Source organism: Microcebus murinus, chromosome 2 (genome assembly GCF_040939455.1).
Source record: "Microcebus murinus isolate Inina chromosome 2, M.murinus_Inina_mat1.0, whole genome shotgun sequence".
NCBI classification, from domain to species: Eukaryota; Metazoa; Chordata; class Mammalia; order Primates; family Cheirogaleidae; genus Microcebus; species Microcebus murinus.
In genome coordinates, this window is record NC_134105.1 from 19,516,797 (window position 1) to 19,635,186 (window position 118,390).

A 118,390-nucleotide genomic window follows, 5' to 3' on the forward strand; every position below is an offset into this window, starting at 1 on the left:
AAGTCTTGGGCTCAAGCAATCCTCCTGCCTCACTTCCTGAGTAGCTGGGACTACAGGCAAGCACCACCATGCTTGGCTAATTTTTTCTATTTTTAGTAGAGATGGGGTCTCTCTCTTGCTCAGGCTGGTCTCGAACTCCTGACCTCAAGTGATACTCCCACCTTAGCCTCCCAAAGTGCTGGCAATTCAGGTGCCAGCCACTATTGATTTTTGTTAGATAATTTCTATTCTTGCAAATGTTCTTAATTCTTTTATAATTCCAATAGTTTTCCTGCTTATACTGTTTTGTTTTCCATATAGACTGTCATATCATTGGCAAGCAATAGCAATTGCATCTCTTCCCTTTCTACTTTTACATACCTCTTTCACCTAAAAGAATTGGCCAGACTCCACACTCTAGGTAACACTAGTGTTAATAGTGAGCATCCACAGCTTAGTCCTGATCTTAATGCTGCTGCATCAGGTTTCTCTATTAAGTGTGAAAAAAGAGATGTGATTTTTTTATCCTTTGATCCATCAATTTAGTGATTTATATTGACAGATTTTCTGCTGTTGGACGATTGTTCTACTTCTGGGATAACTCATATGCATCATGATTTTTATCTTTTAAATATCTTATTGAATTTGGGTACCTATTATTTTATTTAGGATGTTTGCATTGTGGGTTCCTTAGTTGCCATTCCAAGATCTATGCAATGTGACTCTTCCTTATTTTTCCCACCTTTGCTGGAACTGCAAGCTCAGCACTGTGCTGGATGCTAGGTTACAACAATGGCTACGATATAGCCCCTGTTTTTTCTTTTCTTTCTTTCTCTCTCTCTCTTTCCTTTTTTTCTTTCTTTGACAGGATCTTGCTATGTTGCCCAGGCCAGTCTCAAACACCTGGGCTCAAGCGATCCTCCCACTTCAACCTCCTGAGCAGCTGGTACTACAAATATGCCGTGCCTGGCTTTAGAGTACCTATTTTTAGTAGCTGCCGTTGTAACAGCAGAAACAGACATTTATACAATTTGTACATAAAAGCTATGTGAACAAAGGGCTCCTTCCCAAAGTGAATTAATCTTTAGCACTGAACAAGCTTGCTCTTATGCATTATCTTTCTTTTTTATTTATTTTTTAATTTTTAAGTTGACAAATAATAATTGTACATATTCATGAGTTAAATAGTGATGATTTACAATATATAATGTATAGTGATCAGATCACGGTGATGAGCATATCCATCATCTCAAACATTTATCATTTCTTTGGGTTGGGTGCAGTCAATCTCCTCCTTCTAGCTGTTTGAAACTATGTAATTTTGTTACCTGTAGCCATCCTACTTTCTTTTTCTCTTTTTTTTTTCTTTGAGACAGAGTCTCACTTTGTTGCTCAGGCTAGAGTGAGTGCCATGGCATCAGCCTAGCTCACAGCAACCTCAATCTCCTGAGCTTAAGCGATCCTATTGCCTCAGCCTCCGGAGTAGCTGGGATTACAGGCATGCGTCACCATGCCCAGCTAATTCTTTGTATATGTATTTTTAGTTGGTCTATTGATTTATTTCTATTTTTAGTAGAGACGGGGTCTTGCTCAGACTGGTTTCGAACCCCTGACCTTGAGCAATTCTCCTGCCTCAGCCTCCCAGAGTGCTAGGATTACAGGCGTGAACCACCACGCCTGGCCTGTATTATCTTTCTAATACCCTTTCACCATTGCCTTTTCAATTCATCTCTGCCTATGTGACTCCTACACAGCCAAAAAGCAAGATCAAACAATGGAAAACATGTAATGCAATGGTTAAGAGCTCAAGCTTGAGTGATATATGTAGGCTCCAATTCTAGCCATCGCTTTACTAACTATGTGACCTCAGACATATTGCGTTACCTCGCAAAGAATCCATTTCCTCACCTGTCAAACTGAGAATAATGATACCTTCATTGCAAGAGGATACGGTGAACTAAACTGTGGGATGATTTTCAACACAGAGCCTGATGGGCACTAGGATTTTCCCTTTCTGTCCTTCTGTGATCATTCCTGGACAATAAGAAGGTCACATAAGTCTCTTTCCTCTGACCTCCCACTTTTGACAGCAGCTAAGTAGCATCACTCATTTCATATTTCATCATGTTCCTTGTCTGTATATTTTGGTTTCCAGCTCTACCATTTAATAGCTGTTCATATCTTGGGCAAGTTATTTAAACTCCCAGCAAGTCTATTTTCTCATCTGTAAAACAAGCATAATTGTATGGTTATCCCTGTTTCATAGGGTTTTCATATAAATTAAATGATCAATATGCATAAATACCTAGCAGAGTGTTTGGTAAATAAGTGTTTAATACATGTTAGCTGTTCTCAATTTTAGTATTATTGACAAGACTGTATGCTTCCTAAGGGGAGGAATTATGTTTTGTAGTATAGCGTAATGACTAAGCACAGACTTTGGAATCTTGAGTTGAAATATAAACTCCACTGCAAGTATGTTGCTCTGGGTAAACCTCTCTATGCTTTAGGTTTCTTATCTGCAAAATGAATATGATCACAGAACCCTGTACCTAGAGATTGTTGTTGTGAGTTAATCCACTCATTTAACATTTAGCACACTGCCTGATATAAATATTAATTTTTTAAAATCAATTGTTATGTGCCCGGCACTGTGCTTAATATTTTATTTGGCATTGTCCTAAATACTTATTTATGTGAACCCCTTAACCCCTAACTAGCATAGCACTACTCATATAATAATCTTTCAAATATTTGTTGAATGAATGAGTGTATTAGTGAATGCTGACTTGTAGACCAAAAGAATCTTGACTGTGTACACTGGTTTGTCCCAGGTTAACACTTCTCATTCCTCTTTAGTGAGTTGGTGTATAAGACATGAGGCCCAGCATCTGTAAAAAGTAGAAGATTGTGGAAAGGGGGAGCTTTTAGACCTTGACTTTTTGACTCTAAAGAAATCACTCATACTTTAGTGCTCTAATTTATTTCTCAGAACTGAAACTATGAATTTTAAAATGCTGCTGCAGGCAGAAGTTTTAAAATTTACAACATTCAAGGTCATGGAGAAAGTAGAGAAAGGAGCACCTTTTTGGAGGAAATGAAAATCAATGAAACTGTTCTTGAGGGCAGTTAGCCTAAAATAATTAGGAATGTTCACAAAGGTTTATCAAGTACAAGGCTGATCATCTTAGCAATGTATATGATAGCAAAAAATGGAAGTAATCTTGATGTCTAATAGAAGGGGATGGAATAATTAAATGATACTTCATCCATACAATAAGATGTCTTGTAGCCATTCAAAAAGAATTTGTAGAAATGAATTTAATGACATGGAAAAATATTCCGGATAGTTAACTTATTAACTATGTGACCATAGGCAAATTACTTAACTCCTCTGCCTCAGTCTCCTTATCATTAAATGAGAATACTAATATTACCTTCCTTATAAAATTCTCATGAAGTTTAAATGAGTTATTATAGGTAAAAATATCTGGGATAGTACCTGGCCTATAGTAAATAATAGTTTGGTGTTGGATATAAACTATAGCTTTTATTCTTTTGGCCTCTATTTTTATGACGATTGTATATTTCTTGTATAACTTAAAAAATAATACTTTTTTTAAATGGAAACAGTAATGTTTTAGTAGGAGAATAAGGGTATCTGGGACTTTCCCCCTTTCTGTGCCCTGCTTTTTAGTCCATGTGGCCAGTGTAGGAGTACGTAGGAGGGGTCAGCCTCTTTCACCCACTTTGAAAGGTAATCTTCTCTCTTCTAAAATGAGAGAGGATCCTCAGGATGCCCTTAGGCAGTGACAGGTTCTTAACAGCTGTGGGGCCCAACAATATAGAACCAACACTGAACTCTAGAGGTGAACAGGATATGAGTCAACACATTGGCCTTTTGTCAAGTTGACATAATTGTTTCTGTGTGTTCCTTGGTGGTGTGAATATGAACTGATGAGACTAATTTAGAAAAACAAATATACCAGAAGAGAAACATCTAAATAAGTAAGTAGTTCCCTTCAAAGTACTTATTTTAAGAACTTACACACTTATTTCAAAAATTTTGCCATTGTTCAGGCCAATGGTTGCTCACTCCAGTAATCCTAGCACTCTGGGAAGCTGAGGTGGGCAGATTGTTTGAGCTCAGGAGTTCAAGACCAGACTGAGCAAGAGTGAGACCCCTCTCTACTAAAAAAATAGAAAGAAATTAGCTGGACAACTAAAAAAATATATATGAAAAAAATTAGCCAGGCATGGTGGCACATGCCTGTAGTCCCAGCTACTTGTGAGGCTAAGGCAGGAGGATCGCTTAAGACCAGGAGTTTGAGGTTGTTGTGAACTAAGCTGATGCCACGGCACTCTAGCCTGAGCAACAGAGTGAGACTCTGTCTCAAAAAAATAAATAAATAAATAAAAATTTTCTTCTTTATATTTTCTACAGAGTCAGAGGAATGTATAAAGATGACTAATAAGTTCCTATCCTCAAAAAGAGCTAACAGCTCGGCAGAAGACATACAATTTACAAATTACAAAAATATAAAACAGAATATGAGAACTAGACACCTGCTGTCTCATTCTTTGTCCTCCACATATTTTTGTTTGGGGAAAATACCTCTTCCAGCCTGTATGTCTTCTTCTTTTTTTTGTTTTAAGGTGTGCAATGAATGTTGAATACATGATTACTGTTACACACACTAAACCACAGTTAACATTCTGAAACCCACTTATTCTACATAATCCAATTTTGTAGCCATCTTGTACATCATCAATATAAGTAGATCTACCTTACTCTCTTTAAAGTCACATGATAGTCTATAGAATGGATGTACCATTTAATCATTCCTCCCTTAATAAATATTTATTTTTCATATTTTTTTCTGAGATACCAATAGTGGATACCCTGATAAAACATCCCTATACACTTGTACTAGTATTTCTGTAAAATAAAAGACCTGGAAGTAGAGTCACTCTATTATACTCGTATGAAAAGTATCTAATAGAAATTTCCAGAGTGAAAGAGACATGTGAATGATTAATCAGGATCCTGATTTAGGCAGGCAATATGCAATTATGGGAAGCACAATAGACTTCAAGACAGAAGACCTAAATCCCAGTCATGGCTCTACCATTTATCTAGGGATACATTGTTTGTTCTTTCACTCATTTATTCAAAAATATTTACTGAATTCTCTCTACTCCATGTCAAGCACAGTGTTAGGGCCTAGGAATACAGAGATGAATAAGACACCGTCCTTGCTCTCAAGAAATTTACAGTAATTGGCAGAGATAGACACAAACAGATGCCACTTGCTAAGCAAGTGATCTTGTAAAGTTGTTTAAACTCATGAGCGTCTGTTTTTTTTTTTTTTTTTCTTTTAAAATGGGTAATAGTCCTTATACCACAGGGTCATTGTGAAGATTTAGTGAAATAATGGGAAGTGCTCTTCACAGTGCCTGGCACACAATATGCACTCAGTTAATGGGAGCTATCATTATTGTTTTAGTAAGAGGATTTTTGTTATAATCAGTAATTTGTTACAGTTGCTATGATAGAAGTTCTACCTCTCTGAACTCCAGTTTCTATAGTATTAAATGAACTGTTGAGACAATAATATAGCATATACAAAGTGGCATTCGGCCTGGCACAGGTAGCTCACACCTGGAATCCTAGCTCTCTGGGAGGCCGAGGCGGGCGGATTGCTCAAGGTCAGGAGTTTGAAACCAGCCTGAGCAAGAGCAAGACCCCGTCTCTACTATAAATAGAAAGAAATTAATTGGCCAACTAATATATATAGAAAAAAGTAGCCAGGCATGGTGGCGCATGCCTGTAGTCCCAGCTACTCAGGAGGCTGAGGCAGAAGGATCGCTTGAGCCCAGGAGTTTGAGGTTGCTGTGATCTAGGCTGATGCCACGGTACTCACTCTAGCCTGGGCAAGAAAGTGAGACTCTGTCTCAAACAAACAAACAAACAAACAAAAAGCAAAGTGGCACTCAATAAATATTAGTTTCTTGCATTTTTATGTTGTGACAAAAGATCAATCAGCAGATAGAAAGGCAAATATCCATATGTTTGAACACAAAAGTGCAAACATCTCTGTTTGAACAAAACATTGATCTCCCTGGTCCATGTGTCACAGAGCCAATTCTGTGCACTTCCTTAGTCACACAAATTTCACACCTCTGGCCATATCTGAACATTTGAAATGAGGATGCATACCTCCCTGCTCATAGCCACAAGTAATTACGGAGACAGGATATTCATACAGCCCAGGGTTGATGGATGCCTCCTATAGGGTTCTTTTTCTCCTGGTTTACAAAGCACAGCACAGTTTGCATCCCATTCTTAATGGGAATCACTTGTTTGCTTGATACTGATTTTTGCAAAATAGTTTCTTTTCTTTCTCACATGGATATGAAACAAGAATTAAAGGAAGTATATCTTGAGATTGAAGATTCTGAGCTTTAGTAACTAGTTAAATTTAAAGATAATTCTAGAAGAAAATTTTAGCATAATTAAATGATAAATATTTTGGATGGGCTCTCTGTTTTAGGGATTAACTAGTATCTGATTACTATAATAGATACATCATTTGGACTTCGTTTTCTGTTCTTTTACTTCCCTGGAGGGTTTTAAGAGCACCAGTATTTATTTTTCCTTTCTGGATGTGTGGTTGGCTACATAGATCATTACACATTTCCATGTTTTGTTTTTTTTTAAGAGACACAGTTTCGCTCTGTCACCTAGGCTGGAATGCAGAGGTATGATCATAGCTCGCTGTAACCTCGAACTCCTGGGCCCAAGCAATCCTCCCACCTCAGCCTTCCGAGTAGCTAGGACTACAGGTGCGCCCCACAACACCTGGCTGATTTTTTAAAAAATATTTTGCAGGGACAGGATCTCACTATGTTGCCCAAATTTGTCTCAAACTCCTGGCCTTAAGAGATCCTTCCTCTTTAGCCTCCCAAAGTGCTGAGATTACAAGCATGAGCAACTACACCCAGCCCTCCCCTGGGTTTTTGACAAGCTGACTCTCCTTGCAGAGGTAGTGGTGAGGTGGTCTAAAACACAAGTTTCAGAATTAGGCAGATGTCAGTTTGAGTTCTAGTTCTTCTACTTACTAGCTCTGGAGTCTCAGGCAAAAATCTCTGAAGCACAGTTTTATTATCTGGGAAATATCAGTGTCATTAAACTATGACATTAACGTTATAGAATAAACATAAGTATTAAAAGAGATAATACATGTAAACTGCTTGACAGAGCTCATGGTAAGTGCTTCTAGTTTTTAGTTATGATCATGATCATTTAAATTTTCTTTAAGGTACCCGTGCTGTGCTTTGGCACACAGTTGATGCTCAAAATATGTAGCTATTGCAATAAGTTTCTAACTGCTAGGGTTATGGCTTTGTTATTTATTTTTAAAACTTTGTTAGTGATAGTGATTACACGATCTTTAGCCTAGTACTTAGGAACTTGTCTCATCATCTTGGTAACCCTGACAGTGCCTGGCACCATGCCTGGCACATAGTAGGCACTCAGTACATAGCTGTTGAATCACATTAAATTGAAATGAACATCCATTCAAACATTAGCATGAGAGCTGTGTCACTAAATAGCTGTCATTCCAAAATTGACAGCCAACCATGACACAGACATGCTTACACAGTTTGTAAGCCATGATTTCAACTTCTGGTATTGCAGATATCTCAATTAATATTCTATTCGCTTTCTAAGGGTCACTCACATAAGCCTTAGGAAGAAAGGGTAAACCAACAGAAATATCTAGCTTAGCAGCCAAGAGAATGAGCTTTGTTCTAGGTAGACATAGGCTTATATACTGGCTTCAGCACTGTCTAGTGGGCCAGTTACTTCATCTGTCTGAGGCTGTTTTCTCATCTGTGAGCAGGGGATAAGAACAGCACCTATCTCATCAGGTTATTGTGAGAATAGCACCTTCCACCTGCTGTTATCTTTGCCTGAGACACTCTTCCCCCATATTTCACCTTGACAATTTCTCCTGCTTTTTCAGTGTGACTGTCACTTCTTCCAGAATGCCTTCCCTGCTGCCCATGGTTGGTTGGATCCACTACGATACTCTCCCTCTAGCACCTGCCAATTACTCTTTGTATTACTTCTTAAACTACTCTCTTTCTTTCTGGATTGTGAATTCCAAAGGATAGGAATGGTATCTGTTTAATTCATTCCTGTGTCTCCAATGTCTCATAGTCCCTTGGTACATAATATTTTGGGTGGACTGTACTTGTTAACTGAGTGAAAAAATGAGATAATAATACACATAAGTATGGAGCCTAACATTTAACAAACTCTCAATAAATGAAAATTATTATTAATAACAAAATATTGGTACTGAGATTATTCACCTTGAGAAAAGTAACATAGTGGGAGGAACAACAAATTAGAGATAGGTATTGTGAATCTAGCTCTGTATCTTGTTTGTTATACTCCCTTGGGTGAAATGTTTATTCTTCTCCATTTTTCACTATTAAAATGAACATAAGATATTCACCTGGTGTCCAACTCTACTTGGTTCTCATAAAATCTGCCCTTTGCCAGACCACACCTCAAAGGCTGTCCTGTGTATGCCCAGAGTTTCTAGATGTAGATCCTACACTGCCCTTGCACTTCTCTACTTTCTCATCTGCTAATTGCTGACCCCTGACCCTTCTCCATTCTGATCCTGCCTACCTCCTCAATTTGTTACACCAGTTGGCTACCTCCTAGCTTCTAGCTTTATTTTATTTCTATTTTTTTATTTTTTTTGAGACAGAGTCTCACTTTGTTGCCCAGGCTAGAGAGAGTGCCATGGCGTCAGCCTAGCTCACAGCAACCTCAAACTCCTGGGCTCAAGCGATTCTGCTGCCTCAGCCTCCCGAGTAGCTGGGACTACAGGCATGCTCCACCATGCCCGGCTAATTTTTTTCTATATATATTAGTTGGCCAATTAATTTCTTTCTATTTATAGTAGAGACGGGATCTTGCTCTTGCTCAGGTTGGTTTCGAACTCCTGAACTCAAACAATCCGCCCACCTCGGCCTCCCAGAGAGCTAGGATTACAGACATGAGCCACTACGCCCGGCCGCTTCTAGCTTTAGAATACACTTGTCCTCAAGATAAAGAACAAAATCCTTAAGGTGCCCACTGAAGCTTCATCTTCTTCACACCATCTTGCTCACTGTGCTCCAGCCACCTGGCTACCTGGAGGCACTAAACTCTCTGACCCAAGGCCTTTAGACGTACCAGTCCCCCTGCTTGGAGCATTGTCCCCTATCTCTTTATCAGGCTGATTCCCACTCTACCTCTGTGTCTCATACTTGGCTCCCTCAGAAGAAAGTAGGTCTTCCTGCCACCTTCCTTATAGATCAGGTGTGATATATAGTGTCAAATCTTCACATTTTAAAAGAGAAATTATGAATCTGAACTTAAATGTGAAATTTCTGTTTTTAATGCTGGCAAATAATTTTAAAAATGTAAAACACTGTGGGCCAAACCAAAATATCTGTAGGTTAGTGACTGCCTGTGGCCTGTTTGCAACCTGTGCTGTTCAACCTTTAGCTATACTTGGTAACTATTTCTGTGTTAATCATCACTCCACCATCACTCCATTTATTAACTGTCCACTCCATGCCAGGCACTGTCTAGTTGCTTTACACAGATGATCTCATGTAATCTCCAAAACCATCAGTCAGGTCAAGTAAGGCTCAAAGAGGTTAAGATACTTGCCCAAGGTCACAAGCTGTATGTGGTAGAACTAAAGGTCCTTGCACTGGACTTCTGTGTGTCAAGGTATCTGTCAGTTTAGAATAGGAGCCCGGCATGGTGGCTCATGCCTGCAATCCCAGCACTTTGGGAGGCCCAGGTGGAAGGATCATTTGAGGCCAGGAGTTTGAGGACCAGCCTGGGCAACATAGGAAGACCTGTCTCTACAAAAAATTAACAGATAAGCTGAGTGTGGTGGTGCATGCCTGTAGTCCTAGCTACTTGAGAGGCAGAGTTGGGAGGATCTCTTTAGCCCAGGAGTTCAAGGCTGCATACAGTAGGCTATAATAGTGTCACAGTACTCCAGCCTGGGCGACAGAGTGGGACCTTGACTCAAAAAACAAACAAACAAACAAATAAACAAAAACAAAAGACTAGCAGAGGCTCTGAAGCGCTGCCTAACAATGACAACTATTGTGCCAGGCATTGTGCTAAACACTTCGCATGATCTAATTCAATCCTCACAAAACCTATATAAAGGAGCTAGTGTTATCATCCCCATTTTATAGATGAAAAAACTGAGGTATAGAATGGGTATCTGATTTACCCAAGGTAAAGACAGGATTCAAACTCAGGCAATCTGATGCCACAGTCCCCACTTTTAGGAACCTCTGTTACCAATTTTGGCTTGTGGCAGAGTGTGGGCTGAGGGAGAAAAGGGAGAAATTTGTGAGTTACTCTTTTTCCAATCCAGAGCCCCACAAAGGTCTCAACTGAGAGAAGAATCCCTCTGGGTATTTCCACGAACCTGATATTGAGAGATGTGGCCTGTAGGTGGCAGCAACATAAATCGTTTCTTTAAATTTTACAATACTCAAAGCTATGGCGAGGAGACTTTAAAAGTTCACACTCACTCATTTGCATGTTGTCATCTGATTGGCCTAATTAATTCTTTGCCAATTCATTGACTTTCTCAGCTCAGGAGAACTGCCAGGCTTGTGGAGCCTTGCCCAGATGAGAAGGAAGAGGGAGCCCTCAGGATGTGAAACTAGAATGAAGTCATCCAGTTCAACCATTGTGGTGATTTTATTTTTATATGGGGGTGGGGGAGGATTCATCCAGATATTTATTAAATTCATAATCTCTGTAAGATGTTCTTTTTTTGTTGTTGCTTCATAGCTATCTTTAGTTCTGGATTCTGTAAGATGTTGGTCTTAGAGAAATAAAAAGTACATTTGAGGCAGGGCGCCAGTGGCTCACACCTGTAATCCTAGCATTCTGGGATCACTTGAGCTCAGGAGTTCGTAGACCAGACTGAGCAAAACCGAGACCCCGTCTCTACTAAAAAAAAGAGAAAAAAAATAGCTGGGCAACTAAAATTAGGAAAAATTAGCTGGGCATGGTGTGGTGGTACACACCTGTGGTCCCAGCTACTGGGGATGCTGAGGAAGGAGAATGGCTTGAGCACAGGAGTTTGAGGTTGCTGTGAGTGAGGTTGACACCACTGCACTCTAGCCCAGGTGACAGAGTGAGACTCCCTTTCAACAACAAAAAAAATTATGCATTGTGTATTTGAAAGTTACATAGATTTTTTCTCCTAAGATGTCTTCTAGAAGTGTTGTAGCTTTAGGTTTTATATTTAGGAGTAATTTGGGTTGTAACACAATGGGCTTGGCATTTAGAAAGATCCTCTGGCAGCAGCAAGGAAGGTGTTTGGAAGGTGATAGCCTGGGGACCGGAAACTAGTGAGCCTTGGAGAAGGATGATGGTGGCTTCCACTAGTTGATGGTAGTGGAGGATATGGAAAAGAGTTAAAATATTGGAGATGTAGACTGACTGGATTTCGTGGCCTGAAGGAGATGTCAAGAATGATTCCTGGCGGGGCGAGGTGGCTCACGCCTGTAATCCTAGCTCTCTGGGAGGCCGAGGCGGGTGGATTGCTCGAAGTCAGGAGTTCAAAACCAGCCTGAGCAAGTGCAAGACCGGGTCTCTACTATAAATAGAAAGAAATTAATTGGCCAGCTGATATATATATATATATATATATATATATATATATATATATATATATATATATAAATTAGCCGGGCATGGTGGCGCATGCCTGTAGTCCCAGCTACTCGGGAGGCTGAGGCAGTAGGATCGCTTGAGCCCAGGAGTTTGAGGTTGCTGTGAGCTACGCTGATGCCAGGGCACTCAACTCACTCTAGCCTGGACAACAAAGTGAGACTCTGTCTCAAAAAAAAAAAAAAAAAAAAAAGAATGATTCCTGGGTTTCTTATACACTAAATTGAGGATAACTTGCTTGTAAATTTTTTGCACCTCAAATTGGCCCTCAATAGATAGCTTTTTCTTTTGGGGAGATTATGATTGAAATTTGGTCAGACAGGGACATCGTTTTCTAAAACCACACACACTTGTATCAGTTCCCTTCTCGGAGCAGTATTGAACCCTGTCCTTCCAAGCCCAAAGCCCTTGCCTCCCTCGGTATCAGGAAAGTTGCCAAAGTTCTTGTACCTCCAGGGCGCCAGCAGCGGGACCGACCTCCGGGAGAGCAAAGGACTTGTAGTTCCCGCCATTTTGTCCTGCTCGCGGCACAGCGGGCCCTGCTGGGACTACAAGTCCCGTGAGCCTTCTCGGCGGCACTTCCTACCCCTCGCTGTCCCGCCCGCTCCCTTTCTCCCCCTCCCTGGGGGCCAAAGGCTTTGGCTACAGCCTGGCGGCCAGCGGGCCAGGTAGGATTTCCGGGGGAAAGTGCTGTGGAGTCTGAGGCGGCGGCGGCGGCGACCTGGGTGAGTTCAGCTAGCAAGAGAAAGTGAGCGGACGCGCGTGGGGTCGGGCTGCGAGTGCCTCTCAGGCTCGGGCCGCATCCCCGGCTCCGCAAGGGGGTCGCGGTCCTGGCAGAGGGTAACGGCCCAGGTCGCGGTCGCATCCGGCCAGGGCGGGGCGGTTCGGGGCCGCCGCCTCCCTCCTCGGCCCTCCCACAACGGTCCCGCAGTGGCGTCTCCGCCTGCATCGGGGCCCGCGCAGGCTCGCCCTCTCCGCCCCCCGAGACTCAGCCGGGCCCTTTTGTCTGGGCGGCTTTGCGCCCCCTTTGTGCCCGTGCGTGGAGTTGCCTCCTTAGGGGAGCCTGCAGGGCCAGTCCCTGTCGGGGACCGCTCCCTAGGGATCCGGTTACAGTAACCAGATCGGATCAAAGTCCATTTTTCAAAACCTCCCTCCCTCAGACCTCTGCACCCCGGCTAGCAGAACGAAAATTTTGGAACTAGTAAGAGTTTCTGTAGAAACCTTGAAGTTATTGTCTAACTTTAACGTCAGCACCGGGAGGCTTCAGGGCACTAATCTCTAGGCGGTTTTCTTGGTAGAGGAATGAGTCTATGGAAAAGAAGCGACACCCCCCGCCCTGGGAAACGGGGAAAAAGATAGAATTTGCTGCGATGTCTGTCTAGGTCACAAATGTGATTGGGGTTGGGGGGGCTGGAGGCGCGGTGGCGCAAAGAACCAATGCGAATGGCAGAATGGTAGTTCACACATTCTCCCAAATCTCGGAGGAGAGTAAGTGATTTATAGGGCATCATTCATTACTTGCAAAAAAGACACCAGTACTTCATCCGGCCACCCATCTCCTCGCTCCCCTCAACCGCATCCTTTTCTTATTTCTTTTGTTTAAAACAAAAAGTCGAAAGAAAAAGTCCATTAATAGAAGGATCTACTTTATAGAGAAACCAGAAATCTGGTGGCTTCTAGAAAGCACTTTTTCACTAAGTAAAAGGAATGAAGCTAGGTTAGGGGAGGAGAGGTGGTAGATTCTTACTGGAAACTGTTTAATTGCGTGGATTTGATCAAATTAAATTAGATTGTGGTAACTTCGTAAATGTCCCGTTGGAAAGACTGCATTGCTAGAATCAGGTAAAGTTTTCTAAAGGCCGTTGCAAATACCCCTTTTGAAAAATAGGTTAATTAGCATTTCAAGTCTCTAGGATAGAGGACAGCCAGGACCTCTTTACATGAATCACGGAAGGTTATTGAAGTTATGTAGGTTAATTCTCCACCCTCGCCAAGTAGGCAAATAAAGCCCTTTGCACATTTTTCTTTGATATCTCATAATGGAAGTTACTTACTCTTGAGAATCCCAGATTGTTTTAGTAATATTGTATAGGGATGGTAGGTCCTTAATGCGGTTCTTTAATTTTTAACCCAGCAATGAGTAGGGGGGCTTTTATGTTTTCCTGGTTATGCTTTGTTTGAAGAAGCATCCATGGAATTGCTCTAGAAGTTTTACAAATAATTTGTGAAACAGCACTTGCTATTGACTGGCTGTTATTTGTCCAAACATAATTTTGTCAAAAAAAATTTTTTTGAGTCAGAGTCTCACTCTGTTGCCCTGGCTAGAGTGCCATGGCATCAGCCTAGTTCACAGCAACCTCAAACTCCTGGGCTCAAGCAATCCTCCTGCCTCAGCCTCCCAAGTAGCTGGGACTACAGGCATGCGCCACCATGCCCGACTAATTTTTTTCTATATATTTTTTAGTTGGGCAATTAATTTCTTTCTGTTTTTAGTAGAGACAGGGTCTCTACTAAGCCAGCTCTTGCTCAGGCTGGTTTCGAACTCCTGACCTCGAGCAATCCGCCCACCTCGGCCTCCCAGAGTGCTAGGATTGCATGCGTGAGCCAACGCACCCGGCCTAATTTTATCAATTTTTTTAAAACAAGTTACTACACATTGTGTAATTTAATTCTCAATACAATTCTCTGAGGTGGTTGTTCCTCATTTTACAATTGCTAAAAACCTATCCTTTAAAATGTTAAGTGACTTGCCGAGGGTTATACTTTAACCCAGATATGGAGAAAGCAGAGTGAACCATACTTCTGAGTCTAGTGCCCTTTCCATTACTTAACGCTTACTACAGCTACTAATCATACAACCATCAACAGCTTTAATTTGAAGTCTAAATATTGGAGAAAAATAATGGAAATATTTTCCAGTCAGAGCAAACTGATTTATAAGGAACTAGAATTTCTAGAACCATAAACAGTCTTTCCCGTAAGTGATACTGAACATTGGTCCCATCAGTTTGTCTTCTGATACAATGTGATTACCTTGTGCCTAGGTAGAATGGCAGTTTTATGCAGTCTTTGTAGTGAAGGAGTGGTGAGTCACCTGGTTGTGTTTGTGACTAATTTTTGCTAAAAGGTTTATTGAGAAGTATGTTGGAGAACATAGATACAATAGCTTTGGCTGCTGAAAGTAACAAAAGACAGAACTGAAATGCAGACACTGTACTTTTCTGGTCAAAGCATCAAGACTCAAGAGAATGCTTTCTTTAGTTTCTGCTTTTAATAAAAACTTTTAATCAGTTTCAAACCTGTAGTTAAGTCTTGGATTTATGTCAGTACATGCCATGAATGTGACATCAGAAATAGAAACCTACTTCACCTCCCATACTTAAACTCTTCTTAGGTAAAATGCATAACATGCCAATGGAATTGAGTCAATACAATTATGTAGTCTAGCCTTTCTTACTAGTAGAAGCCTGTTTTAAATCTCTCTTTTATTATGCCATCATAATGGGAAATAATTTTTTCCTTTTGTTTTTTGCCATTGGTTTACTTCATTTCCAAATCCCATTCATTCATTCATTCAATCAACAAATATTTATTGAAAGCCTGTTATGTTCTAGGCACTGTTTTAGGCTCTGAGAGAAACACAATGAAAACAAAAATCTTTTCCTTCTTGAGGTTTACAGACTATTAGGGCTGGGTGAGAAGAGGGAGGAGTCAGATAGTAAATAAGCACTAAATAAGTAAAATCCCCTCTTATTAACTGTGCAACCTTGAGCAACTCCCTTTACCTCTTTGAGCTTTAGTTTTTCCACTTTAACATGGAAGTAATGATTCCTGCACAACCTAACTTGCCGGATTGTTTCCAAGAGCAAATAGGATAAGTATTTGGATGCATTATATGCTTCCAATTCCTGTGGTAAGTTATTTTTACTACTATTAGAAAAGAAAAAGGAGCATTGGAAGGTTATTTATTAATATAAGGAAAGAAGTGAATGTATGGATTCTTAGGTCTATCAGAATCTGATGTCCCATTGTAAAACTTGCACAGACTGTTAGTCAGGTCTTCACAGGGACTACAATAACCATTTGTGTAGACCCTTTTAATAGCATTTATCGAATAAGATTATTATTTAACATTGTTGCAGTTAGCTATCTTTTTTCTTAGGGACAGTGCTTTGCTGTGTTCAGGCTGTACTCGAATTCCTGGGCTCATGGGATCCTCCTACCTCAGCCTCTGTAGTAGCTGGGACTTTATACATGCTTGCTGAATGGGTGAATGAATAACAAAAGTAGGCAGATGCAGTTTTAGAGAATACCAGAACCAAAATGATTCTTTTATTCAGCAGATATTTTTGTTTTGCTCATTGTGTGCTAGAATCTGGATTATGTTCTGGTGGTACAAAGATGTGAAGGCATATAGTCTCTACCTCCAAAATCTCTCTCTCTCTTCCTCTCTCTCTCTCTCTCTCTATATATATATATATATATTTTTTTTTTTTTTTTTTTTTTGAGACATAGTCTCACTCTGTTGCCCTGGCTAGAGTGCCATGACATCATCCTAGTTCACAGCAACCTTAAACTCCTAGGCTCAAGCAATCCTTCTGCCTTAGCTTCCCAAGTAGCTGGGACTACAGGCATGCACCACCATGCCCGGCTAATTTTCTTTTTCTATATATTTTTAGTTGACCAATTAATTTCTTTCTGTTTTTAGTAGAGACGGGGTCTCACTCTTGCTCAGGCTGCTTTTGAACTCCTGACCTTGAGCTATCCTCCCTCCTCAGCCTCCCAGAGTGCTAGGATTACAGGTGTCAGCCACCACGCCTGGCCAAAATCTCACTATATTAAACCACATAACAACAGTGTGTGAGTGTTAAAAAGACGTATGTTATAAAACAGATAGGGAGTGAAAGATTCTGTTTTGGTAACCAGTGAAGGAAGGCATTACAGAGGATGTGATTTTAGGATTTGGTCTTGAGGGATGAGTAGAATTCAGGTAGAACAGTTACTATTAAGGCTATTCTAGGTAGAGGGAGCAGCTTGAGCATAAAAATGAGGTTACAAAAATGTAAGGTGTGTGTCTGGGAAAGAATGTATAGTCTGGTATGGCTAGAGTATATTGCAACTGGGCTTTAACATATTTTTTTTAACATACTTTGATTGACATACCCCCTTGAAAATTTGTGAAAAGCAATGGATATTCACCTGAGAAAACTGCACATAAGTAAACATTTGCATATAATTTTAGGAAGTTGTGGGCTACTCAAAAGTCCCTGGAACCCTGGGTTGAGCAGTTGAAGGGTACAGTGGCTGTTGAAGGGAAAGGTTCATGAGCTCCATGCTGAGAAGGATTCACAATACTTTGCTGAAACATTTTAATGATTTTATGATTAGGGAATTGTTAAGCCATCAAAGCTTTATGAACATGTAAATGATATAATCTCCTCCATTCAGAAAGGTAATTGCTTGCAATCTCAAAGGTAGGTTAGAGGGTTTAGAGGAGATATTTAGAGAGTAAGTGCTAAAAGGAGGCAGGATCGAGGGCTTGTTTTGTTTTGATATTAAAGGATGGGAGAGATTTGACATGTTTGCAGAGAAAAGGAAAGGAGCCCACAGAGAGGCAGATATTACAGGTCTGCACAGGAGAAAACGTATGTAATGAAGAAACCTCAAAGGAAATAGAACCGAAAGCTTATGGAGAGGTGAACCTTGAGAAGGAAAGATGAAGAAAGCGATGGAAGAAGACATATTTGAAAGTGATAGAGGTGGAAGGTGACATAGGAATAGTTGTTACCAATTGTTTATTCTGTACCCAGGCACTGATCTAGATGTTGTTATATGAGTTATTTAATTTTACAATAATTCCATAGAGTGAGTGAGTATCCACATTTGATAGTTGAAGAAAGCTGGGGGAGTTGGCTCACACCTCTAATCCCAAGAGTTTGGGAGGCTGCAGTAAGGGGGGGTGGTCATTGCTTGAGCTTGTGAGTTCGAGGCTGGAGTGAGCAATGATCATGCCATTGCATTCCAGCCTGGGCTACAGAGGGATACATTGTCTCTAATCAAACAAAAAGATTAAATTTCCCAGGCACTCCATTTTATATGTAATGGAAGAGATCTGGAAATGAGATATATTTTGACTCTAAATGACCCAGGTTCATAATTTCTGCCTCATTGGGCCTGTTCATGTCTCAGAGCCTCTTTTTTATCTTCGTCACTGAAGAAAAGGGTTATCTGCAGAATGATAAAAGGACACATGGGCTATTGGACTTCAGAGAGTGTCAAAAGTTGGGAATAGTGTGTGTGGGACTCAGGAGGCTGAGGTAGGAGGATTGCTTGAAACCAGGAGTTCCTCTTCTCAATAAAAAGTTTGGAATAGCAATTGTGGAAAAGGTAAGGTAGCCAACCAGAGATGTGCAAAAGGATTGTTGAACAGCAGTTAGGGCCCAGCTAAAGTCAGAACCAAATTACCCAGTAGTCCATCCATTCTCTCTCCTATATTCTCATTAAAACAAAATTTTTTTGACAGTTACTCTTGATGTGGGCCTTAGAAAACCACTATGTTGTAATGAAGCCTCTAATAACACTGTCTCTGAGGAAGTCAAAAGTCTGCTGCTTCAATTTTCTCATCTCTCAAATTCTAGAATGTTAATGATTTACAACTAAAAATATTCCAAGGGGGTGTTTTAGGAAAAGTAGTTCAGTGTTCAGGGGCTGTTTGATTTTTAGGGAAGAGATGGTCTAGGGGAAACTATGCAGCTTTCAGATGCAAGCTTGGTTTTCAGTTTAATTTCTCTGTTATGTTTAAAGCATCAATGTTTGTTCCAACAGTCTGAAAGTTCTGACATCTTTACCCAATATAATGCATTTACTGCCTTTGGAATCTGAAGATTTAGGATCTAATTCTACCTTTATCACTTCTTAGCTGTAAATATCCACGGACAAATCAGCTATGGACAAATCAGCTAACCTCTCTGGTTACTTTCATTTGTTAAATATAAAAGGTAACCCTTTCATCATAGGTGTCAGATAAGATAAATGACAGGTCTTTACAAGCTGTGTAGTGTTTAATATATAAGAAAAAAGACATCATTACACCTGACAAAGAAAAAGATAATTGTAGTAGTGTGGTAAGTGTTGTATGGAGGAACACCAGTTTAAAGTATTACTAAGTGGTAAGGGAAATCTCTCAGGGTGTGAGCCCTGTTGGTGTATTGAATTTAGAAATCTATTTGTAGTGTATGGTGTTCCTAGGTGTTCTTTTAGGTATATAGTTAAAATCAAATCTAATCTTGAATCAAAGCTATAACTTTTTCTTTTATTTTTTTAAACTCCAGTATTAAAGATTTTCTACATTTATTCTCTTAACTGTGAACTTGTTAGCTAAATTTGCAGGACTATTTTTTGCAAAGATGTTGATTATACCTTATTTAAGGGTAGAATACTTTTTTTTTTTTGAGATAGGGTTTAGCTCTGTTGCTCAGGCTGGAGTGCAGTGGTGCCATGTAGCTCACTGCAGCTTCAAATTCCTGGGCTCAAGTGATCTTCCTACTTCAGCCTCCCAAGTAGCTAGGACTGTAACTGGTTGCCACCACACTCACCTAATTTTTAAAAATTTTTTTGTAGAGACAGGGTCTTGCTGTATTGCCCAGGCTAGTCTCAAACTCCTGGCTTCAAGCAACCCGTCTGCCTCAGACTCCCAAAGCACTGAGATTACAGATGTAAGCCACCACACCTGGCCCTTTGTAATTTCTTATATTCCATCATCATAAAATTATTTCTCCATAGGTAGAGTAAATACTTTATTAAATTCTCAACTTGTATTTTTATTATTAACCTTTTTTTAGCTTTTCAAAAAACTAATTTTTATATGTGGGATAAAAATGTTATTCTAAGTTAATTTTTTAAAACATAATGCTATCTAGTTATTCAAAGTAACAATTATTTTGTGAGGGCATTTTGGACTTTTGTAAGACTCTAATTATTAAGTGTTCTTATTAATCTTGGGATACTAACTAATATCAGCTAGGTCATTAGAAATTTAAAATCTTCACTTTATAAGGGATCACAGATATTTTTTAAAAAGTCTCTTTTTCATACTAGTGTTGATGTATTTCTTTCTTGTTGTTTACGTCAGAATAGGGTTTATAGAGAAATGGTTGTTCTTTGGGAAAGCTTGGGTGAGTTGATTGTTTATTAAGCAAGGTTAAAAAGTGGAACCTTCACTTTTTCCTCCTCTCCAGTGAGTGACTAGTAGAAAGGGGGAGAATTCCTAGGAGAGAATTTAATAATAATAGCCCTACCTTTTTTCCTCCTCTCTCATGGATGAATCTCTATTAAAAATGTTGTCAGCCAGGCACAGAGGCATGTACCTGTAGTTCCAGCTACTCCAGATGCTGAGGCTGGAGGATTGAGCCCAGGAGTTCCAAGCCACAGTACACTATGATCATGGCTGTGAATAGCCTACTAAACTCCAGCCTGGGCAACATAGCAAGACCTTGTCTCAAAAAAAGGCTACCAATAGATAATAATGAGTAACTGTATAGAACCAATCATAAGGTGTGAGAGAGCACTTTCTACTTCCTTTTATTACATACACCCAACTTTTTCTCCTGTCTCTTCCTCTGAATTTAAATTTGAAGGAGAGCATTATGATTGAGGATATTGATGTATCTTTACTGTATGTATTAAAACATATCACACAATCCTAAAATTCATATGGAACCACAAAAAAACTCTAAATAGCTAAAGCAATCTTGAGCAAAAAGAATAAGGCTGGGAGGGATCATACTACTTCATTTCAAAATATATTACAGGCCTTGTGTGGTGGCTCACTCCTGTAATCCTAGCACTTTGGGAGGCCGAGGCAGGAGGATCACTTGAAGCTAGGAGTTCGAGACCAGCCTGAGCAACATAGTGAGACCTTGCCTTTACAGAAAAGTAGAAAAATTAGCCAGGTGTGGTGGTGCATGCCTATAGTCCCAGCTACTCAGGAGGCTGAGGCAGAAGGATCACTTGAGCCTAGGAGTTTGAGGTTGCAGTGAGCTTTGATGATGCCATTGCACTCAGCACGACAGAGCCAGATCCTGTCCCCCAACCCCCCCCCCCCAAAAAAAGGCAATACCATCAGTACTGGATATCTTAAATCTCCAAATTCTGCAGTAAAATGGGCTCAGGGAAAAAAAATTCTAGCCACTCTGATAGGCAAGGAAAACCAACCAAAACTAATTTTACATTTGCATTTTCCTAATTAGTAGTTAGGTTGTACGTCTTTTTGTGTTTATTAGCTTTTTGTATTTGTTCAGTGAATTCCCTGTTATAATTCTTTGCCCCTTTATCTGTTCATGTGTCTTCATCTCTTAACTATTTTCAAAGGTCGAGTTGAAAATAAATACGAATTTTGGTTTTTTAAACTTTTTTGGGGGGAATTATATTTAGAAATTATATAAATAGCATTATCATAGTTAAGGTTTGGTACTGAAATTTTTTTTATTTTAATGTTATGTCACTAAATTGTAGCTTTTAAAATATATCTTTGGGAATTTTCTCAGAAAGTGATATATATAATGCCAGAAATAAACAGTGCTGTATCTTTTTGGGTATAGATTTTGTCGTGATTAATGGGGTAAGGAATTGCCCTTCCTGAGATCTATAAGCATTTTTCCCAAAAGTAATGTCCTTTATAACTCACTAGTGATGTTTTCTAAGAGAATTTGGCTTAGCATGTAGTATTTTTGCTTACCAGTAAGCCACACCTCTGTTTTTTTTTCTTTATTTATTTATTTTGTTTGTTTGTTTGTTTGTTTCTCAGTGTCCTTATACACACCTCTGTTTTAAAGAGCTGATTCTTGCTTCTTGGTGGTAACAGAAGTATCAGGGTTAACTAGGAAGAAAAGGGCACAGTTTTTCTTCAAAGGGAAATTGGTCTCGTTTTCATGTTTTTACCCTTAAGTAATATGTTAGATGTTGATTATTATTATTATCATTGTTATTTTTGAGACAGAGTCTTGCTCTGTTGCCTGGGCTAGAGTGCCGTGGTGTCAGCCTAGCTCACAGCAGCCTTAAACTCCTAGGCTCAAGCAATCCTCCTGCCTTAGCCTCCCAAGTAGCTGGGACTACAGGCATGTGCCACCATGCCTGGCTAATTTTTTCTATATATTTTTTAGTTGGGCAATTAATTTCTTTCTATTTTTAGTAGAGACAGGGTCTCTCTCTTGCTCAGACTGGTTTCGAACTCCTGACCTTGAGCGATCCTCCTGCCTCAGTCTCCCAGAGTGCTAGGATTACAGGAGTGAGACACTGCATCCAGCTGGCTTTTTCTATTTTAAAAACTCTTTACAAAGTCTGAGATAATAAAGATATTTTCTTTCTTTCTTTCTTTCCTTCTTTCCTTCTTTCCTCCTTCCTTCCTTCCTTCCTTCCTTCCTTCCTTCCTTCCTTCCTTCCTTCCTTCCTTCCTTCCTTCCTTCCTTCCTTCCTTCTTTCCTTCCTTTCCTTCCTTTCTTTCCTTTCCTTCCTTCCTTTCTCTCTCTCTCTCTCTCTCTCTCTCTCTGTCTCTCTTTCTCTCTTTCTTTCTTTCTTTCTTGGCTAATTTTTTCTATATATTTTTAGTTGTTCTGCTAATTTCTTTCTATTATTTTTCAGTAGAGACAGGGTCTCTCTCTTGCTCAGGCTGGTCTGGAACTCCTGACCTCAAGCAATCCTCCACTTTGGCCTCCCAGAGTGCTAGGATTACTGGTGTGAGCCACCGCACCCAGCCAAAATATTTTCTTATATTAATATTTTCTTCTAAACATTATAAAGTTTTACCTTTTACATTTAGGTCATTAATGCAACCAGAATTAATTTTTGTGTATGGTATTAGTTAGGGATCCAATTTTTTTTCATATGGCTGATGAACAACCTCAGCCCATTACTGAATGATTCATCCTTTCTCCATTGATCTGTAGCACCACCTTTGTCACATATCCAAGTTTCCCCATATTCATAGGTCTGTTTTTCAGTGCTCTATTCTATTCTACAGGTCTATTTCCCTATCCCTGGGCCAAAACCAAATGTGTAATAATTACAGTTTAAAGTAAGTCTTGTAATCAGATAAGACAAGGTCCCTATTTTGTTTTCAGAAGTGTCTTGGCTCCTCCATATCCAAGCTGGTCTCAAACTCCTGAGCTCAAGGGATCCTTCCATAGTGCTAGGATTACAGGCCTGAGCCACCACACCCAGCTGTGTTTTAAGCACCACATGTACTCACCAGCAAATTGGTATTAACGGATCAACACCTAAGTGGACATATAGGAATAACATTTATCCGGTGTCAGGTGGGTGGGAGGGGGCCAGGAGGGTATATACAAACAATGAGTGAGATGTGCAACGTTTGGGGGATGGTCACGCTCGAAGCTCTGACTCGAGGGGGAACGGGAGCATGGGCAACATACGTAACCCTAACATACCCCCATAATATGCTGAAATTAAAAAAAATGTCTTTATTGTGTCTTAGCACTAGTAACTAACACTAATGAAATAATGATAATAATGATTGTGAAGCTATTAATTTATTTAGAGATGGGTTCTCACTATGTTGCCCAGGCAGGGCATAGTGGGCTCAAGAGATCCTCCTGCCTCAGCCTCTTGAGTAGCTGGGACTACACATGCTACAGGTGGAGTGCCTGGTTCTATTTATTTCTTTAGTTCAGTTCTGGTCCTCAGGAGGGAGAGAAGTGAATGTATATCTGTTGAACATTCATTCACTGATTGAGTAAACATTTATCAGTACCTAGCAAGCCAAGCATAAGGTTAGACACTTAACCTATGTCATTCTATTTTATACCCCAGCCCCCATAAGGCAGATTGCAATATCTCCAGAACAGGCGTGATTTTGAGTGTTGTGGTCAAATTATTAAACTTCTCTATGTTTCAGATTCCCTATCTATAAAATGAGGATAAGAATAGTACCTGCTTCTTGAGGTTATTGTTAAAAAGATCAAATAGGCTATTAGACGACAAATAGCACCTACTGGGTAGTAAGCACTAAATAAGGGTTAGGTATTATTATAGGATCCCAAATACTAAGATATATTGTTAATAATAATACGGATCTGGATTAAGGCAGTGTGGGGATAAGGGAGGATAGATTTAAGAAGCATTTCTGACTTTATAATGTTTGACCTTACTGGATGTACAAGGAGTATAAGTTAGAAAGGTTGCCACTTTTTTGTAATTATAAACATAGAATTTATTTTTGCATTTGTTTGATTGGTAAAAGTATTGCCTAAAAAAGCTCTTCTTAAACATCAGTATTTTAGCTCCTACTTTATAGTTCTTTGGTGCAGCTTCAAGGGATCTGCTGTACAGTTACAGTGATTATATTAATTTGTAAAGGTGTGATGGTTAGTTTTATATGTCAACTTGGCTAGGCTACAGTACCCACTATTTAATTAAATACTAATCTAGGTGTTGCTACGAAGGTATTTTGTAGGTGTGGTTAGCATCTACAATCAGTTGCCTTTAAGTAAAGATTATTCTTCATAATCTAGGTGAACGGCATCTAGTCAATTTAAAGGCTTGTTAAGGACAAACTGAGGTTTCCTTGAGGTAGAAGTTTTCTGTGTCTCCAGGCTGCAATATCAGCTCCTGCCTGAGAATTTTCAGCCTGGTGGCTTGCCCTACAGATTTCTGATTTACCAGCTCCCACAATCATATAAGATAATTCCTAGAAATCTCTTTTTTTTTTCTTGAACAGCATGCTAGCAGTAAATCTCTTTTTAATTCTCATTTCCTCTCTCTTTCTCTCTCTCTGTCTTTCTCATCTCTCTGTCTCTCGTGTATGTTTGTATCCATCCTACTGGTTCTGCTTCTCTGAAGAGCCCTGACTAATACAGAAGGTATCCTGGAGGCTATGTTAGGTAAGCTTGAGGCCTGAAGGGGAATAAGCTGTATAAAGAGGTAAGAAAAAGAGTTTAAAGCAAAAGGTAATTTTGTGGGAAAAGAAAAAAAAAAACCAAAACAGCAAAAAAAGTTAACAAAATGAAAAAGTAAAAAAAATTTTAAAGGAAAGAAAAAAAGGTAGAGGAAACAGCATGTGCAAAGGCTCAGGTGAGAAGGAATATGATTCATTCAGGAACTGGGACACAGTTTGGTTTATGTAACATATAACAGGGAAGACTGGCAGGGGGAAATATCAGGAATGTAAACAGGCTGGATCACATAGGATCATGGTAGTCAAGTTAGAGAGTTTGAACTTTATCTTGGGCAATGTAAGGCTATAAAGCCAGGGGGATGTTGCGATTAGATTTTGTTCTGGAACAGGGTTTGTTAAAACCAAGTAATGCTTTTTTTTTTTTTTGAGACAGAGTCTCGCTTGTTGCCCAGGCTATAGTGAGTGCCGTGGCGTCAGCTTAGCTCACAGCAACCTCAAACTCCTGGGCTCAAGTAATCCTTCTGCCTCAGCCTCCCGAGTAGCTGGGACTACAGGCATGTGCCACCATGCCCGGCTAATTTATATATATATATATTAGTTGGCCAATTAATTTCTTTCTATTTATAGTAGAGACGGGGGTCTCGCTCTTGCTTAGGCTGGTTTCGAACTCCTGACCTCGAGCAATCCGCCCGCCTCGGCCTCCCAGAGTGCTAGGATTACAGGCGTGAGCCACCGCGCCCGGCCCCAAGTAATGCTTTTTAAGGGAAAATTTTATTGTTAATCCTCAGTGTTGCCTTAAAATATTTTTATTATATTGTCAAATTAATATTATAAACATAAAAGTAGGTATAAAGTTATAGTTCTTGACTGTAAAACCAAGAACCTTTTCAGCTTGCAACAATTATAAACTGTTAAAATTATGATTAACTTAATATGATGAATAATTTTGGGTTGAAATAAAATTTCTGCTGTATATAATTTCTTTTGAGTTTAGTATTTCTCTACTATTAAGTGATCTGAGATGATTTATTTCTTCTACCACTTTTCAATACTCACAGTGCTAGGAAACTTGTTCCATTGAAGTCACTTGGTTTTCTCTTGGCTCAAAATACATCATGGATACTTTTTCCTAAGTCCATTTCTATTAATTTCTTGTTGGTCCTAGACAAAGTAGTACTGTTTGGTTCTCAGGTTCATTTATTCATTAAGTATTTTTTGAGCACCTACTGTGCACATTTTAAATGCAAGGATATAGTGGTGAACAGAACAGATACAGTATTTAATAGTACTTTCTAAATTGGAAGAGACAAAGTAAGAAATTAGGGAAATATATTTATAGATAATATCAGGTAGTGATAAGTTAAAAATAAAATAAGGTAAAGGGATAGAATGTAATGGATATAGGAGTGTGCTATCTTAGACTCCTATAGTGTGTCTAGGGTTGTCAGAGAAAGGCCCCTCTGAGGGAGTCACATTTGAGTTGTCACCTGAAATGAAGGAACAAATCATGCAGTTTCTTGGAAAACAGCATCCCAGGTTAACTGAACAGCAGCTGCAAACCCTGGCATAAGAATGTGCTTATTGTGTTCCGTGTGGCTGGAATAGAGTGAGCATGAGCAAAAGTGGTAGGAAGTGAGGTCAGAGAGTGAGACAGAGGCCAGATCATGGCTATAGTAAGAAATTTGGAGTTAATTTCAGATGTAATAGGGAGATATGATCTTCTTTACTTTTTGAAAGAATCACCCAGGCAACTCTGAGGACGACAGAATATAGAAGTCTGAGTAGAAGAAGGGAAGCCAATTAGGGTTTGGTAGTACTAGTCTAGCAAGAGATGGTGATACCTTGCATTAAAGTGGTGAGAAGTGGTTAATTTGTGGATATATTTTGGAAGCAGAGACAGTAAAACTTGGTCATAATTTAGATGTGGGTATGAGAGAAAGAGAAGAGTCAAGAATGACACCAAGGTTTTTGTCCTGAGCAACTGGTAAGCTCAAGTTGCCATTTTACTGAAATGATGATAGTGATGATAGAAAATAGCAGCTAAGACGTGTGCCAGCTATTACTGTAAGTGTTCTACATCTGTTGCTGTACTCACCGAATAGGAAATACTGAGGGAGGAACAAGTTGGGGAATCAAGTTTGTTTTTCAAAATGTGATATGTTTGCTAAACTTATTAGATTTCTAAGTGGAGATATTGCATGGACTGTGAATATATCAATCTGAAGTTTAGGGGAGAAGTTCAGCCAGGAAGTGTGAAGTGTGAATTTGTTCATTTCATCAGTGTACATAAAAGCATTTAAAACTGTAGAAATGGCCGGGCGCAGTGGCTCACGCCTGTAATCCTAGCACTCTGAGAGGCCGAGGGAGGCGGATTGCTAGAGGTCAGGAGTTTGAAATAAAACTGTAGAACTGAATGAGATGACTAGTCAGCATTATATTGGGGGTATTACTGCTTCCCTAGCAGGAATTTAGAAATTTAGGGGGTTTATTTTGGATGTCCTAACTCGGGAGGCTATGGGCATTTAATGGGCTGGGATAAGGGATACTAAGTGAGGGTTGCTAAATATCCTGCAATACATAGGACGGTACACAATAAAGAACTATTTCAGGCACAATGCCAATGATGCCCAAAACATTATTTCAGGTAACAGAGGAGTGAAGATGGTGAAGGGATGAGATTTGAGGGCCAAGTCCTTGGGGCTCTGCAACATGCAGAGGTCGTCAGGAAGAGCAAGAGGTTTCTGCCGAAGAGACTACCTCAGCTGTAGTAGAGAAACAAAGATGCTAAGAGTTCCATAGACCCCAGTTTAGGGAACACTTAAAAATTACTGGGGCTGTGATACATAGATTAGAGGAAAAAATCCAGAGGAAGTGAGAAAATTTTGAATTCTATTGTATCTTCAGACAATGGAGATGAAGAGAGGGATCTGAGATATGTTTTGGAAGTGACTCATGTGAAGTGGAGGATAAGATTTGGGCAGTTAGGTGGATGGCGGTAAGTTAGGAAGCTGCAGGAAAAGGAAGGAGTATGGGTGAGCAGGAGGTAGATAATGAGTTGTGCATGTTGAACAGAGTTTGTAGATATCTCAGTGGAGATGTTTATTGAGTTGGACATGTGAATTTAGAGCGCATTCATTCAAAAATTAGTTACTGAGCACTTGCTATTTTCCAGCAACTACTTTGGATTTTGGAGATATATCAGTGAACAAAAACAGGCAAAATACCTATCCTAAAAGAGGAGATTTTAGTTAGAGGAGATGATAAAATAAAAGACTAAATTTATATGGTATATTAGATGATGATAAGTGTTCTAAGAAATATAAAGCTGGAATAAGAGATAAAGCAGAGGTAGGGTGGAATGATGCTGATGATTGTAATTTAAAGTAGGGTGATGAGGAAGGTTTCACTAAGAAGGTAACATTGGAGCAAAGACATAAAGGAATTGAGGAATAAATATCTGGAGTAAAAATATTCCAGTGCAGAGGCCCTGAGTGTGCCTGCCAGGTTCAAGGTACAGCAAAGAAGCTTACCTACCTGGAGCTTAGTAAGGAAGTAGGAGAGTACTTGAACATGATGGAAGATGTGTGAATATGGTCATATACCATGAGGCACTATGCCATAGGGCACTATAAACTTTTGAAAGGACTTTGGCCTTTCCCTTGAGCTTCTGAGACAGATCTGCACTGAATATGTGTCAGTGATCATATGTATCAGGCATCGTCTTCATGTGGGTAGTTACAGAGGCAGTGGGGCTATTTCAGTCTTGCATAGGCATTCAGTTAGGTGGAGACACACAAAGTAGACTTCTGCAAAAATTAACTACATAGAATTCTTCCAGCAAGACATGCTTCTGGTTATGATTTTTTTAAGAACAGAGGAGTTTTGGGTTTTTTTTGTTTGTTTGTTTGTTTGTTTTTTGCGACAGAGTCTCACTTTGTTGCCCAGGCTAGAGTGAGTGCTCTGTGGCATCAGCCTAGCTCACAGCAACCTCAAACTCCTGGGCTCAAGCAATCCTTCTGCCTCAGCCTCCAGAGTAGCTGGGACTACAGGCATGTGCCACCATGCCTGGCTAATTTTTTGTATATATATTTTTAGTTGGTCAGTTAATTTCTTTCTATTTTTGGTAGAGACGGGTCTCGCTCAGGCTGGTCTTGAACTCCTGACCTCGAGCAATCTGCCCGCCTCGGCCTCCCAGAGTGCTAGGATTACAGGCGTGAGCCACCGAGCCCGGCCAACAGAGGAGTTTTGTTCATTGAAACTTGCTGAAAGCTAACCAAGGATCACCCCCCTGATTATCTAGCGATAATAACAATAATGTGATTAACAGTTAAGGTACTATTGATTCAGTTTTCTCAATCTGCTAATAAATCCTGTTATTTTTATTAACTGAATTCAGATTTTTAGTTCTTAATTATTATTACTATTTCACTTCTTTATGAGACATTGATTCAGTGCCACTTACATATGAAGCAAAAGTGCTCATCTCAGGCCTATTAGCATGAGAGGTCCAGTGAAGCTTTGTTTGCACAATTGAACACACTTTGTTTAGGCTTTTAGTGATTCCAGGACTTATTAATCTCTTATTTTCTCTAATTCCTTTTATACTGGTTTTTGGAAGGTTAACACTTAAATAATTTGACTTCTCAGCTAGTCTGTTTTCTTAGTGGTTGCCCTGGTGATTACAATTAATATCTTAAGACAATCTGTTTGAGATTAATTATCAACTTAATTTCATTAGTTCTGTATAACATTACAATAGATAGAGTTAAATGACTTTGGAGCCACTTTATAATAACACCAATCAAAATAAGAAAATGAGTACTATGGGCTTGGAAGAATTCAGTACAATCTAATATAGAAATTAGAGGTCTATAAAGTCTTTTGGAACATGTGAAAAGGACCATGTGGTATTGGAAAATTGTGATCTGTGATTTTGATAGCTTGGTGTTAGAATTGGAAAGTACCAGATGGCTGGCAAACTGTCAGTGTAAGCACTATTTTTTAAAAAGTACTGTCATAAGAAGGGTTCCCTTTGAAGCAGACTCAGTTCAGTGTGAAGAATTCTTATTGGGAGTGCTCTTGAGACCAACACCTGTGGAAGGGATGGGGGGAGCAGCAGTATTTGGGCAGAGGGTAAAGTCCGGCTGCAGTAGAGATTGATCGGGAGCCTTAGTGGACCCCACAGGGAGCTGTGGAGCTAAAAGAGCCTGTTAGAATTGTCTCCTGTTATACTGTCATGGCTTATACCCTGGCCTCCACTGGATGTGGACCCCTGAGAAGAATGTGATCTTCCTTGAGGCAACTCTTCTCACCTGAGGCAGTCCCTGAAGGGATTGACAGTTGTAGGTTCTTTGCCTACAGCCATCTCAGCTGTTGGGGCAATAGATCATTCCTTGAAGGGGCAATCTAGCCAGTGCAGCACTATCCACAGTGTACTTTTGTGTTGCTCAGATCTACTTCTTTTTAAAAACAGCATTATTTGAGATATAATTCACATGCCATACAATTTACCCATTTAAAATGTACAATTTGATAGCTTTTCTTTCTTTTTTTTTTTTTGAGACAGAGTCTCGCTTTGTTGTCCAGGCTAGAGTGAGTGCCGTGGCTCCAACCTAGCTCACAGCAACCTCAAACTCCTGGGCTCAAGCAATCCTCCTGCCTCAGCCTCCCAAGTAGCTGGGACTACAGGCATGCACCAGCATGCCTGGCTAATTTTTTCTGTATATGTTAGTTGGCCAATTAATTTCTTTCTACTTATAGTAGAGACGGGGGTCTCGCTCTTGCTCAGGGTGGTTTTGAACTCCTGACCTCAAGCAATCCGCCCGCCTTGGCCTCCCAGAGTGCTAGGATTACAGGCGTGAGCCATCACGCCCGGCATTGATAGCTTTTCATATGTTTACAAAGTTATACAACCATCACCCCAATCGATTTTAGAAAATTTTTATTTATCTCCTCAAAACTGTTACTCTTAGCCATCATTCACCAATCTCCCCATCCCCCCAGCCTTAGGCCTCCACTAACTTTCTTTCTTTATAAATTTGCCTATTATGGATATTTCATATCAATAGAATCATACAGCATTTGGTCCTTTGTGATCAGCTTCTTTCCCTTAGCATGTTTGAGTGGTTTTCACTTTTTTTTTTAATCTTAGAGACATTGTCTTGGTCTGTTGCCCAGGCCCAGGCTGGAGTACAGTGGTTCGACCATAGCTCACTGCAACCCTGAACACCTGGGCTCAAGTGATCCTCCCACCTTGACCTCCCAAAGTGCTGGAATTACAAGTGTGAGCCACCATACCCAGCCAGTTTTCACTTTTTAGCTATTATGAATAATGCTTGGCTGGGTGTGGTGGCTCACACCTGTTATTCTAGGATTCTGGGAGGCTAAGGTGGGAGAATTGCCCAAGCTCAGAAGTTCAAGACCAGCTGAGCAAGAGCAAGACCCTGTATCTAGTAAAAATAGAAAAAATTAGCCAGATGCAGTGTGCACCTGTAGTTGGAGCTACTCAGGAGGCTGAGGCAGGAGGATCACTTGAGCCTAGGAGTTTGAGGTTGCTGTGAGCTAAGCTGACGCCATGGCACTCTAGCCTGGGCAACAGAGCAAGACTGTGTCTCAAACAATAATAATAATAATGCTATGAATATTTATGAACACATTTTTGTGTGGACATATATTTTTATTTCTCTTGGCTATATACCCAAAAGTGGAATTGCTGGATCACATGGTAAACTCTACATTTAACTGTTTGAGGAACTGCTAGACTCATCTAAATCTGCTGCTTTACATTCTCACCAGTAGTGTGTGAGGGTTCCAGTTTCTCTACATCCTTACCAACACTTATTATCTATCTTATAGCCATCATAATGGGCATGAAATCTTACCTCGTTGTGATTTTGATTTTCATTTCCCTGAAGGCTAATGATGATGAAGATCCTTTTATGTGCCTGTTGACTATTTCTCTTCTTTGGAGTAATGTCTACTCAGATCCTTTGCCCCGTTTTAAATTGGGTTATTTGTCTTTTTATTATTAAATTATTATAGTTCTTTATGTTTTCTAGATACAAATTCTTTATCAGATAAATGATTTGCAAAAATTTCTCCCATTCTGTGGGTTGTCTTTTCACTTTCTTTTCTTTTCTTTTTTTCTTCATTTAGAGACAGGGCCAGAATACAGTGGTGCAATCATAGCTCACTGCAGCCTCAAATTCCTCCTGGGTTCAAGTGATCCTTCTGCCTGAGCCTCCCAAGTAGATAGGACTACAGGCGCACACCACCAAGCCCAGATAATTTTTTAAAATTTTTTTAAGAGATGAGGTCTCACTATGTTGCCCAGGCTGGTCTCAAACTCCTGACCTCAAGTCATCCTCCTGCCTCAGCCTCCCAAAGTGCTAGGATTACAGGCATCAGCCAATGTGCCCAGCCTTCATCTGTTTCATTTTATGTGTTCAGGGGACAGCTCATCCAGGATTCTGGTGGGCTTCTCTTCCTGGAGGATGGTTACAAGATGAAGATTAATGTAGTGAACTATAGCCCTTGCTGTTGCAACTGGTCTCAAGGTTACAATGAATAATTACTACCTCCTTTCACCACTCTTCAGTCCAGATTTTTCTTGCTACTCTTGATGACTTACTTGGTCATCAAACCCTCATTCCTGAGGGATCTAAATCACTGGTCACCATGCTTTACTCAGGCCAGGGTTTCCAGCCTGTCAGAATTGGGGAAAGTGGTATTGTTAACCGGCTGTCAAACTCCTCTGTTCTTGTCTTCTCAAGATTGAAGAATGAAAGCAAGAGACAGTTTTGAAGCAGCAAATGGCAAAGTTTATTAAAGTGAAAGTTCCCTCTTAAAGGAGTTAAGAGCGGGACACATCCATGTGGACTGTGGCCCTGGGATTTCTGTGTCCTAATCAGCAAGCAGTAATATATTCCAAAAGGGGTAGGAGAGGGCACATGTCCCAGTGGACAGTGGCACTGGGGGGTTTCTGTGTCATCCCTTTTTCTCTTGTCTGACTTCTCCTACTTCATGACGTTGTCTCTTCTCCTTTTTTTTTCTTGACCAATGGAGACGTTGTTCCTTCCTGTCATGCAAGGGGAGTTTTTCAACTTACATGGGTAGGCCCAGATATGTTGTAGTGTCTTAAGCCCACTGAGGGGACAAACTGTAATGTATGTATAATGTGCTCTGTGTTGTTTCTGTCACTTCTATTGTTTCTTGTGATAGTTCTGGTTACTCTTATCTTGTTATTGTTACAATATGTTCTCTCACTGAGTATCCCATTTGTTTATGTTGCTTGCTTTTTTAATTTTCCTCTGCTCATGTCTCACTTTTCTTATGCTAACATTCTGTGACAATTGGGTTACCCTTATCTTGCAGTGTGTTTTCTTACTCAGAATCCAGGTTGTTTACACGGCCCATTCCATACTTCCTATTCATGTCTTACTTTCCTACCTACACTAAAACAGTATCAGTAGGCACCCAAGTGGATCACTTGGGTTCCAAACATATTCTTCACTGTCCCAATGTACAGCAGCAACCCTAACTCTTTCTGATGATAGTCAGGATCCCCTGTCATGACAGTAATTCTTCATACCTGCTGATTCCAGGATACAAGGACTCCAAAATGCCCAGGTAGCAGCCATAGCTGATAGTCTGTTGGAACGCTTGTGTGTCCTGTGGAAGTGTTTGTCTTTTGGTGCCCAAGATCTTTAACTTTGTAGAACCCAGAGTTTCAGGGATAGGAAATACAGATTCCCCAAGTGCATCCTTATATTGATGATAAACAGGGTATGCTGTTTCTACCTCCCATTTCCAAGATTCATGTATTCTCCCATTTCCAAGATTCATACATTCTTCCTGTTGAAGGCATAGCAGCATATAAATGTCTTTGATTTAGAGTATATTTTTCATTCTGGAGGATGGCACTCTATTCTCACAAAATATTATGTTGAGCTGGTGTTTTAGCTGTGCCTTTATCAGGCCACTCCAATCCTCTTTTAGGTTAGCAGCTTTTAGACGAGATCAGGCGCGTTCAGGGTGGTATGGCTGTAGACAGCAGCTTTTAAATGATGCTGCATATGACACCACCATTAGATCCCATGGTCCTGGGCTCTGTCTTATACTGTACTTAGTTTACTACCTAGTGGGGCCGCTGACATGACATGGTATTATGTGGGATGATGCTTGCTAGTAGATCAAACAATTCCTAAGCTCTCCTATAGTGATGTTCACTGCACCCCGAAGAGTAGGAAAGGCAAAACTATTCCCAGAATATATGTCTGTTACTGTCAGAACAAATCGTTCACTTTTCCAGGGTGGAAGGGGCCAAATATAGTTAATGTGCTATCTAGTGACAGATCGGTTTCGTTAAAAGATGGTGCCATATTGGGAGTTTTTATTATTATTATTATTTCAGCATATTATGGGGTTACAAATGTTAAGGTTACATATATTGCCCTTGCCCTGCCTACCCCCTCAAGTCAGAGCCAATTGGGAGTTTAATGTTTGTTTATCTATGTTGCTGGCTGTTTGGACTTCTGGTGGCATCAGTAGCTACGGCATCCTTGGTAAGTGGGAGTTCATGCTGTTGGGCCCATGCATAGTGTCTGTCTCTGCCACAGTGGCCACCTTTGTTCATGTGCCCATTTTTTAAGAACTGGGGAGGCCATGACAAATGATGGCTGATATAAACTGGTTGAGCCATTTGCCTACTTGGTTGTTTAGTGCCTCTTTCATGGTAGATGTTCTCTGATGAACATTAACATGTGATCTTCACATTTTGTGTCCATTTCTGTGTCCCTCTACATGCTTCTACCCTAAAACTCCCTGGCCCTAATTTCCCAGTCTTTCTTCTTTCATAGCCCTGACCAGCATGTCAGGACATTTGCCTAGGTCTGCATATATTCTCACTTCAAGCCACTTTGTCCACACAAAGTAGACAATCAGGTATACCGCCTAGAGCTCTGTCCATTGGGAGAGTTTTCCTTCACCACTGTCTTTCAGTGCCACCTCCTGAGTGAGGCTATAGTGGAGTTTCTGTCCATTTTTAGCTTATACTTTTATATGGCCAAAGGTGCATGCAAGAAGGGCACTGGTGCGATAGTGGTGGATTACTTGAAGGTTTAAGCTATCTGCTCATGCTCCGGCCTTCTTGTCCTATTAGTGCTTGATTCTGGATGTCATTTTTATCTTACGATGGATTGTTGCTGAGTCCACACAGCCTATGACTTAGTGTGTCTCACAGAACTGTCATGATGGATGATTCTGGGTCAGTGGTCACTTATCCTGTGGTAAGGTGCTCCATTTCTCCTAGGGCCCAGTAGCATACAGGGAATTGTTTTGCAAAAGACATACCATTTTTCTTTTTTTTTTTTTTTTTGAGATAGAGTCTCACTCTGTTGCCTGGGCTAGAGTGCCGTGACATCAGCCTAGCTCACAGCAACTTCAAACTCCTGGGCTCAAGCAATCCTTCTGCCTCAGCCTCCCAAGTAGCTGGGACTACAGGCATGTGCCACCATGCCTGGCTAATTTTTTCTATATATTTTTAGTTGGCCAATTAATTTCTTCTATTTTTAGTAGAGATGAGGTCTCACACTTGTTTAGGCTGGTTTCAAACTCCTGACCTTGAACAATCTGCCTGCCTCAGCCTCCCAGAATGGTAGGATTACAGGCGTGAGCCACCATGCCCGGCCTTTGTCAGGGTATTAAATCCCGTATCTCCAAAGAGTGGTTGGTAACATTTCCCTTTTCAATCTTATATTATGTTCAAGTGCTTGTATATTCAAGCACCCTCAGAATTTGATCATGGGTATACTCCTCTGACTCCTGCCAGTAAAGCTGGCTAGGTCTTGCAGCTTCTTTATAACTCCTTTCTGACCTTAACACGCCCAGCACATCCAGGCAAGGTTATGCTGTGACCTACTTGTTACAAGTTAAGGGCCTGCTAGCTAGGAGGCATGATGGCAAATCCTGAGGGAGTTTTGTTTTTTTGGGAAGTAGGGTGGGGAGGCCTATGCATTATAGTTATGCAGAAGGAGGGTGCTAGCTCATATAGGGGAGTGGCCTACTTTTGCAGTCTCAGGAGGTTAAGTAGTTACATAGGCATTTGAAATTTTGGATGGGCATCATCTCAGATGGCTTCATCTCATGCATTAGATTCTTATTCTTTCCCAATCAGGGCCCTGAAATTGGTATAACACACCTCCCTTGGCTGAAAAGTAGCCTTCTTGGGAGCTGGGCTGCTCTAATGATTCATTCCTGGGCCTGGTCTTCAGCTTTTTCTGTCCTGCTACTGGAGAAAAGAGCCTCTTTGTAAGTTACCAAGGAGGCCCTGTGGCTTTCACGTTTGGCTTTCAGTTGACTGTTAATCACTCTCATCTTTTTGTTATCTTTTCCTAGAGCACCAATGGAGTTTAGCAACAACCATTTCAATTCCATTGTCATCATAGTTACGGTTTTTTCTTCACTTTTTCTTAGTCTATTTTGTGTTGCTATAACTATACCACAGACTGGGTAATTTATAAAGAAAAGAAATTTATTTCTTATAGTTCTGGAGGCTAAGAAGTCCAAGGTCTAGGGGCTTTGCATCTGATGCGAGCCTTCTTGCTGTGTCATCCCATAGCAGGACAAGAGACCTCAAGAGAGCAAGATGGGGAAGAACTAGCTTTTATTGTCATAACCAGCCCACTCTCCCCATGATGTCATTAATCTGTCCATGAGGGCAGAGCCCTCTTGGCTTAATCACCTTTTTTTAAAATTCCAGTTAGGAGCCAGATGTAGACTGCAGACCTACGATTGGCCTGCCCTTGTTTATGGCAGGCCAGCAAAGACTTATGAGCGTTGGGGCCCTTCTCCTTAGATGCCTGAGGCCTTTACCTTTCCTTGGGGATCTGGCTAATGCATAATGTTGGTAACAGTTACTCATTCAGAAGGAGGTGTTGCATAACTAAGCCTCCAGGCTTGACTTTCTCTTTTGCATAAGGAGTTGGGGGGGGGTGGTGATTTCATTTTCCTTTACAAAGGTAATGGATTTTGTTTAAGCATATCATTTACCTTTTTCTCTTTTTAGAAACTGTACCTCCCTAAACTGGCTAATAGTGGCATGGAAGATCAATTTGGTGAGTATCACCTTCATTTTTCTTAGTAAGTGATATTTGTGTTATATCCTCACCTCCATTAAAACCGTGAGGGCAAATTATTCTTTCATGTTCGGTATGCTACTCTCTAGATTGGTAATTCTCAAACTTTTTGCTCTCAGTATCCGATTATACACTTTAAGATAGTTGATGTTTCCAAGGAGGTTTTGTTTGTATGACTTACGTTTGTTGATATTTACTGTATTATAACTTAAACCTGAGCTCAACTAGCCATTCTGCCTCCTCAGCCTCCCAGAGTACTAGGATTACTGGTGTTAGCCACCATGCCCTCCCACCCTCCCCAAGGAGGAAGCATTTGATTCAAGCCTTTTCTGGTTCTTTATCATGTAGGAAGAAGTCTGAATCCCTTTGTATGCCAGTGCAAGTTGAGGAAGTGTAGTAAAAATGTTACCAAATTTATGTTTTGTTCTTGCCCAATTGCAGTTGATGACTGAGATTGGGCTCTTTGGCTACTGGTACTAGTAATCAGATAGCTCTGATTAATAGTTTGTCTTGGCCGGGCGCGGTGGCTCACGCCTGTAATCCTAGCACTCTGGGAGGCCGAGGCGGGTGGATTGCTCGAGGTCAGGAGTTCAAAACCAGCCTGAACAAGAGCGAGACCCCGTCTCTACTATAAATAGAAAGAAAATTAATTGGCCAACTAATACATACAGAAAAAATTAGCCGGGCATGGTGGCGCATGCCTGTAGTCCCAGCTACTCGGGAGGCTGAGGCAGTAGGATCGCTTGAGCCCAGTAGTGTGAGGTTGCTGTGAGCTAGGCTGCCGCCATGGCACTCACTCTAGCCTGGGCAACAAAGTGAGACTCTGTCTCAAAAAAAAAAAAAAAAAAAAATAGTTTGTCTTGTTTTGAGATGGCTGCTGTTTATAACCTTGCAAGATGAGAATTTCTCCTCTGATTTTAATGACTCTAGATGACTTCTTTAGGACATGGCTTTTTTTTCTCCCCTGAAGAGTAGTTTACAGGATTAACCTAGTTCATCAATGAGATCCTTAGTTTGAACACCAGAGGGCAGTCAGTACTTATTCATAAATTTTATAGTTACATTACCAACTTTATTCTTGAGAGAATTATTTATGAAGAATTTGGTAAATTGAGTTTATTTTAGTGGCATGGTGACAGTTTTTTGTTTGTTTTAAGATAGGGTCTCACTCTGTCACCAGGTTGGAGTGCAGTGGCATGATCATAGCTCTCACTGCATCCTTGAACACCTGGCAGGCTCAAGTGATCCCCCCACCTCAACTTCTCAAGTAGCTGAGATTATAGGCTCATGCCATCACACCCAGATAATTTTTAATTTCTTTGTAGAGAAAGAGTCTCTATGTTGCCTAGGCTGGTGTCAAACTCCTTGCCTCAAGCCTCCGAAAGTGCTGGATTACAGGCATGAGCCACCCTGGCCCAGCTCTGGTGACAAATTCTGAAGAACTCGTCTGTATGAATAAATGGAGTAATGACCATGACAACCCCCAATATTTTTACTGGAAACCAGTTTTCTTTCTGACCTCCTAGCTTTACCTAACATAAGTACAAATAACTTAAACCCAGTATAACCTAATTAATTAGCTTTTTTATTAAACTAATTAAATTCAACTGAAATTAAATTTAAATATAACTTAAATTTACCAGAGAGTATCAAAGTGTGAGTTGCTAGGGAAGTTATAGTTGGCCAGTAGTCAATTGAAAGTTAAAGTATTTTTTCCTTGTTTTTTTAACAATATTAAGCTGGTACCAAGAAATATGCTTTTAAATTTTTTTTTTTTTTTTTGAGAGGCTCACTTTGTTGCCTAGGCTAGAGTGAGTGCCATGGCGTCAGCCTAGCTTACAGCAACCTCAAACTCCTGGGCTCACGCGATCCTACTGCCTCAGTCTCCCAAGTAGCTGGGACTACAGGCATGCGCCACCATGCCTGGCTAATTTTTTCTCTATATATTAGTTGGCCAATTAATTTCTTTCTATTTATAGTAGAGACGGGGTCTCGCTCTTGCTCAGGCTGGTCTCCAACTCCTGACCTTGAGCAATCCACCCACCTTGGCCTCCCAGAGTGCTAGGATTACAGTTGTGAGCCACTACGCCTGGCCGAAATATGCTTTTGATTGTTCCCTAAGATAAGTAAAAATTTGAGTTCTGTGCTAGTGAGAGTATTTTTCTTTTATACTTGGAATTTGTAAATTAACGTTTACATTCATAATGCAGATTTTAGAGAAAAATAGAAATGATTATTCATAGTTATATTTAACTACCATCCTCCTTCTGTCTCCATTCTTCCTTCTAAATGGTATTCTGATTTTTTTTAGTTGTTTACTATATGTGATAAGAATTTGGTGTATTCAGTGTGATTTGACAAAGAAAAAATTGTGAGTGTAAAATGAGTTTGTCTGTTTTTTATAACATGGAGTGAGAATTTTGTTACAGTCAAGTTAGCTAACAATTATGTAGATATATTTTTAAATAATTACTGTAGTACTCTGAAAATAAAAATAGTGAGGGATTTTTACCCATCAAGTACCAATGGGACAGGCCTAAGGCCTCTAGGACCTTTCCTACATGGACAGATGCTTACACATTTCGTTATACAATATTTAAATATCACATCTGTTAATGCCACTATTAGTCTCATCAGAAAAATCTTTAAGGTTGGGAAGCTGCCAAGCTCACTCTGGATATAAATTTTCCAAAATTCTAATTTTCACTTGAAAGTTGGAATTATATCATTGGCAACAAATATTGTCAGTTTTCTTTGTCAGTGACAGGCTTACTTTTGAGAAGATGTCTGTCAAATATCTAAGATGTTTGTCATTCATTCTTTCAAGTGAAAATGGTATTTCATGAAGAAAATTGGCTAGTTCAACTTGCAGCTCCGTCATAGAAGTGCCTTTCCTGGAGATAACCATCATACTTAAGTATACAAACGTGCTTTATACACACTTCTGTTGCACCACACACAGTAGTAAAAAAGACATATTGAAAGGTTGAGATTTATTAAAACCAATAATTTTTATTGCTTCATCAAGGACATTTTAAAATTAAAATAGGGTTTATTTTTTAACTAACTGTGTAGTGGTGAAGAATACAATGAATTAGGCTCCAGTTTGGTGCTGCTGCCTTGATTTGTGTTAAGGAGCCAGCAGTTTTGCTCACCATTGCTTTTGCACCATCACTATAAGTGTCAACACAATGGAAAAGGCAAACAAATTATTATTCTTATGTTTTAGTTTTACCTCTTGGACTCCTGAAAGGACCTCAGGGATCCCTAGTGATTGTACCATACTTGCTTCAATTTCCTGAAGTTCACACAATCCCTTCTGTGGAAGTCTTGAGCAAAGTTAGGACTTAATCCTGGAAATTGTGTTGGACAGTTTTCTAGTGTGGACCACATCTTAGACATTTGGCAGAAATGTCGTCAGAGGGAGTGAGCAGCTCTGTGGTTTCGCCTAGGTTGACCATGACCTACCTATAGCTTTCAGGAGTCAATTAAAGGACACTTCTGTGGGGTGAAATGAGTGTCGTGAGCTCATTAGGCAGCAAAGTGTATTGAAAGAAGAAATACTGAAGCATTTATTCAAGACAAATTGAGGGCACCTGGTCACTATGTTATTAGCTTTAAAAAGAAGATACTGTGTTTCCCCCAAAATAAGACCTACCCATAAAATAAGCCCTAGCAGGATTTCTAAGCATTTGGGCAATATAAGCCCTACCCCTAAAATAAGACCTAACAATGGGCGTGGCTACGCAGTGTATCTGGACAACCCATGCATTTCATCGCTGCTGAGCAGTAAAGAAGACAAGCAGCCCTTCTCATCTGCCCCATCGTGACAGCTACTATCCCAGAGGTGACCAGAAAGGTACAGGCAGCCCCACCAACAAGGTCAGCTCTTCCTCTCAGGTCCAGGCCATCCTGTGCGTGCTGCAAGCTGAGGCTTTGAGGGGAAAATAACACATCCCCTAAAAATAAGCCCTAGGGTATCTTCTTGAGGAAAAATAAGTATAAGATCCTGTCTTATTTCCAAGGAAACACGGTAAATGGCAGCAGAGATCTTGGTGATGACAGCTTTCAGTGTGTCTTTTTTTTAATATAAAATTTTATTATCCAGCCGGGCGAGGTGGCTCACGCCTGTAATCCTAGCTCTCTGGGAGGCTGAGGCGGGCAGATTGCTCGAGGTCAGGAGTTCGAAACCAGCCTGAGCAAGAGCGAGACCCCGTCTCTACTATAAATAGAAAAAAATTAATTGGCCAAATAATATATATAGAAAAAATTAGCCGGGCATGGTGGCCCATGCCTGTAGTCCCAGCCACTTGGGAGGCTGAGGCAGAAGGATTGCTTGAGCCCAGGAGTTTGAGGTTGCTGTGAGCTAGGCTGACACCACGGCACTCATTCTAGCCTAGGCAACAAAGCGAGACTCTGTCTCAAAAAAAAAAAAAAAATTTATTATCATTACTAGTTATTGTCATCTGTACCTTTCAGTCTGTCTTTTGAGTCATATTGCTTCAATCTGGACAGGTGGGCCCTCTATGTGTGGTAAACAGCTGTCATCCTTGGATATCCCTTCTCCATTCTCCTGGCAACTCTGCTTCTCTCCTCTGTTAGCTCTTTTATTTCCTAAATCGTGTATCTTCCTCTTTCTTGGTTGCCAGTAGCTTCTTAATGTTAAATCTCCAATAGTTCTCTAATTTTCATCTCTTTTTCCTTTAGCTCTATTTCCTAGAAGATTTATTCAACCTTATCTTCTGCTTCTATTAAGTTTTCTTTTCTACTATTTTTAATCTCCAGGAGGTCTTTTTAATTCTCTGAATGTTTCTTTTCAGAATATCCTTTCACCATTTCAACAGATTTTCTTTGCCCTGCATTTTGTTCCCCCTAAAGTTGTTTTTCTCTATTTGTTTTGGTCTCTTTTATGTTAAGGTTTTCTCTGATGTCTAGTAATAATTAGCTGTCTGCTCAGGATTAAGAGTGGGAGACTGGCTGGATATGGTGGCTCATGCTTGTAATCCTAGCACTCTGGGAGGCTGAGGCGGGTAGATTGTTTGAGCTCAGGAGTTCGAGACCAGCCTGAGCAAGAGTGAGACCCCGTCTCTACTAAAAATAGAAAGAAATTAATTGGCTAACTAAAAATATATAGAAAAAATTAGCCAGGCTTGGTGGCACATGCCTGTAGTCCCAACTACTTGGAGGGCTGAGGCAGAAGGATTGCTTGAGCCCATGAGTTTGAGGTTGCTGTGAGCTAGGTCTAGCCTGGGTAACAGAGTGAGACTCTGTCTCAAAAAAAAAAAAATAAGAGTGGGGGACTAAATAACCAATTAGAAGCTTTTTAAATGCATAGTCTAGTTGCCTTTGGCCTTACTGTAGGATGGGCTCCTTGGCCCTTCCTATTGTTGAGGAACATTCCCATATCAGTATCAGGGTCTAAGGAGCATAGTCTTTCCATCTGTCTTTGAATGGTAAAGGATGAAGAAAACTGGGAAGAGGGGTTGGTGCATTCCATGTTAATTATGCATATATTCATGTCATTCTCTTCCATTTTTACTACTATATCCCCACTATCAACTGCCTTTCGTGACACCTCAGTCCAGATACTATTTGTTTTACCCTTTCTGGAAAACAGACCTCCAAAATTCTGCCAGGGTTAGTATGGAGCAGGTATTCAAGATGATGGAATAGGTAAAGTGGGAAAGTATTACAGTTGTTTTGGTCTATACTACCAGTTAAAAGGAAAAAATAATGGCTACACTGTACATAAGTGCTAGATGAAGGAAGGGTCCAGAAAGGATGTGCGTGCGATTCGTGCTATTGTGGTGCTTCACACACCACTCCTTTTTTTTTTTTTTTTTTTTTTTTTTTTTTTGAGACAGAGTCTCGCTTTGTTGCCCAGGCTAGAGTGAGTGCCATGGCGTCAGCCTAGCTCACAGCAACCTCAAACTCCTGGGCTCGAGTGATCCTTCTGCCTCAGCCTCCCGGGTAGCTGGGACTACAGGCATGCGCCACCATGCCCGGCTAATTTTTTATATATATATATCAGTTGGCCAATTAATTTCTTTCTATTTATAGTAGAGACAGGGTCTCGCTCTTCCTCAGGCTGGTTTTGAACTCCTGACCTTGAGCAATCCGCCCGCCTCGGCCTCCCAAGAGCTAGGATTACAGGCGTGAGCCACAGCGCCCGGCCTCACACCACTACTTTTAAAAATGAGTAATTCCTGCTTGTGCTTTCTTCCTCCTTTTCGAACTATTTATGAGTTAACCACTTTCCCTACAGCATGCCAGAGGAAAAGGGACTGAAACCCTGGCATATCATTTGTTAAAAAGTACTGAATTGTGACTTACATTTTCTCAAGATTTTTGAAGTGTGGTAGGATCTATATACTAATTGCATTCCTATAATGTTTTAAATCATCTGACTACTTCATTGAGTTTTTATATACCTTTTGTTGAAAACTAATTTTGGGGGTGTATGTTTGGTGAGATAATAAGATATAGATTGTTTGAATTCTGAATTGAAAGTTAGTTGCTAAGGCTTTATTCATATGAATGGCTTTCTAGGAATGAATTTACAAAGTAATATTTCCTTTTTTATTAGAATTTATATTATATAGGAATACAAGAAGCAATTTGTTTAGGTAGTAAATAGAATTTATCATTTTCTAAATAATTAAAGTCAATTATAACTACAAAAAAATTTGTTTAATTAGCTAGGATTAGCCTGGTGTAGTAGCTCATGACTCTGTAGTCCTGGCTACTCAGGAGGCTGAGGCAGCAAAATCACTTGAATCCAGAAGTTTGAGGTTAACAGTGAGCTGTGACCCATGCCACTACACTTCAGCCTGGGCAACAGAGCGGCGAGACTCTGTCTCTAAAAAAATACTTAAAGTGAATTATTTTTTCTTACTCTGTATCTGAATTTATAAATAATTATTATGTTATAAAGGTTTTTTTTACTAGCTGTTCAACAACATTTATTAAGGAATCATACTGAAGGCTTAATGCACTTTACTTCAGAGTTCATGGGAAAAAATTGTGTAGTAATATGTTGTTACCACTTGGAGCTCAAAATATGTCAGTCACAGTCCTTTCCTCCCTCCTCTTTAATAATGAAGGACAAGGTAGAAACTTAATTAGTTTTGAGATCCTCTGCGTAGGAGATAAATTCCTCCACGATTATAAATTTATCCAAGATTAAACAATGCCAAAAATAATGCTAATTTCATTTTTCCCCTTAAGGTTTTGAGTAGAAATCTAATAAAACATTATTACAAATATATGTTAAATATCCTCTCTCATCTTGTTTTGTACTAGAAGTATAAACTTATGGAGGCCAACGTCTTTTTACTGTTACCATGTTTCCCCGAAAATAAGACCTACCCATAAAATAAGCCCTAGCAGGATTTCTAAGCATTTGCTCAATATAAGCTCTACCCCAAAGACAAGACCTAGTGATGGGCGTGGCTACGCAGCGTATCTACACAACCCATGCATTTCGTTTTATTTTCGGGGAAACACAGTATATCCCACTGCCCAACAGAAATCACATAATACATTCTCCCAGTGGTTTTAATTTTTCTCCATAAAATAGAATTGCCAATTTTAAGGGAAATAGAATGAACAAACACCAGTTTCTGTGAACTTGAAATACATCATGTAATTATTTCTTCTGTTGGTAGAAAAAGATGCTTTATAGTAATGGTAATACAAGCCTGGAAAGGTAGTAATGCTGGCATTCTGGATTATTGTCTATGTCCTATCATCTTTTTTCATCACTTCTGACTACTCTTTATTCCTAGAAAATCATAGCAAGTGTGGTAGATTGACTGAATGTGTAGACTCATTTCCATCTGAATTTAATTTCTGTATACTGAGCCCATATCAATGTGTCATGCACCCTGTTTAGGCAATGATGTATGTTATACAAATGTTTTCTCCCAGCCTGCGACTTGTCTTTTTATCTTTTTACTAGCAAAAGTCTTTAATGAAATCCAGTTTAATCAATTTTTTCTTTTATGGTTCATGCTTTTTGTGTTCTAAGAAAGCTTTGCTTTAGCTGGGCATGGTGGGGCCTGCCTGTAGTCCCAGCTACTCAGGAGGCGAAGACAAGAGGATTGCTTGAGCTCAGGACTTTGAGGTTGCTGAGGCTAGGCCAATGCCATGGCACTCTAGCCAGGGCAGCAGAGTGAGACTCTGTCTCAAAGAAAAAAGAAATCTTTGCTTAATCGAAGGTCACGAAGATTTTCTACTATTTTTTTCTTCAGGGTATTTATAGTTTGGGTTTTATTTTAAGTCAGTGATTCTTTTTCAGTTAATTTTTGGATATGGCACAAAGTTAAAAATATTCTCCTGTGTCTACTGAATTACCTTGGCACCTCTGTTGTATTCCTGACAAAATGGATAATTTTCTAGAAAAATATAAGTTGCCAAAGTGACTCAAGAAATAAAAATCCCATGTAGACTAATGTTAAAATGTGTCTAAATTTAGGGGCTTTATGGGCAACTGAATTCATATTGATGGAGCAGATAATTACAGTAGTCCCTCCTTATCCATGGGGGATATGTTCCAAGACCCCTAGTGGATGCCTGAAATCCTGGATAGTATCATATCCTATATATACTATGTTTTTTCCAATACATATGTACCAGTGATAAAGTTTGAATTATAAATTAGACATAGTAAGGTTTTAAAAACAATAACTAATAATAAAATAGAGGAAGTAAGTAAAATAAGGGTTACTTACACACAAATACTGCAATACTGCTAGAGTCGATCTGACAACCAAGATGGCTACTAGGGTGACTAACAGGCAGGGAGCCTATACTGTGTGGATACACTGGACAAAGACATGACTCATGTCTTGGGCAAGATGATGCAGGATGGTATGAGATTTTATCATGCTACTCAGAATGGCAACCAATTTAAAACTTATGAATTGTTTATTTCTGGAGTTTTCCATTTCGCAGCTTTGGACTGATTGACTGTGGATAACTGAAATTGCAGAAAGTGAAATTAAGGGATAAGAGGGGACAACTGTATAATGCTATATCAACCATAGCAGAGCAGAGAGAGAAAGTATATCTATTTATTTTATAAAGTTAGCAGACTCTTGATAACTAAAAGCTGACAAAGATAATATAAAAATACATTTGTCCTATCTCGCTTAATGAATATATAGTAGAAAGTTGATATAAAATACTTGCAGATCAAATACAACAAATTGACAAGGCGTGGTGGCTCACACCTGTAATCCTAACACTCTGGGAGGCTGACCCAGGAGAGTAGCTTGAGGTCAGGTGTTTGAGACCAGCCTGAGCAAGAACAAGACTCTGTCTCTACAAAAAATAGAAAACTTAAATGGGCATGGTGGTACACGCCTGTAGCACAAGCTACTCAGGAAGCTAAGGCAGGACTTGAGCCTAGGAGTTTGAGGTTGTAGTGAGCTGTGATGATGCCACTACACTCTAGCTAGGGTGATAGAGTAAGATTCTGTGTCCAAAAAAAAAAAAAAATCAGCTGGGCGAGGTGGCTCACACCTGTAATCCTAACACTCTGGGAGGCCGAGGCAGGTGAATTGCTCAAGATCAGGAGTTCAAGAGCAGCCTGAGCAAGAGTGAGACCCCGTCTCTACTATAAATAGAAGTAAATTAATTGGCCAACTAATATATAGAGAAAAAATTAGCCAGGCATGGTGGTGCATGCCTGTAGTCCCAGCTACTCGGGAGGCTGAGGCAGCAGGATTGCTTGAGCCCAGGAGTTTGAGGTTGCTGTGAGCCAGGCTGACGCCATGGCACTCACTTTAGCCTGGGCAACAAAGCAAGACTCTGTCTCAAAAAAAAAATCATATTTTTTTCTGATTACAAAAAGACACATATTTCTTTGGGGAAAATTAGAAAATATTGCATAAAGCAGAAAGTTTTAAATCATACCAGATCTGTCTTGCCAGTAATAACTACTGATAACATTTTGAGGCCAGGCGCGGTGGCTCATAACCTGTAATCCTAGCACTCTGGGAGGCCAAGGCAGGAGGATTCCCTGAGCTCAGGAGTTCAAGACCAGCCTGAGCAAGAGTAAGATCCCGTCTCTACTATAAATAGAAATAAATTAGCCAAAAATTAAAAATAGAAAAAATTAGTCAGGCATGGTGGCACCAGCCTGTAGTCCCAGCTACCTGGGAGGCTGAGGCAGGAGGATCGCTTGAGCCCAGAAGTTTGAGGTTGTTGTGAGCTAGGCTGTTGCCACGGCACTCTAGCTCAGGCAAGAGAGTGAGACTCTGTCTCAAAAAAAAAAAAACATTTTGATATATCCCTGGATTTTTCCTAGGGCAGTTATCTGTATACAGTAGTTATGTATTTTTAACATACTAATTTATAACTGCTTTTTTTTCATTTGTTATGACAAATTTATAAATATATTGAAAGAATATGACTAGGTGAATTTTTTACAACATCTCTTAACATAGTGACTTGATCAAGAATAGTTCTCTGGAGGATCACTTGAGCCCAGGATTTTGAGGTTGCTGTGAGCTAGGCTAATGCCATGGTACTCTAGCCCAGGGAACAGAGCAAGACTCTGTCTCAGAAAACAGACAAACAAAGAGTAGTTCTCTGAAACCAATAGACACCACTACATTTATCAGTGAAATACTGAAGAAATGTCCCCTGCTACCCTTATGCAACATTATTTTGGGAGTCCTAGACAGTATAGTAAGACAAACACTGATTAGAGGTATGTTTCTAATAAAGAACAAAATAATTGTGCATTTGTTGGTAGGTACTATTGTCTCTTCAGAAAAATACTCAAAGAAAATCAACTGAAACAAAATTCAGTACAATGGCTGGCTAACTACAAAATAAATGTTCCAAAATGAATTGTTATATAATGTATACAAATATAACAAGTTACTTATAGAAAATTGAAATGGGTTAAAAGTCATTCACAATAACAACCAAAGTTATTACCTAGGAGTAATCTTATCAAAATGTAACCTATTATAAAACTAAAAATTTGCTGTAGGTAAGTAAATAGATCAAGTATTTACATCAAGTAATGGGAAAAATTGTTAGTGTCATTTATTCCTAAATTTATTATTACATAGATTAATATAACTTTAATAATTGAAGTGAACTTATATTTCCTTTTGATATTTGACAAAATGATTATAAAATATAACTTAGAAAAAATTAAAATTAAACAATAAACTACCCTTTTTATTGGTTTATGATGCCAGTGTGGTCACACTAAGTTTTGTAAGGTCTTGGGTGTATTTTTGGACTATATTTTTGTTCTGTGGAACCATTTGTCAGTTTTTGCACCAATTCTATAATATATTTATTACTACAGTCAAAACAACTTCACTGATTGTTCCTGCTCTGAGTGCTGTCGTGTTAAAAATTAATTTCATAAAAAAAAATGAATTTCGGCCGGGCGCTGTGGCTCACGCCTGTAATCCTAGCTCTTGGGAGGCCGAGGCGGGTGGATTGCTCAAGGTCAGGAGTTCAAAACCAGCCTGAGCAAGAGCGAGACCCCGTCTCTACTATAAATAGAAAGAAATTAATTGGCCAACTGATATATATATAAAAAATTAGCCGGGCATAGTGGCGCATGCCTGTAGTCCCAGCTACTCGGGAGGCTGAGGCAGAAGGATCACTGCAGCCCAGGAGTTTGAGGTTGCTGTGAGCTAGGCTGACGCCACGGCACTCACTCTAGCCTGGACAACAAAGCGAGACTCTGTCTCAAAAAAAAAAAAAAATGAATTTCATGATCAGAGCTTTGAATTGATTCAAAGGCAGGATAATTTTTACACAATAACAGTTTGAAACATCAGTGGAGTTCACAACACATGGTTGCATGCATATACACACACTCGCCATAATTGAGGCTTCTATTGAAAGAAAGTAATGGTAGTATTAATATAATGGATCATCTTGTGGGATGGTGCTAATGACCTCTAATTCCTCATTGAAGATTTGTGGCAGGGGGGTTTCCTCATCAAACCAGTATTTATCTTGTGGTAGACTATGACATCCTATCAGATTGTAATCTGTAGCTATAGCTTTCTTTTTCTGTTGCATAAAAAGATGAACATTATGTTTGACCTATTTAAACATTTTAATTACCCTATAAATAGGATAATTTATTTTTATTTATTTGTTTATTTTTGAGACAGAGTCTCACTATATTATCTGGGGCTAGAGTGCCATGGCGTCAGCCTAGCTCACAGCAACTTCAAACTCCTGGGCTCAAGCAATGCTGCTGCCTCAGCCTCCGGAGTAGCTGAGGCTACAGACATATGCCATCGTGTCTGGCTAATTTTTTCTATATATTTTTAGTTGTCCGACTAATTTCTTTCTGTTTTAAGTAGAGATGGGATCTCACTCTTGCTCAGGCTGGTCTTGAACTCCCGACCTTGAGCTATCCTTCCACCTCGGCCTCCCAGAGTGCTAGCATTACAGGCATGAACCACCCCGCCTGGCCGGATAATTTATTTTTACTCTTAAATATTTAAATAATAATGACACCTACATTTCTACCAAATTGATTTAAAAATTGATAACACTGAGATACATTTTACAAAATAAAATATTTTTAAAACAAAATGTGTCCTGTTTAAGTTTCATAAGTGTCATATTTAGATTCCTTTGATGCTTGTATAGTTTTTGGTTTTTTTCTTTTGATCTCTCAAAAGAATTTAGATGCTATAAAACAGGTGAGTGAGTCTGGCTGTTTTCTTTTGTCTCCTTCTCCCCAGGGGTTAGTGTTTTTCCTCTTCAGTTTATAGCTCAACAATCAAAGGGCATGGACAGCAAGAAGCTTTAAGAATTATGTCTTAAATAGTGTAAAAAAAGGGGGCCACCAAAGAAAGGACATTCTTGCTAGGATGAAGAGCTTTGCTTAATACTGAAGCCATGTATTCGTTTAGTTTTAGTTATAAACTCACAATGCATCCAGGCTACCCTGGCTTAATGTTGGTTACAATGAAGGCCAGTTAGTGTCCTAATCCCACCCAAAAGGTGAATGAATGGTGGGTGGATGCATGGATGATTAGCTGACTGAATGATGCATTAATTCATTTAATAAATTTGTATTGGGTCACTGCCGTAGCTTCCTTGAAGCAAAAAAAATGAATAAGATACAAAACTTACTTGTATATCATATATACATATAGTGGGCCCTACATATCCAAGGGTTCCACATCCCATTTCAACCAACTGTGGATGGATAATATTTAGGGGAAAAAAACATACAACAATAAAAGATAATACAAATTTTGAAAAATACTGCATAACAACGATTTATATTGCATTTGCATTGTATTAGGTATTATAAGTAATCTAGAGATGATTGAGAGTATATGGGAGGATGTGCATAGGTTGTATACAAAGACTTTGACATTTTATGTAAGGGACTTGAATATCTGAGTCCTGGAACCAGTCCCCCTTGGATACCTAGGGAAGACTGTATTTCCTGTATCTGTGGTCTTTGAACAGTTTAGTGGTAATTTCTTTAGGGAGAGTTTTTTGTTTTATTGTTTTTGTTTTTAATCTAAAAGGAAAATTTGGCAAACACAGGAAAATAGGAAAAACTAGAGGCTTCTTAACTATCTTATAATATGTGGTCACAAAACGTACTTGTACATTGCTAATAATGCTCCAAGTAGTGTAAATGTTAGTGAAAGGTTATGTAAACCTGTGCTCAGTAATTTGTGTTTCTCATTAAAGATTTGGACTAGAGAGTTTTGGTTGCATATCTAGGTTTATAATGTAGCAAAGAGTGGAGACTCAGATCCAGATTACATAGATATGAATCCTAGCTTTGCCGATTATTAACTTGTTCATTCCTTGTGACTCAGTTTCGTCATCTATAAAATGGGGATAATAAATGGTATCTTTCTCATAGACTTGTAAGAATTAGACAAGTTAATATATGTAAAACACTTAGAACAGTCCTTGGCACAATACTAACAGCATGCTCAATTAGTCTTAGTGATTACTATTATTAGAGAACAGGGAGAAAGGATGCATGGACAGTTGAATTTAGTTTAAATTTTTCTAAGCTTTAGCTTTCTTTTCATCAAATCTTTTTTTAGAGTTACTCATATGTTACAGTAGGTCAATTTAAAGTTAATAGTATTTTATTTCTTTGTGTTCTATTATTGCTGATAGCAGTTTTTACAATTTAATGAAATAATCAGAAACCAGGAAACAGGAATCAAGGGGAGAAGAAACAGAGACCAGAAATAAGCTTTGACTAATTAAAAACTGGTAGTGTTATAGTTTAGTCCTTCTAAATGTTTCTCTTAGGAATTAGAAAAGCAGAGCTATTTTTAATTCGTTTTTTTAAATCAAAAAGCAACTATAATTAAAAGAATGTGTTGCTGTAAGCATATGCGGAAGTGAATTTATAATAACATGTAATCCATAGCTAGTAAAAGAATTTCAATCAAGGCTGTCTTTTATTTTTCTTTTTGTCACAAAACTGATCAATGATTTATTAGATATTCATTACCTACAGGCCTGGCACATTTCCCAGCATAATTACACCATAACCCTAGAGGGACACATAGGCAAACCTTTCCCTCGGAGGAGTGAAAGATCCTATTCTCCCTCTGCCTCCCTCTGTTTTTTCAAGTATTTATTGAATGTCTGCTATGTGCTGAATACTATGTTACTTGTTGAGAATATAAGGACAATTTCTGCTTTCGGAGAATGTAAAGTTTAATAGGAGAGACAAATCAATAAATAGATAAACATTATAACCCCTATATGTAGAGGTATATTCAGGTGACTAAAGCACAGAAGAATGCCTAAATCAGTCTTAGACGTCATAGAAAGTTTCAAGGAAGCCTTCCTTGAGGAAGTGACACATAAAACTGAATTTTGAAGTGGTAGGAGTTAGGTAGAGTAGGGATTAAGGGGAAGGAGAGACAGAACAGTGAATGCATAGGTTAGCAGACCTGGGAGGGTATGTCATAGTTTAGGAACCCCAAGTGCTTCAGTGGAACTAAAGACTAGGGCAGATGAGGGAGAATGAATGATAAGAATAGACGCTGGGTCTGGTCTTCAAAGGGTTTTTTGTAAATTGTGGAGAACATTATTAAATTTATATTGTTACAAAGATCACTGTAGGCTGGTCTGATGGTAGTAGGTTATCAGAACTTACTAACATTAGTGTCGCTGAAGTTGGTATTCAACTCCCCACTGCTAAATTTGACTGGCTTAAAGAAAAAAAAAAAAAGATCCCTGTGGCACCAGTGTTGAGAATAGATTAGAAAAGGACAAAACTGGAAGCCAATAAGAAAGAAATTATTCCTGCCCTAAAGATACATAGGTGGATGTCAAATCTGAAAGTTGTGTTACATAAACAGATTCTGTCAGACCTAGACGATTTATAGATTGTGTAAAGATGTAGAAGACTTTTCCCCAAGCAAATAAATCCCAGAAGAATCATTTTAGCCCTTTGTCTTTTTCCATTTTTCTTTTCATTCAGTATAAATCAACAAAACAAACTAGTTGTTAACTTTCTGGATTTTAAGATAAGTAGTATTCTGAAAGCTATTGGTGCCTAGTCTAGGTGTTTATAGCTATTGGATCCTATTTAATTTAGGGCTTTTTGATAAAAGAAATTATTTTTAGACTGAAATAACAATCATCAAATTTGCCTCTTGGAAGGTTTTGTTTGATGGCTACATTTTCACAGACTCAGTACACTAATCTTTTCAGAGATATTAATTTTTTAGAAAGATCAAACTAAGATTAAGAGATCAAACTAGTTGTTTTAGGGTAGACTGGTAAACAAAGGCACAAGTTGTCTATATTTTCCTCTGACCTCACTATATTCTTTTCCTTAAGTGTTAATGTATTTGAGAGTCTATTATTTTTTAATGAGATTTAGAAGCCAAGATATGTATAATCCAAAACATAATTTCTCTTTGACTTTAGAAATTATGCACATAACTTCCCCCCTCCATGCCTCACTTTCTGTGATTGTAAAAAATTGAGGGTTTGGAGGGAAGGGAATGGTATGAAAGAGATATGGATATTTCATACATGGAAAACAAAAAGTGCTTTTGAATTACTGGCCAGAGTATGTTTGATAGAAACACCGTTTAAATAGTCATCCTTAGTTCCTTTGCAGGAATTACTCTTGACTCGTAGTGTAACCAAGTGTTCATTACCCAGACTTTTTTATTTAGTAGAGGATGAAGGCCATATTCTGTACATGTATATTTTTGCTTAAGGAGATTCCTTGTTAGGAATTTCTTGATAACTTTAAAAAATGTTACAGCTATCATTAGACATTTATTATATTCCCACCGGATATGTAGTGTTGATAATATCTTTCTCACTCGAAGTGAAGTTGAGAGCCAAATGAGTTAGAAAGAGTTATGAAAGAGAGAGATGGAAGATTAAGTGGCAGTGTCTCAGTAGTCATCTCTTTGAGTCACCAGCAATGAATGTCACTTTACTGGGAAACATTCAACACGTTTCAAAATCCTGTGATGGGAGCTCCTTGATTTCTGACTGGTTAGTTTCTATACATCATTGATACCTCTTTGTTCCTTAATAGAGGTCAGTTGGGACTTGTTTTTATGAATATCATGTGATTTTATAAAGTACTTTTTTTCTTTAAGATTAAGGCTCCTGGTCGGGCACAGTGGCTCACGCCTGTAATCCCAGCACTCTGGGAGGCCGAGGTGGGCGGATTGCTCGAGGTCAGGAGTTCGAAACCAGCCTGAGCAAGAGCGAGACCCCGTCTCTACTATAAACAGAAAGAAATTAATTGGCCAACTAATATATATAGAAAAAATTAGCTGGGCATGGTGGCGCATGCCTGTAGTCCCAGCTACTCGGGAGGCTGAGGCAGCAGGATTGCTTGAGCCCAGGAGTTTAAGGTTGCTGTGAGCTAGGCTGATACCACGGCACTCACTCTAGCCTGGGCAACAGAGTGAGACTCTGTCTCAAAAAAAAAAAAGAAGATTAAGGCTCCATTAATCACTTTTATTGTAACTGCATGAAATATATCTTCAGCTTATGAAAAAGCGCCATTTGGATTAGAAAGAATAGATGACCAGTAAGATGGAGGTTGTTAATTTTCAACTGATAACAAATTAATGTAACTCTCAGTAAGTCTTTTGGTAAAATAAAACGACTCTTGGTTCTCTAGGGTTTAAATTATTATTATTCACAGACTTTAACAGAGTGTTATTTGAAAAAGTAGTAGTAATTCAGTTGCTAAACAATCAGTATCAAGGATTGTGAGTATAATAAATAGCTCAGTGGTTTGAAACTGAATAAAAGGAAACTTTTTTTTTTAACTGTCAAGATTTCTTCAATGTATACTGTCTGTTGGGGTGGAGTTGGGGCTGCCTATTTTGCTGGTGCATGTGGGTTTGCGAAAAATTTCTCTAAACAAAGATTAGAAGTTTATTTTACTTTTTCCCAAGTGGAAAAAAGGCCAACACAATGAAAAGTGGGAAGAGGAAAAGTATGTTTGGCTGAGAGAATCAGGTATTCAGGCTTTTTATTTAGGAATAGTAAAAAGGGGGTGAAGATGATTTATGGCTGTTGCCGAATTAACAGGGTACTGTGAACACTGCACTCCTCTCTTTCTTCTCAGCAGACAGATAACAACAGAAGTGACTTGATCTAGCCTTTAAGAGATGATTTGGGGCAGAATCTGTAGGCTAAAGTGTCCCCCCCCCCCATGCTGTCTGGGAGCTTCTCAGGAACACATCGAGGCCATAAAACAAATTCTAAAGACATTGAGCTGCTGAATGTAAAGAGAAAGATTTATGTTTCCTTTCTGTCCATTGGCTTTTTTCAGATGTTTGTGAAAACAGAGTACCAGCAGTGTGCTTGTCAGCTAGGGAGAGAAAGAGCAGAGAGCAGGGAGAGAGAGCTGATGATTGATCTTTAGATGTTATTAGGAAATTGTGGGATTAGATATTTTCCTGTTATTTCAGCAAGGCTGCCCCTTTCACTGCCAATAGTAGTTGGTACTGTGGAAGATAGACATCACATGCTAGTGAAATACGGAATTAGTTCCTTTTTTTTTTTTGAGACAGAGTCTCACTTTGTTGCCCAGGCTAGAGTTAGTGCCGTGGCGTCAGCCTAGCTCACAGCAACCTCAAACTCCTGGGCTCAAGCAATCCTCCTGCCTCAGCCTCCCGAGTAGCTGGGACTACAGGCATGCACCACCATGCTCAGCTAATTTTTTCTCTCTATATATATTAGTTGGCCAATTAATTTCTTTCTATTTATAGTAGAGACGGCGTCTCGCTCTTGCTCAGGCTGGTTTCGAACTCCTGACCTTGAGCAATCCGCCTGCCTCGGCCTCCCAGAGAGCTAGGATTACAGGCGTGAGCCACCACGCCCAGCCTGGAATTAGTTCTTTGAGATACTGTTATTACTGAAGACTTCTGAGTATGCTTTAAAAGTCCTTTAGGTTCAGCATGTCCAATGGAACTTTCTGCAGTGGTGGAAATGTTCTGTGTCTGTACTCTCCAGTCTGAGCACCTGAAATGTGGCCAATACTACCAAGAAACTGAATTGTAAATTGCATTTCACTTTAATTAATATAAATGTAAATCACATGGGGCTTGTGGCCACAGTGTTGGAGAGTAGATATTTGAGAATTTAGCAACACATTTGATAGCCAATACTCCTCTAGCAGCGATTGAAATACACTATAGTGTAGGTAGTATTTATTTTTGGTATTCTTGGAAATGTTGCTTTTTATTTTGCTGCCATTAAAACTGAAGAGACTATAATGTTAGGAAGATGACAAAGGAAGTTAATTAAGGAATGTATTTTTACTTCAGATCTTTGCATCTTCCCAATGAGGCTCTTATGCTCACCCATTTTATAATTTAGCACCCTCTCTTTCAGCCCACCTTATCTCCCTTTCCTCCCTTTTTTCTTGTATAGCACTTATCACTAACATACTAGAATGAGGACAGGCATTTTTAACCCCTCTGTATTCACTAGTGTGAATACAGAGAAAATACCTGACACTTTAGAGGTGCTTGGCAAATATTTGTGGAAAGAATAAATGAGGGTTATAGTTTCCCAATAACCTTAAACCAATGAATTTAACATTTATTTTGCATTATATGGCAAGCATTGAGTTAGATTAGTTATATACGGTACTGTATGGCCACTACCCTTTCTGTAATAAAATATTTCTTTGAACAATTATTGCCATTATTGGAATTTTTTTTTTTTTTTCCTGAGGCTGAGTCTCATTCTGTCATCCTGGCTAGAGTAAAGTGGGTTCCTCATAGCTCAAACTCACCCTCAAACTCCTGGGCTCAAGTGATCCTTCTACCTCAACCTCCCAATTAGCTGGGCCTACAGGCCTATACCACCACACCTAGCTAATTTTTCTATTTTTTGTAGAGATGAGGTCTCTCTCTTGCTCAGGCTGGTCTCCAACTACTGACCTCAACTGATCCTCTCACCTCAGCCTCCCAGAGTGTTGGGATTACTGGCATGAGCCACTGTACCCGGCCTGAACCATTATTTGAAACAGAACATTGAATTGGTTAAATTCTTGGTTTAATCAAAAGGACCTTGTCAATAATTTGAATCAACTGCCTGATGTCACATGGTGACTTAAAGTTCCATCACTGCCATTTATATCCTCTTCTCACTTCCTTTTTTCCCTTATCCCCACAACGTATGAATCTTTTTTGCTCACTTATTTTTTCTACATTTTCTCATCTCCATTCAGCTAATTCTCACTCTTACCTTTCCACTGATTTTACTGTACCTTAAGGAACTCCTCAAATCCTTAACCCAACTGTAGAAAAACCCTTTTACCTTTCTTAACCTAAACTTTCCTTGTTTACTATAATTTCTTATAACTCCTTCCGCAGTTCTAGAAGCATCTTCTTACTCCTGGGGGTATCCTCAAGGGCTTATTCTCAAAACAAAAACTTGAAGAGAAAACAAAAAGGCAAAATCCCTGTAGCTCCAACTTCTTAGACTAAGTAAGATTTTTCATTCTGTGGAGCTAAAAGCAGTCTTGCTGGCATAATTTCATTTTCTCTGTCCCATAAACATTGTGTAACATATTGTGAGTTTATAAACATATATACATTACTTCAAGCCTGCTATTATTGACAGCAGAAGAGATAATATAGCTGCTGTAATATAAAAGCATAATAGAACCTCCCCAGTTTTTCCTAAAGAACTGTGGTGGCTAAATTTAGCCATCAGGGAGGTGTGGGGTTCATATATGTAAAGAATCTAAAAGGAGCCAAAATATTAAGTACCTTTAATCATCAGGGAGTCCTTAGAGAGTTTTCTTATTTCTCATAGCAACACTATAAGCAGTTATCTCCATTTTACAATATGTAGACTGAGGTGCAGATAAGTAACTTGTCTAGAGTCACCTAATCAGTAAATGGGAAAGCTGAAATTATACATAGTTATATGTGAGTCCAAAGCCTCTGCTTTCTTCTTTTGGTAAATCATGCTGCCTTCTAGTAAGTGGATATCAGGTAGGGAACAAGAGTTACAGTATTTGATGTAGAATGGGAGGCAGTTTTGCTTTTTGCATCCAGTGAGCCAGCCACAGAAAGAAACTAGTATTATTTGGGTAAGTGGCATGAATATCCAGTGATTCCAGTGGCCCTACCTTAAATTTAACCTTCTGTCTCTTTCAGCCTGTTCTTCAGGCTAGTTCACATGAAGTATAAAAGCTTTGTGCTAAGGATCTTGAGCTTAACAGTAGTGATTTAATGAGGGTTTGTGTGACAGATTTGTTCATATGACAAATTTGTCTCCTTTGTTACTACTTGCAAAGCAGTACATTCTCAAAAAAAATCATGAACAGGCCATATTTTTCCACATAAGTGAGAGTTTCACAGCAACTCTAAGGATTGTTTAGAATAATAGAATACTCCATGGTCACCACATTTCTTCTGGCCTCCATCAGTGGAATTTTTTGCCTTAATTGCCTTTTAACTAGATTCTGTGAGCAAAGTTTAAAATTAAAGAATGCTGTTTCTTTCCTTGTACTCAAGGTTAATAAATATTTCTAGCATGTATACTATGTACCACATTGTGCCAAGCATTGAGGGTTTAAGAATAAATACATCATATTCAGTCTCAGTTATCTCCTTTGATTAGAAAAAAAAGGAAAGAAAATTAAAAATTTTAAAGAAAAAAAATATATCATGGTCCCTGCCCACAAAGATTTTCTAGCCTAATAGAGAAGTCTGAAGATTATTGCAGTTCCAGGTGGTGTGTCCAACAAGACCATAGTCATGATCAGCCCTTTACCTCTCCAATATTATCTCTTTATGTTCGTACCCCCCCCCTTTTTTTTTAAGACAGAGTCTCACTCCCTTGGCCGGGCTAGAGTGCCGTGGCACCAGCCTAGCTCATGGCAACCTCAAACTCCTGGGCTCAAGCAATCCTCCTGCCTCAGCCTCCCAAGTAGCTGGGACTACAGGCCTGTGCCACCATGCCTGGCTAATTTTTATATATATATATTTTGTTGGCCAATTAATTTCTTTCTATTTTTAGTAGAGACGAGGTCTCGGTCTTGCTCAGGCTGGTTTCGAACTCCTGACCTTGAGCGATCCTCCTGCCTTGGCCTCCCAGAGTGCTAGGATTATAGGCATGAGCCACCACACCCGGTGGCAAGATGTTTATACCTTTATCTTACTTCTGTCGTCCCTTCTGTGGCTAACTCTTTCAGATTTTAGATGTCACTTCAATCAAGATATTTTCTCTGTTGCTTGAGCTTCTGTGTTTCAAGGTAAAAAAAAATATATATATATTTTCTTTGACCTCAAGACAAAACTAGACACCCTTACCCACATCAATATGTGTATGCATGGTACCTAAGTACTCTTTATGCTCTATTGTAGGTCTATTTACTTGAACCGAAAGCACCTTAACGGCCAAAATTTTTGTGTTTTAGCACCAACCCAGTGCTGAGCACATAATCAGGGTTCATGAAGTCTTTTTCAGAATTCTGCTTGAGTGACCAAGAAACTGCTTATAAGGGAGGAAGCAGCATTTGAGCCAGTTACCAAAGGATGAGGAGGAGTTTCCCAGGTGGACCTGGGAAAGAAATTCTAGGATAAGGGAGCAATTTATGGCAATAGATGAGATAATGAAGAGTTTTCAAATGACTAGCAATGCTTTCTAATTTCTTCAGGGAGTGTGAGGCACAGGTTATTCATTATAAGATATTATCTCCTGTAACTATCCAGAGCCAGCCAGATTGAGTAGATCAAGGACTAAGGAAAAGGAAGCTGATCTTTCCCTCAATTATATATCCAGAAGTTGAAAATTAGTCTTTTACGTGAATATGTATTTGCATGATCCCCTTATAATTTCTGTTGATCATCTTTTCCTAGAGTAAAGTGACTTTCTTCCTAACTTCTCAGTAGAGCTTACCTGCCTGAGACATCTTAGGCCATAAGAAAGAATTATGCTGAATTAAGCTGGGGGAAATGTAATTAAAATAGCTAAGAGCTTACTCTCCTAGGTGATCCATTTATATTAGTACTTCAACATAAAAGTACATTTAAATTAAAGTATTATACTTTTGTGATTGATCTTGTAAACTGTTTATTGAAGACATAAAACATATAAGCACGCTCTCATGTTGGTATATGATTTGTCATATGCATTTGTCAATGAAAAGTTTGGGAATTGTAAATATTACTAAAAGTTTCGAATCTCTAGAGGAATGTTTTTACTAGAAGAGAAAGAGTCTAAAAAATGGTGAGGTCAGCCAGGTGCCATGGCTCACACCTGTAATCCTAGCACTTTGGGAGGCCAAAGTGGGGGAATTGCTTGAGGTCAGGAGTTGGAAGAACAGCCTGAGAAACATAGTGAGACCTTGTCTCTACAAAAATATAATACCAAGTAAAAATCAGGCAGTCCTAGCTACTTGGGAGGCTGAGGCAGGAGGATCACTTGAGCCCAAGACTTGGAGGCTCCAGTGAGCTATGATCGTGCTACTGCACCCCAGCCTGGGCAACAGAGCAAGACCCTGTCTCAAAGAAACCAAAAAATAAAAACAACTTGTGAGGTCAAGAAAATTTGTAGTTATCTCCATTTTTTTTCCTTTGAGTGTTAAATCTGAGGAACAGAATCTCTCTAAGCAAAATAATCAATGAAAATGTTTCATATGGAAGAAATTGGTGACATAGTTTATGCCTGAACATAAATATAATGGGGTTATGTTCTAAACCCCGTTCCTGCCTGACCCCTCAAGGCAAAGTATTCTTAAATTTAAAATCTTATTTTCTGGCTGGGTATGGCGCTCACGCCTGTAATCCTACCACTTTGGGAGGCCAAGGTGAGAAGGTTGCTTGAGCCCAGGAGTTCCAGACCAGCCTGAGCAAGAGCAAGACCCTGTCTCTACAAAAAATAGAAAAATTAGCCAGGCATGGTGGCATGTGCCTATAGTCCCAGCTACTCAAGAGGCTGAGGCAGGAGGATCACCTGAGCCCAGGAATTTGAGATTACAGTGAGCTATGATGACACCACTGCACTCTAGCCTGGGTGACAGAGTGACTGTGTCTCAAAAAAAAAAAAAAAAAAATCCTATTTTCTTAATTCAAAACTGTAAAGTTTTTATTTTCTTTTATAACTAAAGTCTCAACTAGTAAAAGAATTATTATACATACACTTAGAGATCATGGTTTTCAAATGAAAACACACATTGTCACCACAAGTTAATTCACTAAAATACAATTTGTTTCTTCTTTTTTTTATAGATAGGATGTTGCCTTGTCACCCAAGCTGGAGTGCATTGGCAGGATCATAGCTTACAGCAGCCTTGAACTCCTGGGCTCAAGCAATCCTCCCATCTCAGCTTCCCCAAGTGCTAAGATTACAGGCATGAGCCACCGTGCCCAACCTCTAAAATATAATTTTTATGGTGGAATAAAAACACCAATCACCAAGTTCCAAAAAGAACTCTGGCCCAGACATGAAAAGTAAAGCCTACTGTGGTCTCAGTCTGTCTGTAGCAGTGAAGCCCAATGACTAACATGTAAGAAAATTCAAACTGTGTTTAGTTCAGGAAAAGGAGGGTAAAGTCTTCTCCATCTTCTGGACAGAACCTGGCAAAGATATTCCACAATGTCTTACTTCTTACTTTAATAAATCAGGATTGGATTAACATGTACAAGGAACAATGGCTTACTGATGAGAAATTTAGTTCATGTTTATGCAGCCTGCTTTGGAGCATTCTGTGCTGTTAGCCAGTGGTCTCCTTAAATTTTTCTGTTAAACACCATCTGTGAAACTATTCAAATCTAGGCTTTTAGGAAAAGAATATCATTGATATGCTTAGCTCTTTATAGGCTGTATGCAGTATTTAGAAACAGTTCTTCAATAAAACAAGGCCCTGGTTAGAAGGCTTCAAGTGCTATCTAAATCTAAACAGTAGCTTAGATTCTATTGCCTATTAAATCTTAGTTTTCTAAGGCCTTTCTTGTTCTTTTCCTAAATAAAATAGGGGCTGGGCGCAGTGGCTCACTGTAATGCTAGCATTCTGGGAGGCCAAGGCGGGAGAATTGCTTGAGCTCAGGAGTTCCAGACCAGCCTGAGCAAGAGTGAGACACCCCACCTCCACCCCCATCCCTGTCTCTTCTAAAAATAGAAAACTTAGCTGGGCATTGTGGCACGTGCCTGTAGTCCCAGCTACTCGGGAGGCTGAGGCAGGAGGATTGCTTGAGCCCAGGAGTTTGAGGTTGCTGTGAGCTAGGCTGTTGCTACAGCACTCTAGCCTGGGCAATGGAGAAAGAGACTTAAAAAAAAAAAAAAAGGAAAAGAGCCACAAATTTTAATCCTGTTATTTTATTTTCCCCCATTCCTTGAGGCACTAACCTGTGTAGGAAAAGCACTCTAAAAAGGGAGTATCTTTTATTAGCTCACAAATAACAAGAGATATTTGTCTACTTCTCATAAAGTGAGACTTTGCATTCCAAAAATATAATACATGGAAAACTAGAATGAACTCAAGGCTTTGGAAAACTAGAATGAACTCAAAGCTTTACTTGTTAATTTTAAAGCCATTAATGGCCTAGAATCTTCCTATCTCTCTGCTTGTCTGCTTACCTGTTAGCACAATGTGAATATTGTTTGTTAGAAGGAAAATGAGGCTGGGCAAGGTGGCTCACGCCTGTAATCCTAGCACTTTGGGAGGCTGATGGGGGGGAATTGCTTAAGACCATCCTGAGCAAGAGCAAAACCTCACATCTACACAAAATAGAAAAATTAGCCAGGAGTGGTGGTGCGTGGCGGTAGTCCTCCTAGCTACTTGGGATGCTAAAGCAGGAGGATCACTTGAGCCCCAGGAGCTTGAGGTTGTAGTGAGCTATGATGACACCACTGTACTCTAGCCTGGGAGACAGAGCAAGACTCTGTCTCAAAAGAAAGAAAGAAATAAAGAAAATGGCGGGGGAACATGTATTGGTTTGGCATGTAGGCAGCAGACTTAGCATTTCTGAGAAATTTGTTGTTGTGGAGTATGGACTTCCTGGGAACATGAATATTTCTTTAGGAGTTTAAATATTGCCTAGACCATTTATATAAGAGCTGAAATGAGTCCTGGAGTCAGAACCAGGAGACCTGAGTTTTAGTACTGGCTCTGAGCAAGGCACTTGACCTCTTTGAACCTGAGTTTCCGCCTTCCGTAATAAGGAGGAGATTAGGAGCCAGATGATCACTAAGTATCTTTTCATTCTTTTGAGTTTTATTGCCACCTTCACAATACCCTAGAATTAGCAGTGAGCCAAGCTAAGATTTGGCTTTTAAATTTGGCAGGTAGTTTTTAGCAGGTATATTCAGGATCCATAAGTCTATCTTGTTCTACTCTTGTATGGCCCTGTCTATGTAAATCTAGATTCTGAGGTACTGTTTCTAAGCCATGCAGAGTGTGTGTTGTGTGTGTGTGTGTGTGTTTAATGTGCCTGGTTTAAACCTAGCCAAATATTCAAGGTAATTCTTTTATCTGGGCCCTTCCATCTGCTAATGTATCTGTACACCAACCATGGTTGTGTTCAGACTTCCTCCCTGGCTTGCTTCTTCCAGTTTGCTCTCTGGATTCATGGTACAGAAATGTTATCCTCTTCCATTTCTGACTAACCTCTTTGTAATGATTGTTTGAGTTTTTTACCATGCACCATTACTTGATCACTCCTGACTTGGCCTCTCCTTTCTTAACTTGCCTTTTTAATGTTACAACTATGATTATTATTGCTTGTATTTATTGAAAGCTTTCTTGGTGCTAGGCACATTGCAAAGTGCTTTATTTATGTTCATGTCATTTAATCCTTTACAATTGCCTTATACTGGTAAGTATTGTTATATACTTTTATAACACTAGAAAACTGAGGCTTAGAGTGGTAGAATAACTTGCTTAGTGTTAACACTTAATAAGCATTAAAGCTGGAATTAAAATTCCAGTCTGACTATAAAACTCATGCTCTTAAGCAGTATGCTATATTGGCTCCATGATGATGATGATGATAATGATACTGATAATTACAATATGTTGAGCACCTGGTGGGTAACAAGCAGTGTATTTTTTTCACCTTTTGCATCTTCATTTTAGAGTATTGGAAACTGCCATTGTTCATGGTCTGCTTTTAGGCTAATAAATTTAAGTATCTGGGTTTCAAAGTATTGGACATTCTTAAATTGGATTCTTCTTTCAGTGCATTTTTCCTTTTACGCTCTTTCCTATTTTAATGGAACAAGATCATAATGTTTTTCTGACTACTACCAGTATTAATTTTTTTTGAGACAGTCTCACTCTGTTGCCCTGGGTAGAGTGCAGTGGCATCATCGTAGCTCACTGCAACCTCAGCCCCAGTAGCTGGGGCTATAGGCATGATACCCAGCTAATTTTTCTATTTTTTCTAGAGACAGGGTCTCTAACCCTTGAACTCTTGTGCTAAAGTGATCTACCCACCTGTCTCCCAGAGTGCTAGGATTACAGGTGTGAGCCACTGTGCCCCCCCAGTATTAACAATTGAATGTTGCCTGAGTGTTTCTACACTTTTTTCCCTTACTGATGCCTTAGTGTTATCATTTTCTTATTTGTCTCTTTTGCTGTTCTTTTTTCTCTGTCAAAAACAGATAATGAGGATAAGATAATGGAGAGAAAAGAGAATGTACTAATGAAAGGCTAAGGGAAAGTTCAGAGAGCAGAAAATCTTTCCAGATCTTAGTGTAGAGAACAAAGTCTTAAACTAAAAGCTCCATATTTGATAGCTATCTTTTATTGAATGAATATTAGAGCTTTGGTACTTATAAATTTGGTGATGGAATACACAGGATTTGACCTTACTAGCCCTAGTTTTCTTATCTGAAAATAGGGTAAATAGTACTAATGCATCCCTCATGATGCATGGTTAGTTGTGGTGATGATGAAATAACCAGTGTAAAACTCCTTAATATAGTGTTCAAAAGTGTTAATTTCCTCTTTTCCTTTCAGGTGTTGGTGAAATAATCCAGAGTATGTGGCTAAAAACTCTGTTAAGGTTGTGTTATTATTATTATTATTATTTTTTTTTTTTTTTTTTTTTTGAGACAGAGTCTCACTTTGTTGCCCAGGCTAGAGTGAGTGCCGTGGCATCAGCCTGGCTCACAGCAACCTCAAACTCCTGGGTTCAAGCAATCCTTCTGCCTCAGCCTCCCAAGTAGCTGGGACTACAGGCATGCGCCACTATGCCCGGCTAATTTTTTTTTCTATATATATTAGTTGGCCAATTAATTTTCTTTCTATTTATAGTAGAGACGGGGTCTCACTCTTGCTCAGGCTGGTTTCAAACTCCTGACCATGAGCAATCCGCCCGCCTCGGCCTCCCAGAGTGCTAGGATTACAGGCGTGAGCCACCGCGCCCGGCCTTGTTATTTTTTTATATTTAGAAAATTTAGTGTTAGCATACACAGATATGCATGTAAATAAAAATTCATCAAGCTGTATCCTTAATATTTATGTATTTGGCTATATGTAAATTACTTGTATATGAATTAATAAAAAAGAAAAATTCATGTGCAAATTCAGTTGCTACATATGATTAGCTGTTATTTCCATGTATTATGGCCAGCATGTAGGGCTACTTCCTGTAATTTTGTATTCCCCAAGATCATATGGTGGTTATTGAGCTTTTAGCAGGAAGAGAAATTTTGTATAATACCTTCCAAATATTTATTTCAAGTTTCCTATTTAAACAAATGCTCAGACATATTTTTTATTCTCAGAAGAGATATATTCAATTCTAAAATAGTCTTCTTAATGTTATTAATTCCCAATAGATACGTTCCATCCTGTTTTGGGTATGCTACTCACAGATAGAAAATACAATTTTTTTTTTTTTTTTGAGACAGAGTCTTGCTTTGTTGCCCAGGCTAGAGTGAGTGCCATGGCGTCAGCCTAGCTCACAGCAACCTCAAACTCCTGGGCTCAAGCAATCCTGCTGCCTCAGTCTCCCCCGAGTGGCTGGGACTACAGGCATGCGCCACTATGCCCAGCTAATTTTTTCTATATATATTATTTGGCCAATTAGTTTCTTTCTATTTATAGTAGAGACGGGGTCTCACTCTTGCTCAGGCTGGTTTCAAACTCCTGACCTCGAGCAATCCACCCGCCTCGGCCTCCCAGAGTACTAGAATTAGTCATGAGCCACCACGCCTGGCCGGAAATACAATTTTAAAGCAAGCAATGTGTCTTAGTCTCTTCAGGCTATTATAACAGAATACCATAGACTGGGGGGTTTAAACAACAAGCCTTTATTTCTAACAGCTCTGGATGCTGGAAGTCCAAGATCAAGGAGCCAGGAGATTTGGTGTCTGTGAGGGCCTTCTTCCTGATTTTTTCCCACATGGAAAAAGCTACAGAGCTCTCTGGGTCCTTTTTTTTTTTTTTCTCTTTTGAGACAAGGTCTCACTCTGTTGCCCAGGCTGCTGTGAAGTGGCCACGTGGCCCCAATCATAGCCCACTGTAACCTTGAATTCCTGGGCTCATGCAGTCCTCCTGCCTCAGCCTCCAGAGTAGCTAGGACGACAGGCTCATGCCACCATGCCCAGCTAATTTTTAATTTTTTTGTAGAGACGGAGTCTTGCTGTGTTGCCCAGGCTGGTCTCAAACTCCTGGCCTCAAGCTCTACTCCCAAAGTGCTGGGATTATAGGCATAAGCCACTGTGTCTAGCCTGGTCTCTTTTTTAATAAGGCACTAAATCTCGTTCATGAAGCCTCAACCCTCATGACATAATTATCTCCCAAAGATCCCACCTCCTATCACCATTACATTGGGGGTTAGGATTTCAATATGTGAATTTTAAGGAGACACAAACGTTCAGTCCATACCACAGTGAAATGCCAGAACAGTCTGATACTTCTGAGGTAAGCCTATATCTAAAACATACCTTTGAATGGACTTTTGCTTCTATTAGCCTTCTACTCGTAACCACACTGGTGTTTTTTGTGTGATTAAATTTATAAATGCTAGGGCTGGGCATGCATGGATGGCTCATGCCTGTAATCCTACCACTTTGTGAAGCCAAGGCAGGAGGACTGCTTGAGGCCAGGAGTTCCAGATCAGCCTGAGCAAGAGTGAGACCCTGTCTCTACATAAAAGAAAAATTATCTGGGTTGTGATGGCACATGCCTATAGTCCAGCTACTTGGGAGACTGAAGCAGAAGGATCTCTTGAGCCCAGGAGTTGGAGGTTAGTTACAGTGAGCTTTGATGATGCCACTGCACTCCAGCCCAGGCTACAGAGCAAGAGACTCTGTCTAAAAAGAAAGAAAGAAAGAAATTTCTTTGGTGTACGCTTGGTCAGGCTCCCTTTCTTCTGTGACTCTGAGCCTTGAGAGTCCCAACCAAGTTCAAAGTCAGGAACAGGGGGTGTGGACTTTTGGGCTGTGCCACTCAGCAGCTAAAGTGTGGTTGACAGTCTCCTCCCCTTCCTGCACTTCAGCTTTACACAGTGCGCACTCTGGAATGACAGGCATTCCTGTGTGAAGAGAGCCAGTGTGAAGACAGATTTGTAAGAACCACAAGTGCCCAGGCCAGGATACAGGAAAACAGAAGCTCCAGCAGATTAACTGACCTCGTGCCATTCCCTGACATTTGGCAGTGACACCAAGAGAGGATTGCATGTCCCCTCTTTATGTGGATTTATCTTTTAAGAAAAGTTTGCTTTTGGCCGGGACAGTTTGTGGTTGTGAGATACTTCAGACAATATAATTAATCATGGGGCAAGCTGATGTCTCCAGACCGGTAAATCCAGATGCAGTTGGTGAGTAATAGAAGGCAAAGAAACAGAAAATCTTGACAGGCAAGGTAGATTTACAGGTGAAGCTGAGCATTTTGTGGGAATTTGAATGCAAGAATTTTGATGGTCATAATTTTGGAATGTTTATAAGTTTGTGAAGAATGAATGAAAACATATAAGTTGTTTTCATTCAGTTTATTAATTTATCTCTCACAGTTTTGTTTTACTTGATCTCTTTGGAGTTTTTATATTGCTAGGGAATTACCTGTTAATTTTTTGCCATTGCAGAAGGTAAGTGCTATAGGAAGTCTTATTTAGAATTCAGAGATATTTTACTAGTATTTTTCAGGACTTGGGCAATTGATAAATATATGTGGTGTAGAACTAGAACTGTTGACTTCCATAAACAGGACTATTTTTAAGAATCTACTTAATTTTTTAGACTTGGTTATACATTTTCCAGATAAGTCTCAGGCTTTTCCAATTATGCTGATGTTTCGCTTCTCATAAGACAACACTTTGATAAAAAATTTGCTCAAGTGAGTGCTTTATGTGTGAAGTGTTATTGTCTCAGGGATAGCTAGAGACCAAGCTGATAATTGTTGAGTATAGCTTAAGTTTCAAAGCTTATATGTGAAATGGTAGTCCATTGTCACTGCAAGCTCCTAACCTTATAGGGTTTTATATAAGATAACAATCATAAATTGGGAAAAATAATTTTAAGTGTATGTTTATTAAAGGGTTGCTAAATATAAGTAAGGCAGGGGGAGCATGTGAATCATTTCTGGGTATTATACTATTTAAGAAAAACATTTATACCTTTGCTTTGATTTATGAAGCAGCAGAAAACATATTCAGTCCTAGGCTGTTTTTTTTTTTCTGCCCAGAAACAACAAATGTTGTGACTTTAAAGAAAAGCATAACAGGCCTGAGCTGCTTAAGTATCATATTTAAAAAGACTTAAGGGATATAACCAGATGCAATGTGTGATCTTAGATTGGATACTGATTTGGGAATACCGGTTGTAGAAAAATATAATTTGGTCAACAGAATGTTTGATTGTAGTTAGGTATTAGATGAGAGGAAGTTTTCTTGAAATGATATCACTGACTTGGGAAAGACAGCTTTCCCAAGATAAAAAGATATTTTTAGGCTGACAGAAAATTTGAATGTGATCTAGTAATTAAATAAGAGGAAAATTTTGCTGAAATAGGTAGATATCGTTAATTCATAAAAGCAGATTAATAAACTGTTCTCATTTTGAAAAAACACAAAAGGATATGCACTAAAATATTAACATTCATGGTGGGAAGGCAATGTTTTGATTGTTTATTTTAATTTCTCTTTTCCGTTTTTCTGCAAGGCATATTGTACTGATTATCTAATAAACTTTTATATAAAAAATCTAAAAAAATAAAATGTGGGAACACAGGTAACACTCCAAATGTACCTCATAATTTAATGTGATTTTGTTTCTAAAGGTAGTGTTTTCACCTGAGAACTTCCAGGTGAAATATCTATGGAAGTATTTTTTATGTATCACTGAAACTGAGGCACATGGATCACAAAATGAGTCATTCAGCAACAGAGTTTTAGAACTGAAGTCAGGACTTGATCCACTTTGATCACTAGGTCTGTGTATTTATCAACTCATTAACTCACTCTAAAAAAATTAAATGTTTCATAAATAGAAAAAGGTACAGAGAAAAATCTGAAAATTCCAAGCCATAGTAGAGTACATTTAAAAAAAAAAAAGAATAAAAATATAAAGAACCCTGTGGGACCACTGTTTAGCTTGAGAAATGAAATTAAGAACATAGAGATATATCCTACCCAACCCCTATCACTATGCCTGCATTCCTTTATGATGACATTTTTCTTCTTTGTTCCCAGAAATAACTATTCTCCTATAGTTGATAAATAATTCACTTTTGGGCCACTAAATTCTGTGATGTCTACTCTAAAATTTAGTTCTTTGTTAGCAAGTATAGTAAGGACTTGATACTAGGCATTTATCTATGAGGTAGAAATGAAAGGGCTTTGAAAAGCAATAAATTATTAAGCTGGTACAACTCAGTGATGGGTATTTATGAAGAATGTCCATCTAACATCTATATACTATCAGGCTGTGTGTGATGACACATGCCTGTGATCCCAGCACTTTGGGAAGCCAAGGTGGGAGGCTCACATGAGGCCAAGAGTGATATAGCAAGACCCCATCTCTACAAAAAATAAAATAATTAGCCAATGTGGTGGCACATGCTTGTAATCCTAGCTACTTGGGAGGCTGAGGCAGGAGGATTGCTTGAACTCAGGAGTTTGAGGCTGTAGTGAGCTATGATAATACCATTACCTGGGTGACAGAATGAGACCCTCTCTCTAACATCTATATACTATAAAAATTTCATCCGAGTAAAATTTGGTATTTTTTATGCTTCTAAAAAATGTGAAAGTCCAATTAATCAATTTTCTGACTACCAATAACCCTAATAAAAAATCTTTGAGGAAGAAATAGAAATTACTCAGGAACCTAACTAAGGTTTTTATGTTTTCCCTGGATTTAATTTTTGGGTTTTATTTTCTATTACCTAGATAATTAGTAGGTGGCTATAAGCAATTTTAATGGACTGGCTCCATTATTATAATATTTATAATTTAAGATGTATTCTATTTGAGAAATCAAGACCAGGTTATGAGTACTTAACATTGAGAACTTTGAGGACTGTACCATTACTTTAAATGCTTTCACCAAACAAGTTTCTTAATGAAATTTTAAAAGCCTTTCAGTGTATAGCTGTTTGGAAAGTCTTACCAAATTCTCTGGAAGGATAAATATACAAAGTAAGTTAAAATTTAAATCATTTATTTACTGTGCTAGGCCTATAACACAACACTTAGTTTTGAGCTTTGAAATTAATGGTACTAAGTTTGATGAGTCAAGTGATGCAAAACACATGAGTGAATATCGAGTATATTGAATATTTTTATCATTTTCAAGGCACTGCAAATGACATAGAACACCCTTTGTAGACATAATTCATAACAACTGGAGAACTAATTGGGTATTTGAATGCAGAGTAGGACTTTATGCTGTGATGTCTACTCAAGGAAATAAGCAATTGTCCTCATCAGTTCATAGAAAAAAATTACCTGCAAATGAAATATGTTCATAGGAGAGAAGCCAATAGATTTATCCAGGTAAAACTTTCAAATAACACTCTGTAATTCTTGATCAATATAAAAGCTGTTTCTGTGTTTACTATAATCCTTTATTATATATTGTATTAAGACAACAACCTAATTAATTAGCAAATATCCTTAAATTAGGCACAAGACCAAAGAATTTTAATAAGCTCTATGCAACTATTTAGTCTAGACTTTCCTTCTCTCTACCTTTCCATTCCCTCCTAGTTTTTTTTTTCTTTTTTGCTCCTTCATTTACCTTTCATTCACTAACTTCTTTTTTCCTACCTTTCTTTTGCATAGGAATATATTGCTTTAAAAGATACTGGATTTTCTCTTTCCTACATTTCTTTTCCATCACCATCTATTTTGCTCTGAAACTTGTAGTTATGGATTCTCACCCTTATGATAATGAGAGTAGTTTGGGAGGGAGGTAATTTAGAAATATCATTCAGAGACAAAATCCTAAGGAGATTGCTAGATGAACAAAATTTAATATAGCCACATAGCAACAATAAAACAGGAATAAATAATAGATGGTTTAATTTAAAACAAAGTAATGCATGGGACATTGGAGAAAACAATAGTGTTTGGTCATCAGATTTATCAGAGACTTTTCTCATATCTATCTGTGTCTAACAATAAATGCTTTCTTCTGAGAAGGAGGTGACAGTATAGGAGTTTGTCAGGGACTCCTTAAATAATTTTCTGTTGTTATCAAATTTAGAATACCAACGAAAAATTACTGACCCCTCTCTCTGTTCTGGTAGATTTTCTCAATAGCCTGTTAGGAGGACCTACACATATTCCCTCTTTCTACTTTCAGGTAAACTTTGGAAAATTCAAGTTCTTTCCATGAGAAAATATTTTAAATTCTGGCCTATCACTATAAAAACTTACCCTCAACCTGGAATTTTTGTCAAAAAAGTGTGCACATCAAGTTGCCAAGGGTAAAGCACCATCACTTCTTGACACAATCCTAGTCAGAAAACTATATTTTTCTAGAGAGGGAATCTCAGACCTGAGTGTACCTAACTGTGCAGAGAGAGACCTCTCCCTGACTATCTTCTCCTGAATGCTTTGCCCAGTTCTTTCTAATTCTCAAGGGTCAGAGCTATGCAATATTTCCACAGGAAGTTATGGGCCTTCTCTAGACAAAGCCTGCTTTGTTCATTAGTGGCAGGTTTGCTTTCTGTGATTTTGCTGCAGTTTTCTGAAACAGTTCTTTAAATCCAATAATAATCCTCTTTTAGAAGACTAAAATGTGTAAGTACAGTAGCTTAAGTCCATTAAGTGAATGTTCTCCATTTACAGCGTCCTGATGCTGTGAAAATGCCGTTTACAGCAAGATCTGTTTCTAGTTAGGTGCGCACAAAATATATTAGACAGACAAAACTATTAGATTATAAAGATATTTGGTACTTTTTGATACTAAAGTATGTATCTTATTGAATAAAGCCATAGATTTTAAATTTTTGGACAAATAACCAATTATATAAAAATTTTATGGGGAAAATGGAAGAACTTTGTACCCTTTGGATCTAAGCATCTTTTAAAATCTGATAAAGGTATAAAAGAGGTAGAATTCACACAGGCCCAATAATGTTGTCATTTATTATCAAGTCTAGTGAAGGCGAGAGGGTAATGAAGACTATGATGAAAACTAAGAATCTGCCCCCTTGGATTCCAGTTGCCTCTGCCTTACATTGCCGTACAACATGGGTGATTAAGAATTGGTTGTGTTGGCTGGGTGTGGTGGTTCACGCTTGTAATCCTAGCACTCTGGGAGGCTGAGTCAGGAGGATGGCTTCAGGTCAGGAGTTCAAGACCAGCCTGAGCAAGAGCAAGACCCCGTTTCTACTAAAAATTAGCCAGGCATTCCCCTATATTCCCAGCTGCTTGGGAGGCTGAGACAGGAGGATTGCTTGAGCCCAGGAGTTTGAGGTTGCAGTGAACTATGATGACACCACTGCATTCCAGCCTGGGTGACAGAGAGAGACTCTGTCTCCAAAAAAAAAAAAAAAAAAGAATTGGTTGTGCTGAGTGCAGTGGCACACACCTGTACTCCCAGTTACTCAGAAGGCTGAAGAGGGAAGATCACTTGAGCGCCAGAGTTTGAGGCTGTAGTGTACAATGATTATACTTGTGAATAGCCACTTCACATCAGCCTGGCCAACATGTCAAGACCCCATCTCCAATAAGGAAGGAAGGTGTCTTCCCTCCCACCTCCCTCCTACCCCTCTAAAAAAAAAAAAAAAAATATATATATATATATATATATATATAAATGAAAGGAAGGGAGAGAGGGAGCGAAGGATTGGTTGTAAATCTGATTCTTAAATGAACATGATCTTTATTAGTCCTGTTTTATCCTGTATCTCCATCAAGTTATGTAAGTATAATATGTATCTATAGCAAATAATTAATGAATACTTTATTGAAAACAAAAAGTGCTAAGTGTTTTTTTAAAAATAATATTATATTAATACATTTATGTAAAAATCACCTCTGAAATTCATATGGAACAACTAAAGTTAAAAAACTTGAATTAAGGCCGGGCGCTGTGGCTCACGCCTGTAATCCTAGCTCTTGGGAGGCCGAGGCGGGCGGATTGCTCAAGGTCAGGAGTTCAAAACCAGCCTGAGCAAGAGCGAGACCCCGTCTCTACTATAAATAGAAAGAAATTAATTGGCCAACTGATATATATATATAAAAATTAGCCGGGCATGGTGGCACATGCCTGTAGTCCCAGCTACTCGGGAGGCTGAGGCAGAAGGATCACTCAAGCCCAGGAGTTTGAGGTTGCTGTGAGCTAGGCTGACGCCACGGCACTCACTCTAGCCTGGACAACAAAGTGAGACTCTGTCTCCAAAAAAAAAAAAAACTTGAATTAAATGTTGACCAGGAAAAATCTGGTGGTTAAAGAAACTATTAGAACTCTGCATAATATATGATACAAAGAAACAAATCTATGAAATGTGAGGTGCTACAACTTGAATGAGGGAGTCAGTGGTTTAAATACCAGGGCCTGGTTTCAGGGTACTACTCAGATAGGAAACTCCAAACTGTAATTTGGTTAGTTATCTGCCTCTCCCATCCTCCTCCCACTCCAAGTAACACCAAGACTCCCAACTCTGTGACATGCTTTCCTAGAGGCTTATAGCTGCATGACTCAGAGAAAAAAGGTGTTTTCTTTAGAACACACAATCATAACACTATATCCAGCATCTTACACCCTGTTTTCTGGCAAACAAATGGAAACAAGGAAGGAATCTACCCTTTTTTGGCACTCATAGAAAACAGAGTGGGGCCATAAGCCCATTTAAAATTTCATAACTAGTTTAAACAGAAACAATGGGATATCCAAATGTGACTGCAAGCCTGTATTTCTTCTGTCAAATAGGAAATGGGACAGAGCTGGTCATAAACTCAGATGCTGAAAACAAAGATTGATGTGCAAATTTGCTCATGAATGGTTTCAAGCTCAATTTTCTCAGCCCTTTATTTATAAGAATAGAACAGGCCGGGCGCTGTGGCTCACGCCTGTAATCCTAGCTCTCTGGGAGGCCGAGGCGGGTGGATCGTTGGAGCTCAGAAGTTCAAGACCAGCCTGAGCAAGAGCCGAGACCCTGTCTCTACTAAAAATAAAAAAAAAAAAAAAAAGAATAGAACAAATTTGAGGTATAATTATATCATTTTAAAAAAGTGATTTCTAGGTACTTGAATATACTTTTTGTTCTATTATATATTCATCTGTCTCTTCTGTTTTAGTTTTTAAGGGATACAATTGAATGTTCTTTCTGTCAAACAAAAATTCATAGTAAGAAGATTAAACTATTGTAGCATTTTTTGTTTGTTTGTTTGTTTTTTGTTTTTTTTGAGACAGAGTATTACTCTATTGCTCGGACTAGAGTGTCATGGCGTCAGCCTAGCTCACAGCAACCTCAAACTCCTGGGCTCAAGCGATCCTTCTGTTTCAGCCTCCCGAATAGCTGGGACTACAGGCATGCGCCACCATGCCTGGCTAATTTTTTCTATATATTTTTAGTTGGCCAATTAATTTCTTTCTATTTTTAGTAGAGATGGGATCTCGCTCTTGCTCAGGCTGGTTTCAAACTCCTGACCTTGAGCAATCCACTGTGCCCAGCCCATGTAGCGTTTTTTAAGAGATGAGGTCTCACTATGTTGTCCAGGCTGGAGTGCAGTGACTATCCACAGGTGTGATCACAGTACTCTACACCTCAGCCTCCTGAGTAGCTTGGGACTGTAGGCGCACACCACTGCATCTGGCATATTGTAGCAACTTTACTAAATCTCAGAATGCTGCTGAGATTAATGGCTTAATTAGATCTAGTTGGCTACTACTATCAAGGATTTATGTATTTTTTAAAGCTCTTCAGTCTATAGCTAAAATGCTTCCACTTGGTATGTTTAGATCTTTTAAAATTTGGTTTCTAGCTCCGTTAGCATAAGACTGTACTCATGGCAAACCAGGAGAATGTACTTAAAACAACATTTAAAATCCAGATTACAATTGACCCTTTGAGAAGCACAGGTATGAACTGCATGGGTCCACTTATATGTGGGTTGTTTTTTTTTTCCAATAAATACATTGGAAAATTTTTTGGAGATTTACAACAATTTGAAAAATCTTGCAGACAAACCACATAGCCTAGAAATATCAAGAAAAATTAAGAAAAAGTTAGTTATATCATGAATACACAAAGTATATGTAGATACTAGTCTGTTTTATCATTTATTATCATAAAATATGCAAAAATCTATTATAAGTTAAAATTTTTTCAAAGCCATGCACACAAACACTTGCAGACTGTGCATGGCAACTTTTTGCAATCAAGAGAAATGTAAACAAACATGAAGATCCGGTATTGCACAGAACTGCACAAAATTAACTGTGGTACATACTACTGAAATTTCTTTGCTACCTCCTATTGCTATTGCACTGAGCTCAAGTGTTGGAAATATCCAAATATCTGCTTAAAACGCCATGTGATGCTAATCATCTCCACGTGAGCAGTTCTTCATTCCAGTAAACTGCGTATCATAGTAAAAAGTGATCTCATGGTTCTCTCATGGTTCACATATTTTTCATTGTGTTTAGTACAATACTGTAAACTTTGAATCACACTATGGGACCCATACAACATGACACTGGTGATGCTGGAAGTGCTCTCAAGCAGAGAAAAGTCATGACATTATAAGAAAAAGTTGAATTGTCTGACATGTACCATAGATTGAGGTCTGCAGCTTAGTTGCCCACCATTTTAGACAGAGAATTCATCTTTAACAGATGACATAAACTTACAGTATCAATAAATACAGTACTATAAATGTACTTTCTCTTCCTTATGATTTTCTTAACAACCTTTTCTCTACTTTATTATCAGAATGCAGTGTATAATACAGATGACATACAAAATTGTTAATAGACTGCTTATGTTATTGAGAAGGCTTCCAGTCAAAAGTAGGCTATTATTAATAGTAGATAGTTTTGTTGTTTGTAGAAACGGGGTCTCAATATATTGCCCTGATGGTCTTGAACTCCTGGGCCCAGTCTTTTCACCTCAGCCTCCCAAATTGTTAGGATTACAGGCATGAACACCATGCCCAGCCAGTAAAGTTTTTTGGGAGTCAAGAGTTATACATGGGTTTTCGACTGCAAGGGGGTCAGTGCCTCTAGCCTCTGAGTTTTATATGAACCTAATGTTTGGGAAGAATTGTTTTCTTTTGTGTATTTATGTACATCCTGGACTTCATTTATTAACAGTCATGGTTTGAAAGCTTCCACTTTTCATGTAAAAAGTAAAACCAATTTGGCTTTTTAAAACCTCTAATTATAAAGGCTATACATGTTCATTGTAAAAATAAAAGTAGGATGTTATAAAGAAGAAACGCAGATTTCCCATAATCCTACCACTAAAAGATATTTCTATTAACATTTTGGTTTAGTTCCTTCCATTCTTCTTTTTAATATATTTTATCATAGTTTAGGTAATGTGATATATATATATATAATTTAGGTATAAATGTATATTTCCTTTTAACCTAGGATTATTAAATACTCTAAAAACTTAGGGGTTTTTATTTTGTTTTTTGTTTTTTTGAGAAAGAGTCTCGCTTTGTTGCCCAGGCTAGAGTGAGTGCCATGGCGTCAGCCTAACTCACAGCAACCTCAAACTCCTGGGCTCAAGCAATCCTGCTGCCTCAGCCTCCCAAGTGGCTGGGACTACAGGCATGTGCCACCATGCCCGGCCAATTTTTTTTCTATATATACATACATATATATATTAGTTGACCAATTAATTTCTTTCTATTTATAGTAGAGACGGGGTCTCGCTCTTGCTCAGGCTGGTTTCGAACTCCTGACCTCAAGCAATCCACCCGCCTCAGCCTCCCAGAGTGCTAGGATTACAGGCGTGAGCCACCGTGCCCAGCCAAAAAACTTAGTTTTAATGGTTGTAAAATACTATTTTATGTAAATTTTTCAGTTTATTTCTTATATCTATTGTTATACATTTAAGTCATTTCCAATTATTTACTATCCTAAATAACACTATCAGATATAATATCTTTGAGCTTTCTAGATTTTTGTACATATTATGAGAACTTAGGCTTCTATTAGAGAAAATGGACTTATAAAATTTATAAAAAGTTGGAATTAAAATTTTTAAAAATATGTGTATTGCCATGGCCACTATTCTAGTTATAAATAATAGCTAGTTAGATAATAAAAGAATATATAGAGCAAGAACGAGACCTCATCTCTACTATAAATAGAAAGAAATTAGGCCAGACGAGGTGGCTCACGCCTGTAATCCTAGCACTCTGGGAGGCCGAGGTGGGCGGATTGCTCAAGGTCAGGAGTTCAAACCAGCCTAAGCAAGACCCCGTCTCTACTAAAAATAGAAATAAATTAATTGGACAACTAAAAATATATATACAAAAAATTAGCCGGGCGTGGTGGCACATGCCTGTAGTCCCAGCTACCTGGGAGGCTGAAACAGGAGGATCGCCTGAGCCCAGGAGTTTGAGGTTGCTGTGAGCTAGGCTGTTGCCATGGCACTCACTCTAGCCTGGGCAACAAAGTGAGACTCTGTCTTAAAAAAAAAACAAAAAGAAAAAGAAATTAGCCAAACAACTAAAAAGAAAAAGAAAAAGAATTAGCTGGGCACGGTGGCGGTGCCTGTAGTCACAGCTACCTGGGAGGCTGAGGCAGAAGGATCGCTTGAGCCCAAGACTTTGAGGTTGCTGTGAGCTAGGCTGATGCCATGGCACTCTAGCCCAGGCAACAGAGTAAGACTCTGTCTCAAAAAAATATATATATATATATATGTATATATATATATATATAATGCCCAAATGGAATTTGATAATGGGAAACCAATTTCTATTTCATGGACACCTCAAAGTTGTAAGCCTGCTTGCTGAGTAGATCTTTCTCATGTGTTTTACCATTAGTCTTCTACTTTCGGTCTTCTGCCAACTTCGCATCTTGAAAATACTCTTGGCCTTCGGTAGAGGAGGCTTGACTGGCTGCTTCCCCATTGTCATTTAATTACTTAAAGACCTTACTCTTCCTATGTAGGACATTAGATGGAATCAAGTTTGTGATCTCCCTCCAGTGTCATCATAATGAATTTTGGGAGAAAAGGGAAGATTATTTTCCTTTTTCTCTTTTCACTAGAAATAAATAATCTGTGTCCAAATCTTTTATAAACTTCTTTTTCTGATCTCTTTCAAACCCTCCCTGGATTTAGGATTTATTTCTTTCAGTAGGCACCTAGGCAAAGAGTGGGTGGGACTTTACCAGCACTTAATTTTAATTAGTTACAGGTGTTGCTCTTGAATGAGTAAAAGTTGAGTTTCCAGACTAGTCTCACCAGAAGTGCCTAAGAGAATGCATAGAGTCCTGTCTCTCTCTCCTACATATCTTATCAGCAGCATGAAGAATCTGTCTTAACTTGAAGCAAGATCTAAAAATGTTCCACAGCAGTCAGTGAAGAAAGACTCCAAATACAGGCTATGACTTATAAATAAAAAATACAAATCAGTAATCTGATATAAAAATAATGTATAATAATGATCTGAGTCACTGCTATATCCAACGTAAGTATAAATTAATTCCCTCTACTAAGAGAAGTGAACAGAAGATTTATAAAATACTTAATGAAATTTCAAGTAATTATAAGTAGGTGACAAATTAGTTTATAAAGATACTTTAATAAGAAATCTTTTAATAAGAAAAGGTACAAAGACAATTTGTACCATTTTTAAATTTTGACATGGAACACTATTTGAGATGAATACTGTTAGATTGTATAAGGCTAGGCGTGTTGGTGCGTGTCTGTAGCTCAGCTACTCTGGAGGCTGATGCAAGATTGCTTGAACCTAGGAGTTTGAGGCTAGACCAAGCAACATAGCAAAGTCCCATCTCTAAAACAAAACAAAACAAAAATTATATAAAAGAGAGATTAACATCAACCATCTAGATTGTTGTGAGAATTAAATTAGATAATATGCCAGCTTTATAAATTATATTCTAAAAACCTTTGTTAATGAATAAAACCAGATGTTGGAAAGACTTGTAAGATTCAGTTTAATCTTTGTTCTAAAGTTACCATGGTGGAAAGGATCACAGACTTTGAAGTAAGGGAGATTTGGTTTTAAATCACAGCTCTGTCACTCATGCTGTGTAGGCAAATAGGAAGCAGCTGAACTAAAACATACAAAGAAAAGCAGTTGGGGTGGGAGGACAATGAAATAGCACTTATGAAGTGCTAAAGTTAAAACAAAAAACCAACTTCCAACTGAAAATACCATACCCAGTGAAAATATTCTTCAAAAATGAGGAAATAAAATTATCCTAGATGGAAGCACAGAATTGTAAGAAGAAATGAAGGGTACCTGAAAAATATAGGTAGGAAATATGAAAGAATATGGTTTGTTAAACATTAGTATTGGCTGGGCGCAGTGGCTCACACCTGTAATCCTAGCACTCTGGGAGGCCGAGGCAGGCAGATTGCTCGAGGTCAGGAGTTCGAAACCAGCCTGAGTGAGAGTGAGACCCTGTCTCTACTATAAATAGAAAGAAATTAATTGTCCAACTAATATATAGAGAAAAAATTAGCTGGGCATGGTGGCGCTTGCCTGTAGTCCCAGCTACTCGGGAGGCTGAGGCAGCAGGATTGCTTGCGCCAGGAGTTTGAGGTTGCTGTGAGCTAGGCTGACGCCATGGCACTCACTCTAGCCTGGGCAACAAAGTGAGACTATGTCTCAAAAAAAAAAAAAAAATTTAATATTTTCTGTGATTTACTGTTACACGAATGTAAAAGTGAAATATATGAAAACATAACAGACGATAGTGTTAAAATGTTGTAAGATTCTTGCATCGTTCAAAAAGCAGTAAAAGTGCTAACTTAACATAGTTTGTAATATGTAGAGAACGTACAAAACAAATGAAACAAATAGAAAATAAATAGCAAAATGGTAGATTTAAATTCAATTATGCCAGTGAAAACATTAAATATAAATGGACTAAATACTCCAATTAAAAGATAATTGTCAGTCCAGGCATAGTGGCTCATTTCTGTAGTCCCAGCACTTTGGGAGGTTGAGTTAGGAGGATTGCTTGAGCCTAGGAGTTCAAAACCAGCCTGGGCAACATAGCAAGACCCTGACTCTACAAAAACCAAAAATGAATCAGCCAGAAGTGGTGGCTTGTACCTGTAGTCCTAGCTACTTGGGAGACTGCGGTGGGAAGATTGCTTGAGTCCAAAAGTTGGAAGTTGCAGTGACCTATGATTACTCCACTGTACTTCAGCCTGGGTGATAGACCAGGTAAGACCCTGTCTCTTTAAAAAAAAAAAAAATATATATATATATATATATATATATATATATATCAAACTACATAGAAACACAAAATCAAGGCAGAAGTGTTTCTAGAATAACAGAGAATTTCCTAATGATAAGTGTCTATTCAACACGAAGATATAACTCTAAATTTGTATATACCTAATAACATAGCTTCAAAGTGTACAAAGCAAAAATCAATAGAACTAAAAAGAAAGAGACATTCACTTTCATAATTAGAGATGTTAGCATACTTCTTTCAGTAACTGATAGAACAAGCAGACAACAAACCAGAAGGGATGTTAATGATTTGTGTATGATTAACCAGCTTGACCTAATTGTCATATTTACAACACAGCACCCAACAACTGCACAATACACGTCTTTCCATGTACACATGGAACAAAATATGTTAAAAATTTGGAAAGAAGTAACTATAAACTTTTTGTTGTTTTTAAAAATTTAAACCATATTTGAGACCAGGAAACACAGGGAAGACCCTCATAATTCCTCTGTAGGAAATATCTTGCTGAGTAGGAAACACTGGAATAATAATTTTCTAGTTTATTTTTCTCTAACAGAGAAACAGGTTACAGCCAGAGAATGTCCTCCTCTGCCTCCTTTAATACATGAGATTCCCAGATAGTGATCTGGGATTGGGTTTAACAAATGTGACTAGCCATAAGAATCACCTGGAGAGATTTTTAAAAACAGATTCCAAGTCCCACCTTCTGGAGATTCTATATTTTTTAAAGGCTGATTCTAAGTATTTAGACAGATTTGGGAGCCACTGAAATAATGTTCTGTTTGTACTAGAGAATAGATAGTGGAGAACAGGAGGATATAAGACTATGAAGGGTTGGGTGTGGCTAAACTCCCTTGAGACAAGAAGCATATCCACATTTGCATAGAAAAGCAAAGAAAAAAACTGCTGCTCTCTTTGCTTTTTTTTTTTTTGAGACAGAGTCTCGCTTTGTTGTCCAGGCTAGAGTGAGTGCCGTGGCGTCAGCCTGGCTCACAGCAACCTCAAACTCCTGGGCTCCAGCGATCCTTCTGCCTCAGCCTCCCAAGTAGCTGGGACTACAGGCATGCGCCACCATGCCCGGCTAATTTTTTATATACATATCAGTTGGCCAATTAATTTCTTTCTATTTATAGTAGAGACGGGGTCTCGCTCTTGCTCAGGCTGGTTTTGAACTCCTGACCTTGAGCAATCCGCCCGCCTCGGCCTCCCAGAGAGCTAGGATTACAGGCGTGAGCCACCGCGCCCGGCCTCTCTTTGCTTTTTATATTCAGTGACTTTTTTACCTAGAGAAAAAGGAGGGCTATTCTTAGCAATAGATGTGAATTCAAACACATTCATGTATTAATACATATTTCACTTTTTAATCAAATCAAATTTGTTTTGACTGCATGTGCTGGCAGACATAGTATGTTTGAAAGGATATCATGATTTCGTTGTCGTTTTGAATCTATAAGAGGAAGGTGACATAGAAATATAAAGAAGAATTATTATTAATAAAAGGGGTGAAATAAGTTCTACTTTAGAAAGGTATCCTAGAAGATAGTGGAAGCAAGCTAGATTGTCTATGCTAGTGGTCCTTTGTTGTACTTGGGGAATTGGTTCCAGGAAAAGTTGCCCCTCCGTATACTTGGATTTCATATGTAGAGAATACTGTATTTTCAGTCTGCTTTTGATTGAAAAAAAACCTGCATGTAAGTGGACCCGAGCAGTTCAAACTTGAGTTGTTCAAGGTTCAACTATATTTCATTTAAGGACTTTACAGATAGGCCCTTCTCTGTGAATAGGTTACTAAATGTGTTTCTAGAGCTTTTTGGCCATTTTTCTTTGTAAAAGTAATAATAGCACTAATAACCTCTTCTTCGTAGTGTTAGTCTATTTTTTTTTAATTTAGATATATTTTCCCTATTACTTATAACCAAATAGGCATTTTCCCATGTGTCTTTTGGAACACTCAGTGTGTGGGTTAGCAGGAGATTTAAAATTTCAGTCCCTCCTAGCCTTTCCCAAGGCTATTTTGAGATTGAACAGTTAGTTTGTTACTTAGTTCCATTTCTGAGGTTGCCTTGGTCTTTAAAAGCCTTATCATTAATTAACACGTGTTAAATATTATATTATGTATGCTCTGAAATGTCTTCAGTTCTTATTGACATTCCATAATTAGGAGAATACTGTCTTAATTAAAGCACTAAGTCTTAAAAAGCAGGCTGGGCATGGTGACTCATGCCTGTACTCCCAGCGCTTTGAGAGCTTGAGGCAAGAAGTTAGCTTGAGGCCAGGAGTTTAAGACCAGCCTGGGAAACATGGTGAGACTCCATCTCTACAAAAAACTTTTTAAAAAATTAGTTGGGTGTGGTGGCTGTCACTGTAGTCCCAGTGACTCTGGAGGCTGAGGCAGGAGGACTTTAGCTCAGGAGTTAGAGGCTGCAGTGAACTGAAATCACATTACTGCACTCCAGCCTGAGCAACAGAATGAGACCCTATCTAGAAAAGAAAAAAAAAATACCATGTGTTCACCCTAGTGCCACTCATGGGGTCCATCTCAAGATACCATTGAGGACAAATTATTATGTCAGAAGTTCTTCTAATGTCTCTGGCAACTAAATTTTGAAATATATGGTCTAGTGTTATAATCAGATTCTAGTACATTTCATGTAAAGAATTAAATTAGTTGAGACCCCGAATGCCCTGAAGTCATGCACCTAGGAAGAAAAGAATTACTGTCCTCTGTCATCTCAATCTGTTGCACGTTGGTAACGAGGATCCTATTTTGCCTAAATCTGGGCACAGCAAACTAATTCATCAACAGTCATTGCTGCATTAAATTATGACTGTGTAAATCAGATGCATATCTATGGACTTCCGTAGACTTCTATCAACTAAAAAAAGATTGAATTTGGAAATTGTTTTTTTCTTAATTTAATGCTTGTGGATTGTATATTTTCTTTTACTAAAATAAATCTACTTTATTAAAAGAGGAAAGTGATTTTTTTTTGTGCATATTATACCCTGTTTACCCCCCTCCAAAAGTGTCGTTTGCTTCACATATGAAATTGTTTACATTAAACATATTAATTTATCACATGCTGTTCCTTGATGTATTTCTGTAGAGGTTCCACTTTAATTCCAGGATGGTTATTCCACATGACTCTTTTTTTCTTCCCCTCTAGACTTCTCCAGAGAACCCTGGGACAGTAGGTGGAGTGCAAAGCTGTATTGTGTTGCCTTCCTGCTTTTTATGTTGCCTTCCTGCCTTTTTTTTTTTTTTTTTTAATTCTTGGCCCCGCCTTGGCTGTTCCTTTCTCTGCCATTAAAGCTAACTAACTAAACCCTGCATGTGTGGTCATTATGAGGGGCTCATGGCCTTTCATTTCCATCCTGCACATGTAGCATGTCAGTTATGTTTCATGTCAAATCTTAAATATCAGGATTGTCCCTAAAGCAATACTGTGATAGACATACTGGAATCTCACCTCTAGTTTCCAAAAAATGTCCCTCCATTTTAATGCTACTTCTTTCTAATGTCCCACCCCCTACCTCATGCACCTTCCAGTGCTCCAAAATTAACTGGGGTCCCTTTGTGAAGGGGGAAAACTGTGTAATAGTTACAAGTAAGGTGTTAACACTTAATGTGTTACCCCTCCCTGAACTATTTATGTCCTGTAAAGGGCAGGGAGAGGGCAATGTAACAGAGAATAATGAATCACTCACTAATGACTAATGGTGGAATTCCCTGCTTCAGTGAGGCAAGATCTCATACATACTGAGAAGACATCCACATTTTGTATATGTGTGCCTTTAAAAAATTTGAGCTAGCTCTGATCATTTTACCAAATTTTGTCCTAAAATGATGTCAGCTTGGTTTGGTTCCTTTTCCTCCTAAGTAATTTATCTGTTATGGATTTTGATGTTTGGTGTTCTTGTGATGTCAAGGAGTCTGTCTGCATGATTGTTTATCATTGCTGTGATCCTTTCCAACTACCACAGGAAGAGAGGGGAAGGGACATTTTTGAGATTGTGCTGAAATCATAAATTGGCTGTTCTCTTCCCTCTCTTCTCTCCATGCAACAGAAGAAACAGACCAGCCCACTGCAGACCCAGGCATGGTCATGGACAGTGTGGAAGCAGGAGACACAACACCTCCCACCAAAAGAAAGAGCAAGTTCTCTGGCTTTGGCAAGATCTTCAAGCCTTGGAAATGGAGGAAAAAAAAAAGTAGTGATAAATTCAAAGAGACTTCAGAAGGTGAGCTACTAAGCTTTAAATATGTGTTGTAAGTTAGAGTTCTCTATTTTAGAATTATCTAACTTTTTATTCTCTTCCAAAGCTTCCATAACCGTCTATTTGAAGACAGAATTTAAAATCTTTCAGAATTAAACAACCAAGTGGTCATTCACTAAACCTTATATTCTATAGTCCCAATCTCAGGTTTGTATTTTGATGGGATTAAAGAATCTATTGAGTGGCAAATGCAGTTCTTGAACAGTAGCAAGTAAATCTAATAAGATGCTTCTTTTTTCCTACTCTGCCCACTTCCCATCAACACAAAGTTCATCCATGTCTATTATTGAGATTTCATTTAAGCTACAGTTATGTAAGGCTAGTTTTTTAGAGTGATGTTTTCCTAATAGCACAGGTTATGGAAGAAATACACATTTTTTAATTTGAAGTTAGTTCCCCTGTTTTTCTCTTTCCTAAGAATAGAAATCTGAACCACTTTATTCTTTTACTATAGACTTAGAATTATAAAAGTAATGTTAACTTTCAACTGCCACATTTCTGAGTGCTGTTTTCCAATTTAATATTAGTTTTAGAGCGAAAAATATCTATGCGAAAACCAAGAGAAGAACTGGTTAAAAGAGGGGTTCTGTTGGAAGACCCTGAGCAGGGTGAGTTTACAAATGAATAGCATATGCCTGTGTCTGTACACTTGGTCTTTGATTGGGTCTGACCAGGGATTGGAATATTCTTTCTTTCTTTTGTTATTGCTGTTGTTAAGGCGGCGGAGGGAGGGGAGGCTTTAAAAATAATATTCACCCTTCCTTCCAAGTGTCTGGCTGTGGTCTTTAACTGTAAAATTGAGCAGTTGGTAAAGGATCCTTGGGACAGATAATCCTTGTGTCTCTTTACATCCTCAACATTGTGCCAGCTGCAGTACATAATTTCCCTTTTTTGACCAACTTTGTCTCCATGACTATATCACACTGTCCTACTCTTTTGATTATTTGTCACAAAGATCATGTTTTGATATTTTAATACTCATTGCTAGTTTAATAATGTCAGGTCTTTCTCCAAAGTGTGACTTTTATGAAGCAGGCTATTATAAATATAGAACTCTATTATATAGGTCGCATTTTATTTCTCTTCATATGAATTACATTGCGTGGGACAAAATCTGAAAGCCAAGTTTTAAAAATATACCATACCTTTTGGAGGATGGGGAGAGAATCAAACAGATGGAGTATTACTATATACTTTTTAGGTTTTAAACTGTGTGAATGTATTGTCAGTTCAAAAAATTAAATTATAGATATTGAAGATTTATTATCTCAACTGTATAAAAACTAACCAGAGAAAACAAGCTTTGAAGGAGCAATTAGAAAATGTTATTACCATTGATTACTTCTGGAGGTCAATATGGAAATATCGGGTGGGTTTTTTCCTTTTTTCCTGAATTTTCTACATGATTAGTTATGAGCATGTATAACTTTTATTTTTCATAACACTATTTGTTTTTTATATTAGGACACAAACTCCTCTAGGTATTTAGGTAGTTAAGTGCAATTATAAAGCCTCCATTGTGGCACCTCTTTGACTCTTGCTTTTGTTTTGGTTTTCCCCCTTTTCCACAGACACTGTGGTAACTTAGGCCCTTGCGTCAGGCCTTTGCTTTTTTGATATAGCCATTCCTCCCCACCCCATTCCTTGTCCTGTCTCTCATCTTTCTTGCTTACTGTTCACAAACCCAGTGTTTTACTTCTTTCTTGATTTTCACCATCATTCAATCTGTTGTCCTATGCTTCCTATTGATTCCTAATCCAAGTTGTTTTTAGTCTACAAGTTTAAAGCCTCAAAACTCCAGTTGAAAAAGGAGTTGCAGCTATTGGAAAAAGATACCAGTCTGCCAACCAGATAACTGACCTAAGCTTTATTCATTATCAGAAAACATAGGGAAAAAGGTGGTGGGCCTGGCCTATAAGATCTGTACTTTAGGCCAAAAGCAGTGTTTGAACCTTGACGTCCTTTTCATATTCAATGATCACTTTTGCCTTGATTATTGTTCTAACTTGACTATATTATAACATATTTAATAGGTTTTCTGATTTGAGGACAATAGTCAATGATTTTTTTTTTTGAGACAGAGCCTCACTTTGTTTCCCAGGCTAGAGTGAGTGCCGTGGCATCAGCCTAGCTCACAGCAACCTCAATCTCCTGGGCTCAAGCAATCCTGCTGCCTCAGCCTCCCAAGTAGCTGGGACTACAGGCATGCGCCACCATGCCCAGCTAATTTTTCTATATATATTAGTTGGCCAATTAATTTCTTTCTATTTTTAGTAGAGACGGGGTCTCGCTCTTGCTCAGGCTGGTTCAAACTCCTGACCTTGAGCAATCCGCCTGCCTCGGCCTCCCAGAGTGCTAGGATTACAGGCGTGAGCCACCGGGCCCAGCCTTTTTTTTTTTTTTTTGAGAGCCTCACTCTGTTGCCCCGGCTAGAGTGCCGCGGCGTCAGCCTAGCTCACAAAAACCTTAAACTCCTGGGCTCAAGCGATCCTTCTGCCTCAGCCTCCCAACTAGCTGGGACTACAGACATGCACCAGCATGCCTGGCTAATTTTTTCTATATATTTTTAGTTGGCCAATTAATTTGTTTCTATTTTTAGTATATATAGAAGCTTGCTGTTAGTCAGGCTGGTTTCAAACTCCTGACCTCAAGCGATCCGCCCACCTCAGCCTCTCAGAGTGCTAGGATTACAGGCGTGAGCCACCACACCGGCCAACAGTCAATGATGTTAAAGCCCAATAATACTGCTACATTATTAGCATTGCAAAAACTCTCTGCATTAAATATAAAAAATTATACTTCAAAGTAGACATTCCTATTAAGTAACTTAAGATAACTGATCATTTTTGCATGTTTCACTAGTATGTGCTAAGTAGAAACTGATTAACAAAAATGTGTTTTAAACTTTGACTATGTGGTTTTCACAAATATATGATTTTCACAAACTGTCACTATGATTTTCACCAATATGGTTTGTTGGCTTTAAAATTATTGCTCTGTAGTCTAGAAAATCCTGTTTTGTTAAAGATAGGCTATATTAGCATAAGCAGTAACTTACTACTTTTGTGTAGTTGTTGTCATCTTGCCCCCTCCCCTTTTTAAAAATTAAAAGTAGTTTAAGGCCAGACGCAGTGGCTCCCACCTATAATCCTAGCACTCTGGGAGGCTGAGGCGGGAGGTGTGGGGGGCTTTCACTCAAGGTTAGCAGTTTGAAACTTTGAAACCAGCCTGAGCAACAGCGAGACCCTGTCTCTACTAAAAATAGAAAGAAATTAATTGGCCAACTAAAAATATATAGAAAAAATTAGCCGGGCATGGTGGCGCATGCCTGTAGTCTCAGCTACTTGGGAGGCTAAGGCAGTAGGATTGCTTGAGCCCAGGAGTTTGAGGTTGCTGTGAGCTAGGCTGACACCACAGCACTCTAGCCCAGGCAACAGAGTGAGACTCTGTCTCAAAAAAAAAAGTTAAAAGTAGTTGAGGCCGGGCGCGGTGGCTCACGCCTGTAATCCTAGCACTCTGGGAGGCCGAGGTGGGCGGATTGCTCGAGGTCAGGAGTTCAAAACCAGCCTGAGCAAGAGTGAGACCCCATCTCTACTATAAATAGAAAGAAATTATTTGGCCAACTAATATATAGAGAAAATAATTAGCCGGGCATGGTGGCACATGCCTGTAGTCCCAGCTACTCGGGAGGCTGAGGCAGCAGGATTGCTTGAGCCCAGGAGTTTGAGGTTGCTGTGAGCTAGGCTGATGCCAAGGCACTCACTCTAGCCTGGGCAACAAAGCGAGACTCTGTCTCAAAAAAAAAGGTAGTTGAAAAATTACTTCAGCTTTAGAAGTACCTTTTTCGTTGCCTTGACTGTTCATTACTTTTAGCTCAAATTCCACTTCTTATTGGGGCTTCATAAAGAATCACACTGTCTAATCTCCTAGTAGGAGGTGGTGGGTCAGGATGAGAGGGGCTAGTCTATGAAAACTCAATGGACTAACTCAAGAGACACTAAAATGATAATACCCAAAGTGTCTCATTATGGAAAGCAAATGACATCATCTAGAGAGCAACTGGTTCCAATCTCCATGACATTCTATTAGAGACAGAGTTTTTAGTCTCTAACATCAATGTTTTCAGTTTTCTCTTCCAAAAAAGTTTAGGAAACCTCAGCAGTAGGTTTATAATTGCTTCATGAAGGAATCTCACCTGTGATTTTCATAGCAATAAGTGGTGACTACAGGTCATCCCAAAGCCTCCAGCCTAGTGATCATCCCTACAGTTTCATGTGTAGGAAATTATCATGTTACAAGTATATCGTGTTTACCTCTGATCTGTCCATCAACTGATGGATACCCCTTGCCTTCCACTCCTATTGCCCTTGGTCACCCTCTGCTGTTTTTCACCTATAGTCTAACAGTACTGTAGCTTATTATTGATTATCCTGTGCCAATCACTGCCCATCTATAATCCATCCTCACAGGTCTCAGAGCTAACCTTCTAAAAGATGGGTCATATCATGTCTCTCTACTACTTATAATTCTTTAGCTTCTTGTTTTGTTTTGTAGGATTCAGTGCAGGCTCCTTTATGTGGTATTTGGTGTCCTTCATAGACTGGCTTTTTCCTTAATAGACTATCTTCCATCATTGTGGTAGACTCCTACTCTTCCTTCAATGTTCATCTTATCAAACTGATCAGTGGGAATAAAAAAAAGAAAAATCCATGGAAAAACTGTCTTGAAAATAAATTTTAAAAAAACAAAAAAAAAATCGTCTTAAAGCCAACCACAATATTGTGTACCTGTGCACAGCTACTAGGAAGGCTAAGGTAGGAGGATCTTGAGCCCAAGAGTTCAAGGCCAGCCTGGACAACATAGTGAAACTCTGTCTGTCTGTCTGTCTGTCTGTCTGTCTGTCTCTCTCTCTCTCTCTCTCTCTTGCCAACATAGTGAAACCCTGTCTCTCTTTTTCTCTCTTTTATTTTTGAGACAGAGGCTTGGTCTGTTGCCCTGGGTACAATGCAGTAGCATCATCACAGCTCACTGCAACCTCACACTTCTGGGCTGAAGTGATCTTGAGCCTCAGACTTCTGAGTAGCTGGGACTACAGGTGTGCACCACCATGCCTGGCTAGTTTTTTGCTTTTGTTTTTTGTAGAGACAAATTCTCACTATGTTGCTCAGACTGGTCTTGAACTCCTGGCCTCAAACAACCTTCCTGCCTCAATCTCCCAAAGTGCTAGGATTACAGGTACAACCCACTGAGCCTGACCCAAGACCCTATCTCTGTTAAAAAAAAAAAAGAAAGAAAGAAAGAAAGAAAAAGATCTTGTTCAGATATTTTCTATGAAGTTTTCCCAGCCCCATTCCCACCCCAAGGAGAATGGTTTCTTCTACATTCCTACCACAATACTTCACCCATTGTAGCTCCTGACATTTAGCTCCTGACATTTAGCCATTACTACTATAGAATCCAGGTAATCTGAATCTCAATTATAAGCTAAAACAGGAAGAGAGGTGCAAGGGGATAAGAGATGTTGGAAATCACCAGCTCTTCTCCCTATCAGGTCATGCCAATTCCATCACTTTGCACTTTCCTCTTTTACCTTGCAGGTAGTGAGGATTCAGGAATGTCAAGCCACACCATGTTAAAGAATGGCCATACCACCCCCATCGGGAATGCCAGATCTTCTAGTCCAGTCCAAGTAGAGGAAGAACCTGTAAGAATAGCAAGTCTTAGGCAACCCATTGCAGAAGAAGACTCAAAAAAGCGACTAGGTAAGAAATTCAGGATTTTTTTAGTTTAAAAGCCATGAACCAATCATTCTCATTTACCTCAGGGGTTTGCAAGAGAACAGGGAGAAGTAAAATTGGGAGGGGATTATGTTCTCCTTTAGCAATTCCTTAACTAGCAACTTGAAGTAGAATTCCTCCCACCTCATTCTTGCATTCACAAAATATCTTAATTTGTGATTCTTAAGGAAGGAAGAGGATGTTAAATATCAGATACCTATAATATTTTTCCAAGCTACACATTCCTCTTCTTCCACTCAAGGAATTTGGATGTGCCTCTCCTTTAGTAGTCTGGCTCTTGTGTGAAGAATCACTACCATAATGAGCATCTCTTACTGAACTTCTTGTACTGACATTTCTTAAGTATGTTAAGGTTGGGAAACATTGAGAACTCTAGACTGTAAACTAATCTATAAATTAAATAATTGATGAAGTTAACTATAAATCCATAGACACATTAGCTTTTTCAGTCTCTCTTGTTACTATCTCTTCCCTTTTACATCACATATGTTATTACACAGGTTCAACCGGAAGCCAGCCTAATTCTGAAGCAGAGTCTGTTCCTGAGAATGTACCCAAACAGCCTTTGCTTCCTCCCAAAAGACCTTTGTCCTCTTCTCATGAAGCAAGCGAAGGGCAAGCAAAGGATAACACTTCCTCTGGCAGCACAGCAAGGTCCATCTTCACTACCACCACCACAGCACCTGCTGCCACCACTGCTGCCACAAGCCTAGCAAAGACTGTTACTTCCTCTGTCCCCACTTCCCCAGCACCCAGGACTCTGCCTGCTGCTCCTGCCAGCACTAACACTACTGCTACCCCGAGCCTCACTCATACAGTCCCTGCCAAGCAGCCTCCCATACCTCCCCCTAAACCAGCTCACAGAAATAGCAACCCTGTCATTGGTAAGTAAGTCTTTAGGCTTCTGGTGTTTTTTGTTTGGTTTGGTTTTGGATGGTTATTTTTTTGGATAGCTGGTACAATATTGATTTGGTCTCTTAGAGTTTTTCATATCTTGTCCCTTTGAATATCCTCAATATAAAGAAAAGTCTTGGGTTGGGAAAAATATATGAGAGAGAAGTCTTGAAATTGAGGAAGATGACAATAAATGGAAACATCACTAAAATTAGGTTTAGGTTTGAGGGGATTTATATCTATTTTTCCAAAACAGTGTTTCTAAAACACTATGTATATTTGAGGGATTGAATATGTAAAGACTATAACAGATTTGACCTGCTTGGAGTTATCTGTGGCACTTTCTGAAAAAATAAAAATAATGCCACAGCTTTCAAGGGACAAGGCAAACTTTTCAAATGAAAAGTTGGGTTTAAAAAGGAAAAAACCCTACTTAAAACTACTAATGCCTTCCATAAGCATAAACTAGTTTAGTAGATAAAAGATGCCTTTGTAGATGCCAGTGTTACTTGTGATTCAGTGTCTGACATCATATCTTCATGGATAACTGCAGAAGGTATTACTTAAATTATTCTGATTATGTTTAACTTGGGAGAGTTAAGAATGCTACTCTTATATTAAAATGAGAGGTGGTAGAGAAAGCAGGGAAGGTAATCAGTAAATTTTTATGGGTTTAGTAAATTTTTTGCATCTACCCAAAGTTCTATTTAGGTCTGTTTTCTTTATATAAGTGCATACCTTAGAGGAATTTTCAAGAAAGTTACAGAAAGAGGAAAGGCTCATGAGTGCTTCAAAGCTAATGAAAATGTAGTTTTTCAGAAAAAATGATACTAAACTTATACTGCTTAAAGTTCTTATTAATGATTGAATGGATGAATAAAAAGTATACTCATTAAATAATATTACCAAGTTGGGTGGAGTGACTAGAACCTTGAAAAACAGGTTTAGAATATATTGTAAGTTATGACAGGTTAGAGTAGCTTGATAAAAACAGGATGAAGATGATTATTATCAACACCTTGGATGCATAGTGTTATGTTGACTTATCTCTGAGGAACTTGAGCTTTCACTTACTTATTTTCATAACTACCTTGTGCTGTAGGAAACTGATTTTATCTATTATATAGACAGGGCAATTAGAACATGATATTGTGACTCATTCAAGGTTGTAGTTAGTAAGAGATAGAAACTGAACATAGGCTTTTCAACTCTCAGGTCCAAACCTCTGTTCTTTATAATGGTGTTCTCATTAGGATCACCTAGAAGACTTGTAAGTGTTCCATATATTTGTTAATAAAACACAGATTGCTGGGCCTTGTCCCTTGAGTTTAATAAGTCTGTTATGAGCTTGAGAATTTGCATTTCTAATAGGTTGTCAAATCTAATCTAATAGATATTTGCATATCTAATAGGTGATACTGATGCTGCTAGTCCAGGGACCATACATTGAGAGCCACTGCCATAGACCAGTGGTACTCCATCCTTTTCAGGTTAAGGCAACATATAAAATGATAATATGCGTACAGTATCGTGGGCTAAACTGCTACCCGAGATGAGTAGCCCAAAATAATAGGCCTTGCGACTGAAGAATGAATATCAGTCCATGAGGGGTCCTCAGCAGGAGAAAAATAGGACAGTTCACAGAGCTTTTGTTAAAGTTAAATAGATTTGATTTAAGGGACTATTTCTTACTCTGAAATTATGACCTTCCTAATTCTTTGGTGTTAAAATGCCATTCTTTCAGAAAAATATTATGGCCATAAATGGTTTACTTAATATCAAGCCTTATTTGGAAATCTTTAAAAAAAAAATGACAACCTTAAAAGAAAGAAAGAAAGAAAAAAAACAGCCTGAGATTGGTCAAGAGTTTTTTTTGTTTTTTTTTTTGCATTGGTCCTTGAAATCCAATAGTTTGAAAACCACTGCTTTATAAGTACTATTATCTTCTTTCTTTTTTTTCTCTTTTTTTTAAAAATGACTGTCTTCTAATAGGCATAACAGGGGGTATTAGGACTAAGGAAGGACAATAACTGAACAAGTTAAAGGGAATTTATAACCCATCCCAGGAATTCTGGCATCTTTCTCACAGAAATACAGCCAGATGCTATCGTCAGGTCATATGTACCAGAATTTACTTCCTTGACATCTTGAGACATATGCCTTCCTTAAATTACTGGAAGTAATTTACTTTATTAATTAAAAAAAAAATACTCAAATATGGTCTTGTTAAGGATGTGTTGTTGTAGATGGAATGGGTAACTGATAGTTTTAGAGAAGAAGCAAATATTCACTCTATCCAAAAATATCTCTTTCATTGATCCTAAAATTCACATTTTAAAAATCTTTTTTTGTGGGCCGGGCGCGGTGGCTCACGCCTGTAATCCTAGCACTCTGGGAGGCCAAGGCGGGCGGATTGCTCTAGATCAGGAGTTCGAAACCAGCCTGAAATTGGCCAACTAATATATATAGAAAAAAAAAATTAGCCGGGCATGGTGGCTCGTGCCTGTAGTCCCAGCTACTTGGGAAGCTGAGGCAGTAGGATTGCTTGAGCCCAGGAGTTTGAGGTTGCTGTGAGCTAGACTGACACCACGGCACTCACTCTAGCCTGGGCAACAGAGTGAGAGTCTGTCTCAAAAAAAAAAAATCTTTTTTTGTGTGTATGCAGTGTTTTCCTAGAATATCCTTTTAAAATTTTTCTTATGATGACTAACATTGAAACATTAAGGCCGGGCGTGGTGGCTCATGCCTGTAGTCCCAGCTACTAGGGAGGCTGAGGCAGGAGGATTGCTTGAGCCCAGGAGTTTGAGGTTGCTGTGAGCTAGGCTGATGCCACAGCATTCTAGCCCAGGCAACAGAGTGAGACTGTCTCAAAAAAAAAAAAAAAAAAAAAAAAAAAGAAAGAAAGAAAAACAATAGAATAATTATCTGAGTATGGTGGTTCGGGCATATAGTCCCAGCTACTTTGGAGGCTGAGGCAGCAGGATTGCTTGAGCCCAGGAGTTTGAGGTTGCTGTGAGCTAGGCTGATACCATGGCACTCTAGCCCAGGCAACGGAGTGAGACTCTGTCTCAAAAAAAACATAAAATGAAATAAAAAGTTATCATATTTGCTATCATAAAAATGAAGTAAGATACTCACCAGAGTCTTCCTACACCTCTATCCATTTATTAGGCCTTCTATTTAAATAAATATAAATTTTGTTTTAGGATGAGATATGTAAGGAGTAACAAAGCCATGAAATTATATAATTTGCTTGAAAGATTAAATTTAAGCTCAGCTCTAATTCTAGGCCCTGGGCTGGTCCCTTAAGACGTTGTAAAGCCATGTTAAATTGACGTGTTACTCTCTCTTTTCCAGCTGAACTGTCCCAAGCAATAAACAGTGGTACATTGTTATCAAAACCATCCCCACCCTTACCACCTAAGAGAGGCATTCCATCAACCTTGGTACCCACCTTGGAGGCTGCTGCTACCATCACCACAAAAACACCAAGTGATCAAAGAGAGAAGAGCATGTACTCTGTAGGCTCTGAACCGCTGATGGTGATCCCACCTCCCTCTCCGTCCCCCCCACTGCCTACTCATATACCTCCAGAACCTCCACGTTCCCCTCCATTCCCTGCTAAGACTTTTCCAATTGTGCCAGAAATTGAGTTTCCACCATCCTTAGATCTACCCCAGGAAGTTCCCCAGCAGGAAGATCAGAAAAAGGAAGTCCCCAAGAGGATATTGGACCAGAGCTTTGGGGAGCCCCATATACCTTCTAGACTGCCTCCACTCCCACTGCATATTCGAATCCAGCAGGCCCTGACCAGCCCACTTCCCATGACTCCTCCCTTGGAGGGCTCTCATAGAGCTCATTCCTTGCTCTTCGAGAACAGTGACAGCTTTTCTCAGGACAGCAGTACCCTGGGTCGGACCAGGTCACTTCCCATCACTATTGAAATGCTGAAAGTGTGAGTATCTTTAAAGCTTGCCTCTTGTTTCTCCTTCTTTACTGTAGGAATCGCTGCTTGGAAAAACTTACTTATGAAAAGAAAATGTGGGCTGGGCGCAGTGGCTCACACCTGTAATCTTAGCACTCTGGGAGGCCAAGGTGGGAGGATTGCTTGAGCTCAGGAGTTCGAGACCAGCCTGAGCAAAAGTGAGACCCCGTCTCTACTATAAATAGAAAGAAATTAGCCAAACAACTAGAAATACAAAAAATGAACCAGACATGGTGGCACATGCCTGTAGTCCCAGCTACCCAGGAGAATGAGGCAGGAGGATTGTTTGAGCCTAGGAGTTTGAGGTTGCTGTAAGTTAAGTTGATGCCATGGCACTCTAGCCCAGGCAAGAGAGCAAGGCTCTGTCTAAAAAAAAAAAAAAAAAAAAAAAGTGAATAAATTTAAAGTACAAAGTTCTTTACCAAAAGGGTAAGTCCTAGAATTTGGACTTTTTTTACCCTGCTGATTTCACTCTTCTTTTTTATTTTTATTTATTTATTTATTTTTTTTTTTTTGAGACAGAGTCTCGCTTTGTTGTCCAGGCTAGAGTGAGTGCCGTGGCTTCAGCCTAGCTCACAGCAACCTCAAACTCCTGGGCTCAAACAATCCTTCTGCCTCAGCCTCCCAAGTAGCTGGGACTACAGGCATGCGCCACCATGCCCGGCTAATCTTTTCTCTATATATTAGTTGGCCAATTAATTTCTTTCTATTTATAGTAGAGACGGGGTCTTGCACTTGCTCCGGCTGGTTTCGAACTTCTGACCTGGAGCAATCCGCCCACCTCAGCCTCCCAGAGTGCTAGGATTACAGGCGTGAGCCACCGCGCCCAGCCCTTTTTTATTTTTTTAATGGAGATTTCCATGATGACACAAACATTACAAACTTAAGTACATGAAAATTAAAACCACTAGCTTTATATGGCATAAGGAAGGCAGTGTATAACATGGTGCTTAAGAGCATTCGCCTAAAGTAAAATAGCTCTGGATTCAAATTCCAGGTCTACACGCACTTTAAGCTTATAGTAGTATAAGTTAACTTAACATTTCTGCTCTTTAGTTATCTTATCTGTAAATGGGAATGATATATACTCTGTAGGCTTGTAAGAATGATATCAGGCAAATTCTAGAAACCACCAGTACCTCGTAAGTGGTAGAGCTGGGACTTGAACTCATAGCCCTTTGATTAATAGCTGCTAAAAAGTTTCTTAGCAAGATGGTTAAAGTTAAAGGATAGAATTATAAGTTATTAATATTTCATTTATAGACTTTTCCATAGTTATTTTAGTCCTTTGTCTTACAAATCAGTTATCCTCTTTGTTTCTTAAAAGAAAATATAATTACATTAATTTGTTAGTCCAGACGATGAAGAAGAGGAGCAGATCTGCCCATCTGCATTCAGTGAAGATGTGATGTCTACCTCAGTGGTTCCTAAGCTACCACAGTATCTGCAGGAAGAAGATGAGAAGGAAAGTGACTCTGATTCAGAGGGGCCCATTCAGTACCGAGATGAAGAGGATGAAGATGAAAGCCATCAGAGTAAGAAGGGGATAGAAAGGCAAAAGAGAAAATTCTTTTACAGATAAACCTATTTGCCAGTCTTAGCAAGTGTAAAATGAATGGAAACAGGCACCCTGTCCCATAGAGTCATCTGGCTAATTGATGTTGAAACCACTGTGAAGGAGTCATTGTTCCTGCTGTTGACTAAAGGAAAAAAAAATCAAGCTTTTAAAGAATTAAAGTTAGCAGTTTTTTTAGAAGTCTTACCGAGAACCATAGAGTAAGGCCTATATAGCCCAGGGGCAGTCCTTTAGACAGCTCCAACACAGTATATCAGCCCCTACTTATATATAGGTGGTAAGGGTTCAGTACGTGAAAAATCACATCGAGCTTGCTTAGAAGTTAGATTAAAGCAGAATCACATCAAGGTTTGGGTGTAAGAGTACATCTTGTTATAGATTACAGAAGCATAATCACTAACCCTGTCGGACATTATCTTACGTACAGGAAAAGCAAAGACTAGGGTCGTTTATCTTTTAAGGAATATAGTGACTCATGCAGACGATGTAGGTGGCCCTGTCCTTTCTCCTATTTTGTCGTCAAAGCATTTTTCCAGAGAGCTGCACATCTTAACAGCCAGGGGCTTTGTGAAATTATGCTGGCAAGCAGAAATGAGCAAACCCAGCTGCTTACGTTTTTACTTTGTCTCACACTGCTGTCATCCTTCTGTTAAAACAAGCTGTGCCGGGCGCGGTGGCTCACGCCTGTAATCCTAGCTCTCTGGGAGGCCGAGGCGGGCGGATTGCTCAAGGTCAGGAGTTCAAAACCAGCCTGAGCAAGAGCGAGACCCCGTCTCTACTATAAATAGAAAGAAATTAATTGGCTAACTGATATATATATAAAAATTTAGCCGGGCATGGTGGCACATGCCTGTAGTCCCAGCTACTCGGGAGGCTGAGGCAGAAGGATCGCTGGAGCCCAGGAGTTTGAGGTTGCTGTGAGCTAGGCTGACGCCACGGCACTCACTCTAGCCTGGACAACAAAGCGAGACTCTGTCTCAAAAAAAAAAAAAAAAAAAAAAAAACAAGCTGTAAGAGGGACCCAAGTAGATTTGAGTCATTCAAGTTTGGGGTTTTTTTAATTTTTTTTTTTTAGTTTTCAGCTTTATGGAGACATAATAGTTGTACATATTTATGGGATACATGTACATTTTGATATAAGCATGCAATGTGTAATGATCAAATCTAGGTAATTGGGATATCCATCACCTCAAACATTTATCATTTCTTTGTGTTAGAAACATTCCAAATCTACTCTTCTGATTATTTTGAAATATATTATAAATTGTTGTTAACTAACACTAGATCTTATTCCTTCTATTTAACTGTATTTTTGTACCCATTGGCCAACTCCTCTGTATCTCCCCTTCTGCTATCCTTCCCAACCTCTGGTAACCACCATTCTAGTCATTGCCTCTGTGAGATCAATTTTTTTAGCTTCAACATGTGAGTGACAACATGCAATATTTGTCTTTCTGGCTTAAGAAAGATAATATTAATTAATTAATATTAAAGACAATATTAATATTTGTCACACCTGACTTAAATAACACTGAGCATAATATCCTCTAGTTCCATCCATGTTGCTGCAAGTGACAGGATTTCATTCTTTTTTATGGCAGGATAATATTCTATTATGCATATATACCACATTTTCTTTATCTTTTTGTCCATTGATAGACATTTGGGTTGATTCCTTATCTTATCTCATGCAACAGAGCTGCATGAGAGCATAGATATCTCTTTGATATGCTGATCTCCTTTCTTTTGGATATATACCCAGCTGTGATTGCTGAGTCATATGGTGGTTCTATTTTTAGTTTTTTGAGGAACCTCCATGCTGTTTTCCATAGTGGCTGTACTAATTTCAGAATTTTGTTTGTTTGTTATTTAAAAACTATTCACCTTAATGGTATTAAAGAATATGGAGTAGAGGAAAGTTGGCACATGAGTAAAGTTGAAAAGACAGGCCAGACATAGTGGCTAATACCTATAATCCTAGCACTTTTGAGGCGGGAGGATCGCTTGAGGCCAGAAGCCAGTGTCCAGCCTGGGCAACATAGTGAGACCCCATCTCAACAAAAAATAGAAAAAGTAGCTGGGTGTAGTGGCACACACTTGTAGTCTTAGCTACTCAGGAGGCTAAGGCAGGAGAATCGCTTGAGCCAGTGAATTTGAGGTTTCCCTGAGCTATCATGATGCTACTGTACTCTAGCCCAGGCAACAGAGTGAGACCCTGTCTCCACAAAAGAAAAAAAAAAAAAGAAAACAAAAGTGATGCTTTCCTTTGGTCTGATGAGCTATTGTCACAGAACAGAGAAAAAGAAAACCGTGTTCATGCCCACAAATCTTTGCAGATAATAGAATTCTGATCTATAAAAGTGGAAAAGCAGGTTTAAAAACAAATAGACAGTCAGGTGCAGTGGCTCATGCCTGTAATTCTAGCACTCTGGGAGGCCAAGGAGGGAGGATCACAAAAAAAACTAAAATAAACAAAGAAAAAACAAATAGACTGTGAGATGTGTTAATGTGAAAGCCTTTATGTTCTTTCTTTTTTCTTTCTTTTTTTTTTTTGAGACAGAGTCTCACTCTGTTGCCTGAGCTAGAATGCCATGGCATCAGCCTACCTCACAGCAACCTCAAACTCCTGGGCTCAAGTGATCCTCCTGCCTCAGCCTCCCGAATAACTGGGACTACAGGCATGCGCCACCATGCCCGGCTAATTTTTTCTATATATTTTTAGTTACCCAATTAATTTCTTTCTATTTTTAGTAGAGACGGGGTCTCACTCTTGCTCAGGCTGGTTTCAAACTCCTGACCTTGAGTGATCCGCCTGCCTCAGCCTCCCAGAGTTCTAAGATTACAAGCGTGAGCCACAGTGCCTGGCTGCCTTTATATTTTCATTTAGAGGGCTGTCCTGTTTTTAAATTCTTTCTTCTCTAGCAACTCTTAGTAATGGGAAAAATATAGAGGACTGGTAGAAGAGAAAATGTATATTTTGCCCATCTGAGTCCATCTGGCTAAAAAAGATTTTTAGGTGCCTTTGACTTTACCCCCACCTCAATATTTGGCTGGATCATTTGAAGCCAAGTGGGGAAGCAGGGAGTTATTTTTTATTCAGACTCTTGCTTAGCTCCAGGTGAGGTTGAGCCTTTGGCTCAACCCTTAAGCTTATACATTTTTTTCTTCCTGTTGTGCAAAGGTGCTCTGGCCAACAAAGTGAAGAGGAAAGACACACTGGCAATGAAGTTGAACCACAGACCCAGTGAACCAGAATTGAACTTGAATTCGTGGCCTCATAAAAGCAAGGAGGAGTGGAATGAAATACGGCACCAGATTGGGAACACACTGATTCGGTAGGCCTTTACTTAGATTAATTTAATTATGCTGGTATGTATGTTAGATGTTTACTTTGTGGTGGGGCATTCATTTATCTTTCTTTTTTTTTTTTTTTTTTTTTGAGACAGAGTCTCACTTTGTTGCCCAGGCTAGAGTGAGTGCCATGGCGTCAGCCTAGCTCACAGCAACCTCAAACTCCTGGGCTCAAGCGATCCTTCTGCCTCAGCCTCCCGAGTAGCTGGGACTACAGGCATGCGCCACCATGCCCGGCTAATTTTTTCTATATATATTAGTTGGCCAATTAATTTCTTTCTATTTATAGTAGAGACGGGGTCTCGCTCTTGCTCAGGCTGGTTTCGAATACCTGACCTTGAGCAATCCGCCCGCCTCAGCCTCCCAGAGAGCTAGGATTACAGGCGTGAGCCACCGTGCCTGGCTTATCTTTCTTTTTAAATGTGGATTTTTAAAAATACATATTGGACATAATTGAATATCCTCTAAGAATTTAGAAATTAAGCAACTAGATGGCTCTGAGAGCCTTAAACTATGAAATAGATACTTCATTTTGCAAAGGTTTCTGGAGAAGTCATGGTGGTTCCCGGGACAGCAAGTCACTTTTTTATCTGGGAACTCAACCATGAGATGCCAACCCAATAAACAATCACACCCATATTTTTCATTATAGCATCTGTTTCACATGTTTATTATAACTGCCTCCTTTCAAACTGTTATTATATTTTTCAAGTCAACTACAACCAGAAGTATAGAGAAACTGAATGTAGGCTAGCTTCCTGCATAATACCCATACGAGTCCAGGTATATAGACAGATGTTTGCCCAGCACAGATATTTTTCCCAGCAGGAAGAGGAAAAGGAGTTTGAAGTCCTAGCATAATTTCCTACAAAATAATTAATCAAAGATGTCCATTAATGAAAATATATTCTTCTCTCCTACCTCAGAGACCTGGCTTTACTGTGTATGCTTTACATAGGGACAAGTTTGGCCCTTTGTCTTCCAATAGACATGTTTTGGATCCTGAAACCATTCTCTGTGACTTCTTAAACATATAGTCGGCCTGTATGACCTCTGTGGTCTGACTACTGTTGAAATTAAGGGAGATTAGAGGAAAGGGAAACAGAGGCCTTTCCTTGTTCAGACAGTGTCCATAACTCACAGGTCACCAATCTAGAAATCAGTTTGTTAGATGTGCATCAGGGTGTGATACCAAAAGGTCATCTTTTTTTTTTTTTTTTTTTTTTTGAGACAGAGTCTCGCTTTGTTGTCCAGGCTAGAGTGAGTGCCGTGGCGTCAGCCTAGCTCACAGCAACCTCAAACTCCTGGGCTCGAGTGATCCTTCTGCCTCAGCCTCCCGAGTAGCTGGGACTACAGGCATGCGCCACCATGCCCGGCTAATTTTATATATATATATCAGTTGGCCAATTAATTTCTTTCTATTTATAGTAGAGACGGGGTCTCGCTCTTGCTCAGGCTGGTTTTGAACTCCTGACCTTGAGCAATCCGCCCACCTCGGCCTCCCAAGAGCTAGGATTACAGGCGTGAGCCACAGCGCCCGGCCTCAAAAGGTCATCTTAAGGGAGGTTAGGGGTCTGGCCCTTTACATAACTGCCCTGTGAGTTGTATTTAACTCACACTAGTTTTAAGCCCGGAGCCTGGTGAAGTAAAACGATGCAGTTGGTTCGTGAAAATCTTAACTTGTTGATGTTCTACTGTTATGATTAATATTGACAATTTAATTCTAAAAACGTGGATTGCATTACATTTAACTCACATTGTTTTAATAAAATACCATGGCCCCAGGGAAAAATTTTTTTTCTAGTATGGCAGTGAATGTGTTATGGCACAGAGATTTTGTGTGTGTGTGTGTGTGTGTGTGTGTGTGTGTGTGTGTGTGTTATTCATTTGTTCATTCATTCATTTTATTTTAAATAAACAAGTCAAACTTACAGAAAAGTTACAAGAATATCTGCCCTTCACTTAGAAGAGTGTTAACATTTCCTTGTTTGCTTTAATGATTATTGTGTGCTTACTATCTCTGTACACACATACATACTTTTTATTCTCTCTGAACTATTTGAGAATAAATTGTAGACATCATGATTCTTTACTTCTAAGTACTTCAGCATGTCATTTTTTTTTTTTTTTTTTTTTTTTTAGACAGAGTCTCACTCTGTTGCCCAGGCTAGAGTGCCATGGCGTTGGCCTAGCTCACAGCAACCACAAACTCCTGGGCTCAAGCAGTCCTCCTGCCTCAGCCTCCTGAATAGCTGGGACTACAGGCATGCGCCACCATGCCCAGCTAATTTTTTCTATATATTTTTAGTTACCCAATTAATTTCTTTCTATTTTTAGTAGAGACAGGGTCTCCCTATTGCTCAGGCTGATTTCAAACTCCTGACCTTGAGCGATCCGCCTGCCTCAGCCTCCCAGAGTGCTAGGATTACCAGCATGAGCCACTGCGCCCGGCCTAGCATGTCATCTTTTATGAACACGGGCATTCTCTTACATATCCACAGCATGCTTATCAAATTCAAGAAATTGAACACCAATACAATATTTTTGTCTAGTGCACCATCCACATTCAATTTCATCAGTTAACCCAGTAATGTCTTTATGGGCCCAGCACACTTGTACTGTGCTACTCTGCTATCTCCAGTAATGTCTTGAATGGCAGTTTCTTCCTCGGTCTGGTATCCAGTCTAGGATTTCATATTATATGTACTTGTCATGTCTCTTTTGTCTCCTTTAATCTGAAATAGTTCCTTAGCTTTTTTTAAAATTTATTTTCTGTTATAACATTATCATTTTTTTAAGAAAACAAGCCACTTATTTTGTGGAATATCCCTAAATTAGAATTTTATGATTGTTTCCTCATGATGAGATTCTGGTTATACACTTCTGGCTGTTGTTATTTACTTGTTTATTGTCTTCCCCATGCCATCCCATCTCATCCCTCAGCTCTGTGAGAGCAGGGAACTCATCCTTCTTGTCTGCCACCATACATATTCCCAAGACCTGGGAACAGTCTTTTTTTTAGACCCTTGGAAGACACATTAGCATAGCTTTAATCAGTATGTGGGGAAAACTAAAATAATGCTCCCTTCTTTCTATAAAACTTTGCAAAGATTTTTTCCTAGTATAAAAGTAATGAAAGACATGTTCATTATATTGTAGTTTGAAAATTACAAAAAAAGGAAAAAAATAAACCAGCCATAATCTTATATCCTATAAACCAGAGTTCAGCAAACTTTTTCTATAAAGAACCAAACAGTAAGTATTTTAGGATTTGCCAGCCACATACAGTCTCTGTCTTTTTTTTTTTTTTTTTTTTTTTTTTGAGACAGAGTCTCGCTTTGTTGTCCAGGCTAGAGTGAGTGCCGTGGCGTCAGCCTAGCTCACAGCAACCTCAAACTCCTGGGCTCGAGGGATCCTTCTGCCTCAGCCTCCCGAGTAGCTGGGACTACAGGCATGCGCCACCATGCCCGGCTAATTTTTTATATATATATCAGTTGGCCAATTAATTTCTTTCTATTTTATAGTAGAGACGGGGTCTCGCTCTTGCTCAGGCTGGTTTTGAACTCCTGACCTTGAGCAATCCGCCCGCCTCGGCCTCCCAAGAGCTAGGATTACAGGCGTGAGCCACAGCGCCCGGCCTCTGTCTTTTTTTTTTTAAATAAATTTTTAAATATTTTACTTTCTTTTATTTTTTTTTTTTAGACACAGAACATACTTCTGCAGAATCTGTCATTGTTTTAAACAACCTATAAAAATGTAAAAATAGTTCTTTGCTTTCACCACACAAAATAGGTCTTAGGTTGGGTTTGGCCTATGGGGCTATAAATAATCATAATATTCTTTTCCAGTGTTTTTATTTTTTTTATTTTTTTTTTTTTTTATTTTTTTTTTTTTAATTTGCGACAGAGTCTCACTTTGTTGTCCAGGCTAGAGTGAGTGCCGTGGCGTCAGCCTAGCTCACAGCAACCTCAAACTCCTGGGCTTGAGTGATCCTTCTGCCTCAGCCTCCCGAGTAGCTGGGACTACAGGCATGCGCCACCATGCCCGGCTAATTTTTTATATATATATCAGTTGGCCAATTAATTTCTTTCTATTTATAGTAGAGACGGGGTCTCGCTCTTGCTCAGGCTGGTTTTGAACTCCTGACCTTGAGCAATCCGCCCGCCTCGGCCTCCCAAGAGCTAGGATTACAGGCGTGAGCCACAGCGCCCGGCCTCCAGTGTTTTTATATGCATATTTTACATCTCTATGTATATACAAAAGTAATGAACTTTGGTCCATACTTTGTACCATATGTAAAAATTAGCTCAAAATTATCATAGACTAAAATATGAGAGCTAAAACTATAAAAATTTCTAGTGGAAAACAGAAGATTTTTGTGAATTTGGATTAGACAAAGATTTCTTAGATACGGACTTGAAAGTATGATTCTGATAAAATTATACCTCATCAAAATTTAAAACTTCTGTTTTTTAAAAGACATTGTTAAATGTAAAATGCCACAGACAGAAGAAAATTTTGCAGTTATGTATCTGGTAAAGGTCTTTATTATCTAGAATATATGAAGAATTCTCAAAACTCAATAAAACAACCAACCCAATTTTTAAAAATGTGTAGAAGACTTTAAGACACATCACCAAAGAAGGTATACAGATGACAAGTAAGCACATGAAAAGATGCTCAACATCACTGATCATCCAGGAAATGCAAATCAAAACCACAAGGTATCACCTCACACCTATTAGGATGGCTGTTATCTACAAAACAAAAGACAACACATGTTGGCAAGGATGTGGAGAAATTGGACTTCTTGTATATTGTTGATGGGAATGCAAAATGTTGTAGCCTCTATGGAAGATAGTATGGAGTTTCCTCAAAAACTTAAAAATAGAATACCATATGATCCAGCAATCCCAGTTCTAGGTATTTATCCAAAAGAAATGAAATCAGAATCTTGAAGAGGTGTTGGCACTCTCACATTCACTAGCACTATTCATAATAGCCAAGATGTAGAAACAACTCAAATATGTATAGACAGACAAATGGATTAAGAAAATGTATATACATGCAGTAAGATATTATTTGGCCTTAATGTAAGAAATTCTGCAATGTGCAACAACATAGATGAACCTTGAGGACATAAAGATAAGTAAAATAAGCCAGTCACAGAAGAATAAATACTGTATGATTCTACTTCTGTGAGGCATCTAAAATAGTCATCTTCTTAGAAGCAGAAAGTAGAATGGTGGTTGCCAAGGGTTGGAGGGTCGGAGGAGGGGAAATAGGGAGTTGCAAATCAGTAGGTATAAACTTGTACTTATACATGAGTAAGTCCTAGAGATCTGCTGTAGAACATTGTGTTTATAGTTAACAATATTGTACACTTAAATATTTGTTAAGAGGGTAGATCTCAGGTTAAGTATTCTTTTTTTTTTTTGAGACAGAGTCTCGCTTTGTTGCCCAGGCTAGAGTGAGTGCCATGGCGTCAGCCTAGCTCACAGCAACCTCAAACTCCTGGGCTCAAGCGATCCTCCTGCCTCAGCCTCCCAAGTAGCTGGGACTACAGGTATGCGCCATCATGCCCAGCCAATATTTTCTATATATGTTAGTTGGCCAATTAATTTCTTTCTATTTTTAGTAGAGATGGGATCTTGCTCTTGCTCAGGCTGGTTTCGAACTCCTGACGTCGAGCAATCCGCCTGCCTCGGCCTCCCAGAGAGCTAGGTTTACAGGCGTGAGCCACTGCACCCGGCCTCAGGTTAAGTATTCTTACCACAATAAAATAAGGATTGAAATTTTAACATAAAATATAGGATACTACCACAAGTCTACTAGGATGGCTAAGATTACACAATTTAAAAGACTGACAGCCAGGTGTGGTGGCTCATGCCTGTAATCCTAGTACTCTGGGAGGCAAAGGCGGGAGGTTCACTTGAGATCAGGAATTCAAGGCCAGCCTGAACAAGAGTGACACTCTCATCTCTACTAAAAATAAAAAAAATTAGCCAGGTGTGATGGTGCACCCCTGTACTCTGAGCTTCTCTGGAGGCTGAGGCAGGAGGATCACTGGAGCCCAGGAGTTTGAGGTTGCTGTGAGCTAGGCTGATGCCACAGCACTTTAGCCTGGCCAACAGAGTGAGACTCTGTCTCAAAAAAATAAAAAATAAAATAAATAAAAGACTGATAATACCAAGAGTTGCTGAGGATGAAGAGCAACTGGATTTTCCTACACTGGTGGTAGGAATGTAAAATAGAACTACTTAGGAAAACAATTTGGTGGTTTCTATAAAAATTAAATATATTCCTACATATGACCCTGCCATTCCATTGGCTGTTATTTGTAATAGCCAAAAACTAGGAACAGCCCAAATATCCACCAATAGGTAAATGAATGAACAATTTGTGGTATATTCATGCAATGGAATACTATTCAGCAACAAAAAAGAAAACTATTTATAATGTCATAATGTGAGTGGATCTCAATGATGCTGAATAAAAAGAAGCTAGACAATAAAGACCACATACTATATGAGTTCATTTTATATAAAATTTTAGAAAATCTATAGTTACAGAAGCAGATCATTATTTGCCTTGGGCTAACGAGAGTGAGATTATAAAACAATATGATGAAATGTGATGGGGTTTGTAGTTAGTAGAATTATGTCCCCCAAAAAGATATATTCAAGTCCTAGCCCCTAGTACTTGTTACTGTAACCTTATTTGGAAGTTGGGTCTTTGCAGTTATTCAAATTAAGATGGAATCATTCTAGATACGGTGTGCCCTAATCCAGTGACTGGTGTTCTTATAAGAAGAGGGTAATTTGGATGCAGACGTAGACTGACACACATGGAGATAGCCATGTAACAACACGGGCAGAGATTGGACTGATGTGTCTACAAGCCAAAGAACACCAAGGATTGTTGGCAACTACCAGAAGATAGGAGAGAAACATGGAACAGATTCTTCTTCTGAGCCTCCAGAAGGAGCCAACATTATCAACACCTTAATTTAGGACTTCTAACATCTAGAGCTAGGAGAGAATTATTATCTGTTGTTTTAAGCCAGTTCATGGTAATTTCTTAGAGCAGCCATAGGAAACAAATACAGGAGTGATGGATATGTTCATTCTTATGATTCTGGTGATGATTTCACAGGTGAATAATGTCAAAAGTTATTATACATGTTAAATATGTGCAAAATTGTACATATTTATGTATTGTATGTCAATTATGCCTTAATAAAGCTGATTTTTTTAAAGAACATTTAAAAAAGAAGATAGTGTTTAGAAAGAAAAATTTGAAATATATAAAGTTATAAATTATATGTAGAATGGGGCTGTGAGTTCTTCATGCAGGCAACTAAAGAGTTGAAAAATTAGCAGGTAGCTCAAATACTACCTGAGAAGTATAAATTAAAGGTAAGAAATGAATAGCTTTCCTGATTCCAGAAATAACAGGTTGTCATTGATAACATCTCAGAACTGTTGATGAGGTAAGAAACTTCATCAAATAACTTTATATAGAGGACTACAATTAAAATCATAGTTTTATGGCCAGGCACGGTGGCTCACGCCTGTAATCCTAGCACTCTGGGAGGCCGAGGCGGGTGGATTGCTTGAGGTCAGGAGTTCAAAACCAGCCTGAGCAAGAGCCAGACCCCGTCTCTACTATAAATAGAAAGAAATTAATTGGCCAACTAATATATATAGAAAAAACTATCTGGGTAAAATCTCATTCCTCATCCTGATTTTCTGAATCATAATTTCTTGTTAACATGCATTGGGAATTTGTGTTTTTAACAAAGTCTCTAATGCTTTTGAAGAGGCAAATTTGTTTCAGACCCACCAGTTCAGTCCAAACCTTCATTTTACAGATGAGGACACTCAAGGTCTTTTATGGTAGTATCTCTTATTAATGTCAGAGCTAGAACTTAAATCCTGGCCTCCTGTTAGCACATACAGTTCCTTTTTTCAATGTGATATCTGTGTTAGCATTTTCAATGTGAAATTATTTTATAAGCATGCAGATAAATCAAATATATCAGTTTGAAAAATTATTGATTTCTTATTGTGTAGGGGCTAATATAAACTATTGCGGGCCGGGCGTGGTGGCTCACGCCTATAATCCTAGCACTTTGGGAGGCCGAGGCGGGCGGATTGCTCAAGGTCAGGAGTTCGAAACCAGCCTGAGCGAGACCCTGTCTCTACCAAAAAAATAGAAATAAATTAATTGACCAACTAAAAATATATATACAAAAAATTAGCCGAGCATGGTGGCGCATGCCTGTAGTCCCAGCTACTCGGGAGGCTGAGGCAGTAGGATCGCTGAGCCCCGGAGATTGAGGTTGCTGTGAGCCAGGCTAATGCCACGGCACTCACTCTAGCCTGGGCAACAAAGTGAGACTCTGTCTCAAAAAAAAAAAAAAAAAAAACTATTGCAAACAAAAATCTTTATAAACAAGATTGAGAGGTCTAACATACACAATACCCCTCTTTATCTCCTTTTTAGGCGCCTGAGTCAAAGACCAACACCAGAAGAACTGGAACAACGAAATATATTACAACGTGAGTGTGGCTATGGAAATAAAGTTGTGTAGTTTTTTTGGTATGTTTCTGACTGTACTATATATAAAAGAGAAAAGAAGCATTTGTTAAAATGACTAAGGAGAGAGTGTTCCAGCCAGGAAAGGACTGTTCATATTTTTTCACCTAAAGGAAAAGAATCCCCCCAAGCTTCCCTTGGAAGATGTTCTTATGGTATTGTTTCGTGTACTATGATACCTCAGAAAATTTTGTTTTAATGTTGTGACAGTGTCCTGGGCCTTGGGCATTTGGGAGAATTTGACAGTATGTGGGAGGTGTGCCCATCTTTTCTGTGTCTTCAGGGAGCTGACATGGTAGCTGTGCATGTGGTGGAGGCCTTCCTGTTCCTAGTGGAATCTGAGGGCTGAGGCCCAAAGCAAGTCCCAAATGAAGCAGTTTTCCTCCCACTTTAATCCCTTAAGACTTTCTTGCCTCTAGAGTCACAAAATAGGACCATGTATTTAATTTGCTGTCTGTGTAATAATTAACTTCCCAAAATAGCATTCTAATGTAGTACTGATTTGATTTTCTAGAGTATAGAGTGAAATTTGGCCTTAAAAGCCTCACTGAAGAGGTTTAGGCTTTCTTGGGGTTATTTGTGGGCATGCTTAGTTTGACCAACCCATTCCCTGTTCCCTCAGCACTATTTGAATATTCATAACTTAATCACTAAGTAAAATTTAAAATGTGGGAGCCTTTATAAACATATCACATGAAAATTTATGTGATCTCCATTGCCCATTCTGGAAGCAGGTACTCTTGAGCAAGAAATCTACAAGTTTTTTCTTAAAGGGCACATAGTAAATATTTTTGGCTTTATAGACCAAAAAGCAAATTAATAACTATTTTGTAGGTACTTATAAAACCATTTAAAGATGTGAAGACCGGCTGGGTGCGCACCCCTGTAATCCTAGCACTCCTGGGAGGCTAGGCTGAGACGGCGGATTGGTCAAGGTCAGGAGTTCAAAACCAGCCTGACTGAGACCCTGTCTCTACTAAAAATAGAAAGAAACTAATTGACCAATTAAAATATATATATACAAAAAAAAAAATTAGCCGGGCATGGTGGCGCATGCCTGTAGTCCCAGCTACTCGGGAGGCTGAGGCAGAAGGATTGCTTGAGCCCAGGAGATTGAGGTTGCTATGAGCTAGGCTGACGCCACGGCACTCACTCTAGCCTGAGCAACAAAGTGAGACTCTGTCTCAAAAAAAAAAAAAAAAGATGTGAAAACCATTCTTACCTCATAGGTAGTAAAAATAAAGGCAACTGGGCCAGATTTGGTACCATAGCTTGCTGATCTTTGTTCTGAAGTTTTTGTTTTTGTTTTTGAGACAGGGTCTTACTCTGTAGCCTAGGCTACAGTGCAGTGGCATCATCATAGCTCACAGCAACCTCAAACTCTTGGGTTCAAGCCATCCTCCTGCCTCAGCTTCCCAAATAGCTGGGGGACTACAGGCACGCGCCATCATGGCTGGCTAATTATTTAATTTTTTTAGACAGGGTCTCACCATGTTGCTCAGGCTGGTCTTCAACTCCTGGCCTCAAAGCTATCCTCCCACCTCAGCCTCTCAAAGTGCTAGGATTACAGGCATGAACCACTCTGCCCAGCCTTAAGTATTTGACTATACCAGCTGACAATTAATTAATTAATTAGCCATCCCCAAATTTTATTCTCATTTGGACCTATAAGAAATAACTGGTATAGGCCGGGCGCTGTGGCTCACGCCTGTAATCCTAGCTCTTGGGAGGCCGAGGCGGGCGGATTGCTCAAGGTCAGGAGTTCAAAACCAGCCTGAGCAAGAGCGAGACCCCGTCTCTACTATAAACAGAAAGAAATTAATTGGCCAACTGATATATATATATAAAAAATGAGCCGGGCATGGTGGCGCATGCCTGTAGTCCCAGCTACTCGGGAGGCTGAGGCAGGAGGATCACTCGAGCCCAGAAGTTTGAGGTTGCTGTGAGCTAGGCTGACGCCACGGCACTCACTCTAGCCTGGACAACAAAGTGAGACTCTGTCTCAAAAAAAAAAAAAAATAGAAATAACTGGTATAATTACTAAAAGTTTGATATGCAAATTGAAAAGACACCTCCAGCCATTTTGAAGTAATATTCTTTGTTTCTGACTGTCAAATATAGCTAAAAATGAAGCTGATCGTCAGGCCGAAAAACGAGAGATTAAACGTCGCCTCACTAGAAAGGTATTGCTGTCTGTGTGTTCAGTTGATTGTGTTATGTTTGAATAACCTGTTTGGAAATAAATGAATTTGACTCTAAGTGCCATAGGTTGCTATGAAAATATACATGATGCAAGTATAGAAAATAACATTATCAAGAGGTTTTTTTTTCTCCTCATTTTTAATATCTCACACAGGCCTAGCCCAAGGTGTTCAATAAATGTTTGACAAAATAAATTTTTTTTTTTTTGAGACAGAGTCTCACTTTGTTGCCCCAGGCTAGAGTGAGTGCCGTGGTGTCAGCCTGGCTCACAGCAACCTCAGTCTCCTGGGCTCAGCGATCCTACTGCCTCAGCCTCCCGAGTAGCTGGGACTACAGGCATGTGCCACCATGCCCGGCTAATTTTTTTTTGTATATATATTTTTAGTTGGTCAATTAATTTCTTTCTATTTTTGGTAGAGACGGGGTCTCGCTCAGGCTGGTTTCGAACTCCTGACCTTGAGCAATCCGCCCACCTCGGCCTCCCAAAGTGCTAGGATTACAGGCGTGAGCCACCGCGCCCGGCCTATGACAAAATAAATTTTGATCATTTATTTGGTAGTCCTGTGATTTTGATGTCGACACTAAAACTCATTGATATGTAAAGACAGTAACCAGAGAAGTGCGTAGAATTCAATTTTGTAAAACAAACTGATTGTTTTCTAATGAGGGAAAGAATTTAAGTAACCCTGAGTAGTAAAACCTGAAAAGTACAAAAAACCATGATTTTCTCATTAGTCCTAGGTCAATTAGGATAGATTCTTTCCTTAACTAGACCTGTGTTAACTTTTAAAGCCAGGGATTAATCCTTTTCTCCTTTCCTTCCTGCCATAAGTTTGTGATTACCTCCTGTAGATTCTGATTTGGTCTGAGTTCTCTAGATATTTATTAAAACTTATAAGAATTCTCCAGGAGAGCAAAGGATCTATATACTCTTTTCTTGATTTAGCCCATTCCTTCCCTCCCCAAAAACAGAGGAATTATCCTTGATAATTAGAAGCAATGGCTGGATTTAATGCCTTCATGTTGAGCAGGTTACATTACATTATTGTGCAACCTTAAAGCATAATGTGTTACAGAATCTGCTATCTTGGGTATTATTCACGTTGAAATAAAATTTACAAGAGCCTTGCTACCCAAAATGTGGGCCATGGACCAGGCAACATTGGCATCACCTGGGACTTTGTAAGAGCTGCCTAATCTCAGGCTCCACCTGAGACCTGCTTAATCAGAATCTACACCATAACCAGATCCCAAATGATTTGTATGCATATTAAAGTTTGAGAAGCACTAGATTATAGCAGTGCTTTTTAATCTTAGCTGTGCACTGAAAGGCTTAAAAAATATCCTGTTGCCCAGAATCTTTGGTGGATGGGACCCAGAATCAGTAGTGTTTAAAGCTCCTCAGGTGATTCCAATGTGTGATGAAGGTTGAAGTACTGGGTTAGAAGCAATTTGAATAGATGATTGATACCTAATTCCTGGCTAACAAACTCCATTTCTTTCAGCTCAGTCAAAGACCAACTGTGGCTGAACTACTTGCCAGGAAGATTCTGAGGTTTAATGAATATGTGGAGGTAACAGATGCTCAAGATTATGATCGGCGAGCTGACAAACCTTGGACCAAACTGACCCCTGCTGACAAGGTACCTGGAAAGCACTCTCTTGTTCAGGCACTCTCTTTTTCTCTTTTATTTGAAGGTTGCAAGATACTAACTAGAAGGGAGAACTACAAACAAAGCTTCTAGTTTTAATATAATGGTAAATTTCAAATGAGGATACAAAATGCCAAGATGTAGAAACCAAAACTTTATACTAATGACTCCACCACCAACACTGAAGAAAACAAAATCCCTGCTATAGGCCGGGCGCAGTGGCTCACACCTGTAATCCTAGCACTCTGGGAGGCCAAGGCAGGTGGACTGTTTGAGCTCAGGAGTTCGAGACCAGCCTGAGCAAGAGCAAGGCTCCCATCTCTACCATAAATAGAAAGAAATTAATTGGCTAACTAAAAAAAAAAATTATATATATATATATATATATATATATATATATATATATATGTATGTATATATATATATATATAAATTAGCCAGGCATGGGTGGCGTATGCCTGTAGTCCCAGCTACTTGGAAGGCTAAGGCAGAAGGATTCCTTGAGCCCAGGAGTTTGAGGTTGCTATGAGCTAGGCTGACGCCATGGCACTCTAGCCAGGGCAACAAAGTGAGACTCTGTCTCAAAAAAAAAAAAAAAAAAATCCCCACTGTATAACAGAGTAAAAAAAAATGGAAGGAAATCATTTTTAACAGTTGTTATGTTTGGTTGGAGGGACTATGGGTTGTATATTTTAGTAATTACCCATATTTCACCTCTATAATGAGAAAAGCATTTTTGCATGCTGTGAAAACTATTAAAGCTACAATATCTCTTTCAGGTTTTTCACATATTTTGATTAAACTCAAGGTTTTAGGTTTATTATGAGATGAATGGTGTCCAGGAAAGTGATGTATATTGTGCTCAGAGCACAATAGAGAATAGGTGGGAAGTCACACTGCTATAGCACAGCAGCAGGAAGAAGCTGAAACATTTTGTTCTACTCCACAGGCTGCCATAAGAAAAGAATTAAATGAATTTAAAAGCTCAGAGATGGAGGTTCATGAAGAGAGCAAACATTTTACACGGTAAGATCCAAAAGACCTAGTACTATAAGCTAAGTAGAGCTTCCCCCTAAAAATCCAGAGTTTTCAGATATGAAGGGTTATAATGACATTGATAAAAAAGAGGATACACAGTGTTGAGGACAAGAAGACTACATTCAGAGAAAGGGATGAGAAATAAAAGACAATAGTAAATGCTAATTTGAGTGTGGCAGTTTATGTATATTATCTTATTTAATCCTCGAAACAAACCTGCAAGATGTGTTAATGTCCCTATTTTATCAGTGAGGAAATGGAGGCTCAGAAGTGATAACTTGCTTGACTTCCTAGTAAATTACAGAATCAGGATTTGGAGAAAGGAATGAATGACTTCAAGGCTTTGAGGTGCTCTCTTCCTTGCACTTCACTCTCTCAGGTTATGAATAAGGAGATTGTTAGACAAGACCTTGCCTCTGTGGTTTCAGTTCTTTAGCACAGTTGATCTTACCAACTTAATAAATAAACTTAATTTTAATTAGCTGTCTTCATGAAATAAGCCAAAAAGTATTTTGATTTGGAATTACTGTTGTGATTAAGAATAAGAACCTACAATATCTAAAGAATCAGCCAGCCACAAATGCAATCAGTTAAAGTATCTTTATATGACTCTCTCAGACATTTATGAAAAGACACTAAATGAAAGAACTACATAATAACAATTACAGAGCTTGCTATAAAAAGAAGGAACAAGCAGAGATGGAAAATATAATGTTAAGTGTTTTTTCATCACCATATAGGCAAATGGTTATCTTGATTACAGAATTTTTTAATTGAACCTGATAGGAGTGGAAAAGGCAAATTCTTTGAACAGTAGCTGGTCCAATGGTAGTGGGTTATCAGAACTTATTAACATTAGTGTCACTGAAGTTGGTATTCAACCCCCCACTGCTAAATTTGACTGGCTTTAAAATAAATAAATAATAAAAACAAAAACAAACTCTGTTGGAACTTTGGAAGGTGATATAGAAGGAGACTAGCAGCAAAGAAATTGTTCAGGAAGTGACTGGAATAGTCATAGTGGGCTGGTCTGAGTGCAGTGATATTTACAGCTAATTGATCACAACCAGTCACAGATTCCTTTGTTCCTTCTCCACTCCCACTGCTTCACTTGACTAGCCTAAAAGAAAAAAAAAATAGTCATGGTGAGCATAGTTGTAGCTCAGACCAGGGAAGTAATAGTGAGAATGCAAAGGAGATAGATTTGAAAGACATTTCAAATATAGAATCAATGATAGTTGGCAATTTGTTGGATTCCAGGAATGAAATAAAGGAGTAATCGAAATGACTCTTAAATTTTTACCTTGTATTTTTTGAGATCTCTGAAGGTGATAAGGAGTTCAGGTGAACAGTTTATTCAACAGATGTTTACTGACACTTACTACAAGATATATAAGTGCTAAGTCCCTGGGATACAGCAGGAAACAAGATAAAAATGTGTATTCTCCTCTGGGCATGGTGGCTCACACCTGTAATCCTAGTACTCTGGGAGGCCGAGACGGGTGGATCGTTTGAGCTCAGGAGTTCAAGACCAGCCTGAGCAAGAGTGAGACCCCATCTCTATTAAAAATAGAAAGAAATTAGCTGGGCAAGTAAAAAATATATATATATAAAAAATTAACCAGGCATAGTGGTGCATGCCTATAGTCCCAGCCACTGGGGAGGCTGAGACTCTGTCTCAAAAAAAAAAAAAAAGAAAAAGAATTAGAGCCAGAGGAGAGGCAGTTCTAATTAGAATATAACATTTCATTACTACTGATACGATAATAGCAAAGCAATGTACATTATCTGGTAACTTGTCTCTTTTTGATCATCTCTTTTAGCTACCATCGTCCTTGATGCCAAAATTTGAAAGATGAACTAAACGACCCTCCCCCCCAAACAGGACTGCTTTGCCATTTCAGTCTCCAGAGTGACATATGGAATGAACTTTAGCACTTCCCAACACAGCCAGAATTGCATCCTCTGGGTTCTAATTCTGGGGTGAACAGCACTTCTATGAATGTAGCATTTCACTGGAACAGATTCTCACATGCTGCCCTGGGGCAAAACTGAACATTTGTTAGTGCTTTTGAACCTTTTGATATCGCAGCATACTCGAGGGACTTTTCCCTCACCAGCCACCAAAGCTCTAGACCAGTTGCAGGTTCCAGGTCTTATTAGCTATACCACACCCTCTCCCCAAGATGACTGCCTGTGCTGAGGCACAGTTTGCACCACTAGCCTTACCTGCCCTGCCCTGGGTGTGAGACCTACTTGTGCAGGTGCTAAATTCCAGCCATTAAATCCAACTTGTGGTAGGCAAAACCTTCTGGAGGCTCCCGACCTTCTGTTAAAGGGGTCCCCACCTCCAGGAAAAGCCTTCATACCACACTGGCATGTCAGATGAAAGCATTGCACAGTACCTCTTGTGACACAGCAATATAGTCTCAGGCACTCTAGCCTGAGAGGAAGCTCAGGATCTGACACATTCCTCGTTTTTTTCACATCATCCTGATTATTAAAAATGATCTTCAAGTAATGGGAACTTATGTTTTTCTTGTCTGTTAAGCAGTCTGAGCTACAATCAGAATCCATGTTGGTTAAATGCAAAAGCATATATATTTTCTATATACAAAAACAAGAAAAAGCCTTAATATTAATGCCACCTTGGCAGAAAACTGACTCATGGCTTAAATTTTGTAGGCTGTCCTTTTATTGTACCAAATGATATTCTAAGTCATTTTGACCAATAAATGTATTCTCCATAACGCAGAGTTGTATCGACTCTGTGGGAGCATTTGTGAGCTGTCTGTCTCCACACTTCCAGCCAGAATCACAGCAAGATCCTAAGGGATGTGGGTGCTAGATAGGGACAAGTCTTTGGAGGAGCAAGAAGGTAGCAAGATCGTGGTCCACTGCCCCCTCTTCTTCTCTGTGCACTTTGCCCCCCCATACCTCTTCACTCCAGCACCCATTCTGCTCACGCCCTCTGACAGCTTCCACCTCATCACCCTTCCTCTCCCACACCATAGCCAATGTATTTGGTGCCTGGGCATTGGCTCAGCACCCCCTCCCCTTTCTGTGTAATATACATTAATATGATTTCCTAAAACAGAAGATTTCGTTGCTTTGTTTAAATTTTTAGTGAAAATCATACAGCCTCACTATTTCCCTCTAATTCCCATCCACACTATAAGTAGAAGAAAAAAATAGTTTTTATTTAACTGATGAATGTGGCTCTTTGCCTTCACTTTAATGTTCAAGAAATTGTGGCAATTTCATGGGTTTCTTGTGATTTATTTTGTAGGTCCCTGTCATTTTTTATGTTATATAATCTTTCAGTAGGTTTTTCTCCTTTCACATCCACATAAGACTTACTGAAGAAGCAGAATATCAGATCAAAACAAAGAATCCAAAGTGACCTTAAAAGGCAGTATCTTCTCTCTGCATAGGGAAAAGGGGGGGAGGGGTTGGGATTTCTCCATTATTGTCAAATGTTTTATGGCTATGGAAATAATACTAGATCCACATCTCCTTGAAGTTCATTAACACTTGGGATACTGAGGGAAGATAAGTGATGATTCTACTAATGATTCCTCTATTAAAGGTCTGGTTATAAGGTAGCCATACTTTAATTGCTAACTTTACAATTTCTAACCATTCTATCTTGTTGGTTTGGAGACTGCTTCTGCCAGCATTCTCTGTGGTCTGAGGTGACATTTTCAAACCCTTCTTTCACTTCCATTCTTACCCTTAATGTGCCAAGCCTGAAACAGGATTTGATTTCCTGAGCTACTAGTCTGCCTTCTGTGTGCCACCAAGGAATCTGATTAATCTTTCATCTCATTCAATGTTCTTTTGAAACAAGACACTTTGGGGGTCAAGTCTGTTCAGGCGTTGTTTGTATTGTGTATATAAAATGGATTCTGTGTTCCCTTTCTATGTAAGTACCAACTTACATAGAAACTCACAATCATGTAGAAAAGAAATAAAAGTCTGGTGTATTGTACTTCAAGATACTTCCCTGATGTACAGAATCATCTTGTAAAATAAATAATTACATTGTATATCAGTCTTCCCATCAATATTAATTATTAAAGTATTTTAGAATTTTAAAATTCCAAACTATACTATTCTGGTGTGAGGTTTTGTTTTTTCTTTATGTTCTACTCTATTCCAAAACATCAAAGCCAGCTTAAAAATGCTACCTAAAGGCCGGGCGCAGTGGCTCACGCCTGTAATCCTAGCTCTCTGGGAGGCCGAGGCGGGCGGATTGCTCAAGGTCAGGAGTTCGAAACCAGCCTGAGCAAGAGCGAGACCCCGTCTCTACTATAAATAGAAAGAAACTAATTGACCAACTGATATATATATAAAAAATTAGCCAGGCATGGTGGTGCATGCCTGTAGTCCCAGCTACTCAGGAGGCTGAGACAGAAGGATTGCTTGAGCCCAGGAGTTTGAGGTTGCTGTGAGCTAGGCTGACGCCACAGCACTCACACTAGCCTGGGCAACAAAGCGAGACTCCGTCTCAAAAAAAAAAAAAAATGCTACCTAAAATAGTGCTAATGACCATAAGTGAGAAGGAGATAAGGTGGGGGGGTGCGGGGGAATAATAGGACATTAAATGTCGCCAGAGGTGCGGGTCATTTATGGTTGTTTCTGTCTGTGCCCAAACACGGAAAGAGAATGGGCTGCAGACAGGAGAACCAACTGTGAGTCCTAGACGTGCCAGGTCTTGCACCAGGAGCTTTATCCTATTTAGTCAGTCTGCCCCTAGCCTGTTAGGTAAGTGATAGTATACCCATTTTACCAATGAAGAAACTGAGGTAAAGTTGCTTCCCCAAGGCCAAAGCAAATTATATAATCACTCTCTGAATATATTCAGGGACA

At 39.1% G+C, this 118,390-nt stretch overlaps 1 protein-coding gene across 17 annotated transcripts; it reads left to right on the plus strand.

Moving 5' to 3' along the window:
- Positions 1–12,320: 12,320 nt before the first annotated feature.
- On the plus strand, positions 12,321–117,628 carry PHACTR4 (phosphatase and actin regulator 4). 17 transcript variants are annotated; one of them, XM_075995758.1, is made up of 17 exons: positions 12,321–12,489; positions 24,620–24,660; positions 36,739–36,787; positions 64,278–64,323; positions 83,311–83,338; positions 84,212–84,385; positions 84,949–85,029; positions 90,019–90,183; positions 90,720–91,103; positions 94,471–95,068; positions 96,452–96,633; positions 99,856–100,009; positions 108,534–108,589; positions 110,748–110,809; positions 112,334–112,471; positions 113,430–113,506; positions 115,342–117,628. In XM_075995758.1, the coding sequence occupies exons 6-17, from the start codon at positions 84,244–84,246 to the stop codon at positions 115,355–115,357; spliced, it is 2,055 nt and encodes a 684-aa protein (XP_075851873.1). In that variant the 5' UTR covers positions 12,321–12,489; positions 24,620–24,660; positions 36,739–36,787; positions 64,278–64,323; positions 83,311–83,338; positions 84,212–84,243; the 3' UTR covers positions 115,358–117,628. The 17 variants fall into 17 exon arrangements, with proteins under 17 accessions (XP_075851873.1, XP_075851880.1, XP_012606094.1 ...); XM_075995765.1 differs by having other exon boundaries at positions 83,311–83,334; XM_012750640.2 differs by lacking the exon at positions 64,278–64,323 and having other exon boundaries at positions 24,620–24,700; positions 83,311–83,334.
- The last annotated feature ends 762 nt before the right edge of the window (positions 117,629–118,390 follow it).

Bases quoted from the DNA above. Each gene is read 5' to 3' on its own strand.
- PHACTR4 (XM_075995726.1), top strand. From the start codon at position 67,041: ATGGGGCAAGCTGATGTCTCCAGACCGGTAAATCCAGATGCAGTTG. The intron at 110,810-112,333 runs GTATTGCTGTCT...CATTTCTTTCAG, and splicing joins AACGTCGCCTCACTAGAAAG to CTCAGTCAAAGACCAACTGT. The intron at 112,472-113,429 runs GTACCTGGAAAG...TCTACTCCACAG, and splicing joins AACTGACCCCTGCTGACAAG to GCTGCCATAAGAAAAGAATT.